This window comes from Apteryx mantelli, chromosome 5, assembly GCF_036417845.1.
Source record: "Apteryx mantelli isolate bAptMan1 chromosome 5, bAptMan1.hap1, whole genome shotgun sequence".
NCBI classification, from domain to species: domain Eukaryota; kingdom Metazoa; phylum Chordata; class Aves; order Apterygiformes; family Apterygidae; genus Apteryx; species Apteryx mantelli.
The window spans coordinates 24,124,207-24,228,588 of NC_089982.1; the positions used below are offsets into that span (position 1 = coordinate 24,124,207).

The window sequence follows — 104,382 nt, forward strand, 5'->3', positions numbered from 1 at the left end:
AACAGGCAGTATAATTTAAATACCTATTTTGTCCAGGATCATTTGAACATAAGGTGGCAGGAGGGTTAATGTGTTTTAACTTATCCCAGTTCTCCTATAAGAATACTATTTACGCTCTCAATTTCATGCAGAAGCAACTGAGTGTTCAACACAGTGCCAATTTCCCCACTCTTGAATAGCTGTTGGACTTTTTTTTTTTGTCTCATAAAATAGTTTTAAAGACAAACCTCTTGCTATCTACCTGATTGCAAAGCATAAAACTAATGTACTGTGTTTGTTAATGACTAGGGATATAAAAAAATATTTCATATTCTACCTACCATAGTAAAATTAACACTGCATTCTACTAACTCTCGGCTTAATTTAAATTTGTATTGCCAGCTGTGATGCAAAGTTGGGTTTCTGTTCTGGTGGAAGGTGTACTGTAAACTGTGTATCTAATTCCAAAAAAAAAGAGCTTACATGCCCAACAATATCAACACGTACATGCTTCAAAATTCACTTATGGTTGAAAGAAAAAAGTGCTGCACCAGGGAATGTCTACTACGATATACGAGGCGAATTTTCGTGCAGTCTGTGGCATAATAGTCTTACAACTTCTTTAAAGAATACCAGAGTTGTCATCACACTCATTAGATTGTGTTGAGAATGTGGCCTTCTGATTATCCGGAAAAACAGTTTTCTTTGATTTAAAGGTGTGGGGAAAAGGGTGAGTTTCATTATTTTTAAAACAAAAACCTGTCTAACCAGATACCTGAAGGGCCTAGTTGTGCTCATAAAACTTTTTATTTCTAGATCTGATCTTTTAAGCTGGTTTATGTCTGCCCCAGTTGGAAGTAACTACCGTCTGAGACTTGGTCCTACATTTCTTGGCACACAAAACATCCTCCTAAGACAGTGGTAGTTTTGTATTCCTGAGGAATTCGTAGTAAGCCTCTCTGAATTGCTCTTCAGTGGCTTTTATGAAGCGTTCTCAGTTCGGTTCCCAATGGATGCCTTTGGCAGAGTAAGTAGCCAGCACCACCACAGCTGCTGTGGTCAGGTGAATGAGTGGGTACCTCGCCCCTCGCTGCTAGCCGTCACAGAGCATTGCCTGTTGTGAGCTAAGCTGCACGCGTTTGCCGTCCATTATTCCAGAAAATAAGAAGTGAGTGGGAAATAAGGAGAAAAAGGTTATCTGTTGAGAATCTTATCTTTCATAATCATTGTATACGTTTTTAAGAAATAGAAAACTGAATAAAACAAGAACATAGACTGCCATTAAAAATCTTTACAGAAATGTTTTTCAGTTTGGTGTAGAAAAATTCTTCACTAATCTCAGCTCATCCACTTCAAAGATAGGCAAAAATGTACTCAGTCTCAAAACCAACTTTAAAGTGCTGATCACCACTGAACTGCTGAGCAGTCCAACACTGTCAGGTTTTTTATGTGTCTTTTCATAATTATTAGCACCAACGCGGTACAATGCTAAGAGAGTACCCTGTAGTGCACTGCTTGGAGTTCGCTGTGAACACCTAGCTATCTTTTGAAAGTTATGACAAATTAAAGCTTCTTTCTCCTTTGTATAGAGACTTTCTTAAAAGCATTCAATCTAGAGTTTGAAAGCTGAAAAACTAAATGGACAATATGACAGGTTATTTTACTCAAAAATGTTTTGAACTACTGACTGATACGTAGTGACAAAGGGCCAGATTTTGTTGCCGTACACAGGTAAACATCTTCCACTGATGCACTGTCATTTCTTTGAGCTCAGTGAAGTTAACCAGCTAAGGCTTGGGCTGCCTGACAGCCTGGATCTAAATCATTGTTTTTCTGCTGCATCACCAATAGCCATTTTGGAATAAGACATTGTGAGAAAGAAGACTGAATATAAAACCACATGCTGTTCTGGTTTAGGTTTGTCTGGGCAGACGTTATGCAAAACAGTGCTTGTGGAACTGAGTTCAGTTCCTGACTGTGTTGATGATTTATTATTTGTAGTCAGACTAGTGACACAATCTTGTGCTGCATCAGTTTTCTCATCTGTAAAAAAAAGGACTCATAGTGCTTTCCTATGTCATAGACTGGGAGTCGCAACAGTCATTGCAGAGGAACTACCAGTGAAACTGGGACCTTACAACAAAAAGGTAGCTAACTAATTCCCCTCCTTCTGTAGGGTATCTCGCAGCTCTTAAAACATCCTGCAAAGTACTTCTTTTTAACATAACAAAGCAGCTGTGTTGTAATAAAGCAAGAACAAAAGACTTGAGGTATTTTTATCATCAAGCAACCAGTTTAAGAGGGAGAAGAGGAAACAAATTCATCTCCGTAAAATACTAAATGTATCTTGTTCTTGAAAATTCATATACTAGGCTCGTAAGAAAGTAGATCTGATTGGACTGCGGATGTCAAAGCTTATCTGTTGGATTTTTCTCCTTTTTTTCTTCTTAACAAAGTATCTGCAAACTGATTGAATTTTTTTCAAGTATTTTTTCCTATTCTCAAATCATATTTAACCACAACAATCTCATCTTTATATGATCTTTAGTGTTCAGAATTCTCAAACCTGAGTGCCAGCCTTGTCTCTTACGTCATATCCTAAAATCTCTGTTACCTGATGGGATTGAGTAGGATGAAGAAATTTTAAAACTCCAAGCAGGTACCTGGTTTTGCTTGTCTTGCCAGACTGCAGTATAGCCTTTTGCCCTTCCTAATGCTGCTGCTTTTTGGTTCTCTAATAGAGCTTTGGCACACAGTGTTGATCCACCATCTGTCTGTGGGACTATTTATATCATATACATGGCTGCTATGGGTATAGGTGGTTTTGACTTCTTAGTTTTGACCAAGGTGGTTCCTTGCCTCTTATCTGAGTATAAGGAATCACTCCATTCTGGAAGTAGAATATGTGCAAAGGGCTGCAAGATAGGATACCTTTCTATAATACAAGCACTGCTTCTGCCTGTTCCTCCTCTGGCTTTTCAACCTCTTTGCTTTATTCCCAGACCATCACTGGATTTCTCACTTGCTATTCTCCTCAATTCCTGATTGTTAAATATGAATCTTGTGGGTAGATAGAGAATGCCTGCTTAAGTATTTTTAATCTGGATACACATATTCACACAGCAATGGCAGTATTGCCCCAAATCTCATCAGAAAATATTCATGGATATGTGAAAACTGTTGGAAAATATTTTAATATGCTGGTCTGAGAACTAGGTAGGGAATGTGATTCATTATTCTGCCAGTTCTAGAGGAAGAGTTCTAGAAATGTTTATATACTGAAAGATGTATTAAAAACTGAGATGCAGCTTGTTTCACATGAATGCTTTCAGTATTGCTACCATTGGAAGAAGGAGCTTGAAAAGCTGCTCTACTCAGTATTTACATGAGTTAGAAAGTAAGGTACTAGAGAAGGAGACAAATCAAATCCAGGTTTGATCACTGCATAGTGAAAGCTGAGGAAAATGGAAGAGAGCAGGTTGCTAATTTAGTGCTGTTCTGGCTTGAGCAATAGCTATTATGCCTGTCCAATAACTTCAGTGGAAACTGCTTTGGGCCTTTTCTGATACCAAATCGACACATACAAACAGTATGTGCTTTTTCAAATGTAGGTCTTCTCTAGAAAAAAGCATCAATGATATACTGTGGCTGTGCATATGACTTCTCACAAGATGCAAACCCTAGACTTTCTGTCAAATGTCAACAAAGTTAAATCATTGTTCTGTATATAAATGGAGGTATATATATAAATGAATGTATATAATGTATATATGGAGGACTTGTGTCTCAAAAGTGACTACAAAGGCAGAGCATATAACATATACAATATCCTGTCAGAGGAAAAGGGTTAAATAACATCATCAACATCTGGCAGAAATTGGAAAATTACATCTGTCCAGCAGAATCATTTGTAAGTAAGTGATATCAGGAGAGCTGTATCTTGTAGCTCTGGCATTGTGTTGGCAATGGAACATGTTGCAGTACTCCTTCAGGGCCACAGATACCGTGCATGACACAGCAGAGATCACCAAGTGGAAAATAGCAATAGTATGCTAAAATGCATTTACAGAAGACATGAGATTGAGCACTAGAAACCTACAAAGACAGATTTTTCAGAAGCATGTGTCTCTGTCTAGCACAGTAATTCATCTTCATCTAGTAAGATATAGAGCACAGTCAAGTGTGCATAAATCATTCCTTGTTTGTTCCATTTGTACTGTACGTGGATGGGATTAGAGTACTTTGGACACTGTTTATGTCAAGAGAAGAAATATTGCAATGTTAAGATAAAGAAAGAGAGAGAGTCGTCCTGTGCTACTGGCAAAACATTCACCTTCACTAATCTGCAATCAGGAACAAGCTTCAAATGGCAAACATTACCTGGAAGATCAGAAATACTACTTCCAGCATATTCATTTAACAGTAATGCGCTGTACTAAAATTCTGCTAACCAATGAAATATAAAATCTGTTTCCAGCACTAACTGTCCATAACTTCTTCTTGAGTGGTATTGCCTGATTGAGAATAGTCCAACTCAGTGAAAAAAATCTGACATGGAAGTGAAGGTGGAAGCTCAGCAGTGGGACTCAGAGCTCCTTAGTTCTTCTCCTGACTCTGCTACTCACTCGTTGTGAACTTGTGTCTTTTATTTAAACTCAGTGTGCCTCAGGTTTCTCGCCTGCCCTATGGCATTTAATAGCTAATCCAAAGAACTGTTTGTTACTTATTGCACCAATGATGATAGGGTGCTCTTGAAATTTGGAAGAGTATAAAATATCTTTGTATACACTAAATGACAGAGCTGGCTGAAAAGTAGAAAGTGAACATGATTCGAAATGTTGCATTTTCATTTTAAAAGCATCAAAACTGAGCACAGAAATGATCTTTCAGACCTTTTGCCCAGTCATCTTTTCTTGCAGACAGGCTAACCCATTGAGGTCCATCTTAAAAGCAGTTAGGTTTTTTGCCTCCTTACTCCAATTGGGTACTAGATCAGGGGAAATAGTTCATGGGATAAATATTATTGTGATGTTATTCGTCTGCAATATGAGGGAGACCCATAGGTTGAATATTTAGATTCAGGAAATCAAGCTTCCTATCTCTATGACCACAGCAAACCACTGAGTTTTAAGACTGAAGGTTGTTAGACTGAATAGGGGGATCACACCCCTCCACTGAACAGCAGAGATGATCAGTAATTAAGTTACAGTATCACAGTGCAATCACTTCCTTTAGCTTCTGGCTCAGGTGATTGTTTCACAACCATAGAGCTGCACAATTAAAAACACTTGCAGTTGTTCTACAGTATCCATTTCTTCCATTGTAAGATTGTGATTAGAGTGCTGTAGCTTAGAGACATTTCGGTTGGAGGATATTATATTGATACTACTAAAATTACAAAACTTCTGTATCTGATTTAAATGGAGAGTAAATGGAAGGGAGGAAAGCAAGAGGGAAGGTCAGTCCCCACAGTGAGATTTATCACAACGCAGTATCACTGACAGCCTCCAAGTCAAGCATTTCTAGTCAGATGGCCTAGATATTTTAGTAGAGACTAACAGATGCTAGATTTACATTTGTGTAAATTGGTATATAAAAGTTGACAATTATTCTGTGTATTTTTAAAGTGTAACTACTATAGGGTAAATTCTGTCTTTTTTCATCTAATGGTGGCCTTGCTAATATCAATATTATTGTACAAGGTCTGTATACCATGTGTGGTTTTGTTTTAAAACATGTAGAGCTTATTGATGTCTGGCTTTCCTGGGGAAAGAAAGGGAGAAAGGCAGAAAGAAAGGGAGCAGGAGAGGAGAGGAGAGGAAGGCAAGAGAAGAAAGAAAGAGAAAGAAGAAAAAGGAAGGAAGAGAGAAAAAGAAAAAAGAGAAAGAAGGAAGGAAAAGAGAAAGGAAGGGAGGAAGGGAGGAAAAGGAAAAGAAAGGAAAGGGAAGGAGGAAGGGCAAGCGTAAAGGAGAAACTCTGCCCCTATTTTCTGGCTAAGATCCCTACATATTTGCAGCCCCTTTGAGCAGGAAACTGTTAGCTCCGAACCATGGTGCAAGGGGACAAAAGGCAGAAGGGAAGATTCCTCAAGGAGGCAAAGCGATTCTGGGAGGAGGCTGGAGCTGCTTTGCTGCCTCGTGCTCGCTGGTAGGTTATCGTGGCTGCTTCACGCACAGTTCGTGCCTGAGCTCTGCCCTGCTCAGCCCAGCAGCAAACGCCACTGCCTAGCACACAAAGAAGTGCACGTGTTCCTTGTGACCACATTGCAGCAGTGCTCGCCTATCTTTGGTAATTTGGCCTTCTGAAGTGTCTCTTGAAGAGAAGAGGCTCTGAGGATTAATCAGGGCTTTCACTGTGGTGGAAGAATACCACTTTAAGAAATACAAGATTTGTAAGTAGCTTGCTATTTTTCTATGATTTTATTCTTTATTTCATGCTGACTCTTTTACTCTCCCCCCCCCCCACTGAAGTGACAGAATATCCCCCATTTATTCACAGCCCTTTCTCTATATCTGTGTTGGTGGATCACGCAAAGCAACCCAGCCCCACAGCAGCGCATCGTCAAAGCCCAGGCTTTATTTCTAAACCTGAGCATCCAAGGGACCTTTTCCAGCAGCTGGATGCTGGTATAACTCCAGCACAGAAGCAGTGGACACAGCATGCCATTATGAGCTTGCTTTAGCCCCCTACAGCCATGGGAAGAGATATTAGCCCCCTGACCCAGCCCATAATTAGTTATTGAGATACTAGAATTATTTGTATTTTCATTGCAGTGTTACAAATTGTGACAATTCCTTGCTCAGAAACATAAGAGTAAGGCAGTGCAAGAGAGAAGGAAGGGGGAGACTCGGTAGCTGAGTCCCATCCTCTGAATCTGAAGTCATACATGACTACTGGCCTCATCATTGCAGCACATTTGAGCATAACTTCAGAGACGCTACTCTCATGTGTACAGTTAAGTATATACTTGATTGGTTTGTGAGATCAGAACTTTACATACAACCCAGCTGATTACAAATTGTGTTGGAGCACACGACGTAGTATTACAGAGTCCCAATAGTGTTATCATGCAACAGAGATACCAGTTGTGCTCCCCCTGCTGAGCTGAAGCATGCTAGAAACATCACATATTGTTAATGTATCTATATTATCTAAAATGTGCATGGCACTTCATGGAAAAATAACAGAGAGAATGAGCCAGCTCTGTATTTGGTGCAAGTCAGCTTAGTTCTGTTCCTTCTGCGTCCCTGTCCAGTGGAGTTTATGATCTAAGACATGACATGGATGCACAAGAGTGTGGCACATACTGGGTAAATAAAATTAAATGGTAAGTCTGACATTTGGGGCTATACAGAAGCATCATTTTCTAGGCAAAGCTCCTAGCAGATTTCCTGCGTGTAAAATTCATGGCATTATATAGCACTATAAATCATTGCTATTATCTGACCACCAGCTGCTAGCTTAAACCCACTACAGTTTCTTCTCTAGAACAACACAAGCTGAAAGGTAGAATTAAACTCCTTGTGACTGGAACCACCTTTTTCATATATTTGCACAACACCTAGTGCAGTGGGACACTAATAACAATAGGAAATTTCAGCTTTTAATTTTAATCTTCAATCTTTCTGGGTTAGTATTTGCCTTTAACTTAACTTTTTGTATATAATTATGGTCTCTGGATCTTTGATAAGAACTGTTTCTCTTGAGTTTTCTGATTGGAATAAAAATACTCTTATTAGCTTGTAACCTTTTTTGAATCCCTCTCCCATATAGTATTCATGTGGTATCACTTATTACAATATTGGATAACACCCTGGATAATATGTGCTATCATGAATAGCCGTACCTGATCAACAATGTAATTAAGATCTCTACGCATTGTGCATGATTACATATAAGCAACCTATTAATGTAATTACCATCATGACTATGTCAAAACAATATGTGACAAAAATAAAACTTCTATCTGATATTTTAAACTACTTCACGTTTTGTGAGAACTGAATTATTAATAAGCAGAAAAATAGACTATTCATGTTAATTCTAGCAGGAAAAAAATCAATCTTTTTCCTTTTTTTTTTTTTTTAATACCTTTTGATTGCTGGGACAGGTGACAATCTAATACATTTCCCTAGAGGCTAACATCTTGTGTTTCAGAATCTAAGCTTTCATTAAAAAATTAGGACTTAGAAGGTGATGTTCACATTCACGTGAACAGAATGCGGGTGCTATTCTTTGCCAGTGCCTATAGAGAGCCTGAAACAGTCAGTGTGATGAGCAAAATCGTGCGGCAATATCAGTGGATAGCAGCTCTAAATTGCAAAGAGGAGGGTTTACTGCCACTGTGCTAGTCATTGTTGATCCAAGCACAATCAAAAATAGAGGATCACTGATCAATAAGATCCTCGCAGGTCATCAAGTCCAATCTACCACTATTATGAACAGTGTCCTGTAGTCTCTCAAGCTCCATCTTAAAATTAACTACACTTTTTGCCCTCACTGTTCATAGAATGAGTCTGCTTCGTTCTGATGATTAAAAGCCTTCTTCTAATTTCCAGCCTATGTACACAGTCAGATTTTACCCAATTATTTTTATGCCAACAGACTCCTTTGTCATAAATAGTTGTTAGCCACCCTTGTGTTTTTACCTCTTCCCCTCGTGCTCAGCAGCTGTGTCACCTCCCAGCCTTCACCTTGCCTGTCATAAGATAGGCTGCATATTCCCCTAATCATGGTAGCAGCTCTTCTCTCTACCTTTTCCAGTTTGAATTAATCTTTTTTTAACTTTAAACAGCATTCCAGATGAGGACTTAACACAGCCTTATGCAATAGCATCAACACTTTCAATATTTCCTTCTCTCCTTTTCTGCTAAAAGCAACATTTGTGGTATTTTCCACTTAGGTTTTCCACAGCCACATCACTTTGGCAGCTGATAGACACTCTATAACTTTAACTAGTTGCCATGTCCTTTCTCACCTCAGTGATTTCCAGTTGATGAGCTCCCAGTTTATAGCAGGCATTCATGTCATTGATCCCACCATGCGCTCTCTTGCATTCTGAATAACCTCAAATTCCTGTGCAAACTCTCCTGTTTATTGTTCTTCATTTGCTGCCTCCAAGGGCACATGGAAACTAGGCTGTATTTTAGGTGTTGCGCTTTCAAGGAAATAGAGAAGGCAGAAGGAAATTGTTTGTATAGAAAGAAGTGAAGGTCATGGGGAAGCCAAAGGCAGCAATGAAGGATGCTTTTCTTTTAAGGATTTTGGCTAAATTAGCCTTGGTCTCAGAGTTGCTTTTGGTGAGGGAAAGGAAAGATGAAATTATGATGATCTTTCCAGCTAACTGTAAATGGCACTCTGCTTCTGGAGCGGTTTGGATTATTGCCGGACTGAAGAGCTGGGTCTATTAATACAACTCATTTCCAGTCTAATCTCTTTATGAAAAGTGTTCATATTCAGACCTAGACATATGCACATTTCCTCCTTTTCTTTACATATCCAGAGTCTGGCTTTTAAATATAAAAACTTTGTGTTGGAAAAATAAGTATAATAAAAATGGATACGGAGAAGGAAAATCCTATAAAATGTTGATTAGTGACAACTACTTGGTATTTGCTTTGCAAATTAAATAATCTTTTAGTACTTCTTCTGAATTGTTGGGAAAAATGAATTGTTTTAGGGTAATAATGCAAGTTCTTCTTAGCTCAGTGTATGGCCTGTTTTATTACATTTCCTAAAATCAATTTTCAGCAGAAGTTTTAATTAAATACTGCCTTCTTAGGAAGAGCAAAGATGTTTTAGAGTGTTGATTGTGCTTATAGCAACTTGGTTTCTCTTTAATTCTCTTCCACTTCCATTATCACTTTCCTCTAACCAATTTCAATATTACTAAGGACCTTTCAATCAAATTGACATATATTCAAAACAGCTAACTAAAATTAATACATTCTGAATCTCTGCTGCTATTTTTTTGAATATTTATTAACTCACACAACCCCTTGAAACCTACAGACCTGATGTAATGGGAAGGAAGAGTCTTTCTTCTCTTTTCATAAGCAAATTTCCTAGTAAATTGCGACAGAAACTGCTCAGTCCTCCTCATTAATGAGTCTGTCTTACACTTTACATGGCATGTGGCTTGAGCAGTAAATGATGTTTTTGCCTCTCAGAACAGAAATATGTAATGAATTTCTGAGCTTCTTGAATTCCAGAGCTGGCCATCTGATCATTTTACGAAGATGACAATTGTTTGGATACCCTGATTAAAATGGAACAAAACATATTTATAACAATAGTTTATTCTAAGCGCACAGATAGAAATGCTTTTCTGCTGCCAAGTAGTCATCACCCACGGCATGTAATTAGCAACTTGTCTTCAGCTGGTTTGAAAGATATTACTACAGTGTATGCAAATAGTAGCATTTTTCAGGATAAGGTATTGAAAATTAAATAGAAATTACTGAAGAGAAATGATAGGATTTTCTATCTGAAAGCTAGAAACTTTTTAGAGAAATCACCTACATGTGGCTGGTTTCCCATGTTGTTTGCTACAGAATAATCTTTAAACGCTTTACAAATGAAGAGTATTGTAATAGTACAGAAAAAATGTAATATGATTATAAACCTCAACTGTTTTTTTCTCAGAGAAAGCTTCTTAGTTGATTCATTTTTTGACCACTTAATGTTTTTGAAATCTCAGCCCACATTTTTCTCTTAATTTTATGGATGAAGCTTTTTCAGTTTAACTAAGGTGAGAACTTAGACCTTTGCATTTTAACATGGCATAGCATTTATTGGCTTCAGACCATATCTATCATAATACAGTGTGATATGATGTCGTAGTCTGAACTCAGCCCTGAGTCAAGAACTTCTGACTCCTGATCACAGCCTTCACTGAGTCACTGCCTGATCTTTGACAGTTTCATGGAAAAATATTCTGTCAAGTACATGTACAACAATACTGATGTCGGTACTGTGACAAAAATACCCTTTAAGGATTCATTGGTTAATATTTGCATAGTATTTAAAAGATAAATGTATTGAGCATTCTTAATATTGTGTATTTATTAGATTTATTTTAAAATCTAGTTTCTGATTAATCCAAAGAGCATTATGAATCTAGAATAACTTTGCATTTTGGGTGGTAGAAATTGTAATAGCTTAAAAAAAGCAACAACAGAAAATAATAATAACAGGCAATTGCTGAGATGCTCCATGTTTTCAAATATCTAGGCTACTATAATGGCTCCCTGCAAGAAAATGTAATCAATAGTTATACAAGCAGTAATTAGTATTTGGTTAAAAGGTGTGTCTGATTTTTGAGTAGGCAGGACTAGATGAAGTTATTTATTTATGAATTTAGAACTGTTGTTAGTACTCCTAACAACATTTTAGTAATAATCACCGTAACAGAAATACCTAAATTTTATACTGATTTCAGCAGGACTGCGCAAAGGACCGAGAGTTCCTTTGCAGACTTAGGACCATATAATGGTTAGAACTGTTTCTCATAATAATAGCCTGAAAGAGAAGAGACCACAAGACAAGATAGAAGGATTCAGTTCATTTGAGAAAGATACAAAGATTGCCAGTGCTACTGAAGAAGGAAGCACTGTGTGAAGGTTTGAATTTGAAGAAAAGAAGCATGACTGAGAAGGAGAGCATTCATGTGTAGAGGCCAGCAGTATGAAAGGCAAAAAGCTGAGGATATCACCAGAGATGGTAGGCTACCTCTTTTTTAAGCCTGGCTTTGTGGCAAGAAAACATGCTTATGCACGCTCCAGGCAGGAGATGATTGAATAAGCCAAGCTAAATTGAGATGGAGCTGTTGCTGGAAGTTCTAAAACACATTTTTCTTCTCTTTTCACTATAATATTCCAGGAGAAGGAGGATCTGAATTATCAGCTTGTGTGTGTGTGTGTTTGTGTAGGTATCCACATTTATGTGTATATATAAGTATTCAACAGCGCTCTCAGAACACAATGCAACATAGATAGATAGGAATTCATTAGGGTATAATTTTCCAAGTAATTAGTTTGAAAACAACCAATTTATCAGAAATAGGACTGAGATTGAAAGTGAGGATTCAGGGCCAGATTCTTAAAGGCATTTCAGTGCCTAATTTACATATTACAATAGGAAACTAAGGGCTTGTCTGTAGAAAGCATTTTGTTTTTACTGAGTTTAGTTAATTCACACTGGAGTGTCCTGTGCTCGTATAAACTGAAGGCACCCATTAATATGTGTTCAGAATTCATGACTGAAAGCATATGGTATGTCTGTAGTGTTGGTCTGGGTCCTAAAGTCTTAAATCCTTCTCCTTAAATATAGTTGGTTGGGGCTATAATCTGAAATGAGTGAAGTAGTTCCCTTGGCAAATAAACCCAGGCATGAAAGAGAACACAGTTTGCTTCCCAGTCTATACTTTACTGACTATATGGACACAAGTCGGTACATGTATCTGTGCAGCAGGGGTTCAGTCCCTGCCTTATGTAACAGCAACAGCATAGATGTAGCCTTAGTTCATGGTACAGTCAGTCTGCACAGCCTAATTGTCTGAACGTACCTCTATTCTGCACGCAGCGCAGTAGCCCTCCAGTTTCCTTCCCACGTAGCTTCTTCTCTGGATTAACTGCTCATTTACCTCCATGCACTTTACAGTTCTGGGATGATGCACATTAGATTTGACCTCAGGTGCTGATATGCAGCCACAATTACGCCATTTGTGGTAGTACTCTGTGGTGTTATGGCACACGTGACTCCAGTTTTTCTTGTGAGGTACTTGGAGCCAGGCAGAAATCTTGACTGGAAGCACACTCAGCGTTGCATTGAAGATGTTCGGCCAAAAGAACGGCTAAGCCTCCTTACCCAGCTCACCCTGCAATGATGGCTCAAGAGCAAGAAACTGAAAGTAGCACCAAGAAAGATCAAAGCTGTTGATGTTCCTGCCAAAACTGCTCAGCACTACAGTTGCTGACTTGCAGTGCTGAAGCCCTCAGCTGTGAGATGTCTAGCACATCCTGTGAGCATCTGAGTGCTTACAAGGACAAGCAATATATAACTCTTCCATCCATGTTGGCCAGTGGTAACTTAAAAACAGTGCCAGCTAATCAAGAAGAATTATTGGCAGGAAACGATGTGCATTTGCGAGTCTGAACTCATATCCAAGAATTTCAGTTACTTTTGGCTGGCTTCCACCCTATACCTCATAGTACATTGCAGGAAAAGTCCTTTATAGGTCCCAAAACAAGACTGTATCAGGATATCCACCCAGTGGAGAATCTTAATATGGGAGAAAATCCCTTTGTGTAGAGTCTAACAGGATTTTAGATGTTTCTGTTTCATAGATCAGTAAATTCCTGCAGAATTAGCTTTCATATCAGCTAGTCTTGTGGCCTGTCCTAGTGGAAGTCTAGCATGTAGGGACATGGCACCTTACATCATTGTTTAAATAAAAAAAAAACTCCTAAAGTAAGAGCAATAACTAAATAATTTAAAGAATCTTGAGTTTAGTGCTTAAAGGGAACAGAAGTGATTAGGTCATCTCCATTAAATGTGTATTTTTAATGTGATTTTAACATAGTGGAAATTTTAATTGAAACTTTATGGCTTTGCAGGCTTTTGAATGTACTACTCTTAGAAGACATTATAATTTGAGGAGTTCCTTTACAGTGTGACGTAGGAATACAAAGGAGAAAAAAGAGAAAGCAGTAAATCACAATATTTCTGAATCAAGAACTGTAAATTCTGCTGATGTCAGGGCAAGGAATATTCAAAAGGCTTGGGTTGTTTTCCTTTAAATTTCAGTCTTGAGTGAGTGACAGAAAAAGGTTTGGCCAGACACGACTGAGTTAATCTGGTATATTGAATTATCAGCTGTTAGGTGAGCTAACAATGACCGTGCAATTGTGAAGTGAATGAGTTAGATCAAGAGGGCACTTCTGAACTTTATTAATTTTATTTCCCATCTGTGATGGCTAGAAGTCAGCTAATGCAGTTCAGACAGAGAATTGAAACTCCCTAACCCACCGTAATGGAAAATACACATCTCTCAAGTGAAGAAAACATAGGATTAGTGAAAAATACAGAGTGGCTAATTCTGCCTAAGACAAGGTTAGAAAATTAAATAAAGAAATGCAGTGAGGCTGCAAACACATTATATAGAAACTTGGGGAAAATACTTTCAAGATTTTAACCCCAAATCGTCCAAGAAAATGTAATTTACCTTACGGAATTTCCATCATTTTGCACTAGATATAAAATGATTCAGAAAGCAGTAGTATCCTAAATCTGCACAAAAAGTGATAGGTTTGACAAGAGGATTTGCATTAAATTATCCTCATTAGTTTTGGAGAAGGGGCTTGCTAAAGTTAAAATTTCAGCGCTAGGGAACACAAATTAAGTACTGACCAAGGTACATTTTAACTACCTTTACAAAGAAAACAGTGTTTCATTTATGTCCAGATAGACTATCCAGCCATTTATCTGAAGATAGGTATGTCCATCTGAGGACAGACACCTAACGCAGCCTGTTTCCCGTGCTGAAGGTGAGGTACTCATATGGGTTTTAGTTTGCCAGACGCTTTACAGGCATTAGTGAGTTGTGCCACTGGGAAGGATAAGCAAAAAACCACGATTCAAAACGGAAGGGCAGAGGGGTTTTGTGGTTTGCTCAAGGTCGCGCTGGGTTTCCCGGCCTCGGTTCCTCTGCAGAGGCGGCGCCCGAGGCTGCCGGCGCGGTCGCGGCGCCTCGCCGGGGCCGGAGGAGCGCGGCGGCTCGGCGAGTCCCGCAGGGGCGGCGAAGGGCCCCAGCGCCCCGCGCCCTGCTGCCGGCGGCTGCCGCAGGACGGGCGCTTGGCGGCTGCCGCCGGGCTGCCGGCCGCGCCTTCGGACGGGCTGGACGGGCACCCGCCCGGCTGGCCCGGGCGCTGCCTCCCCGCCGCCGCGGGGGCGCCGAGCCTCCCGAGGAGGCGGCGGCTGGCGAAGGCAGCGCCTCCGCCGACCAATGGCGGGGGAGCCGGGGCGGCGGGGCCCTCGCCCGCCCCTCGCCCGCCAGCGCGGGAGCGGCGGCGCGGCGTCCCTCCTCCGGGAGGGCGAGGCGAGGCGAGGCGAGGCGAGCGGCGGCGGCCCCGCCCGGCGCTCGCACCCTGCGCGGCCAGTCCCGCCGCACCTCCCCGCCGGCCGGCCGCGGGGAGCGAGCGCGCAGCGCCTGCGGCGGAGCCGCCCTGCCCTGCCCTGCCCTGCCCTGCCCTTCCCCTCCCCTCCCCTCCCCTCCCCTCCCCGCGGCGCGGTTCAGCCGGCGCCCGCCCGCCCGCCCGGAGGAGCCTCCAGCTCCCTGCGCCCGCCGCGGCAGCCAGAGCGGGAGCTGCGGCCGCCGGAGCGCGGCGGCGGCGGCGGCATGTCGGCGGAGCGCGCCCGGAGGTAACGGTCGGGGCGGGGGGCGGCTCGCCGCGCTTTAGCCCCTCGGCCCGGCGGGGGAAAGTCTCCCAGCTCCGTCCGTGCGCGGCGCGCGTTCGCCTGCCTCTGCCGCGCCGCGGCTGTCTGCCTCCTTCCCCCCAGAGTTGTGCCCGCGCGGCCCGGGGGGTATGAGCCGCGCTGCCGGGCCGGGAGCGGCCCGGGGCCCGGGGCGCGCGGCCGTTACGCGGCCGCTGGCCGGAGCGCTGCCGGGCGCCGCTGCCCCGGGACACGCGGGCGCAGCCCGAGCGCAGCGCTGCGCGGAGCCGAGTTTTTGTGGGTTTTTCTTCTTTTTTTTTTTCTTATTAGTTCAGTTAGCATCTGTCTGTCTGGTGTGGTACCCAAATCAACCCTTCCGCTGATTTTTCTTTTTTTTCTGTTTTTCGGTTTTTTTTTTCCGTGCGACACTGTTGCCCTCTAGTGGTTTTGGACACCGGTTGTTTGCTATGTTAGGGAACAAAATTAATCATAATAGTGCAGTAATTATTAATAACTTCAGGGGTTAATAGCTGATTGAATTCTCTAAATCCCATGCAGCAATTGGCATGTGTTAATGTTTGTTTCAACTCTCACATACATCGTTTGGGAAATGAGAGAAAAGTTTTTCGTGATTTAATTAACTATTTGGCATGCTAGATAATTGTTTCAGGGTTTGGGGGTTTTTTTTAATAAAACGACAAGTGGAAAAAATGGGGTCTCTTCCACTGTCAGCGTCACCACCCCATTCTTTCAGAACAAGCAGCGAGCTCTGCCTTTTCAGCCTTTAGACCTGGCTTATGCTTAGCAGCTGTGGGAGAAAAGAGAGACTGAAGTAAAGGTCCAAGCGTGGACAAGAGAACATGCCACACATTACCTTTGTGACCTTGGGCAAGTCATTTAGTCTTTATAAATGTTTCTGCAAGTGCTGAATAATAGTAGTAGGGTTTGTCTCATAGAAAAATTGTGTGAGATGTAACGTGATTTAAGATCCTTTGATAGAAAGTGTTGTATGAAGGTAAAGTAGTAATCTGAAAACAAAACTAACTACTGTATTTAAGTCTTCTGAGCTTTCTTTAAAAAAAATAGTATTTTTAAACACCATATAAATGGTCTTTACAAATATCTTTCAATAACAAATTCTGATGCATTATTTTCTATCCTATAAGGTTTTCTATTGATACATAAAGTAGTACAAAGGTGGAGCTGAGGATAACAGAGATACAAAAGAAACTGAAAATTGCTTGCCCAAGGACTTTAAAAAGCATATAATATCTACCAAAATTTTTGCTCTGCTTAAGCCGTTCCATTTTTTTAAAGACAGATGAGAAAATGTAAGTCCTTATATAATCACATATTACAGGGTTTGTTTTGTGATACCAAAGGGTCTCAGTAACTTCCTTTGACAGTTCATGTCTCATACCACTATCCCTTCAAGTTAAAAACATCTTCCTAATATGAGATTTCATTTTTTGCTTGGATTTGCTTATCCGAGTGATCACTGCTTCAATAATCTAGTTAGTAGAATAATATTGTAAGTAGAGGCACTAAATATTTGAAGACCTGTTTTATATTTTCATAATTGGCTTAAAAATCTGAGCGTTGCTACCCATCCCAGATTTGGTTGTTCTCAGATGAACTTTGCTGCTTTCTGCGATGTCATTCATAGATTTGCATTTTAGTAACACTAATGTAATGACTTCAGTATACTTCCTTTAAGGTCGTATTTCATGTTGGCTGGCCGAAGAAGGCTTTATGTTCAAAGCAGTTAGATAGCATGCTAATCACTGTGTATTTAAATAGACATATGACATGCCATACAATGTATTTGTTCTCTATTTTTCCTCTAAAACTTGCTGTTCATTTTACATATGAAAGGTATGTTGCTATTGCTCTGTTAGCAGGCTGTTTGGAAAAGAAGGAAACTGGAATATAGCAGTATGGTGTTATTAGAATAGGAGACATTTAAAAACACATTCAATTATATGTAACTGTACAAATGTAATATAACTGAATAATATTGATAAGTAATGAGTCCTGAACTTGGACAATCTTTGGCTGAACATGAAAAAAGATTGGTATAGGGTATGAATATGCCACAACTTTATTGTTCCTAATCAGTGGTCACAGTATATAGTAGCCCTTGTGCATGGCTTAGGTAAAACTAAACCAAATTTTCTTATCAGGCTTTTAGAAAAATGTAACTTAACAGCTATTTTACTTTTTGCTTGTGAATATTTTAGGTTTGTCAGTTTTTTAACATAACTGAGTTAAAACTGTTTCTGCTGGTTTAGGGATTTTATTGATATCCATGACACAACTTTAATAGATTATTTTAATATATAAATTTGTATGTGGTTTTATGTGTCTGTCGTTATGTGGGTGCTCGGTTTCTTATTTGACTATGTATTCTTTGTGGTATGAAGATGTGAACGTGAATTTGGTATAACTTTGAGGATTTTTTTTAGTTCCAGAAAATATAAATCTGAATGATCAGAAACACATTTCAGCTATTGAGTCTGGAAAATAGCATGTTTCTGCTGCATAGAAAAGCAAGTCCTAGAAAATCCATGAATTTGAGCCCAGTGCACCATGAAAGTCTTAGTGCAAAAATATACCAATGCAGGCACAGTGTTTGCAGTGTTGCCATGACATTCACCCAGCACAGATTGTCAGCAACCTCACATGAATCTGGAATCCAGGGACTGGGTTCAAGGCTTAGGTGCAAAAACTTCTGTGCAAGTTGCATAGATATTTAGTTATTATATTAATTTTACTGCCAATAAATACAAAATCAAGATTTTTGATTTTCTGTTCTATTTATTCACTTACTATTTCTCATTAATAGCCAGTGTTGTCTTGCGTAAGTATTCCCATTAGGATCATTGTGCTAAAATGATTTATAGAAGCCAAGGATTTGGTCATTTATACTTAGCAATGAAACAACAAGGTAAAGAAAAGCTGCAAATGGTAGAAATTCACCAAACTGCTTATGATGCAATTCAGCTTTTCACGGTATTTGTTCTTTCATCAGTGGCTTTATTAGTAGCTTGTTAGTGGGAGGAAAAAAAAAAAACCACAGTTCAAGATTTATAGTCTAATGCATCTGTTAAATGCTAGCTTTCTGAAGGTACCTGTAATTGTGACTTCCCAGCAGTACTGCATGAGAATTTTAAATCTGCCAACTAATAGGATGATACCTATATCCTGTGCCCGCAAGATCTTTATGAGAACTGGATCTGGGCTGCCGAAATCACTTCTACAGTAGATAAGAATGATATTGAACCTTGTTGTATTCAGAACAAAAACTTATTTCCACGCCTCAGCTTTATCTTAGCAAGATCTTCTCATGCACAGTGAGTCCACAAACCAGGCATGTGGTTACTGAAGACAAGTAGGCATATATACAACATTGCTATAGTATTTAATAGGTATTAATTTTGGCCACTAAGATTATGAGTTTCTTTGCATTCTGTCAACTAAATTGGAGATGCAAAATGAAGACACAGGTTTTTCAAGAATCCTTTATGCACGGAGTAGAAAATCACCTGTCTGGAAACATATATCTTAAATCTGGTTCTACTCTTTCAAGTTGGAGCTGCTTCTTTGTTACCTGACCTCTTACCAGATCAAATCTCTCTTTTCTGCTGCTTAAACTGGTAGTCTCAAAGTTGGTACCCTAAATGTGCAACAAGATGAGACATCTCAATACATTAAAATTTTCTGCAAGTTCTTCTAAAGATACTTTCAGATTGTCATTCAGCATCTGTGCTGCCTTTACTTTTTTCTTTTTAGGTACCTGCCTCTAATTTCTAGAGCAAGAATTACGTTATTTTGTCTAACACTGAATAATGTGCCTACATGTCTGTGCGGAAGGCAGGTCTCTTGTCTAAAAGTACGTGTGTAAGGCTTTGTCCAGGTGCAGGTGAGGCTTGAGAGCAGGTGCAAGTCCACCAAGAACAGAAAGGGTCAATATACCTGAGTCTGTGAGTAGCAGGTGGAAAGAGTAGAGTATATCCAGAGAGTTGGCTTATCTAGTGAGATGCAGGGTGTAAAAGGAATCTTAATTATCAATGAGGCAGAGTCATACACTTACTTGGTGCTTAATTTTGCTATTTTGATAAATAGGATACCATGTAGTTTATCTCACTTTTCCCTTATTTCATTTTCCTACCCATTTGTTTTTACTTTGTGCTCATTATGCACCTGGCACAGGGAAGATCAATCTTTGGGGTTGTGGTTAAAGTTGTGGAAGTTACAAGGATGCTGTTAAGTACATCATATTTTTTTCAACTTTTCTGAAAACCTGGAATGAAAGGCCTTCTCTTGTACAAGTTAGGTTGAAGAGCTTTTGTTCAAGTGGTTAAGTGACCCAAATGCAGAACTATTTTTTTTTTTCACAACTTTTTTTTCCCATTATTCATTTGTAATTAATCTTTTATTCGCTTGAAATTCTTTTGGATCATAAGCATACCATTTCTTCTGTTATCTTCTGCTCCCTGATTCAGTAATGAAGGATGTCAGCCATCCTAGGAATAAAAATTTATAACAAAAAAACCCACCAAGAAACCTTATAAAGTACAAAACATGTGGGCTGGAGTTTGACTAGATAGTATTTTTTATTAAAAAAAAAAAAAAAAAAACTCTTGTCAATCTGTGCAAAAAAAATCACATTTGATATTGATGATAATTCTGGTGCTTTGTGGTATTCATGTATATACTTTTTTTAGCTTTGCTTTATTTTTTTAGAAACTTGAGTGTGTAAAGGTTAAGCACTCAATCGGGAAATGATCATGCTAATATTATACACATAGCTTATCCTGCTCCCATATACAGATTAAAGCTACTACATTGCAAAGTTACAATAACACGTTCTGTATCTTAATACCCATAATATTTGTTGTTAACCTTCCTTTATAAGTTATGGTACTTAATTATTTTATGCTTGTCATATCTTTAAGTTATTTTAGTAGAAACTTTTGACAACAATTGTACTGTTGGCTTCAAAAATGACTGCTTTCCCTAGGTACAAGTTAAAGCATAAATATATCCATAGGTGATCTCCCTCTTAAGTCAGTTGTTGATTTTTTTACTCTCTTTTCTCGGATTTAAAAGCTGGATTATTCTGTGCTTTTTTAATACAAAAATATGCTTCCTACAGTATAAAGAACAGTACACAGCCCACAAAAATGCTACTTGTATGCTGCTTATGTTGCTGGAAAAGTGTAGTTTAGTTTGAAAAATATTCCTGTAACACATGCAATAAGGAGTATACAGGTGTGTACGTATACAACACAGCCAAAAATGTGCATGTCGTATTAAGGACTTTTTGATTCTTCCAAAGTGACCTTAATAAATCATGGAATGCATTTAATCATGTAGACTAATGTTCCTGTAACTTCTCTGGTGTGGAAGGAGGAAGATTATGAAATTTCCTCAATATTTGGGTTGTCAGCCGTTGTCTGTTTGGAAGAAATTTTAAGAAAAACATTAAGTTATTTGCCGCTGTACCTTACTTTTCAGTGTCTCCTGTATATACCCCATTTTACTTGATCCTCTGGGGTGAGAAACCTGTGAGATTGAGACATTCAAATGCAGATGGGCAGCTAGTGGGATTTCCGGAAGGGCCTGCTAAGCAAAGTCTGCAGGCCTTCTTTGCTCAAGACTTAGACTTCAGGCTTTTAGGTCTTGAAACCTTAGCCTTGGTTTCTGTGATGATCAAAGTGGAGGTTGTTCCAACTGCATCTTTTGTACTTGTGCAAATGTATTGAGCTTCAGGGAAGTTTCAGTGCTGTGTCATTATGAAATACAGTGACAACTGTGTGCTTTATAAAATAAAAGATAATAAAAACTAATGAGGAACAGGAAGAATTAACACTACTAATGCAAAACCTCAAAAAGAAACAACTGAAGTTTTGAGCTGCTCATTTCCAAACCTCTGTTTAGCAGTGATTTGTCTGCTGTTGATTAGGTTACGTGTGATGATACTTCACAAGCACGATATATGGATTAAATCTCTGATTTTCTTTTCTTCTAGACTATATCTTCTGTAAAGCTTGTGGAAGATAGATGTATGTGCTGCAATGGTGACATAAATATTTAAGAGGACTGGAACAAGTTGTTGAGAATCTGTGTTTTTAATGCTGCTGTTGAGAACAATCTAAGGCAAGTAAACAACATGAGTTTTATCATGAAACTTCACAGACATTTTCAAAGAACAGTTATTTTGCTGGCCACTTTTTGTATGGTGAGCATTGTTATTTCTGCATACTACTTGTATAATGGCTACAAACAAGAAAATGAACTTCCTGAAATTGCTTCAGAAGTGGAATGTGGTGATCTTCAACTGTTGCCATACAAGCTGATGGAGATGAAAGCCATGAAGCCTATTGATCACCTGAGGACTGATCTTGTAGTGCTGGTGTTTGTGGAAAGTCAGTATTCAGCATTAGGCCAAGATATAATAACCATTTTAGAATCCAGCAGATTTCAATATCACATTGAGATTGCACCTGGAAAAGGAGATCTCCCGGTGCTTATAGACAAAAATAAAGGCAAATATGCTCTCATAGTATATGAAAATATTCTAAAGTATGTAAATATGGACTCTTGGAACAGAGGCCTTCTAGATAAGTACTGCGTAGAATATGGTGTAGGTGTTATTGGATTTCACAAAGGCAGTGAGAACAGCTTGCAGAGCTTTCAGTTGAAGGGCTTTCCTTTCCTTGTCCACAGCAATCTGGGTATTAAGGACTGTTGCATTAACCCTCATTCTCCATTGCTCCATGTGACAAAATCCTCTAAGCTTGATAAAGGTCCTTTGCTTGGAAATGACTGGGCAGTTTTCCAGATTAATCATACAACTTATCAACCAGTGATATTTGCAAAAGTAAAGACACCAGAAAACCTTCCGCCACCTACCACTAAAAGTATTCTCCATGCCACAGTAATTCATGACCTGGGACTCCACGATGGGATTCAGCGAGTCCTCTTTGGCAATAACTTGAATTTTTGGCTGCACAAGCTGATTTTCATAGATGCCATCTCTTTCCTGTCTGGAAGGAAACTCAGGCTGTCCTTGGATAGGTACCTACTGGTTGACATAGATGACATCTTTGTTGGAAAGGAGGGAACAAGGATGAACGCCAATGATGTACAGGTAAAGTATGTTCAGAAACTAATGGTCATTGCAGCAAAATGTGAGTTTTAAAATCTAATTTACAGAGTGAACAGTTATTAAGGGTTGGAATTCACAAAGGATGCAGATCAGTCAGTAGCAAGGCAGACTGTTTCTGCCTTGAGAGAGAAGCCAGTCTCTCTGGCTTTGGGTGGCGCTAAGTCCAGGTGTAATAGTTACTTCAGCCTCCAGGATGGAGTAGAGTCCATGTAGCATTGCTTATACATGTACTAGGAAAGCGTATGGGATAATAAAAGCCTCACTGGCTAATATCCCTGGTTTTCTCTGAAGTGATATGAGAGTCCTTGCTGAGGTAAGTTCTATAAACTGGAGGGCAGGCACCTCTGAATTACGTTCCCCTTACTTTATATGGAAAATGGTCACCCAAAAGGGAATTAAAGAAGAGTAGTTGCTGATTAACTGTTAAAGAAAGGGGATAAGAGTGGCAGTGTTTCCTTTTAGGCCCCTGCCCCACAATTTTAAGCAGTTAGAAAATTGCGCAGGGTTTAATTCTCTAGTCGATGAGTAGCTCCTAAGCAGATACTTCAGTGGAGTTTGAAGACAGCACAGGACTTCAGAACTAGACCCAGGAACTATTAGTATGTAACGTGTATGGTGCTAGTCTTATAAGCAGAAGGTGAATGTGGTGAGTTGATAATAAATGCCAACATAAATTTTGAAGAACAAATTGGATTGTTAGCTGTTTGAAATATTTTTCAAATGTCAGGACTAAGTTGCAGTGTTTCACCTTTCTTATCTCTATTTTCTGGCTCTTGCTTGCAGCCAAGACTGGTTTTAATATAGGGCTTAAAAACCTGTTCTGTAACTAAATGACTTGACGATTTCCGTAAGTTTTTAAGCAGTTTAAGTTGCACGTTTCTGAAGGTCCTTTCTCGCTCTCTGCTGCTGTGCTGTTCAAGTGAAGTGGTGGTTTTGGGTCGGTGGGAGTAACATTTTAACATTATTTTATTGCTGTATACCTAATTTCCTTTTTGTGAAGAATCTAGTTGCAAAACAAATAGAGAACACTTTGCAAAACTGAAATATTTGGTCTAGAAGCTAAAAATCTGTAGGACACTAATTATTGCCATGTTTGTGCTAAAAATAAAGGAGAATGTTGTTAGAACTTCCGTAGTGGAAAGAGGAACTTAGAGGGGAAAGAAAAGGCAAGGATAACTCTGCATGCAGTTGTTACTCAGTTTTATTCAATTTCAAGTAGGCTTTCTTACAGTGCTAATATATTTGTCAAGCTGCAGTAGCTCTGCATATATTGCTTCATTAAACAAAAGATTTGAACTTGGGGCTATACTTTGATTTGTTTTAAAATTACAGTGCACACTATTTTCCAAAACATTCTCTGCACAAGCAACTCTAAATTAGATGTACCTGCTAGGTAAGTGTTATCCTTATACAAAAGAATTACATGAAAGGGAGGTGGAGAAAATGTGGAACAATAAATGTAATCTCTGCGTAGAACATGATGGCAGCATTTCAGCTGGGTAGGTGATCATGTTTTGAGAATCTCCCAAGTGTATAATCAAATTGCAGGAAAGAAATAAGGTCTGGCCTCCATCAGTGGCAAAACTCCTGTTGTTTTGAAGAAGAGGCAGATTCTATTAACAAAATATATAAAATAAAGCCAGAATAAGCCTTCCTCTATGCTGGACAGTAGCAATTTGAAATAGTATGTTTCCCATTGTTTCTTTTTGTGAATGACACCTTAATATGTCATTTTAGGATTAGTTAGAATGATTAATTGCCAGAATTACTTGTCAGAAACAGGAAGCTAATGAGACAAATTAGGTTAAAGCAGATCCAAAAGGGTGAACTGTTTTGTTTTGGGAGATTAATTTGCAGTATGTCAGAATGCTAACTCCCCAAAATAAAACTGTCAAATATAAATAATATCAAAGTGGAAATAACTTTTAAGTAGGAATAATGTAGATGATCATTTATATAGCACTATGTTCTGAAACAGTGGAATCAGAAGAAGTGTTCCCTTCAGATTCTTCATCTGCTTAAAGTTAAAATGTTCTATTAAACATGTTGTTAGGATTGTCAGATGCAATGCATCTTCATTACTATTAATATCAAAGGAGTTATCCTCTGTGGCACAATGACATGTGGAAGGAATGAAATAAAATCAATTTGCGGTAGTTGAAAATCTGTTATTGTAAACTATATTTGCACAGAAATGACATCCTATTAGACAGGAGTGTTTTAGTGAGTTCTTCTGTGTTGACTGTGACAGAATTGTGTGCTGCTAGTGTGAAAATAGGTTCCTTAATGGAGACTTTGTATAATTTCAGTACTCATGATTAACTCATTTCTACTAAGCTTACATTTTTAAATGCTAGCAATAGAGAATTAGGTCTAATGCTTTTCTGAGTTTTAATGTTGTTTGACATGTCTCCTATTTAATATTTTCTGGACATATTCACATCTAGTAAGACTGTGAGCTTGCTTAGAGTGAGATGGATGTTTCTACATGCACTCAATTAATGCAGAAGTAATCTAAAACACTTCATAAAGCTTCCAAAATCCAGAGAACCTTTATGGCTGGTCCTGCTCACTACTCTGGATAGGACAGAGTTTAGAAACTTCAGTGTTAATACATAACTGATAGCAAAAATAATTAGTTATTATTGAGTTTCACTAACTAACTTAGGCAGACCATGTTTGTCCTAGGTCTTCTGAGACATAGATCTCTCTCTGTCGCCTGTATAGGCAACCTGGGTTCACTTTAGAAGGACTGGTTCGTTAAGCCCCTAAGGTTTAGGCTCAAGTTGGGTTAGCAAGTTAAGAAAGTTGACTGTGCTGTTCTCTCCTTTTGAGTGTTAAAAAAGAGGGTCATCATAGCAAAACAGATCCTGCAGCATTGAAGCAGTACAGAATATTTGTCACATTGCAATTGCATATAAGGTTAGGTTTTGAGGGGAATCTTTCTTCTTCAGAAACCTAAATGAGACTTGCTAAGTGGCCAGAATAATAGTTAATAGATGGATGTTAGACTAAATTGCCCTCTTCTTTAAAGTTTGTGAATTGGAACTGAGCACTTCTGAAAATTGCTATCATAAGGTTAAGTGGTAATTTTTTATCAGTATTATTTCTTACCTCAGAAGAGGTCGAGTCAAAAGCAGCCTCTCTAAAATGAGGGTCTTCTGCTCCTCTAAAAATTAGGCAAAGTGGTACTTCAGCTTGAGTATCCAGACTGTCAAGGACATGAGTATAAAGAGCTCTTCTGAAAATCTTTTAACATTGTTTATCAACATAAAAATTCTGTAAAAGTAATACATGGGCCATTTTATTAAACAGCAGACTAACTTTGTACCAGTCCCACCATAACTTCATCAGTTAAAAAGTAAAAAAACCCTTGAAACTGTACCTGATTGTTATCAAATTGACTGTCCCTGTATAAAATCTGGGCCAATAGATTGTAGTTGTTCAATACAGCATACTGAGTAGCTGTCAGTGTGCATCAGCAATAACCATCCATCTTAGTTTATTTACTTTGTCTTTTTCTGGTATAAAAAAAATAATGGAAGAGAACATTGTCATAGTCTAATTGCCTCCCACTTTGAAAATAAACTTGATAATGTCGTCTCAGCGTTCATTTTCAATAACTTTTTTACTCTCTTAATATTTGTCTAGCAGCAGAGACCATTATGCTGTGACAATGTTATATTTTTTCTTTGTTTCTTTTAGAAGACTAAGAGCCTATGCAGTGCAAATAATTCATTTAAATGGATATACAGAGAAAATCTATCCAGATATGCACAGAGTAAGTTTATCTTAATAGACCATGATTGTCCCACTTGACACTACTAATTTAATATCATAATCTTTATTGTTACAGTTACTCATTATAAAATTTTTCAGACTATAAAGTACTGAGGTTTTTCCAAGGAAAAAACAATCTGATAATAGGAGGAAAATTAAAATACAATTTTTTTCCATTGATAGCTTCTACTCCAAAAGCGCTGGTGGAGCAGTAGGCAGTAAGTTGATCTACTTTTTTTTCATTTCTTCCATACATCCTTGAGAGTTGATCACATTTTCAAAAGGAAGGATTAGGGCATTGTGATATGTTTTCTCAAGTTAATAGCTATGTGATCCCCTCTGTATTCTCCTGTCCTTTTTGTGCTTTACAGAAGAGGCACTTTGAATTGAAGTCGGAATGGGGAAAACATACTTATTTCCCTGTAATCTTTTCACTTTCTTCATATAAATCTAATCTTTCTCTACACAAGTAATTCCTACATTTGCTCAGTCTTGGAACAGTGGGCAGCTTGTTATTTGGGAAGAGTTTTGGCATGAATAAGCATCTTTGATTTGTTACAGAATATATTCAGAGTTAAAAACAGACAAATATGATTATGCTTACACATGAAAATATTATGAGGGGTGCTTGTTTCTTTTGGGGGAATTTTTTGTAATTGCCAAGGAAGAAGTTTCATATTAACTATATCCATTATTGGGAGTGAGATGATATATCTTGTTTCTTCTTCTGTTCTGTGAGAACTTAGGTAATGCATCTACTAGTCGACCTGCATTACAATGAGAAAAACAAGCTTTGAATCTGCAGAGGCTTTTGGCATTAGAGTCATTGAAGAATTGAATAATGAGAATTATGTTCTTTAGTGATTTGCTTGCATATCATCTGTGCTAAACAATGTTCTGATAATGCAGAGAATTTAGCCAAAAAGAACAAATTCATAGCATTTTAGTCTCCATCACTTACAGAGTCTGTCTGTGCGAGATTCTTCTTGCCTAGAGGTTGAGATTTATAACGTAGACATCTGTATCAGAGCTAGCCATCTAACTTTCTGTACTAGTCAACACAGAGAAATAGCCACAAATGGCTCATCTTTAGGCAGACACTGAATAAGTGAATTGCACCTTAAAAATACGAGTTTGTTTCTGTTGTTCATAAAATCCTTCTAGAGTGACTAGGATCAAATATGAACATTTGTGTTTGCCCAGATAGATCTTGTTCCGTGTCCCAGAGCCAGTGCTGTCATTGTTATATTATTATCTCAGCACACTGGTGGCCTAATATCTTTTGTTTAATTTAACAGAAATTTCTCCTCTAAAAGTTAATTGTTTATTCCCTGTATTACAGATTTGTCCACATTAGTCAGTGTAGCTTAATGAATTTTAAACAAGTGTAGTAATTTAAGTGTCTCTTCAGCCTGTATAGCAGGAAGAAATCAGTATAGTATATATCAGTATAGTCTTCATGTATAGTGGGAAGAAATCAGAACTTTGCATGCTAAAGCACACCACCTGTGTATGAATTTTAAAAATGCAGTGACGTTTCTTTTCCGTTACTCTTGCATAGGAATGACCTAAATATTTGCATTAGAAGAGAGGGTTAGGTACATTTTGTGTTAAAGGAGAATGGGTAGAAGATGCCAGAAAGCCTGAATTGTCAAGACAGCAGGATAATTCCTTAACCTTTCACAGGAGAAAGTGTAATTATGTAAGTTAATCATTTCTTTATCTATAGTATCACATAGTTATTAGGAAAGAAGTGATATGTCATTGAATGTGTCAGTTACACAATTACCAGAGATACTCATGTCTGTTCAATTACACTGAGCTTTATATGTTTTATGGACTGCTACCAGTGGATAGAACATTTTACTAGTCAGTTATGTTAACATTCAATATACAAAAGTAACTTGTTTTATATACTGAACTTCTGTGAATTTTAATATAGTAAGATTGATATTACTGCCTCTCAATACAGCCCAGCTTTTGTGTTTAAAGGGAGCTTGTTGATGTTTGAAACAGAATGTTGTATAAAAATCCTTGACCAGAGGAAGGTGGCTGCAGACAGGGGACACAGGAGGGCTGGTATGCCTCGCATATGATGCTTCTAGGATTACCGAGGTAACACTTGGGAATTCCATATATGCTTCTTGCTCCCATTCTGCACTTGTACAGAGTTAGCTACAACCAAGCCTGGTGCAATAAGCTTGACACTAAGATTAATCATACAGGTTATCCATTGTACTAAATGTGTGAAGACAAAAAACTTGCATAGTACCTATGTGCCTAATAATATCTGGTTTCTAAAATCATATCTGAATGGACTGACAGGCAAAAGAAAAGATTACCTTTTCCTATTTGTGTTTGAATGTCCCTCGCCCATGTTTTATGTTGATATATATATAGGCATTATATGTGGGAAGGACTGAGATGTGGACAGTGCATGGATCACTACTGCTGACCAGGAAAGATGGTCATCCGTGGAGCTAGTGATGTGCTTCCTTTTTTCCAAAAGGTTTGTATAAACAATATTAAATATACTGCCCACCTTCCTAGGATATAGGATGAATATGACCCTCAGAATGAAATTTGTAAAATAGAATGTGTGTGTCAAATAGCAGCACTGACATATTCATCTGTAGCCATACAAGAAGCCATACTTCTTGTGTCCAAAATGGTAACTACGTTCATCTATTTTTAGTAGTTGACTAAACTGTCTGTTTTGTCAATGCAGATCATCTGTTCCTCTATACAAAACTTTGTAGGCACAGTGGCTGTAAAAGCAGTCCCCTACTGCTCTATATTAAAAGTGTAAAAGAAATTAAGCAGTGATTGACCTGTGGATGTTCGTTCTAGCTCAGAATCAATTCACATTAGCTTTAAGTTTGGGAAAGCTTACAGTTCCAGTACTGTATCTGTTATGAGGAATCCAAATTTCAGGTTTTATTCCAGTTCTGTATTTGTTAGAATTCTTGGCTTGTTTTTTTGTTTGTTTTAGAAAATTAAAGCAATTGGATATAGTAGCACTTAGCCCCATTAAATGTGAGAGAGACATCAGGTCCTAGATATAGGATTTAACAACTCACAGTATTGATGTACTGCAGCCTTTCAGCAAAGCAGTAGAGAGTTTTACTGTTAAGGAGGATAATATTCTATGCATCTTTCTCCTACCTGTTTGGATACATAGGCCTAAAGATGCCAAATATTTCCCACTGTAAGGGAATCCTGCAGAAGTTAGTTACATTCTGCGCTTCACAAAAGAAGTGTCTCACACAGAAGGATTGGGTCAGGAGAACAGTACTGCCCCATGGTGCTTCGTTCATATTTAGTGACTGCTGAGAACCGTAACTGCCGAATGCAGAATTCTCTGGAGTACTAAGGCAAAAGATATCACAGAAGGACAAGGCAGATTGCTAATCGTAGAGTTGTATATAGTGATTTTTTCCCCTTCTGCTTAGTTTTCCAATGCCAGAGTAACCTAATCATATATTTTGAAATCTAAAAGCTTGTGACACTATATCCTTTCATACCAACCTAAATCTTGAAACAGTGATTTTTCAGGCAGACTTTTAAGAGAACTGTGATTCTTAAAAGGCTCACACTGTTGTCTCCTGTTATGAATTGTGTGGCAGGGGACTAAGAGAAGAGAAAACTCGACCTCAGTTTGTTTGTTTGTTTTTAATCGTTAAAGAGGCAGAAGCTGCTTCCCAGCATAGTGGATCCTATGGGATCTTTGAGGGCTATGAGAATGATTTGCTTAAAGTTCTTTTACCCCAGCACCAGCTTTGACCTTCAGTTACATTCTCTCTGGTCCTGTCCTACTAGTAACATCTCCAGTTTGAGCATGTGGGTGCCTGATGTACTAGTTTACTTTAAAATACAAGGTTAGAGCTTTCCTTTAAAGACTCCTTGTCTTAACAGCCCATTTATATCTGGTCAAGAGGGCATCTCAAGGCTTTCCTCAGACAGCCCATGTCAAAATACATGTGATGTATCCATATAACCCTGATGCCATTTCATTGTGGACCATCCTGTTTCTAGCAGAAGTATGGAGGCACCTGGGAGATCCCCAGAGAACAGAGGAAGGAAAAGCTGACATATGTGTTGCTAGGCCCAGTTTTCCGCTTGGTCTGGCTCATGAATAGCATCTGAACAACTTGCCTGAGTATGCCTGCAGTAAATAAAAAGCAGATAAAATCATCTCAGGGTCTGGACAGTAGAGACTCAGAATTATCCACAGTTCGTATTTTAGCTGAACACACATGAGTTTTGTTAGAATATTTCTGTGAGCAGATGCTTTTCAAAAGGTGAGCTGAGGCAAAATAAGTTCCTTTTCTGCAAAGAAACAATTTATAATGGCTGGGGGCAGAGGAGAGAGGACCACTCCTCAGAAGGAAGGAATGGACTTCTTACCATAACTCCTCACTTATCTGACCACAGTCACTTTACTGTTCTGGCTTGCTGAGTGAATCTTTTTTCACGTGATAGACTGTTCTCATGTATTGTCCATAGGCAATACTTTCTAAAGTTTTTGCTCCTAATGCCTTTAATAAAGTAACAGAGATGAAGAGAAAGTAAGTAGCTGATTATTTGCAATAACTTTCTTCAAATACACATGAATGCTTTCACTGATATGTTGCTTCCATTTAAGTAATGTGTTGTGATTCTAACAGCTGACATATGGAAGTAATAGAGGAAAGAATTATGACTCCCTTTTTCTAACCAGATGAAGGTGAATGCTCTGCGGATTGTCACACATGACGTACAGCAGGAGGGCTTCGTTCCATGCATAGTGATTTGCTGCCATTCAGGAAGCTCATTAGCATTCTTCGGAGAAGGTTGTTATGGTCCCATTATTTTCTCCTCCAGAGGTTAAACTACTCTAACTACATTTAAGGGGGGGAAAATACTGCACTCCCTGTCCATGTCCCCGATAAGTGACTGTTTCTTTTCTTACCTATGTCCCATGTTTTACAGTTTAATGGTTATGCAACAGGAAAAAAGGTGTTAGTGTAACTTCATAGCTCTTATAACTAGCACACTTCCTCATAGAACCCAAATAAGAAAATCATTGCCTCTGTGAATCGACTGATGATTTCCCAAGTATGTACACATGCAGTATGTATGCACAGTCCTGTATATTTATGTCTAGCAAATTACAGTAATAATTTTTTTCATTTTTAAAGTTTCCATTATTTCTCTGTAGTAGTGAGTATTTTAATACTCCTAGGCTGAATGAACTATCTTACTGATGGGTGTCTGGCTGTTGTATTTTCATTTTTGTTCTTAATGGAATTATGTGGTTTAAGAGCTATGTTATTTCAAACTTAAACAATTATGATCCCATGGGATCAGGTGGGCTAACTGAACACTTTCTATAAGGCTTCTGCTTTCCACTTGACCTTGTTTATTATGTAGAGATATCTTTACATTTGAGCATAAGGCTTCACTTACAAAGAAATCCACACCAAATGCTTATGTGCGCCCAGCGTGCCAACCTCCTTTAGTCATTCTTGGTTCAAAGCCATATAAAAGTTCTGTCAGTATCCTATTTCCTCTCTCTTCTCAGAAACTTATACTTTAAGAATGTATGTGAATATTTTCATAGGAGAGATGAAAATGCATGTGACCCTGCACATTATACTTTCAGTATTGTCAACATAACCTAAGTCCAGCTCTGTTTGGCTTGATCCATATGGCCATGAGAGCAAAGCCTGCCTTTCCAAAATTTATAGAGTGAGTGAAATGTGAGGCAAGACGTGTTGAAACCTTAATATGCACTATAAGACTTTCACATCTACTGGATAATTTGCCTCCACTGAAAACCCTTTTTCAAAGTTTCAAGATTAGTAATTTAAAAGCTGCCTGTTGTTGTTCACTGAATAACAATGTTCAGTGAGCAAAAGAGAAAAAAGGAAGTTACAAGTGAAGATATACAGTGGGCTTTGATGTCTGTAAGTTAATGCAGACCTGAGGCAAGATGCTAACTTTCTCTGGGGCGTGCATGGCATCATAATTCAGGAATGCTTATATGTTGAAACTACTTTCCATCACATTGACAATGTGTTCCTATGCTGCACTGTCAGTCTCTCTTTTCTTAGACTGCAAGTTCTCTGGGTCAGAGACTCTCTTTATTCTGTGTTTACACCTTTCTTTATAGTCTTTGTACATGTCAGAGGCATGCTTCAAAAAGCATTTTGATATTACAAATAATGCGACTACAGTTTATCACAAAGCTGTATAAATTCATCACTGTATTAGTGCCTGCTGCAAGACTTATTCTGAGCTTTTTCAAATGACACGTTTGCTCTCCGGCTCCTGCTGCTTTAGTGGAATTAAACAAAATTTTCACAAGCAACAAATAAAAATACATTGCAAACAAATATAAACATGTAAGCAATTAACTGTAAAACATTAAGCCGAAATTGTGACTACCTCCTTCCCTCTCTTCAATCTCAGGAAGAAGTATCACAGTATGGCAAAAAGAAGACTGAGGGCAGAAGGGGGAATCTGCCTCATTAGTTCTTTTACGGTTCAGTTCCATGGAAAGTGTCCTTTCTTTTCACCTGTTCAGTCTGGAAAAAGTCAGTACAACTACATGACTGATTCTTGATGATTATGCTTGCAAAACAAAGTAAAAGAAAGACAGTTGGTTGCCAGGGTCTATCTAACCCCTCTGGAAATAATGCCATATCTATTTTCAGTTCCAGTTTCTTTTTCTGTGTAAAATTCAAAGTGATCTGTCTTTTTCGTTTTGCTCTTTATAAGTGTTACTCCCTATTTAAAACCAGTGTTTGACAGACAGCATAAAAACCTTCTGACCAGTTTTTTTAAAATATTTAGTCTTTAACAGATTCCTTCTGATACTTTACAACCCTGGAGATGAATTAGACTGTTCCTTAGAATGTTGTTGCATGTCCACAACAAATCATAAATTAAATACCCTTACATATCGCAAAATGTATACTACGATACACTTGTAAATGTAAATACTGAAGAAAACAAATAAAAAGTCAGTGGCTGTGTGGATTGATGATCCATAGACTCATTCCAACCCAAGTCAGTAAATTGACATGGCAAGGGCCATGTCATGCTGTACAGAAGTACCAGGTTAGGTTTGGAAACACTGTGGTTGCGTTTTTGTGGAGCTAATAAGACATATAGCTCTACATCAAGCTCCCATGCACTTCTGCTTCCAGCAGTAGCACTCCTGAGAACAGCTCAAGCTTCTCTGCTCCCAGTGTACAGCTAACTTGGAATAAATATAACTGGGAGTTGCCTGTGATGGAGCGCTAATGGAACTGGAAAAGAATCTGAAAAATAATTTTGTCTTGTTAAGTATTTTTATGGTCAGAAGATCATTCCTCTTGTACCTTGCCCTTGTCCTTTCTCACTGTCCCCCTTAAAAATAATGGGAATTTTGAAAATGGTAATCCTGAAAATACCCTAAAAAACAAGATAGAGGTTAAATTATATCCCAGTTTGCAGTGTAAGATGAATTGGAATTTAAACTATATATACTTTGTATCAGAAAATTATTTATCTTTCTGACTGGAGAAATTTCTTGAATGTTGTGGTCAGTTTGGTCACCACAGAATCAGAAATACTTAGAGAATGCTTAGACAGAAACACCAGCATAGTCAGGAAATCTCTGAGCAAAGACTGAAAAAGTAAAGGCTAAAGAACTTGTTAAATGATGACCAAAGCAGAAAATAATAGCCTTCAAATGTCTGCAGGCTATATACAATGAGGATGGATAGTAATTATTTAATATGCTGCACTAAAATATTTAAGTACAGGCTGAAAAGCCAGTATAAGTTCCTTACAATAGCATGTGGTAGTGTGAAAAATATTATCCAAATGGAAGTAAAAGGATTATGTAAGTTTTTAAAAATCAGATTTGGCAAAATAGTATAAAATGTGCTATTTGAAGCAATATAATATTGGCAAGGAATTTGTACTAAAATGTATTCTTAATCTCTTACAGTGTAATCAAATGCAGAATTCAGTTTGGATTCCTGTTCATCACTTTGAGCCCACAAGTGTAGAGCGTAGTTGGGAAATTGGTCTACCTAGATGTGGTTTCTATAATCTTGTATTTTAGAAAGGCAGGCGCTCATCTAAAAACAGGAAAGGTGCGTGTCAACACTTCTAACAAAATCATCCCTTTGTTTTAATATGCGTTCTCTTATGTTTCTTTTACTGATGTCCATTGTTTCACAAAGCTCTTGTTTTGTCTCTGCTGAAATATTTCCCTTGGACTAGGTACTATATAGAAGTCAATGAGGTTGTCCAAATTTTGATTAACTTTAAAATACGATCTGTGGGGGGGGTTTTCCTGTATTGGTTACATATAATCATGAAAAATAGGGTTTGAGAAAGAGTTAAATTAAGGTAATTTTATACAAGCTTTTCTTTTCTTGCTTTCACATTTTCTGTTAATTTTTCTATACCAATGCTGATGCAGCAGAGGAAGTTTACTGAGCAACTTTAGAACTATTGATAAAAAGAAGAAAAAAATATGTATTCATTTGTGACTCCCTAGCGAGCGAGCAGGCTGGAGACTGAATTCCCAGCTGTTTCTGGCATGGAGTTTTGAGACAGAAAATGAAAATCTTTTTGGTCAAAGATTTTTTTCTGGAAATAAAGATAGAGTTTAAGTAGAGAAGGAGCTTTCCCTAGGCCCCAACTCACCCAAATTATAAGGACAAAGATAGAGAGATAGATAGAGAGACAGATAGATGTTTAAACAGACCAAGCAGTAAGAGAAGTTGAGGAAACTTTAAGGCTCTATTAGGAAATAAAACAGGAAACACATTTGTGAATGATTGTGTCATCTGTGTGCTGCCCAGCCTTGTGTGTTCAGTTTATTTAACAGGACAGTGATATGACAGTGACAGGTCTATTACGCTTGACTAAACAGGGTGAGCAACTGGCTCTATTATGGTTTTTATCTAAATGAGAGGGATTGAGTCTTTTATTTGCTCTTTATTTTGTTTGTTCTCTAATATATAAAACTAAGATTAACACAAGTATTATTGGGGTTGTCTAGCAGCTTTAGTCTTAGTTAGGAAAAAAATACAAACTAAGAAACAAACCCCAAAGTGTTTCTCTTTGGCACCAGCTTTTTATACATAGCAGCATAGTGACTAATATTTCTTTTAAGCTACCTAAATTGCAGCTTTTTATACCTGAGTCTGTAGACTTGAGTTTCCCCTTGAGCAAATAACAAGTTTTCACTGTAATTGTAGCTACTGTTATTCAGTGATCTCTCTTTAAATGCTGGAAAAATAAAAAACTAAATGCTTGAAATATTTTATGCCCTGGAAAAATAGAGTGGCACCACCCACTGTTGAGCTGTGATCATCGGTATAAAGATGCAGACAAAATTTCAAAAATTTACTTATTTAAAATTCTGCTGGACTGTAAGCACAAACTTTTGGGCTTATGGGGACAATTGAGTCAGTTTATACAGTCTCAGGAATTGAGATTCAGAGAGTACTAACACTGAAGCAAAAAAATTAGACTGAGGTTTTTGCAGAAGGCCATATCCACAGGCTATCATTTTAACTTTCATAACCTTTTCCTAAAAAAATAAGGCATTTGTAATGTCCGTGTTTGCTTTTGTCAATCCATCAGTCTAATGACTTTTGAGCCTACTGGCCAATTTCAGTCCAGTGTGAACAGATAAGGACAGGTCTCAAAGAGAGTTAAATTCCTACTAACTTTGTGGAATTCAGTATGAAATAAGACATATGCGTGGATTAGTGCCTGCTCTGAAGCTGAGGTTTCAGATGAGTTCTGCATTTACCTGTTGTCTGTGACCTGCCCCTGGCTGATCAGTATGCCGTATCTAGGAACTAGTGACAGCACCTACTGCCCGTTTTTCATCTGGATAGGGGATGTGGGACACTGGGAAGGGAATGAGGGGCTTCGGAGACATGGGAGGGCCTGAAGGGGAGGGTCAGTCCGAGGTGACAGTGTGAAAGGGAGCACAGGCTACTGCATGTGAAAATGGCAATTTTTTTGAGACACATCTATAAGGAATCAGGTTTTATGGAACTTCTTGTTATTGTTGTTTTGTATGCAGACCATGGATGAAAAGGAGGACCTGAAATCTGAATTGCATCTCTAAACATTGGCATTTTCAACAGAGTAATATATCCACTGACAAACTCATTGGAGTGGTGTAGATGTAATGACACAGCTGCTTCCTCCTGCATATTCTAATGAGGTCACTGTGCTCTCTCGTGATGAGAGTTTGGGCCCATAAATTCTTAGAATATTGAACCTTATGGATATTTTCAGCATTTAGCATCTCTCTTCCACAAGCAGAGCCACATGTTGTAAAGAGTTGCGTAAAAGGGCCCTAAGCAGCAGAGCCAGGCAGCAGCGCATGGCGGATAAGGGAGCATAGACTTTGCCACAGTGGAAGCTCGTGACCACCGTGTACAGTGGAGGACTGTCTTGCTTGGACAGTAGCCTTTGTCTTCAAGCCAGATTCTGACTGCTGTGCCCATTGGCTGTAGTGAAAGCTAAAACTGGAGTTGGCATGTGAGGAAGCATTAAATAAGAAGCACACATCTTGTTGATAATGAGTATGGTACTAGGAATTGGGTAACCCATCTGTGTTCTGTCTGAGCTGATTGACTGTAAGATATAGACACCATTTAAAGAATAGCCCATTACAATGCTTTAATTTTTATAACAAAATATTGTGCACCTTACCAAACAAGATGTGAAGCTGTAAAAGTGTGGGGTGTCTAATGAGACTCAGAGATACAATTGCTTTGCAGCTCAGGTCATTCTCTGAACCTCAGTTTTTGAGGCCTAACACTTACTGGTATCTAGACAAGTGTCTACATGCGTCAGTAAACAACCTTTACAATTTATCTACTACCAATGGGATGTGATGGAGATGAGCAAGACCAAGCAGTCACAGCAGGGTGGCCAGGAAGTGAACTGGAATAGAGTCGGAACTACTCTGTGGCCCTAAGAGTTGGACCGTCATGCTCAGAGGTCAGGCGGCTTGGTGGCATGTGTGACTTTGTGCTATGGCTGCTTGAGGGCTTGTGTTGTAACTAATGTACCTCTGTTTCCAGCTGTACTAGTTCATCAACAGTATCCTGACAATACAAACTTAACTGAATGAATGTGCAGAGATTTTGAATGCATTTTAGAGTCTTTTTTTTTTCTTACTTTAAATTCTGTTATATTGTGAGAATTTACCTATTTATACTTGCTGTTTCATAAGCAGATGAAGTGTTAGACAAAAACACACAAATCAAGGTTCTGTATTGAATCCTGTCTGACCAAAATCCAGGGGAAAATTGCCATATGCACCAGTAGGGTGTTTATTAGTTCTACGTTAATTGGCCTGGGATTTTTTGACCTTTAATTAAAAGAAATGCAGGACTTTATTTCTGTTAACTGCAGAATAATGAGATCATTTAGCTGTGTAGTAATAGGCACCTCTTCCGTCAAAGTACAGTTTAATCAAGAGCTAATGATGCAGAATTCCATATAGAATCATGAAAACAGCATGCTAATTACATTACTTTATTAAATACAATTGGCACCAAATATTTAAAACCTTCAACTTACCTTGCCATAATTAGCTTATTCCCATTACCTGCTATCTCAACCTTGAAGAAGTGAGAAGCTGGTGAAAGAAGTTAGTCAGAAATATATCTTAAATCTCTTGGTTGTACAAATGATTCGCCTAGATGAAAGAGCTTAATTACTTGAAAATGTATAATTGGAGCATCATGAAAACTATTATTTTATATAATACAAAAAAACTCCAGAAGAAGACCCTGTAACATTAAAACGGTATATTCTAATGACAAACATCTGATGCAAATCGTTTGAGACAACGTTTTCCAAAGCAGCTACTTAGTGGATACTTAGTATCCTTTGGAGGACCTCAAATTCAGATACCTTTTGCTGCCATTCAGAAGTACGTGTCATCCCATCTGTGCACATAAACTAAAGTTGTGGTCCCCTGAATTCTTCTGAAATCAGGTCCAGCATGTCTTATATTGAACACTGAAAAACCAAAGCATACATAATCGGGCCTCAGTGAAGCTCTCAGCCTGAATATCTCATCTCCTCAACACTTTAAAAGAGAAGTTTGGGTACCAAGGTAGTGATGCTTATTGAACTTAAATGAGAGGACTCCCACTGACTTGTTTAACTATTGTACGCCTTAATATATGGGAGGTCCGATAAGATACTCAAGTGAATGGATCTGGCAGACAGTCCAGGTTACCCCCAAGCAATCAGGGGGAGTTTTACATATCCTGCACGTTAAAGAATCGGGCTTCAGGCATGCCTGTTTTGATAATTTAAAAACACAATTGCTGCAGGTAGAATCTGGCTGTTGGTAAACTACAACCGTTTTCGAGTAACTGACACCAAGTACTTAATTCCTGCTCCAAGTAATTTTTGCATGTGTGTTTTGTTTTAAATTCTGCCACAATATTACATGGCCATTTGTAAATAGGCATCCCGCTGGCATGTGGAACTTCTACATTTTAAAAAAGAATTTGTAGATTTTTCACAATCCATATTTTTAATTGAAAAAAATAACTTCTTTCTTGAAGCTACTATATCTTGAGAAGAAGGGTTTTTTTTCCACATATTTTAATTTTGTTATACAAAGTAGCAGGAATAGTTATCTTCAGCTTGTGTAGAATCTGATGTGTTGTAAACTTGAAAGTATTTGTTGTCAGCAGTTCAGCTTTTCCATCCCTATTTCATCAGTTTTTCCATCTGTGCTGGATTGTGTCATCTTGGACACCTTGGTTCCACCAAGCCTTTCTTCACTTAAGCAGATTAGGGTCCGTTTATAATTTGTGGTCTCTGCCAGCTAACCACTTTGCTGAAAAAGCTGAAGATTGCATTACTTTTCTTCTCTTGCCCCCTCTGTAGTCTCAGCTCAGATAAGAGAATGCACAGCCAAAGAAAATATAAGCATTCTCCTCCTTTTGTCTGAAGGATATTCAAAATATTTTTTCAGACACAGCATAGCCAAAGTAATTATTCTTCTCCTGCATAGGAGATGTTTATGGTAATGGGTGTCAAAATGATAATCTTGGAAATCCAGAAAGAATATACATTGAATTTTAATGATGTTCTACAGATACCTAATTTATCATGAGAAAAACATTTTTCCTCTGAAGCAAAATAGTCTATTAAAATTATGATTCCCAGCCATTTGGGATGGAACCTCACTGACATTGCCTTCTGTTTCTTTTTGTCATGCTGCCTTTTGCTACCTCCAAACACCCAAAATTCTTGCCACTGCCTTTCTATCCCCTGATCTCTGTCACAGCTTCTTGAATGCCTGCCATCACTGCCTTAGCAGTTCTCGCTCCAACCCCCTGGCATACTGCCTCTGCAGCGTTTCTGGTGGATCCCTGCTGCTTCCTCCCTCATCGCTCCCTTCCCCAGACCATGTGGCCCTCCTTCTCTCTCTTCAGCCATAAACCCCAGAAGTGCTAGGACAAACCCTAAGCTAATAATCAGGCACAGCTTGTTAGCTTGGACTCTCTTCTGCGCTACACCATGCCATGTCTCACCTCTATCTAGTATTGGCACCTTGCTAGTGCCTCCAAGCTTAGGAACTACTATATAAAATATGGTAAAGCAAATCTCAAAATGTATGTGGGAAATTTCCAATACTGATTGTTTAACAGATAAAGAGAAGCACATTGCTCTAAAAAAGTCATGATCGTAATTTTTGTGTACATCATAGATGCACACTTCAGTCACATATATGTTACATTCCTGAATTCTCCCTTTTCATTCCTCCCTCCTCCCTCTTGTGTTTTTTGTTTTTTGTTTTTTTTCCTTATAAGCAAGTGTATTTGTAACATGGATAGAAACTTTAGCGGAGGTCAGATGTTGCAGAAAGGATCAGTTTGGAGGGGACAGATTGTGTATATACCTAGCCTGGCAGCTGCACTCGCAGGACCCTTTTCTCAGGGCCTTTCTACACACTCAGGAAAGGTAAAATGATGTGGCTAAATGTTAAAGGGACATCACATCACTCACAGCTCATTAAGCCCCTTTAAGAAGAACTCCAGTCAGTAAAGTGTCTTTAGTTCTGTTGTGGCTCTAGTTCTGTTTCTTTTCTCTCTTGAGGGGATTAAACTAAAGAGGAAATGTGGTACAGAGAATTAAAGCTACTTCTCATAAGAGCTCCTGTAAAGGGGCTTAATGCACTTAACTCATGTGCTTTCACATTATGCTTTTTACTAATTTTTTTTACCTTTTCAGAAAGTGCTTGCCTTCATTAAAGAGCCAGTACAGCGTTAGAAGTTTTCTTCAGAAGCTAAGTAGTTCTTACTTTGAGGAGTCATTTGATATTATTGTTAAACACATGAAATAATAAAACAAGTGTTACAGAGCTGAGATTTGCTTCCTGGAAAAAAAGGGGAGGAGATAGATTTTTTGGAAAATTGTGAAGTTGACCTTTATTCCTTTTATTGCTGACATAAAAACATATTCTGATTTGAAGTTTAAAATACTAACACTGTAGCATTGTGAGGTTATGTCTATCTGGTTGCCAATTTAGTTAAAACATGTGTGACCACAAATAAGATGAACAGCATTTTGAACGGGTTTGCTCTTCAAGTTCGTTAGCTGCTTTTGAGTAGGAAAATAGTCATAAATATGTTGGCATAACTACAGAAACAAGTAATAGTTACTTTTGTGGTGAAGCAGAATTGAACATTCTTGATTTATTTATCTGATCGCTGCTATAGCTGAGATGTTTGGGCCTGAAGATTTTGTTGTTGGTGAAGAGATTACTACTGTCTGTTTGCCAAAGACAAGCTTACACTTCTGATTTCTGTGTGACAAGCTATAAAGTGAAATCATGAAAAGAGATATTTGAGGAGAGGAGGCAGAGTAGCTTCCTGGCTATGGAAGTAGAAAGCAAGTTTGGCAAAACAGGTTTTATTCATGGCTTCACTGCTGATTTGCTTGAGCAAGAGCTTTTGACAACCTATGTCATCTATCTGTGTCTCTGTTTGTCCTGTCTGTAAGGTGAGAAAAATGAAATAAAACTGTTTGCTTTGTAAATAGGGTTGAATGAAAGATGATAAAAGAACTAAATATAATGGCTGTGAAAAAGGAAGGAGGCCATCCATAGGAAGGCAGGAATTTAAATATTTTTTTGTGTGTGAATATTTTAATTCTCATGGTTCCTACTCTTCCATCTGTGGTCTTAGAGTCCATTTTCTCAGAAATTCTCGGTCAGATGAAATCTCATTGGCAGTTATAGCACCTTACATTTGCTGAGATGTTAAACTGGAAATGAAATAACTTAAATGGGATGATGCTGATTAATCATCTGAGAACCTGGCCTTTCTTACAACATATGTGATTTCTTATATTCCTGTCATTATATTATATACATGTCAGATGCAAAGGTTGAAAGATTGCTCTTGTTTTATTGTCAGAACAATTTTCATCTATTACTCGGATTATAATGGTGCCTTTTTCTGGGATTATTTTAGACTGTTAGTTATGACAGAAGGGAGTCTTTTGTCGTATATGGAATGCTCATTTGATTTCTGGCAAAAGGTATTTCCTGAACCTAATATATGAGCTAGGAAAAGTTGAAAAGAAAAGATTCCATTGTAGCTACATACATGAAAATGATTACACAGCCAGCAATTTCTTTTCCTTACAGTACCAGTGGAAATATAACGTGTACTAAATAATTATTTATAAACATAGGAAGGTTTTACTGCACAGTTTATAAAATATAATCTTTAGTGCTAGCATACTTATATAACATCTCATACAAATACCCAGAGAGGTTGTTCATAAAACGATCATAAAATATCACCAGCTTACCTTCAGCATATAAAATAGCATTTAGAAATGAAATTTCAAACTCTTCCTCCCCCTGCCTCTTTCTCTCTTTCTGTCTCTCTGATAGAAACTCACAGTAATAGTCCCTGCCATCTGCTACTGTATATTTTTCATGAGTTTTAACATTTTGTTTTTAGAACCTGAAAGATGAGTAAAATGTCAAGTCACCCAGAAAATAATCATAGGCATGACAACTCAAATGTTATCTCGGCTTGTCTGTACAAAAAATGGTTCACAGCAGGTCTGTGTACTCCTTCTTTGCAGACAGAGTGGGTAGAGCAGGTAAGCAGATACACTGTTGACTTTAGCTGGTACATTTCCAAACAACAGCACAAGATTTTAACATAAGAACTCCTGTTGATTTTAATGGGAATAATGTGGCGAAAAAACCAATAGGATCTCTTTCAGCAATCTCTAGAAGATGAACTCCAGATTTCCTTTGGAGTTTAATATTATTCATGACAGAAAAAAGATCAGTTAGGAGTGATACAAGGAATGTCTTACCATGTCTATTGGCCTAAATAAAATACAGCTACCAGACTGTCACTGATGCAAGAAGGTGACAGCTATGCCAGTAAAATTAATTCCAAGTGAAAATGTAAAATCTAAATAGCATTATCATAGAAATGCATGGTCTTTCTGGTACCCTTCTCCCTCCTGCCCTTTAAAATTTAAGAATTCTGACTCTCCTATCAACCATATAACTGCAGTGTGCCAGAGAGATACAGGAAAGTATTCCTTCAAAGTTGGGTTTCTCTGTTTTCATTCTGTTTTTTGTCACTCAGAGACTAGACTAGAGCTGACAAGCTGGGAAGTTGGTTAAAAGGTACTGGATAAGACCTTCAGCTCAAAAAGTAGTCACAGTTCTTTGCAGTTCAAGGATTGGTGCCTCATAGCAGTAAACACAGCATGAAGAATATAAATATAACCTAGCCAGAGGCTACACACAGTAGTCCTCCAAAAAGTTTTTTTATTTTGGCAGATAGCTGTAAGGAAGTATATTTGACATTAAAATTTTAAATTGTAAGAATAATTAGAGTCATGCTATCAATCTGCACTGTTCATTTGGGGCTTAAATTTTACTTTATCCTGAAGCCTGCGCTGCAGAATTCTTATCAGAGTGGATGTAGTTTTTGCCCTTAAACTTCTTTAAAGTCGTGCAGTAAACGGAAATCCAAGGAGCTGTTTTTTTGCTGTGTTTCTGAGCAACCTTCTTCACTGGTGTGCAAGAACCTCAGAATCATACTTTTTTGAGGGTTTTCTGAATGTATGGATTTTTCTTCCAGTGGGACCTATTGGATTTAATTCAGAGGGAAAGAACTTTGTAGCCATTCATGTCATCTTGCTGTCAAGCTGTACTCAGAATCTCTTTCATTCAGAGATATAAACCATTAATATAATAAGTGTATTGCCATATCATTTATCTCCTACATTTTTAGCTTCGCATCTCACTAAAAAGACAAATTCTTTCATTGAATCAGTTCCCACCAGCTCAAGGATGATTTTAATAATAAACCTTGCAGATTTGCTAACATTCATCAGAATAAGAAGTTTGCTCAGTGATCTTTACTCTCATAACCTCTGCAAAAGTTCTTGTTATACTGTTGCAAGATTTATCTCTATATATTCCACTTCAGAAGTCTCAAGCTTGTTTTCAATTATCTCCATTTTGTGTTTTTTATTTTACTTATTCCTTTATAAAATACGTTGTTTGCAGGACATTTTTAGGGTTTCCTTTCCCAGTGGAAGAGGATGATCTTTACCTTATTAATACTGTTCTTAAAAAAGCTATCACTCTTGTTGCTAGAGCTGCATTGCTGGAGAAGACAATAGGAGAGGCAAGTTAGGGGGAGAGCAACATGATGCCCTTCCTGATCTATGTGGACCTTAAGAAAAAAGAGAAAAATGATAGTTCTTTCACAAGTTTAGCTTTGTGATTAATACGTGTTTAATGAATGTGCTTTTGCATAATATACTGCTCTGCTGAAGTGGTAAACAAGAGAAGTACTACTGGTAGCTCAAAATTGAAACTGCTCGTGTTTTGTCAGCCATGTCAGCATAATTCAGTTTTGCAACCCTCCAGGATGGGAACAAAATGAGTTTCTCTCCTATTGCTGCAGAACAGCTCCTTCAGGCACCCGCTTCCATGAGTCAGTCTGAGCCATAAGTGTAAGGAGCTCTCTGAGGCCCCAGAACCGGGACAGTGCTGCTCTGTGCCCTCGTCTCTTCTTGTCTCTGGCCCCCCTGTTGCTGCTGAGAGAAGAAGCTGTGGAGGTGCAGGGCTGCTCTAGCAGTGGCAAGCAGGACGGCGAAGAGGTCTGGAAAGTGTGTTCCCACTTCTGGCAGTGCTGCGCTCCCTTGATGGGGCCAGGCCACCTCTTACTGGGAGTAGGGAGCTCCACTGGGGCCTGATGCCCTGGGCCTCTCAAGTTTGGTACGCAGGGGAGTGTCACCATTTGCCTGATTTTGTCATTGTAATGTTGTTGGTATGACAGTTTAAGGAAATAGGCTTGACAAAATTTGCAGATAGAGGTTGTGCTTTTATTAGAATTGATATAGGTTAACCCAGTATGTGACTCGAAGAGCTTGTGTGCCCAGAAGCTGTCTGATAAGGTGCATATTACCTCCATCTATGAACTGGGGCATATTTTAAACAACTGTAACTTTGCTTTGCCTATATCTAAAGCTGGAATTGACTTCCATGCCAACATTTTGTTGTCTCTGGCATTCTGGTTAAAAAAGTAATTATGGATAAACTACTAATATTTAAAATGGCCAGAGAAATGTATAATTAAAATTACTGGGTCATATTTTGCAAGGCACTAAGTTGTCATTGAATTTCAAGAGTAAGGTGCCTATTTGACATTTAAACCTTTGAAAATCTCTAGTGGTTTTAATCTTTTTGTGATTTTAAATCCATTCCCCTTTCATAACATGGTTAGAGTTACTCATTTCTGACAAGAGTATTGTTTTTAATCACTTTATCAGAATATTTGTTGGTAGAATGTATGCTGACTTTGAAAACTCTTTGATGACCTTTGATGTATAAATTTCCTTTCTTTCAAAGGTATGGCTACTTAGTAGGCTGTGTGAGTGCCTGAGCCTGCGTGTGTATGTGTACTATAGCTGGCCATACAATTCTGATGTGCTGTGTACACCGTTGCAAATCTCTGAAGAGTCTGTTGTGTTCATAAATAAGCAACTATCAAGGGCTCTGTTGAAGGCAGGCCATTTGGAGGAGTGTATGCTCAGTGTCATTTTAGAGGAAGCTTTTTGTTCTTTTTCCTATGTTTTGTTCTTGCCTTGTAAAGGTTTTGCTCATACTGGAAAGCTAGCTTTTTGTTACACCTGAGAAACTGAAAGAGAGAATAACAGCACCAGATGAGAGTTTGGGAGATAACTCTTCAAAGTAATCTGTAAATCTTGGGAGTTACAAATCAAGAAGAGCATATTGAAATTGAAGAGTGAAGCTGTATCTGATGAATAATAATTTCCCCATTTCTTTCAACATGCTGGTTTTTTGTTTGTACTAATTTAGTCCAAGTACATTTATGCTGACAGCCAGTATGCTAACTGTCTGAGAAATGAGTCAGAATTTTGGGGTAGGATTAAGTTCTGTAACGCAGAATAGGCTTCATCTAACTTCTTTCCGTCCTTCTGGATGCCTTTTTTTTTTTTTTTTTTTTTTTTTTTTTTTTTTTTTTGCCAGCAATTTTTAAACATGAATAAAATGTTCTGTATGTGCTTGCACCTGATCTGGAGAAACATAATCCTGATAGATCCTATTCACCCTAGTGAATGGGACCATCGTCTGGGACACAAGATCTGAATTTCATTCCTGGCTGTGTGTCTGGTTTACTGAGTAAACAGTGAAAGGTCTTCTCTCTGGCATGTGCCTTTGTTTCCCTATCTATAAAATGATTCAGGAAATAAAGCATTATTTAATATCTGGTCATCTTTACAAGAAAGAAGATGCAGTTTGCATGTTGTCCTTGATCTTTAAATGGTAACAAAAATATCTATCACTTCCTTGTCATATATAAGAGAAAACACATGGAAATATATATACCTTAAAAAAATACTTATATTGTTAAATTAAATTTCTGTGCCAGATGTGGTTTTATATAGATATGTGTATATGTTTTTGGTGGTTTTTTTTTTCAGGCCCTCCTTGACACTCAGAATCTTTTGAGAGCTCAGATTACAAATTTTACTTTCAACCTGGGATTTTCAGGGAAATTTTATCACACAGGTAAGAATTAAAAAAAAAAAAAAAAACTTTCATTTTGCTGGTATTCTTTGTACTATAAGGGAAGTAGAAATGATAAGGATTATATATCTTTATGTTGTTAAATAAAATGATAGGGACTAAGGGTCTAAGTAGAGAGAAGAGTTTCTTTTGTAATAGTATAACTAAAAAAATCAAATTTTATTTCCTTCTAGCTTGCTTTGGGACATAAAACTGTGTGATTTAGGGAAACAAATTTTTTCCTAAACTTCATCTAGGTTGAGTATATAAATGCATCTTTGCAGCTACGTTTCTCTTAAAAAGAATGATGGTTTCCATTCTTTGCATAATAGTCCGGTAAATAGAGCAATGAAGAGGAAGTAGGAGAAGCAGGCTGGTAGTTTCTAAGCCCAAGAAGGCTAAGTCCTTCAGAAGAGTGTCCTGTCAGACCGTTAAGTTTCCTGAATAAGAGGAATGCTGCTCTTCCTCTTACAAGCAGAGACATGCAGAAACACCAGAGTCACAGGGCCTGGAGGAGGACTTGCAAGAGACGATCCAAGTCTGAGATGCCAGATTCAGCTTTCTGTAGAGTTTATGTGTGTTACATACCTGTCATTGGATAGCAATAACATCAGTCCTGAGAATGGAATAAAGACATCTCTCCTTGATTCTTTATACTTTCATTCAAAGAGTGGGACATGAAATTTAAGCTGGCTCAGATGACTGCTACAGACTCTGTCTCAGAAAATGGAGAAAGGGAAGCATGTAGGATAGGCCGACTAAATCTTTCTCTGTGTTTGTTCCTCGAGTGCATGGAAAATTTAGGTAGTAATTTTAGGTGGGCTGGAACATCTCAGGACGATACACCTGAAATTCTGGTAAGGTGTAGTGGCTGCATTAGATGTCTGTGTGGAACAGATTGAATTCTTCTTCCCCTTACATTAAAATTCAGCTCCCTTCAACATGTTGTTGAGCAGTAAATTTCACCAATCGAACAAATTTCCTGCTGACTTCACTGAAAGCTCTGTTGAACTACCACAGATTTTATCCTTTTGGATAATTTGGATAGTTGAGATATTGTAGCAATATAGTATCCATTAAAATAATTTTATGCTTAAACCACTGTAGAAATAAGGAGAAATTAAAGATAAGGCATTAAATAGGATGTGATATAGAAGAAAGGTGTTCTCTGCTGACAAACAAAAAGACATGCATGCAAAATAGGACAACATCAGAGCCTGGGAGAGACAGACAAAAGACTATTCAAAATAATGTCATAGTTGAAGGATATTAATATGAAAAGGAGTCCCGCCTGGGCATCTGACCGATGCCTCCAGCAGCCTCCTGCCAGTGACCCCTCCTCACAATTCCCAGGGCTCCCCGTGCAGTTTGTAGTGTAAGTCCTTCATTAAACCTATCCTGTTTAACCCCTTATGAACCTTGAGTGTCTCTCTCTGCCAGTATCTGACCCTCTCTTGCCCGCCTCGTGGTCACAGGACTCAGAATCCTATAACTTAATGAGCCTACAAATGTTGATATATCATTACATATATCTGCCCACATTTTTCCTTGTCTGCTTTGGTTCCCTTTGAGGTAAAGAGAAATAAAATTACAACAGTGAAGGAATATCAGATGAGGTTTATTGAAGGAAAGAGGATAAGGCAAAAGGGATGTAGTATAGCCTTACTGATGCAGAAAAGGTAGGAGCTGAATATTTGGCAAAAGATACCAACAAAATAATAGATGATGCAAAATGCTGAGAGAGAGAAAGGATTTGTAAAGTTGTGTTGTTTATTAGAGGGGGTAGGAACAATTAGGTAAGCAGGAAATAGGCCTGCCCTGCAATTTGTTAAGCTATATATTCTCGAAGTTTGGCTCCTACGCTCTTTACAAGGCAGCCCATTAAGGGATTATTTAAATTTGACTGCCTTTGACAGAACTAGCCTATCATTAAAAATGCACTGGGACTAGGATAAGTATCTAGGCTCTGGTGGGGGTCTGATCTGTCAGCTAATTAGACCCTGGCACTTCCTTTCCCCAAGGTGCTCCCAGATACTTGGGCTAAATCTCTCTTATTAAATTATACAGAGCTGAGGCACAGGCCTGAGCACTGAAACTGGAGTGTCATTGCTGTTGAATTACACGAATGGTCTCTGGAGGGCTCTTGGCCCAGGTGAGCCTGCTTTCCCCAAACAGGCCCTGAGTGCACTGTGGGAGGGAGCACAGGCAAGGGGTTGTTCCCAATAAGTAGCTGGGATATGGCTGTCTTCTCTTGCTGGCTAAGAGAATTTATGAGCTTGGAAGTGACCAGCTGGTTCACGGTCAGAGAACAGGCCCTGTCACTGTCTTATTTACTGGTGTAGCTGTAGCATGAGAGGTCTAGAAGAACAGCACAGCTATAACACTGCTCCCTGAGCAATTCCTATTAATAAATCAGCATAGCAGTTAGAAATTGCTGCAGGGTCTGTTCTGGGGCACCACATCATTAGGAACAGGCCAAAAAGTACCTGAAAAGACAGGCCTGAGGTCTGAGCAATAAGCCAGTGAGCTGCAGCCAGCCATTGAGTATCTTCAAAAACGCAGATTTTTGACAACTCCTAAATAAGTCATACTCAGAATGGTAAGAACTAGCAGGGAGGAGAAAGTAGTTGTATTGTGCATGATATTTTGAAAAGTCTAGTGAATTCCATAGTCTGCAGGTAACATAAAAGGAGAGGAAGTTTGGTTGAAGAGTGAATTGAATTTGGATAAGGAATACCAAAAAAGAGTTGTCAGTGTTTTCATTTATCCTATTTATTAAACTGTCTTGTATGTAATTTCTCTTATTTTGTCTCTTAGCTGCTAATGTTACTGATGTAGCACAAGAATGAGAGGAAAGTGTTGTTCCATACGTTCAAGATGTCATGTAAATGAGGCTCGCAGTCTTTTACCTGGCTATAATTACTTAAGGGAAAGGAATATGTACTTGGAAACCTTTAAAATCTTTAGTATTTTAATTGGTCAAGCTTTATTTTGCTGATTTCCTTCTTATACTTTCAAACATTTGTAACAATATAATAGAAGTGCTTTACTTCAAGGGTGGGGAGGTTTTGTTTTGTTTTGTTTTGTTTTTTGCAGGCACTGAGGAGGAAGATGAAGGTGATGACCTGTTGTTGAGGTCAGTAGATGAGTTTTGGTGGTTTCCCCATATGTGGAGTCACATGCAGCCTCACCTCTTCCACAACGAGTCGTCCCTGGTGGAGCAGATGATCCTCAATAAAAAATTTGCCTTAGTGAGTAATATTCTTGCATTTTATACTGAGTATAGGTATTCAGAGACCATAATTTCTATTTTGTAAGAAAATCAATGCTTGTAGAATTTGTTTTAGTCCAAATGAATGAAAAAAAATTTTGGATAAAGTGATTTTTTTCAATCATTCTACCTGGTGCTATGAAAATTCTGTTTCTGTGCAGTTTGAATTTCCTTCTTATTTAAAGTTTGTGGGTTTTTAAAATTATTTTATAAACATTTTTGAATGGAAAAATTGTTTCAGAGTGAAGAATGAATATATTCCAAAATTGTTAGAAATTCTTCTTTTTCAATATTTTTCTAGATAAAATTTTGTTGAAATAACCCTTGGATTGCTTGGATTTGAAAAAATCTCATTTTTCTAGAAGAATAAATATTCCATCAAAACATTCAAATGACTTTATGTAAACACTGCATGTTGGGATTAATGAAGTGTGCCACTTTTTCAAAGGTGCTTCTCTGCAGTGGTACCTAACAACACCTCATATATTCCCTTTAAATTGGCTTTGTAAAAATTGGTTCTGAAAAACATTGCCTTCAATAATTATATATTCGGAGCAAAGCTCTTGAAAAAAAATGTGTGAGTGAGACTGTAAGAAAAAATAAGAACAGATATTTAAGTCTGAAGATACTAGGGAAACAGGCTTACTCATTTTTTGTCAGTTAATTTCATACAATAAAACCTACCTGGAAATGTCATACATAGTGCATTATGTTATTTGTTTGAAGAAATTAGTTATGCTAATTTAAAATTATATTTGTTTTTAAATATATGTAAAATTATTTAAGATTATTTTAAAAGATTAGGATTTTGTTTTTTAAGATTATTTTTAAATTTATTTCTACCTTGCATGAGAAAAGCAGATAAATGGTAGGAGAAGAAGTAAATAGCTGAAAACCATAATCCCTTAAAATATGCCAAAGTGGGACGTTATTTAGGGTTCACAGTTAAAGAGTGTGTAAAATGCAGGGCTGTTAGCAGAATGGTAACCCCTGAAAGATTGTTCCCAGATGAGCAGAAATATAGAAATACTCTCGGGAATGGCGGGTGGGTGATGGAGCGTGGGCGACGCGTGTTGAGCAGCAATAGCAGGGCTGCCTCAAAGCACCCCCTCCCCATGACTCTGTCACTGCCCGCTCCATTCCCCCCACCACCACCATCACTGCCAAAGAAGGTGACTCTCTTGCAAGTTACTGGAATTGCACTGGGGATATGAGAGGAGAGTAAGGTCCACTCTGCATCTTTCAGAAACATAATATTCCCCAAAATTGTTCTTCAAGTGAAATACCTCTTCCAGAGACCTTGCACAGCTTGGATAAAGGAGATCTAGGTATGTGAGAGGTTATACTAAGTAATCGTTCCAGCAATACAAGTGTATAGCTCTTCAGCCATTCACTCTAACCATTCACTCATTCACCAGCCATTCATTCATTCTGGCTAACCCGAGGGAAGTGTTAACGGCTGGGTTCATCTTGACGGCACACACAGGACAAAATAACCTGGGGAAACATTGTTTTGAGCATATGGGAAGCTACTCTTTTCAAGAAAACAATTCACACCAAATTTCCTTAGTTTTATTAGTTGGTTTTTTTACCAGTTTTTATCTTGCTTTAATGATCTGGCACTGTATTTTCTGTTAGGTAACTGTAATGATCACTTTTATAGTGACTTGTATTTTTGATTAATGCAAAAAGTTAAGAAATGGTCCTATGAAATAGACTTAAAATAACTGGAGTCTTCTCTTTAGAGAAAAGATAAATGGGAAGGCATATAATACAATTTACCAAAAAACCTAAGTTATAATATCAAGTATAAAAAAGAAAGTTTTGAAAGAGATGTGGACCCTCGTGATTCACTCCAGTGTCTAACTGTGGGGAGTGAGGATGAAACTTGCTCCGTACCATACTATCCTGTCACGACATGTTGCAGATAGTCTTCAGTCATCCTTGATGATTCCTGGCCACTCTTAGCTATGGTATTCAACTAGAATAACTGCTGCTGCAGTCCACTGTGATAATTCTTGTGCTCCAAGGATAGCTTGAGGGTGGATTGCTTTGAGATTTACAGAGAGTGAAAATTGGGATTTATTTTAGATTTGTAAAATCTAGTGTGTTGCAAAGTCTTCAGAAACTAAAGTGTGTTACAAAAGAAAAAGATACTGATTTTTGTTACAGTTTTATATGGGTACCTCTGTTAAATTCAGGTGAGGGGCTATCTAGTTCTAACCCTAAAAGCTTACAGTTGGTGAAAAATGCACCATTTCATTGTAAGCATGGAGATATTTTTTTTAGTTTAATCAATTAAAAACTAAGTATTCACAACCCAAATCCTAGGCATGAGTTTACTGCTCTCACAGCTTTCAGAGGGCAAAGGAGGCAGAGCGGAGGCTTAATAGACTGCTTGAAGATTTTGTCTGTATTGTGCAATTAGCTTAATAGCACAAGCTTTTCAGTGGGGAAAGTTTTGCAGGGTAGTCCACCCAGCTAGAGTGGCAGAGATAGGGCCGGGCAATGTTGTACCCCTACAATCCCTGAATGACAGAAAAGCTACTACAGAGCTGTTAACAACTGGCAAAATTTAGAGGCATCTCAGCACGGATACAGCCTTACTCTGTCCATGTCCTCAACCACCCAAGTGCATCCACCACCCCACTACACCTTACCTAATACACTTTCAGAGAAGCAGGACAAAATAGTTAAAGCTTGGAAACATCTTACTATGTTTCAAATGCGTTAGCACCAGAGCTGTATAAACCACCCACAGGGACCTGGAAGACCAAAGCGGAGTGTGGTACAAAGCCTGTGCTCTAGAGTCTGCCATTATAAATCCTTCTCAGCTGTTCTCAACTGTCTCTTAAGCTAGCGAATTTTGATGGAAATTTTATGATTTAAGTGTGTGTTTTGAGTTTTTATCAATGGGGAATTTGATGAAAATCAATGCATTGCTGCTGGTGGTCATGTCTCAGTGAGTGTAAGAGGAAGGTATGGACCTAGAATATTGAACAATTAAATTTTCTACTTGAAAACAGTGCTTTGAATAAGGTATAAGCTTTCTCCCTACCAAAGAATTTACCAAGTCTCTTGTAAACCATAATTGTACTGAATATAGGCCAGCTCGACTTTACTGTTTCTGTGAAAGAAGACATTTCAGTTAGCTGAACCATTAAAAGTTAAAAATCCTGTGTTCAAACTTCCTTCTTTTCTCTGATTCTGTGTATTGTCGCAAGTTCCACTGAAAATTAAATTAGTTCTTGTAATTTTGATGTGATGAAAAAAGACCTAAGACGTTCCCTGAGATCAGTCTACACTGAATAATCATTAAAATGTTATTAGAATAACTTACATGCAACCTTGTTTTAGGTAACTTAATCTATTCCTACTTTCTTCACTGCTCTAAATTCTCCTAATACTTATAGATACCTTATATTAAACATTTTTTTTTAATGTCTCAAGCAGTGTATAGTATCATGCTGCTCATTATGTTTCATTTGCTTAAAGCATTTAGACTGATAAGAAAGATAAGTGCTTTTTTGAAAGAGGCTGAATTTGCTGATGTATTATCAAACTGAATGTGTACAATGTCTGTTGAGAATTACAGAGACTAAGAAATAATGGAGACTAATACATGGAAGATAATAGGCTAATAATTAGAAAGAAAGATTTTAATTACATCACACTTATTACTGCATTTGCTAAAACTTGGGGGAAAAAATGTAAAATTCAAACATTTGTTTAGAGTTGAGTTAAAAGATTATATGGGACATTAGAGAATGCAATTTCTTACATGTTCTATAAAGATTATTCTTTATGATGTTTATGCATGCTCAAGTGAAGCAGAAATGAAGATGATAAAAGGAAGAGGAACTGAAATATCTATAATGGAATTAAATAATGTAAAGCTGTGTAACTGATGGTGCGTCCGTTCTTTATCTCCACATGCACTAAAACCAATAGGCCAGACTTCACTCATTCCAATTTTGGCGCATTACATGTACTGCACACCCAGATGTAAACGAGCAGATTACATATTCTGTGGATGTAGCATAATTAATGATGGAGTATATGGGTCTTATTGGAGAGTGATAAGGCATTCTGAGAATTCCAAAAGCTACACCAGCCTCAGGATGATAAAATCCTACGCCCCATTATACGTTCCTAGTGTGCCATAAATTGTCAAGGAAAATTTCACTGGTATTGTGAATTTATTAAAAAAAAAAAAAAAAAAGATTCTTAAATGTGATTAAACCATGTCTGTCTGTTACACGCCCCATTACACCAGGTTCAGAGTAGCCCTTAAATGGAGGGGGGGGAAAAAAAAGCTTTCTTTCCTTGCAGGCTTCACATCTATGAAGTCTTATTTCTTATGTTCTTCCAGTGCAGAAGCAAATGCTGCTTTTTGTAAGCTTTCTTTGTTTTGAGTTGTTAGTGAAGTTGTCATATTTTATTTATAAAAGATATGTCTAATATTGAATCTTGGCTATTTAAGCTCATCACAAATGGCATACATTAAGGATGCATTGGTGTATCTTCATCTGGGCATATATGATATATATCCACATATGGGTACAAAAGCATGCAATTTTTGCCCTCTGTGCACCTAATGGTACTTGTGACCCAAGGAGGATTTACCACTGTAGTAAGGAAGATGTGGTGGCTAAGTTTAGGTCGAAGACCTTTTCTTTTAAAGACCAGGATTTCTGGAATGAAAGCTACAGCAAGATTCAAGAGGATCACTGTTTTGGAGAACAAACCATGCACTAATATTACATTATTAAACCATTATAAGTATTGGGGAAAATTGCTTGCAGCACCTGGGAAGGAAGGAGTTGGCAGCTATTCAGATTTTGATAGCAAAACTTCTAAACACCCAAGCACAGCACTGTTGGTTTCCTGCCTTTGTTGTTTTTCAATTATGATTGGCTCTGTTCTAGGTTCATAGAGGTTGGGATACAATGTGATTGGAAACACAGTCGTGCAGTAGATGTGATTTAAAACATGTCATGGCTTTTGTGTAAAGCACTTGGGTACTTAAATTACTGTATCTGTTTGTACCTGGTCAAGGCGATAGCAGTTTGTTAAGCATGTTGCATTCATTATGTATGTTGTATTTATTGCTATAATATGGACTTCCATGCAATGAGCTGCTAACGCATCATTTTTGAGTAGGTGGAGAAAAAAAAAAGGAGTATGGGAGCTTTAGTGTCAAAAGACAAAATGGATGGCTTATGCTAAGAGACCTAAACCTGTGGGCAGAGAAGGCAATATGACTGTATTGCTCCTATGTGAATTCTCCAGAGAAAGTATATTTATATTTTTATTTCTTGAGAATTAGATGTCTCAGAATATTAGCAAGCCCTTAACTGTCATATCAAAAATTTGAATCTGGTAGGACCTAGTAGCTACCCAAACCAGTTACTGTTATATAGCTAATTGCAGCCTAAGTGTGTGAGTGAGAGTGTAGGTCCACTCCTGGTGAGTGAGAGTCCGCAGATCTCTGCATAACAGCTGGGAGTCCCATTGGCAACCTCAGCATACAAGTCAGAGTGCATTATTACAGAAAACAAGTAAGCATTTTACTTCCAGAACTGGTCATATCTTCAGCTTATTAACAAATCAGTGAGTGGCAGTGTGGGTTTTCCTCATCACTCTGACTATTGTGTGGGTTCAGTTCAACATCCTCACAGTGTGTCGTTAGCACCTCCTACAGAACTAACTTCCTGCTCAGGCTTTTCTTCCTGGTCAGAAAGACTTCTTTCATTCCTCCCTCAGTTCCCTTTATGAGAAATCCCTTATGTAAGATCTGAGAAAAGTTCCATATTTTGCAGCATACCACTTTTCAAAGAGTCTATCCTATTATCTTTGTCATTGCTCTCTTGATCAGCTCAATAAAATCCAGTATGTTAAATTTCCTGCAGTAGTCCAATCCTCCTCCAGAAAAGATGAAGAAAGAGGATTTTACCAAGGTCGTGCCCTCATTTGTTCTCTGAGAGACGACTTACTCAGTTTTCGATGTTCCTTAGTAACCAGCTTTTTCAAAGGAAGAGACCCAAGTATCAACCACCTCTCATCTTCACACATGAAGTGTAATTAGCAAATATGGTGAAGACGACGATACAAATGCAAACAATACGAAGAACTCTTAAACGGAATTCAAAGGTTGTGCAAAGGCAGTTTGCCTAAGTCATCTCAGCATGGTGAAAGGATTCTTCACATAACATCTTATGGACAAAGAGTGTATTCTGCTAATCAGACCATCACAGAAATATTTGCAGTATAATGTTTTTTTGAAAGGTAACCTGAAAGGAAGGAGAAAAGGTGTCAAAATTGATAAAAGCACTTCAGAAACTAGAAACTGGAAAGAAAATATATTGAATGTCAAGAGAAAGTAATACCAGCAGGGTCAATATGTAAACAAAATGGATAATAGAAGTCTGCAAAAATAAGAAGTACAAAATGTGCTATAAAAGAGGTTATTCTAGAACATCTGCGTATTATCCTCAGAATTTTACAAGTAGCTATTTTTTCTCCTTTTTTTAAATGACACTGTAAAATGGTTAAACCGTTTTTGGAACGTGCTTTTATGCGTCTACTGGACTTGAGGGGAAATGCAGTGATTTTCAACTAAGAATTTGAGTACTTGTGTAGACACATGTAGTGGAAATTACTTTTTTGTGACTGCAACTGCCAGATATTAGTCATTGTGCTGAATATGTGCCAGTAACTTTCTCTATAAATTCTTAGTTTGTGAGCAAATTCCTCTCAGGATCTTGAAAGGGTGCAACTTTCTTTTTTAAGCATTGATTGAAGAAGCCAACTAAAATACATTCATATCACTCTTCCTTGGGTACTCATAAAAAATATTTATTAAACAGGCTTATGCATTAAAATACCGTGTATTTCATCTTCACTAGAGCACCTTCCGTCTCCCTTATATTCTTCAGCATATTTTAATATCACCAGTATCTGCATTTCAGACCAATTCTTGATCTTTCCCGAACAAAGGATTTGTGAGATGCCAAAACATCAAGCTTTTTAAATTTTCTAAAACAGTCTTCTGTTAATGTTTCAGGAGCATGGTATTCCAATTGATATGGGCTATGCAGTGGCTCCACACCATTCGGGGGTCTATCCGGTACATGTTCAGCTTTATGATGCCTGGAAGAAGGTCTGGAATATCAGAGTTACCAGCACAGAAGAATACCCACATTTGAAACCTGCAAGATATAGACGGGGCTTCATCCACAAAAATATCATGGTGAGTTGTATTTATCATGTTCATATTACAATTGCTCTACCATTTTATGAATGATTTATTTTTAAGTGGAAAACCATGGTATCCTAAAAGTTCACATTATGAGAAGTACATATTGCTGTGCATAAATAGCAAGATATATTCGACAGGATCTTGTTAATTAAAATCAATCTGTTGCTGATGTTACTGCTGATGAAGGTGGCCTCTAGGAACCCCACTGTTATCAGTTAACATGCCGTTAACTGTACTATTTCTACTGTTAATACTGGTTCAGAAGGAAAAAGTCAACTTTCATCTTTTAACAGAGCTGGTTTTAAATTTGCATAGCACCATTAACTGTAAAGGAGTTTTGCTGGTTTATGCCATCTGAGAATGTGGATCTTATGCATAAATATATATTTTTTTTTTCTTCCATTGAACTTCACACTGTTGCCCTCATCTTCCTTATTGCCACACAGAAGTGTGAACTGCCCTTTGCACTGTGACTTAACCCCACAGCTAGGCTTGGGGCCCAGGTGATGAGTTGTTGGAGTATTATTATTTTACTTATAAAATGGTATCTGTGGCAACTCGGTGCAGGGCAAACGTTCAGAAGCTTGGAGGGAAGGAAGACCCACCTAAGGCTACGAAACTGGTCTGTTGCGGCAACTCTAAATCAAAACACACAAATATGCTGTTCCATATTATATAATCCGTATTGTTGTGCTCTGATGACAGTATTTGCTGAAAGTGATTACACGCTACTGACGTAGAGGGCGTTATGTTAATACCATCCAGTTACTGGGGCATAGGCTATTTCTGATTCAGATGTTGTCATTGTTATCTAAAAAATGTTTCAAAACAACTTCCAAAAATACTTGATGGTACACTCTTGAGTATCCTTCTTTTGGAGCATGTGTAAAAGTGGCAAATTGGAAAGATACTAGTGTGCATACTGTGTTATACTTCCAGATGCAACAAGCAGTTTTGGAGGGTATCAAGTACCTTAGCAAAACATAAGACTGCCACTTAGCTTGTCACGTAATAACTTGTATTGTCCTCGAGTTACCATAGATATCATTTTTCTAAGCAAAATAATAACACTCCAAAGTTTTAATGTTTGGCTCTATTTGTGGATGAAGCAAGCTAAAATGATCTGCAGACATCCAGGAAAAAAATTGGCACCATACAGATTTAAACCAAAGCTTGTTCTCCTCAAAGCATTAGCATTAAGTAAAATAATAGGTTTGTAGATACGCTTAGGGTTCACAGTATTTGAATAGGATTGGTTGGTTCTGAGAATATCCAAAAATCTCTTTGCATAAACTTTTGTAAAAACATATCATTTTTAAGATACATAATAAGATTTAACAGAAGTTTTGATAGAAAGGACAGTGAGCCTGAAAAACAGTTTACCAAGAATGGTTTTATAAGACCACCCGTTTCAGGAATCACAGGCTTTCAGTTCACCAGGGCAAATGTGTTACTATTTTATATCTGCAGGTTTATAGTGATGAGTATATGCAGTGATAAAATCATTATGTAAGATTTGCCAGAGCATTTCCAGTCCCATGCAGCTTCACTCCCTGTCTCTGTGAAGAATTGTTCTGGTATTTCATCAGTGAAATCCAAAGAATTTAAAAAGCATGTGCAAGTTTGTAGCAAACACAAAATTCCATACATTTTAGGACAACACAGAATTTACAGTCTGAGTCCATAGTATCCTGTACAATACCAAGAAATACTGAAACGTATAACCACAAGAAAAAAACAATTTCTACAAAACCACAGTCTCTTTCAAGTAAGGGATTTGCATATTTTAAAACATGCAAGCTATCATATAATAAGTGTCTAAATGGGACTGAAACATTTGAGAAAGATCCCAATTTTGGATTTACGGATGAACATGTGTAAATGTGACTTAGCTGTCAATTTTGGGGAAAAAGTACAGACATAATTGAAGTCCTCCCCTCTCCAGTGAATTATTTTCTGAAGTTGATAGAAAAGAAAATATTTCAGAGCTCTAATGCAAAACCTAATTGCATGTATTCTTATTCAGAAGACTTGTTCTTTGCACATATTTTAAAATGTATATTTTTGCTTAGGCAAAAGTGCTACTTTCTGTTGCAACCGTATAACAAAACTAGCAGAGCTGAATGAGAATAAGCTAGTCTCTCTTATGATGTGAGCATTATCAGCAAAATTCATCACATTTCAGCATACCATTATTATTGGTGGTGATGCCAAGCCAAAAAAAATCACTTTCAAATTCCAGGTTAAATTACAGCAAAGCCATCTTTTAAATAGAAAGTGGAACAGATAAATACAAATAAACCAATGATATTTCAGGTCACTTTTCAAATCCTTTAAAAACTCGGAAAGCTTTGATGAACAGATTGCAAAACATGATATTAGGATTTCCAGTTTCAAACAAAATGTGATGAAGTTTTAGACATTATGATTTCATTGATAATAAAGGTTTTTGTTTCTTTCAGTAAACGCTATTTATTGATCTGTTGGTATATTAATTTAACTAGAACCTTATTAACTTTTGGTGAAGTTGTAATGGCTAATCTACACAGCAATTAGTATAAAGGAACATTATCAGTTACATGTTGTTTACCTGGCATTTATTATCTCATTAAAAGTAAGAACATTTTTTGTTTTGCAAATTTCTCTTGAAACCACTTCCCCCCTTTTTCTTTTTAACTCAGGTGCTTCCAAGGCAAACTTGTGGCCTTTTCACCCACACAATTTTCTATAAGGAATATCCTGGAGGCCCAAAGGAACTAGACAAGAGTATCCAAGGAGGAGAGTTGTTCTTCACGGTGGTTCTCAATCCAGTAAGTACTACGGTGTGATTTTGAAATGGCTTTTAAAAATTAATTAAAGAGTGATTTACTGAATGCTTCAAGGCTAATCAGTTAGGTCTCCCAAACAGTAATGATCGGTCACAGAGTGAGCTTTTCTACTTTTTCAGTTAATGTGTTTTAGATTGATTACATATATTTTGTTAGCTGTAGAAATAGTCTTCACTTTTTTTTGACTGCTGGTTTTCTGATAATGTTAGTAGTGAAAAACAAGCCTCTCCTTATTGTTTTGTTTTGCTTTTACATGAAGTAAGAAACCTAAGACTGAATTTGTAAAAGTGTTCAAGTGTTAAGAGCTCATACTACTATGAGGCAAGTACTTAGAGGAAGTTCAGTAGCCTGTGCTTCAGAATTCACAAACATAAATGTTAAGAACGCTCATTCGTTTGAGAAAGTTGCAAGCAAGAAGTGGGTCCTTAAATCTGTTCTGAGAATTTTCAGTTATTGATTCCTAATAACTTCAAAGAAAAGACTGAATTAAATGAACCACGCAGTTAATCTGTCTAGCCTCTCGTTTATCTTTAGTGGAAGATTAAACAACAAAATAGGCTATGAAACTACAGAATACTGACAATTAGAATAGCACACTAGAGTAGTTTAAAATGGCTCCAGATTAGGTCAGATGTATCAAAACTGACCTTCTAGACAAGCTTTTAGGTGAGCTTTTGGTCCAAAGTTCAAGTGAACTGAAGTTAAAAGGTGTGTTGGCAGAAGCTGGGTTGTAACAGAAACTTTCAAATAAAATTTACTGTGACTGTTTCATACAAATGTAATCACTGTGACTGGGTTTTCCAGAACAGAAGGAAGTGGAAGGTATTTCTGCTCAAATCCTTTGGAATAGTAGCCTAAATATTTTTGTGCCCTCTTTAAATCTTCCACAAATTAGTGGAAGTCCAAAGAAGAAAAGCTTGCTCTCAGCTACTTTACTAATTCATACACAGGTCTATTTTTCAAGCCTCAAATTCTTTCAGGCTATAGTTTTGAATATTTGATAGCAGTTACTGTGTTTTGTTTTCCTTTGTTTTTCACAGACAGGACATAGCAAGTTTAGGAAATAAAAACTTTGCTTCCTCAACACACGTGGTCTCCCTACTAGAGGTTAGCGCTAGTCCCAGTCCTAACTTTGATAATACATACCATGTTGGGCAAGGCGCATTAACAGAAGTGAGATCTGGAGAATTCTTTGGATAGAGGGTATTGGTACCATGCTGATGCTTTGGCCATATGTGGATCTTAACTAACAGTTTATAGCCCAGCAAATGAGACTGGGGGGAAAAAATGTAGTAGCAACATTTTGAGGCAGGACATAAAGTTTATTCCATATTGGAAACACAGCCACAACTTAGTCAAAAAATACTTTACCATCTCATGAGAACACTGAAACAGCAAGACTTAATATGGTTGCTTTAGGCACAAGCCTTTCAAATTAAAACAGTGAAGAGAATGGAAGGAGGACAAGATAAGCAGTGAAACAATCGTGATTATTGATTTAAGTCTGGGCTCCCCAATACAAGAGAGACATGGCCCCACTGGAGAGAGTCCAGCGGAGGGCTACAAAGATGATGAGGGGACTGGAGCATCTCTCTTATGAGGAAAGGCTGCGAGAGCTGGGCCTGTTCAGCCTGGAGAAGAGCAGACTGAGGGGGGGATCTTATCAATGTGTACAAGTATCTGAAGGGAGGGTGTCGAGAGGATGGGACCAGACTCTTTTCAGTGGTGCCCAGCGACAGGACGCGAGGCAACGGGCACAAACTGAAACACAGGCAGTTCCATCTGAACATGAGGAGAAACTTCTTCACTGTGAGGGTGACAGAGCACTGGAACAGGTTGCCCAGAGAGGTTGTGGAGTCTCCTTCTCTGGAGATATTCAAAACCCGCCTGGATGCGATCCTGTGCAAGGTGCTCTAGGTGACCCCACTTTAGCAGGGGGGTTGGACTAGATGATCTCCAGAGGTCCCTTCCAACCTCAACCATTCTGTGGTTCTGTGTGATTCTGTGATTCATGGAAGTTTCGGCTTGCCTTCCTAACATCCTTGAATGTAACGTTTTTTTGTATATTATGATGTGATCTTGGATGTGTGCATTACAATGTAGACTGTATGATTATGTGGTTCTGAGAAATATGATATCCCAAATACAATACAAGGTAAAAGAATAGCAGTTAGGCGTGCTCTTTTTTTAATGGTAACTGTAAATGAATATCAGGCCAAAATTTGCCCAAGACAAATTGTTGTAATCCTTTTAAGGAGTGCCTTTGAAAAGATGATGCATTGGTTTTAAATATCTGCTTATAAACAGTTTCTAAACTTGTAAGCATTAGCATGGCATGTAATGTATTTAAAGTTTAGATATGGCATATATATTTTTTAAAGTATTACATGTATTTAGACCATAAATTGCAAGTCAGAGTTAGCAAAGAGTAGGCATTAAAAATGAAAACTAAGTGGTTTTAGGCATTTGTCTAACTGCAAAGTGGCATATTGTATTTCATGAGCTTTCCAGTGTTTTCATTAAAATTGCTGGAATTCCTTTCTGAAGAAATTAACATGATATATGCAGCCTTTCAGAGGACACAACATTTCTGTTACGAGGGATTCTCTAAATATTACTCATCACTGATGCAAAACTTATGAAAAGGAAACATTGCGTAGGATTCATTACGTTGTCAGTTAAATAATATTCTCAAAAAAGAGTAAATAAATATTTAGTTCCCAAAAATGGAAAATGTGGATGCAAATTAAATCTAAATCTTAACAGAGGCCTTTCTTACATGTATTGGTTTAACCTGGTGCAAGTTATTAGACTAAGGCTGTAGGAGCTGAGTACCCCACACTGAAATCAATGTCCCTAAGAATAAAGCCCAACTTGTCTGCGTGCACTAGTTGTGTAATGATAGCTCTTTGCAAGAGGGGCTCTGCTTCCCGTAGTATGCTAGAATCAACCACAAGCTGTGGAACAAACCACAGAAAAACAAAGAACTGTGTGTGAATCTGTAAGCTTTTGACATGAGAACCAGTATTATTGCCATTTTCCCAGGGCATCCTATAGTCAGAGGTCCTGCAGGTAAGAAAAGCATCAGTCTGCACAGGAAATCCTGCTCTGAAAACGATCTCTGCTAGTTGTATTTTATATGGGAAATAAGAGTTGGTGTGCTGGAGTAGCTAATCTTGCCGTCTGTAAACCTCTGTATTTATTTGGTATGCATTTATCTTCCCACACTGCTGGTTAAATTGTGATCTGATAGTGGCTGTAAAATGATCTTGGCAGCTATGCCCAATGTGTTCATAAAACATTTAGAATGCTGAAGTGCTACCAAGCTGAAAAAAAGGAGCCTAAATAGTAATATAACATGCTATCTATTTTTTAAATAATATTTTGTATATCTGTCTTCTGTTAAAGATCTTGCTGACTTCAGTGGCCCTTAGGCAAGATTGTACCATATAAGGAACTTGCACAAAATGTTTTGCACCAAAAAAAATTAATCAAGCTTCACAGCAGCCCTGTAATATTAGTATACGGATACTATTTTCCCCACATTATAGGTTTGATAACTGAGTTGCAGGGAGGCTTTGTGACTTGCACAAATTCAGCCGAGGAAGTCTAAAGCAAAGCCACAAGGAAAACATGAGTTGTAGAACTCTTTAGTGATTCAGTAAGACATCTCTCTATCTCTGTTTTGTTATTTCATGTTGTTCCTGGATTTTTTTTTTCCTAGTATTACTTCTGTTTTCTCTCCATTTTCATCTTTTGAGTAGCAGTGGTTCCAAGTAAAAGTGCAGGGATGTTTTTCTCCTTGTTCCCACTGTTTAGTAAACTCTTCCTTATAGGAAACAACCTGGAGGCCAGTGGAAACAGCTGATACCACAGCTGTGAACATACATACAAATAGCTTCTTTATGAAAATATATCTATGCTCGTTACCTGTCTATGGCATAGCCATTGTTTCTGTAAGTTGTTGATGTGGAACATGTATAATAAATATTTAGAACTGGGACAGTTTAAAATGCACTGACATAATGAAGTGTTAGAAACCTAAGATACGAATGAGCTTGTTTTACTTTGTGCATGTGTTGCTATGGATTTAAGCACCAAAACTTGGTTAAGTCAAAACATAATTTTTGGTTAAGGCTATTGCAAAATTATTTGCGTGATATCTAACAGTGATGTTTGATCATTAACATGCACATAACAACTGTGACTAACGTCTTGGTGAGTAGCTATACACATTAAGATAATACATAAACATAAAGCCTATATAGCCTTCATCTTTCCAAGAAAAGTACAAATTGTGACTGGAACAGGAGTCTGCTTAGAAATGTACATCATATTTTGGCATTTTCTGTAATGATGCGTGTGTGCTCCCAGCTATTCAAGATTAGGTATTAGAGCAGCTATTGTCAGATGAACACTTGAAATTCACACAGAGCTCAGAAAAGTAAAGGATCACTCACCTGTCCCATGAGGCTGATGGAGGCTGCAGAGCAAGAGGCAAACATGTTGAACACCCCCTGTTCAACTTGAAGCTGTGTGGCCAGCAACCTACACTGACACACGAATGGTGCGTTAGCTTCCACGCTATGCAGACAGTAGGAAAATAACTTGCTTTTAGTTAATCTAAATTCATTAGCATTATTACAAACAGCATGGCCAGTAATGAAAAACGAAGGTTTATATCTGTGACTTTGTATGTTTTGACACTAATCAATAACCATAACTTGAGGATCTGCACACTTTGCACAGTAAAGTCAGTGGGATTTTCCCATTCCTTTCGCATTGTCCTGTAGTGGAATAGTATGAAGGTATATGCATGTTCCTTATCCTTTAACGCATTAATGCACTGTGAAAGGAATGGAGTGGAAAATAATGCAGAGAGATGTATAATGAAATTGTGTACATCCGTGGTACAAGCTCATCTAGAACACTGTGCAGATTCTAACTTACTTGTAAAACTGGAAGTAGTTGACTAAAGAGTACTATGAAGGAGTAAGAAAAAACTCTAATCTGAAGAGAAATCAGAATGATCAAGCTTTGAAAAGAGATGAAACCTGGAAGCATCCATGAAACTGCATGAAGAATCTAGAAGAGGAACTCCTGTTATCTGTCTTGAAACAGAAGACGAAAGGAAGCCAATAAGTGAAGCTAAGAATTTTAAAATGGTATCAGGATCTTGCTCCCAGGTAGTCTTGAAATCAAGAATTTATCAAGATTTGAACTACAGAGTTAAATTTGGTTGATTATGCATGTCTGTACTAGTTGATAAAACATGAATTTCGTATAAACTCTCATACTCTTTGTAACCCTTAGGAACAGGGGAAACTTTCATAGAGAATTATTTTTTACACATCTCCCAGCTGCAGAATTTCCTGTGCTTTTCTCTTAAACGTTTGATACCATCTGTTTTGTAGACATCATGCTGCCCTAGAAGAACAGGCCAAATTCAGGACAGATTTGCTATATTCCTAGTTTTATTCAGTATTTTTTTTTTGTATGGAAAAGCTTACTGTTTTTCTAAATGCAAAGTTTCAATAATAAAAATCAAATTTATGAAGCAGACCAACAATATTAAATGGGGTCTATCGCATCTGTTTTGTACTGGTTCTTTAGATTTTATTACTAGAGCTTACTCCAATTTGTTAATCTATAACTTTAGTTTTAAAAATCCTTATATGGAAAATAAATTTAGATAAATGCTCCAAAATCCAAGTAATCTAGTAAACCCTGTTTTTCTTAATGTAAGACTGCAAATTACATGAGGGACATGGTCTAAAGCAAAATTTATGCTTCTTGTTTTCACTGACACCAATAAAGGTTGAGCTGTCTCAGTTCAACTTTGCAGAAGGCATTCATAATCCAGTCTTAAAATGTCCTTTGAACTGTGGAAGATACAAACTAAGAGCTTTGCTATCCTACAAGATGAATGTTTAAGGCAAAATAATAGTTCATGAAAATCTTCTATACCTTTTCTACCTCCAAGAAAAACAAACAGAACAAAACACAATAATTGTATTACATGCACTTATATGTACTTCCTTACAAAGTACTATGAGTCTACAGATCTGAAGAAAAAGGAAAATGCCCTGTGGAGAGGAGTTTGGAGAAAGCCTTCAAATGGTTGACAGCCCAACAATGCAACTAATGTGTAGCCAGCTGTGTGTTCTCCATATGGTTACAGCAGTACTGATCAAGAGGGAAGACTGTTAGTAGTTTAAGCCTTGTGTCTGATTGAACTTAAAATAATTGTAATCTTTATATGCATTCAGTTCTAATTATTATTTTCCTCTAATTTTCACCTCTCCCAAGTTACAGTAAGTAGAACTGTTATTAAGGTAATTGACTTGCAGCAAGGGAGAAATTATCATCTTTAGCACTAAAAATGAGAGAATTTATATGAGCATCAGCAGAACCTGCTGTATCTCAATGTGGTTCCCTGAACAAGATGAACAGTCAGGCTTTGGAACTGCAGAGAAAAATACAAAAACAAAGGCATTCAGGCTCAATTTTTGCATTTCTGTCTGTCCTGCTCTGCACACCTCAGATTTAGTCATACTGATGATGAGAGGCAGCAAAGATAACAAAGGTGTTGAAAAGAGTACTGATGTGCTGGGTTCCTTGTAGCCTTACTACTGTAGCTCCTTAGGGAGCACAGCCTGAGCTCTCCTGCAAACTGATTCCATTTGACAGGCTTCACCCACTTCATGGGTGAGTGAGAAATGCAAATTTCATCTCTTCCCCATCCCTTCGTGCCCATTTTAGGAATTCTTGTGAACTCCAGCAATAGTTCGGGGAGTTTCCATGAACTGGAAAAAAAAAAAAAAAAAAGTTTTGCCTGGCATTTTGGATGATTGCAAAAGGTAAGTATTCTTTGCCTTTCTAGCTGTTCTTCAAAACCTACCTATAAAAAAAACAGACGGAGTCTGGTATTCTGTGGATGGAATAGACAAAATCTAAAAAATTAAATGAGCAGGCAGCAAGGAAAGGCTGAGGAACAGACCGAATTAGCTGTCCAATTAGAGATGATTTCTTAGAACACTGTACAATAAGCACATTTAAGTTACAGGCAGTAGGAAAACTTTGCCCTTCTTTTACAGAGCTTTTCATTTGGGAATTTCTCTTGGACAGGCCTGTAAATACAATTTAGATTCAGCATTACTGACTAGGAAATTGAGTCACAAGGGTGATAAGCAGTTTGCGGAGAGCACCAAAAAAAGTATGTGCAAAAGCTGAAAATTCACTCAGGTTTCCTGGTTGTCAGATTAGTAATTCAGTACTACACCAAATATGTAATTTTGTTTGATTTTATAAATCTTCCCTTTTGCCAGTATGTTTATAGTGGAGCAACTGCTATGTAAATCAAATTTAACTATTTGACTTGCTGTCTTTACAAGTGGACAGGTCCAGGGCAGCTATGCAACTAGCAGTACAGCCTAGGAACAAAAAAGTGAGTTGCAAGTTGGAATCTTTGTGTTGTGAAATTGAACCCAGTTTTCTGGTAGCATACAGGTCTGAAAGGAGTATCTCTCGACCTATTAAAAATACATATTCAAGCAGAGACTGCAGGCTAATTCATTATTCTGCCACTTTGTGAGTGTAATGGAGCAAAAACAGCTGTTATGGAGTCTCTGAATACCTGAAACAAAACTCTTCTGAATAATACAGAGACAATATCAGAACTGCAAACAGTGTACACAATGCCAAATTAATTGGAATATAGGTGGTCTGAGAGTTAGACATACTCTTGTGGCCTGTAAACATTTGTTCAGTAGCTAAAGTAACAGCAATATACTAAATTGGTAATGCATCTGCTTCTAGCACCTACCAGAGATCACCTAATTAATTGTCAATCATAATTTCACTTCATTTTGGAGTGCTGTGCTTAACTTCATTGTGCTGGAAGGCTTCAGTGCTGCCTCGGAATGTTGTTGCACAGATTTGATAGTGATACTGTGCCCATGGCAAAGTACCTTAATTATTGGTTTAATAATATAAAAATATAAGTTAATTCAAGTTGAACTGCCAGTGTTAGGTTTATATATGGTAGTAAAATGAACTGTGCCCAGTCCCTAAGAAATGGAGTTTATTTTTTGTTATTATTTTTATATAATTATTTTTATTATTATATTTATTTTAAAGAATTTATTACCAACATTTTCTTTTACTAGCTATTCTAGTCCCAGATTCAAAACACCAAAATAACAATAAATCTGTTTTACAAGGTCAGTATCGTTGCAAGTCTCAGCCCTCCCTTGACCTTCTTGGTGCTTTCCAAACGGGCTCCAGATAACCACTGAAAAAGGAGTCTTCTCTCTGCTGTCTAACCTCTTGTGTTAGTAGCTTAGAGTTAGACCCTGACAGCTTAGTGTTTATTGTTACTTATTGTTTATTATTATTACTGCTTTACCAACTGAAACCAAATCAAAAAGTCCTCCTGGTGAGGACCACTATTAATAAGGTGTAAATAGATTAGGAGTACAAAGAAGAATAATAGTGAAGTGTAGGTGAAACCTACTCATCTGCAAAACGAAGTTGGTATTTGAGGCAAGGTACATTTTGCTCATCTGGAGAAATGAGAAGGGAGGGAGTGGGAGGAATTGCCAAGTATATATTGTTTTCTCTGTTCTTGATGCATAAATTGTATCACGCCAGTTCGTCTTTTCCTGATTTAATGTGTGATTTAATAGCAGCAACTCAATTTCAGTCTTCACTGTAATTTATTGACCTAGAAGCTATTGCTTCTAATTGGGAAATGTTTGTATAACAAGGAGATGCGCAACACAGAATGAGCCTTCAAAAGAGAAAAGCTGTTTCTCCTGAATGCTTGTCCTTGTTCCCCTACATCTCTGCACTACTAGTCAGAATCCCAAATATAATCAAGGACTGGGAAGGAGCGCAAAACAGAAATAGCCCTCTGCCCTTTCATTCGGGGGGAAGAAGGACTACAGAGATCCTGAGAAGAAGCTAAAAGGAGCCGATTATACAGCTGCCTAGAAGGCTCTGTGAGAAAGCAGAGTACAGGAAAGCACCATTGCTACTCTCATCTGAAGATGGGTGGGAGCAAGAAAGGAGCTGCTGCCCAGAGGCCAGGTTTAGTCCCAAACCATCATTTTAAAAATTGTCTGCATTCCATTTCAGTCCCCTCATGAAAGATATTAAATCCTGTGGAGAGTGTGCATTGAAGTGCAACCAAGATGATAGTTTGTTTAGGAGAAAAGCTAAAAAAGGTAATTCTTCTTGTGCTGAGATAAAGAAAATGCAGAGATGCCCTGAAAGAAGGCTTGAAATAATAAAGTCAAATAGGCTCTTTTTAACTGAAAGACACTGGCTAAAATGCTTGCTAAGTAAACATAAATCTATTCACAGCTGCTTTCGTTTTGAAGAAGGGATAAAAAAATATATGAAGCTCTATTTATATCGCATGGCATTGCCCAGAGGTGCAAGATTATTGAACAAATAGTGTGATTTACTAGATTTGGTCTTCTGAGATGCCCACAAAGGACTCCTTTTGTATCTCCTGATCTTTGGTTTTAAGAGAATAGATCTTTAAGAGCAAAGCATGGTAATTATTAGCTGGCATAGGAAAAGTAATCATTCCTATTAGTTGTAACTTGTTTAAATAAAACATAGAATATGGTAATGATAGAACAAAAACAAAAATAGTAATTTTGTTTTTAGTAATAATTTTGTCTAAGTGTGAGACTGCACACCTGTGAATGGAAATGTAATGATAAAAGGAGTTTCCATCCTTCTTTGCATTGCTCTACAAATTGATAGATACTCTCCTTCTGTGCAGACTGGGGGGGAAAAGAGAGGTGAGAAGTAGCTAGCCACACACCATCCCCTGCAGTTGGGCCAGCACCAAAGTGAAAGCCATTAAAATGGCAGGTGTACCTCATTTTCTCCTTGTAGGCAGGGAAATGGGAGGATCAGCTGCTTATACATTTCTCCATGGGCACAAAGCTGCTGTCAACAGACCCTCACGATTTCCTGACTGCCTGGCACGTTGGCATTGCGGGCTGTGAGCTGCCTCGCATAGGAGTGCCTGGTGCAGGAAGTTTTCCAGGATCGTTGTAAGATAAATGTAAATATGGCCATCACAGCCTCAGACTCCTGCTAGTTATTGCTCAGGTCTGTTTTAAAGGCCTTTTGCAGCTGAAAGCAAGGGTGAGTAGTTCTCAGGCTACCCTAGCCTATCTAGGGATCTGTATTGACCCACTGAAGCCAAAGCATAGAGGAAAAAGTTATTAATATTTGTCATGCTCTCTGTTTGGTGCCAGGGGTCAGACTGGGTTAATTAGGCCCTGGATCAGCAATATTTCTTTGTCTTGTGAAGCACAAGATTAAATTGTTGTTTGCTAATTTTACATAAATTTAGTAGGAGTTTGTTTGTACAGAATCAGCATGAGAGGAGAAATTGTTCAAATATTCCTAGAAGGTAGTCTCAACTGATCTGTAATATTTTTGATATTGTACAGAAGTAAAGGAGACATTTTCTACCCTATAAAATTTTATATAAGGTTGTGTATTTGACAAAACTAAATATGACGTCTTTACAAGATTTAGTCATTTGTGTTTTCAACCAGCATTTGATCATCTTTCTTTTTGTTGTAAACGATTACCCATGAAGTATTTGATGTAAAAAAAATAACTATATAAAGAGAAAGAGGTTTCTGATGTTTTTCCCCTTCACTGACATAGTTTCATATGCTGGAAATGATTTATGATGATGCATCCAATCAATTTTTTTAAGCTCTGCTCTATAATATTCTCAAAACATATAGTGATATTCCCATCAGGGAAAGAATAATACATATTTTCCTTGAATTAGCAATATTTGAAGTTCTCTTCCTTTTTCTTCCAGTACAGTGCTAAAATTGTTGGCAGGTAAGGAATTGCCAGGAGGTGAAGTGGCTTGAATATCAGAGGTCAACCCAGATGTAGGAAAGAAAGAAGTTGCCAAGAAAGCAAGCTAACTTTTTTTTGTGGAAATGCTCCAATTGTATCTTGGAGAAGGACTAGTCCCATTGCTGAGCTGCTCATGTGTTGAGAAGCAAAAGAAAAAAGGAAACTTGAAAAGGTTACACATTTGGCAAACTTTTTTTATTATTAATTGCTTAAAGGGAGTATTAAAAAAAAAAATCTTGCCGTCCTATCTGAAATGAAAGATTGTATCCTACTGATTTATCAGTATGTATCTTCTCATTTACTTGAGTCAGGCAAAATGAAGCCCTCAGCTTACTTCATAAGCCAAGAGGTGTCACCAGATGACACTTATTGATAAAACACATTTTCTGCAATGTAATGTGTTCATTCACTGCACATACTGTGTGATGTTACAGTTAGGTGTTCAAAATAAAACTTCCATAGCTATTGAAATTCTATGTCGTAGGAAGCCAGTGCTTTAAATGCTCTGAAACAAAAGAATACAGCTGTAGATTCAAATTATTTTATTCCTTTTTTCTTCCTTTTTTAAACTGAAGGTGGAATTCCTTTACGAAAGGTTAACTTCAGTTCCTGAACTGATTTCAGAATTATGGTCATGATCAACCTTTTTAAGGTGACTTACTACAAGTTTCACTTGAAATAGGAACTACCCATTAATGGCATTGGCAGATTTATTTATAAAAAGAGCCGTGTTTCAGGGTTTTTTTTTTTTCTTTTATTTTCAATGGAAATGAGTCTGGAGAGTTTGGCTCCAAAGCCAAATTCTCCAGACTCATTTCCATATTTTTTTATATTTAAAGAAAATAACTTGGGGAAAAAATCACTTCTAGATAGGCAAGGGCTTGCAGATTTTAGTATAAGAACAGATTATTTCATCAGTGAAAAATGACTTCAAAAACATCATTTTGTGAAACAGAGATCTCAGTCTTCAGCCCTTCCTCAGTTCCTGAAAGACCATCCTTAAGGTCTGTGTATTCCTTCTCTGCTCATCAGTATGGTTTATGTGCACCCAAATACGTGCTTTTGGGGAGAAATCGTCACTGGAAGCATTCATTCCATTTGGAGTGTGAGAGTGCATTTGGACCTAGGGATGCACCTGGGAAGATTTATCTGAGTAGGAATTTCACAGTGAGGTGTTAGAAGAGCAAAATATAAGCAGCCTTACAACTATTGGGATGTTGAGCTATTTTTTTTTCTTTGGGAATATTTTATGTGCAGTTCTTTGAGAATACTCGGTCATGCTTCAGATGATTTTTTGTTTGTTTGTTTCTGCCTATAACTTGACTATCTGCCCAGTGCTTGAAGAACAGTTTTGTAAAAGCTTTTCAGTGTTACATGATTTTGATGTGTTGGCTATTGAATTAGTCTATTATCTAAAAGATTCTGTCACTCCCCTGTGTTTATATGACATCATTAGTATATAGGTTATTTCTCAGCAGTTTTGGGAGATGAGTTACTTATCCTATAAAACTTACAACTAGAGCGACAAGATTTAAATCACAGTAATAGAGGTCAGATATCCTCTTGTCCTCTGACTTATTTTCTCCTCCAATAAAACAGAATTCACATTTTTCAATATTCATTTCTATTCCTTTTTACATATGTATTTCACATTAAATGAAACTGGGTACTATTTTTGCTGTGTTCTCTATTAAGTGAATTTGCATAAAGGTTATGTAAATATTACACAACCCCAGGTCAGGATTGCATATCCTACTTCACTAAGGGCTCATAGTACCTATTCTACAATTTGTTTCATTGATTGCATTGAGTTGACTTGAGAAGGAGGATATAATTCAATGAAGAGCATGGATAGTAAAATCTACATCGAAGTGATCAAAGTCTTGCAGCTCTAAATGAGAGTAACATACAAATTAGATTCCTGTTATCTGTGGTTGTACTGCCATCTAGTGACACAAAGAATCAGTGTATACTTTGTTTATTTTGTTTTTTGAAGATTAGCATCTTCATGACACATTTGTCTAATTATGGGAATGACCGCCTGGGATTATACACCTTTGTGAACCTGGCCAACTTTGTTCATACCTGGACAAACCTGAAACTGCAAACTCTTCCTCCGGTTCAGCTGGCTCACAAGTACTTTGAACTATTCCCTGAGCAAAAAGACCCTCTCTGGCAGGTACGCAAGCTTGCTGATGCAGAGATCAGGAAAAAAAATGGTTCTGGTGTTTTTGTTGTTGTGGTTTTTGGTTCAGTTTCTTGTAAAGAAGAGTGGTCGTATTTACTAGCTGGTTCCATAAAACAGTTTATTGAAGCTGAACAAAGGCAGTTGTTTTCCCTGTCACTTTAATCTCCCTGAAAAGATAGAGAAATTAATAGGCACTAATATGCATATTTAAAATTATCTTTAATTCATTTTATTTGTGACTTTACTTGCCTTTTATGAATGTGGGAAAGACATGTCATGTTATTTCTTCTGTCTTCTCTTTATGGAACTAACAGGAATGAAGAAAAGAGATGTGCATGTATATTTTAGCAATTTGTCATTAAGGAAATGACTTTTTTTTCCAAGTATATGAGGGCATCCAACAAAGAGAAAAGGGGACTAAGACTACATACTAAAATTGACTAGCCAACTAGAAATAGATTTTAAAGTTACTCACAAAAGGCTGAGAACTGCACAAGCAAGAAGTTTACCAATACTTAATACATTGATGGTATCAACTCTGCTGACTTCACAAGTGAGCAAACTGAAAATATCAGGAATGTGAATATCTGCTGAGGCTGAAGTCTGTAGTGACCTTGCCGCCGCCATGTATTCAGTGAATCACCCAGTGCTAAGAGCACAGTCCCTGAAGAGAAACCTGTGCAGGAGCGGGTGAACATTGCAGTGGTTTTTTTTGCGTACGTTCAGTGACAGTTCAGTCATTTCAGTGGAATGTTTGAATACTGTGGATATACGTATTCCTACACTAACAAGGGCCCAAATATCATAGAAAAACTTGGTTCATTTATCTGATAAATTAATTAACTTTCACTGTGATCATACCCTTTTTGAGCTGACTGAAGCTTTATTAAATCAAAGTAAAAATGTATTTAAGCTTGCTCACTCAAATGTTTTGGATATTGATTTGCCACTTAACTCTGAGTATCAGATCGGAACTTTGAACTTAAGTACACAGCTTGAAATTCACATCATTGCTGAATAAAGCGTTGAACTGGGTGGGGGAAATGTCAAGAATTTTGCATAACGTATTAAGAGAGAATGGATTTTAAAAAATGGGAATTAACCTGAATGACCTGAAAACTTAAAATTGCTTAACAAAGGAATTTATAAGTAACATTCACCAGCATATGCTGAAAGCTGTGTCTTTTGTCTATAATTCACATGAATTTGAATACAGGTACTTTTTTTAGCCTAGCAGTCTGGTAATTCTCTTCATCTCAGCTAAGTACTGCCAAACAACAATGTTAAAAATTGTTTGCTATTTGTAAAACCTAAATTTAAACTGGTACAGTTATAAAGCAGCACATGAAAAATCTGTTAAATCAGGAATCCCTTTGGATTCAGTGTTATGTATTGATTTGAACTGGGGGATCAGAATACATTTATGTGAATGAAAATTATAGATAGAGTGTCCTTAAATTGTAATTCGTTTGCTGTTTCATTTTAAAAAATGCAGTATATACAGGGTGAAAGCTGCTACAGTAATATAAAAGAAAGAACTGATAGTTGGAGAAATCATTAGCAATTTAAATGTTTCTTATTTGTATGTAATTGGTCAAATGGCAGATTTTGAATATCTTAAGTATTTTGGATCAAATTTGTCTTTGGCGTAATTTCAGTGAACATAATGACATTTCAACAGAAATGATCTTGTCCCAGTGTCTGTTGGGGAGCTGGGACAACTATATATGTAGAAATGGATCAAAATGGAAACTACATTTCTGGAACATGCTTGTTTGAAAGTGTCCTCACAAAAATCCACATACAGATAAAGTTTCTTGTCTTGTTACATTGCAAATACCTTTATGAATTACTGAAATAGTACTTTAATACATAGCATGGTTTTCCACTGTAAGGGAAAATAGTATTTTCTAGTAAGAATATATGGAAAAATTGGTAAACAGAATATAAACAGAATTTAAGAACTGTAATAGATATCATTACCAATAAAATTCTTAGTTGTTGCTTTTCTCCCTTTTTAGAATCCCTGTGATGACAAACGTCACAGAGATATTTGGTCTAAAGAAAAAACCTGTGATCGATTACCGAAATTCTTGGTTGTAGGACCGCAGAAAACTGGTGAGAGTTTATTGTATTTCAACAAGATAGGCTATGTGTAAGTAAGTTCCAGTAACTATGGCAGGTAATCAGTCGTTACTCAGAATGCTCTGTAGAGATTTTGATCATCTAGTAGCACTTCTTATTTTCAGACATCATCCAGATTTAACTTAATGTAAGTTACAACAACAGACCTTACACATTTTGAAATGCAGCATTCTGGAGTGTGCCACTTTTTCTTAGGCTTAGCTCAAAAAAAAGAAACGCTTTGATAAAGAGATTGACAAGGTTGACAAGATCTTGTCAGAGCTGAGGGAGGAAAGGACAGTTATTTTTCAAATCATGTATAGTTTCTTAACCGTACGTTTCTGTCTCTTGCAAGTAAACTGTCTTGTTTAAGGAAACTCATTATTTCATAGCATTTACTTCAAGTCAAGAAGTTCCTAATGGACAGTTTGAATTGCAAGGTTGCAGTATTTTATAATGAAATTCATAATTGATTTCCATCTCCATAATCAAAAAATTGTATATCCGCTTCCTGTTGTCTCCACCAATCACCTATAGTTACTGAGTGCAAGATTTTAAATCATTTTTTGTGACAGTCCTGTGAAAAAACAATAATTATTCTTAAAATACATTTTTTAAAAGTGCAAAAAACAGATTTTTCAGCATTGGCACTCCATATTCTGTTAACTATTTACAGTGCTTTAAATGTCTGATTTAAAAGCACAGAACCAGATTTTTAGGTGACATAAATCAGCATACCTTCACTGAAGTGAAAAGTTTAGTCCATCTGAGGATATGACCTAAAGAGTATGCGTGTGCGCGTGTATTTTTTTTTTTTTAATCTTGGGCTTTTATCCTATTGCAGGTACCACAGCTTTGTATTTGTTCCTGATCATGCATCCTTCCATCATTAGTAACTCCCCCAGCCCAAAAACCTTTGAGGAGGTACAGTTCTTTAATAGAAATAACTACCACAGGGGGATTGATTGGTAAGATGGGTTATTAGTATAAATATAAAAGTTTATATACTGTGCACAATACGAAAATGACATTACTGTTGGTAATGTTAACTGTTTATGTAGAGGAAGTGAGATAAAAAGTAACCTTCTAAAATGATAAATTGGTGCAAGTGAATAACAATCTCACTACAGCATATCACAAATGCACCAGCTTTTATAAGACTTTCTTGTAAATATTCAAATACTAATATATTCAGAAGTGAAAATAAGAGAATAACAAAATACCTATTTCTTAATTCTCCAAGTCTTTAAAGGTAAATTCTAAACATTTCTCTGACAGGTACCTTATTTCTTATTACACATGCCTTTGAAGTTAGAACAGTAGTCATTGTTAGTTGGATATATGGAAACATAAGTTATATTCATGCTGAACATCTTATTTCTTAAAAAAAGTAGTATCGGACAGACAATTTTTCCTTTAAATGGAATTTAGAAATAGCAGTCAGGTAAAAGGGAGACAAGCCTTTCAAAATGTTTTTCAAAGATCAAATAGTGAGAAAAACATTACTGGCTCAGCAGGGTAGTAAGTGATGCTAAAAAACAGAGTATGTGTCACTGCTGCCATGTTCATTATGGCTACCAGGGAATCACCAGTCATATCTATACCCAGAGCCATTCGTGATTTCTGTTGCTTTCAGAAAGTGCTGTAGCATAAAACACTACAATGTGAAAAGCAGTAACATGCTGTAGTGACTGGGGAGCACCAATAAAAGATTACTGGTATTTTGTCTTTTCTCTTTTTCCTCTGTTTAGATGAAAATAGTTTTATTGCCTTTCACTTTGTATTCATCCATAAAATTAATAGGGTGAAGACTGTTATATGGTCTGAGTGCAGACACTTCAGATCCAATTTCTCTTTAAGGCACTTAGTTTTCACAGAAAATTATATTGTTGCAACAGATTATTATTACAAAGTGTAGGGTGTCAGCCAAGCAGTATCAATTGCAAGATGCTGGTTGAATGGGTGGAAGTTAGAGAGCTGCTGACTCCTTGCTTTTTGAAGTTGGGGAAGATGACATGCAAACCAGTTATAGTGGATCTACACTGACAGAGACAGCCCACATGCAGTGAGTCGATTCTTCAACAAAATTAACATTTTCATGTGGCTAGAAAACCACTTTGCTACTTCTGTCATTCCTCCTACTTTATCCACTTCCCTAACTGGCAGATACAACTTGTCTGCTAGACATGTGCCTTCATCTTAATACAGCGCTTGTACGTAAGGCTCCCAGTGGTCAGCTTGTGTAGACAAGTCACATCCTCTTGTCGGGTTCTTACTCCACAGCATCTGTTTGGCTGTTTATGTATCTGTATTATATGCCCTGTTCACCGCTGCCAGGTTCTCACAGTTAAGTATTTGATATTCAGAACTACTCTTTGCTTTAGTTCTTTAACTCTTAGATTCACATTCTGTCTGCCAGCTGCATCTCACGGACCTTCAGCCTGATGTGGTATTTTAATGCTGGCATGTAATGAGCCTACCAAATGTTAATCAAATACACGATTTCTCCTCATTAGTCTATTAATTAGGTAGCATTCTTTCAAGACAAGGGAATTCACAAATGGCACCCAATTCAATTTCTTCTATGGCTGTGAAAAGTATAGCTTTTTCCAAGAGCTGACTCATATCTGATTTAGCCATTATTCCAGCTTACAGTTAGACCAAGACTAACTGCAGAAGCAGGAAAGGGCTTTTTCGGCATTTTAGACCTTGACAACCTAGATACTACAGTCTTGAAAGAGGTGTAGATATAGATAGATTGCAGTCTTCCAGCAGAGATAAATAGAACAGTGAGAAGAGAACTGGTCATTCTGTTCTTGATGTGAAGTCCAAATAGACTAGTCATGCATTTCTTAATGTAAGCATTGTAACAAATTTCTTAGATGAGTTTGTCCAAAGCCTTCTCAGCTTTGCCCTTGTATATTTTGGTTATGGCCTTATCCTTGAGGTAATGCAGAACAGTTCAGCATTCTGTATTTGGCAGAAATGCTGATGAGCCTAACCTTATAACTTCTTGATATCCCATCTGTTCTGATCTCTTTGCTGCTTTTGCCTGACACCACATCAGTTTCTATTTTTTCCACATTTGCTATATTATCTAAAGTATCATTTTGCCTTTCTTCCAAAACTCAGTGCAATGCCATATTTAATGTTAAGTGTTTCCTTATAAGGTTGCAGTCTTCACTGCTGTATATTTTCTTAGTTCATTATCAGGGCTTCAATCAATGTTCTTCAACAGCCTAATGACATCACCGACGGTCCAGAGAAGATTTGCCTTCAGTGCCTACTGCCTCTTTCAAAGCTGCCCTTTTTCTCACTATAGATGTTCTGGCAATCCATTCTGAGGTCACAGAGTCAGGTGGAGCCATTAGTTTCTAATACTCATGATGCCTGTGAGCAGAAATTTCTATAGCTTCATCATTTTCATCAAACTGGCCCTAATGTTTCTGGGAAATAAGATCCACCATTTACTCAGTGAAACAGTATACACATTGTCTGATATTTGCATTAGCATTAGGCAGACTTAAGTACAGAGGAAACTGGTAGGGCAGTGATAGCCTTTTATTCAGTTCCCTGTGGTTGTCATCATATTTTAGCTTTTCTACATACAGTCTGCATGTGGACTAGCAACTCCTATGTTGCATTATAGCAGAATTCTTAAAGACAACTTTGAACATACTATGCAGTGATCTGCCATTCAGTCAGCCCTTCACTTTTAGGACCTTGAGTGCATCCACAACTATTATTCATTATCCAGTTCATAGAAAGTTGTCATCTGACAGCTAGCCTACTTCTGTTGCACAGTTCTAAGGACAGGTATCCATTTGTGTAGCAGTTCTGACTCTATGCCAAAGAAGCACAAAACAATATCTTGGCAACCTTGCTTATGTGTACATAAAAACCACCCATAAGAATTAATTTCTCAGAATCACATGTCACAGAGTTCCGTTTCTCTAAACCATCGTAGGTTCTTTCCTTTTCTCTGATTATACTAGTGATCACCATGTAATGTCCATGTTCTAAGGAAAGCTGCATGTGCATCAGTCAGTTCCATCCTGTCGAGTTTTTTGGCCGTAACTGCAGTCATCACAATTTCAAAGCCAACAAGAGCATGCCATTTGTATTTATGTTAGAAGTAATTCACTCCTATGAATAGAACAAAATCTGAGCACTGGAAGAAATTTCAGTCCTTAAACATGATCTTCAGAAGATCATGCTTTAAATAGCTTGCTTTAAATAGCATTTATCTTATCAATGCAAAGTTTAATTAAAAAATCAAAAAGACCAACATTTGCCATTTCTCCTTTTCCCCAGCAATAATGAATGGTGGTCTAAAGGCTATGGGTAAAGAAGTCTGCATGCATAGGAGATTGTTGGGAATTAACTGGAACTTCATGATGGATGAGGAAAGCTCACAATAAAAAGTAAAGGCATACAACACAAAAATGTGATTCACAGAAAAATAATCAAAAGATGCTGTCACTGATTGGAAAGTTTTTACCTGATAAAGCTGTGGTTTTTGTTTGGTGCATCTTCCACACATTAACAAAATCTTTTCTGGTTTTAGTAAGAACGATTCTCATCCTAAATATTTTTTCTTACAGTATTACACTGTAATTGATGTCAGCAAAGGACCACATTGGGAAAACTCATTTTTTAGTACTGACTTTGACAAGAATTTGTTCTGACTGAAAAGTGAGTGAGAACTCACTAATTTTAAGAAGGTGCATGAATATTGTAACGTTTTGTTCCAGTTACCAAAAAATAGCTTCAATGTCTAGTTACATGTAGTGAGAAGAAGAAAGCTGAGAGCAAGTAAAATATGATCACAAATATAATGTAAACATCTGTATGATTTTATTTGGCAATTAGGCTGTCTGTTATTTTAATTGATTATTTTAGAACACAATATATTTAACAGATTCATTTTCCTCTCTGTGACTTTTGAGCAGTTCTGAGAATGATGTTGCTTTCGTAGGTACATGGATTTCTTCCCCACTCCTTCCAATGTCACCACTGACTTCCTCTTTGAGAAAAGCGCCAACTATTTCCATTCCGAGGAAGCTCCTAGACGAGCTGCTTCCCTCATCCCCAAGGCCAAGATCATTACCATCCTCATTGATCCATCTGATCGGGCGTATTCCTGGTATCAGGTATGCTCTTCGAAGAACACGGGCAGGAACAAGTTACATAAATACAAGCCAGGTTTTCACCTTGAATCCTGTCTGTACATCCTCTCAGTATATATGTATGTAAAGGGTTTGCATGATATAAACTTTTACTGGTCTGTCAGTGCACCACATATGATCATACATGGGATGAAGTACCTGTCAATGTAAACATGAAAATCTTTTAAAGGTTAAAATAGCAGTAAATACATTTTCAAAAGTCTACCTCTAATATAAGTTTATAAAAATGCTTACTCTCTCAATTATGTATGTAATCAGCACATACAAACGTTAGTTTATAGACCCAGTTGCCCAATTCATGTTCAAAATACAAGATTTATATATGCTCAGGTTCCTGTTCTTTTGCAAATACCAAATTAAAATACAATTGGAAGCAGAAATATTAAAAGGTGAAAGATAAAACTTCCAGCTTAAATGCACTGTGAGCACTGAGTACTTTTTGGAAAACATTACTGCAATATTTTAGTTTAATGTTCCATTAGTACTTTAGTGTTGTAATTCCTTTTTTGTTATAATTTTGGAAAAAGCCGTGTTAATATTGAATGAAAATTTTGCATATCATAAAAATAAGTAAGTTTCCCAGATTTAATTTGCAAAATTTATAGAAAGCAATAATAAATATTTAGTAGAGATGACAAGAACATGGCTAATATGAAAAGGGATAACTGAAGGTTAGTTTAATACAAAGCATGAATCCCCAGTGAATTTCAAAGAATCAGGGAAGATTATTTACTGACATTTATTTTTAAAGGCTAGTTCTGTTTCAACAACAGCAACATTATGAAATAGTAGCATATGAAAAACTGCTTAAATACTGTATACAGTGCAGTAGTGCACACCTCATATTTTATCAATATAAGATTTGCATGCAATTAAAAATTGTATCTAAGTACCAGATACTTTGATATCTATCTAGAGCATAAAAGAAATTTGAAGCAAACATAATGAGATTTGTTCAGGATGGATTTCTACTTCTCCAGTCCTAATCCTAATTAATTGTTATAACTTAGGTTAAGACATTTTTTTTTTCTTTTGGTCCACTGATTTCAATGGGAATTTGGCAAAATACAGATAAAATAATAAAAATAGGATAAAATTACAAACAGAATAAGGTTCTTGGATTTTCTGTGACATGTTTTTTGTTGTTGTTCTGATGAGAGTTAGTCTAAACTGATGTCATAGCTGACGCTGCTTTGGACAGGAGGTTGGACTATAGAGCTACTGAGAGCCGTTCTGACTTGAATTATCCAGTGAGCCTATGATCATCATAAATACTAGTGTTAGTGTTCAAAATTGTCTTTCTGAGTATTTACCTTGTGTAAGCTGGGGAAAAAAAAAAAGAAACTCCTAGAAACAGAGCTTCTTAGTATTTGTATTTGTTATGCCAGAATGATTCGTACAAAAGCTGCCACTCTGTTTATTGAAAACAGACATCTATACATTCTATTTTTATTGCTAGTATCAGTCCATCTTGTGATTTCTTTTGATAGCAAACAGCATTTCTATTTCAACATTTTCAGCAAATTAATACAGATGAGTACTTCTTAACTTAAAGTAACTTTTAATGTAAATAATCACTCAAGGTAAGGTCAGTAAGGTCTGGTCAGTAAGACTGTCCATGCCATTTTTCTTATTTTCATGACTTCATGGTCTGTGAGGTTCCAGCAATGCAACTTCTTTTACAGCATCAGCGATCACATGAAGATCCTGCAGCTCTAAAATTCAGCTTCTATCAGGTGATCACAGCTGGACCTCGAGCCCCTTCTGAGCTTAGAGCTCTACAGAAGAGATGCCTAGCACCTGGATGGTATGCTACCCATATTGAAAGATGGCTAACTTACTTCCCACCTTATCAGGTGAATAAGACTGTAGCTTCATGTCCTATTCATGTCTACGTAATATTTTAAAAGATCTTTGTAAAAGTATTACTTACTGAATACTGATCCTCAGGAATATTCTAGATACACTAGAGCATGTTTCAAGACATTGATTATTCGTAGCCATGTTCTAATTAGTTGTCTTGACCTTGCTAAAGATGTCATGTCCTAGCACCTTACAGCTGGGAGCTTCTACAGATCAAATCAGAACAATAATCTGGAGGTTCAAGAAGCTTCACTGCTGTTTCTTGAATACTCTGGTACCCTGAACTACCTTTAACATGGAGCTGTTTTCCATTTGCTCATGCTTTCATTGTTTTATTTCTGGCTTTTTGTCAGTTCTGTTGAAGAAAACAGAACAGGCATCCAGTGCTTCATGGTCCCTTTAGTATCAGATAGTCTATCAGTGTTTCCAAAAGAAAAATCGATGGAAATTAATGGGAATGTTCAGTAATATTTCTGTGTACTCTGACTGGTGGCAAGGCATTAGCTAACACCATGGGATGTCAGCTGGGGTATTATCCTCCCTGCATGGGTTCAGAAGAGGCTTGGTGTCTGAACACTGGCGTTTCAAAAATATCTTCCCCATTGAAAATGGGGATTACCCCATGGAGATGGGTGTGATCTAGTGGAGCTGGAACACAGCTTTAACTGCATCAGTGTCTTCACCTGCTTCTTGGTCCTTTCATGCGGTAATTTCCCAGTGTGTCACCTCCTTAGGCTATAACTATAGTAGTAAATAAACCTGTATCTGTACATGAGTTCACACATTGGTCCACTACTGTCCCTACTGCTTGATTTTTAACACATTTCTGGCACAGTTTTGGCCCATAGCAAAAAGTACCTTCCCAAGCAATTCCAGAGCACGGTTCTAAAGATAACAAGAACCATTACCAGACTCCCTAGTCTGTACAGCAGCCAAACTCTCTGGCCTGTTTTGGGCGGGCGAGAGAGTTTAATAACATGGATGTAAGTCATGCTGTGCCATTTGGCCTCAAGACCAGAGAGCTGTCTGACAAGCTGTGATTTTAACAGTATCGATAAAGTTTTTGCGTACACTGATGTGTTTGCCATCTCGGGCATCACCAGTTTTTTTAGGTGTGTTCATGGTCTGCCTAGCAGAACTTTTCTGTAGCTGTCATAGCACTGTCTCTTCTGCACACTTTGTTTTTGGAAATTCTTTACACATTACTGCCCAAACCAGTGCACGCACACGTCAGGGCCTCTGCTGAGGCTCATTCATGCACTGAAACAATTTGGTGCATTGGTGCTCCTAATGATCTACAGTTGCTATCTATCACTTATTCTGAATCCTTGACATTGTCTTTTTTTCTCTGTGTGTCTTTGAGCCTCAAAGGGTATGTGTTTATGGATCCGTAGTTTTCAGTACAGATGTACATAAGCAACCTGAAAACTGCATCTCCCCAGCAAACTTCAGTTGGCACATAACACACACATTATTAGTCTCCTTCTGGCCTATATAAGATCAAACTCAAAGGATGCACATCCTAAGCCCTGAACATCCTCTAGTATACAAGACCAGACAGATGAGAGCATATTATCTGCATCTCCTTGGTAGATTTATTTCTGGAATGGATGTTTCTGACATTAACAGTGTGTCTGGCAGTGCTTCCCACCCAACATTTAAAGATTAGTTTAGCTGAGAGAGGTTGGCTGCAATCTGAACCTTCTGTTTATGCAGAGCTAGCTTAGCTGAGAGAAGTTGGCTGGAGTCTCTACCTTCTGTTTTCCCAGAGTGTGCCAAGGACGCTCTGATGCATCTAGTAGGTGTTATTTTCCACATATTCTCCTTCAGGCCAGCCTTGCTAACTTCATGAGTTATACAATATTGTAATATCATGATACTAATGTGAAATTCTCTACATCATATTTTTGTTTGCTTTTCTCCAAAGTATCTCACGAATATTGAACAATGCGCAACATCAAACAAACAGATTTTTGCCAGATTTTACATCCCATAATGACAGCAAAGCAGTAGCCCCGATAGCATTATGTTTCCTCTGTAAAAGCATTAGGGATTAATTTGCATTGCAAAAGCAACAAAGTATGGTGGGCCATATCCAGACTTGTTAGCAAGTTCAAGGAGTTGCTGAAGCATAAAAAGGTTACAATAAGGCAAAGCTGAAATCACATCAGCTTAGAAGTATAGCCTTATCTACAAAATGAGAGCTTTAGCTCTCGAAAAGAGGACTTACCTGGACTGTCTAAAGTTATTTGTAATTTTTATTGCTGTATAAATAGTAGAGTATCTACTTGTGTGACTGAGCTGAAATCTTAATGTCTGTTATAAAGTCAGCAGACATACAGTTAGTGATAGAAATAGTGTCAGGGGTAGTAGGTAAAAGTGATAACAGCACACTCTTCTTAAGTGATACTTTTAATTTGCAAATCTCAGAGTACTTTGCAGATTTTTTTCAGATGTTTGATTTTATATGATGGTCATCAGGACGAATCACTAAAAGTTCAGGAAGGTCATGTGTCTAAGTTAATTTCACACCCATAATTCATTGCTTCAATGCAGTGATATAGAAGAAATGAGGACCAGTCATGGTGAACTCCCTCATGATCCAAAAGATACACTAATGCACCAGCCCTATTAGAAACAAAGCCTATGTTGCAACAACCATTGTTAAGCAGCCTGTCTGAAGCTGAAGAACTTGGACTGTTTCTCAGATCTCCTGCTTTTCAGACTGTATCTCTATTATTCCAGTCCCACCTTGGTGACTTTTAAATACAAAGTAACTCATGTATAGTGGGAGAGCAGGGACTTAATCTCTTCAGCTGTCGGCAGTGTTAAAATGATTGATACGCTGTAAAGAGAGGACAGATGTGACTCAGATTACTTCTTCCTTAATATTTATGTTTTATTATGAAAATGTCTACTTCATGAAGTCATGAAATTATAGGCATTCTATTACATTGTTCAATTGTTCCACCTCACCAGTACATGAAATGCCTTAAAGTTTCAGGAATCTCATGAAATTACTTTTTATGAGATCAGGATATGAATAAATCAGTACAAGTAAGCAAAAATTTTGCCTTGGTTCCTTGCAATCTTTCCTAAGGCTGAGAGGGAACACTTTTTGCTACCTGCTCCCTGGGAATGTCATCTATTTGGAATGAATTTCTACTGGTAAAACTTTTTCTTCTGTCTTTTTGCAAGGGGTGCAGAGTGGAGGGTAGCACAGATATTTCTCTCTACTTCTTTGTTAAACAGGGAAGAAGAAACTTCACTCTTTTTCTTTCAGAAGAAAAATATCCCCCATTTGAGATGTTTTTTGACCTCTGTGCTATGAAGTACTTGAGTAAGGCCTGTTTTCAAAGCTTACTTCTCAGGAAAGCAGTGGGTTCATTTTTGGAGTCAGGCAGTCATAATGCATCTTATTGCAAAAACTTCTAGGATGAGCCACTGCTTTCTGAAGAGCCTGATACTTCCATAAATCCACATTTCTAAAACCACATGCTATATATGAGTAGTTCTAAGGATTGATTGTGCAAAAGAAAACACATTTTCTCTCTTTTGGTTATGCTCTGAAACCTCATAGTCTTGGGAACCTAATGAATTTCATCAAAGCCTTGAAGCAAGTCGTATGGTTTTAGCCTCTCTCCTTGCATGGAAACATAAAAATCAACTTCAGCACTGCTTGCAGAATAAGACTGTTGAACCATCTGCAAATATATTTCCCAACTCCTTTTCATCACTACAGCATGATGGAAAAAGCGGAGGTTTTTCCATGATAGGAAATAAACGCTTGACCAGTCCATTTGGGACCTTGTTTCTCTTCCAACAGTCACAAAGCCCCAACCATACCATGCCATCAGAGGGTCATTTAGGCATGATCTCACATTTGATAAAATCATCACATAGTGTCTGCTTCCATGAAGATTCACGTCCAAGTAAAGAGAAGGCCCGATCTGAAGTAGCCTAGCGTGAATGTGTAAATGGTCAAGCACTTGAAGAAGAAAAAGGCATTACCTACCAGTACCTGGCTTTTTTAAAGATGTGCTGCACATTCCATATCCATCTACATCCCTCTCTTAAGGCCTTTTTAACATCTATCTTTATTCATATTCTTGTAAAATAATGTATTGTTGTATATTTTTAGAAGTAAAGCATTTCATCTAACATCTGCCTACTGTTTTATGTCTTTTTGGTCATTTTCAGTGACTGGCTTCTCAACATGTCTCTAGCATATATATTCATATGTCTGTGTCTATGATAATTACAGGCTATTTATCCAGATGTTAATACCTTTTATCTTGGCTGGCCAAATCTCATTCAATTTCCTTCCAATACTTCGAATCTTTCTAGATCCTTCATTGTTATTTCTCTGTTGTCACAACAGCTTCCAATTTAATATCATTTCAGATTTAATTAACATGCCATTTACCTTGTTCCCACGTCATTAATAATGATGATAATAAAGCAGGACCTATTATCATTCTCTGGGACAGCTCTTTCCATATAATGAATGAGTTTGACAGAGGTGAAAGTTTTAGTTTGAAACATGAAATAATTTTAAATTAAACATCCATTTATTTTATTTATTGTAGTTACTAATTATTGATGGACAGCAGCTGAGAACTGACCCATCTACTGTGATGGATGAAGTGCAGAAATTTCTGGGAGTCTCTCCTCATTATAATTACTCTGAAGCCCTAACGTAAGTTAATTTTATCATCATAATTTCATGTTCCTATATTCTTAAAATACTAGCAGCCCATAAGTAAGCTTAATACAAAATAAAGCCTCTCATACTTTTCTCTCTCACTGAGCCATCAGTAGGATGTATTCTATTCTTCAGTGTCTGGAAAGAACACCATTCAGGGTTAGATTTTCTGTGAATCATGCACTGAGTCACTAAATGTGGAGCTTGACTGTTACAGAAATAGACTTCTGACAAATGGACAAAGTAAGTATTGCTTTGTGAGAACTGTATATGAATTTTGGATGAATAAAAAGGAATTTTATTTCCATCAATAAAAGAGCCAACATACATAAACAGAAAGGAAAGAGAATTAGTTTCTCTTTATTTTCAACATCAGCTGCAAGAAGGATTCAACAGTATCAGTGTCAAGAGTGTAACATCCACTCTGTATGTCATAAGCAGTCACATACACAAATGCTTTGGATTCTGACATTTAGATTTGGTTGCTCTTAAAATAAGATTGATAACCTTAGGCTGCTCTTCTGAATGCGAGTCTATTGTCTGTCTTTATAAGAAGTTCTCAGGAAAGAATGCTCTTCTTTTCTAGGCATTTCTATATTTAATGCTTTTATCCAATTGTATTCTGTTTCTTTTTGTAGCAAAACAGACTTTTATCTTTGATGAGATAGTCAAGTGCACTGTAAGGACCTAAAGGGCCCAATTCATCCCTGAAGTTAAGTGTATTGAAAACATGTTCTCTTTTTTTTTTTTTTAAACCAAAGTCTTTGACCTGGATACTGTGAATTAATCCCATCTGCATCTAATTCTGTAGCACACATTTCATTCACGTCTGCCCTTGAACACAAGTAATCTTCATGGAAATGAAGCAACTTGTTCCATTAAAATGCACTGAGGCCAATTTGTCCCCTTAGCTGACATCAGCTTAGTTATGCCAGTAATGTCTTTGTCTTTAAATGCATTAATTCTGGCATGTCTTTTGGCAAAAGATACACAAAATGTAAATGATTTTTTCTTGTAACTACGAGATTGCAATGCAGCAACATGAAACAAAATCCACTTGTATTTCTGTATCCTTTCTCCAAAAAATTCAAAGCATTTTGTAGCTTGTAAGTTTATAGTGGTGTGCAAGGTAGGTAAATACCAACATATCAAATTTACAAAATGAGAGTGAAACATTGGGAAGTGAACTGTAGATTAGCAGTCTTAAGGTTCATGTTTTACAGAGGTGGGCAAAGCTAATTACAGAGGAAAATTTGTGTACAGGTGCATTGTCTTGATGAAAACAGAGCAAGTCCAGCTGGAAGAAGTGCTTTACACCTTAGCTGGCAGAAGTTCTGCAGGAGGGAAGATTAAACCAACTGTTCAGACCAAGTGCAGCTGTTCACTAGATATGTTACTTCCTACCTATAAAAAGTCTTACACAATGAAAAAAGATGTTACCTGTGTCTGTGTTGCAAGCAAAAGCCCTGCCTTTATTCTGCATGCCTAGTCTCCATTTTGTAGGTACTGGCTGAAGACATGATGGAATCCTTAAAATGCGCTCTAAAGTATGTGATCAACAGATACGTGTCAGCATATACAGAATGCGTAGACTTTATTGCATCTTTTATTATGATTATTATTTGATTTAATCTGTTGAAGACAAACAGCATATACCAGTGTCTCTGCCCATAATACATTTCTCGGTCCCAACAGTAATCTCCATAATCACCTAGATGCTAGTTTTATCATTAGTAGGTACTTTTTTCTTCAGTCTGAACTTGGAAGATATATCCTTCTTGCTGGGTGCTCCTCAGCCTCTCACACACAGCCCACTGCAAGCTTGTCTTTCCAGGATCAGTATTCTTGGCTTTTGCCTCTCTCCTGTCTGTCTTTCTTCTATCTTTCATCTTTATCTGTTTCTACTTTAGTCTTTGTGTTTGCACCCAGCTTTTACTGCCTTGCTCCTGTTAACCCCTCAGCTCCTCTGTTCACTCAGTTGTTTTCCCTCTTTTCCCCCTGAAATGACAAGTTACTGGTGCAAAAAAATAAGCTATTAGATTATGGGAACTTGCTTGATTTTGTTTCTGAGTTGAAAGTATTACTGGTATCTGTTGTATTTGAAAGTATATTTGTTTCAGGTTCGATTCACATAAAGGTTTCTGGTGTCAGCTCCTGGAAGAAGGAAAAACCAAGTGTCTTGGAAAGAGCAAAGGTAGAAAATACCCTCCTATGGATTCTGAGGTAAACCATTATTCTCTTTGGCATTATACAGGGATTTAGCTGCCACCTGTGGGACACCACACAGGCAAAATAAGAAGGGAGAGAATACAAAATTCATTAGCTGTTAGTTATTTGACTATATTTAAGATAGCTGGAGTATATCAACTACTTCAGTCTTTTATTTCAAATGAGAAGTGTTCAGGTCATTAAAAAAACAACTTCTAAAATCTGGCACCCCTTAGAAAAATAAACTTTGCAGCCTTGAAATTCCCTGAAATTCATGTAGAAACCTGGTCCCCTTAGCTAAGTGACTTAACCAGCAGAGGCTTCACAGTGCATTCTTTTTCACAGTCATGATCAGATATGTATATGTGTGTCTGGTTCTGCATCCTCGAGAGTAGTTAGGCCATGACAATTAACGCTGACCCTCATAAAGTCCACTTTTAAGAGTGATTGAGTTCTGTTTCTATGGTATTTTGTAAATACCTTCCCCAGACAAATGTTCAAATTAAGTAATTTCCATCAGGTCAAATGTTGCAGCCTGCACTCACAGGCAGTTCATTCTCCTTTTCCAGCCAGAAATTTTATGTTTAGTCTGTCCTGTATTCCCATTTCATTTAGCCTGATTAAAACTCAAATAAAAACTTACAGTTTGGAACAACAGTGAGTATTAATGCAGTATGTGAGCCATTTTTTCTTCTCACATCCGTATAAATCATAAGTGACTTTACAGAACTCAATAGAATTATACTGATATAAAATCATTGCGTGAGAAGGCTTTTGACCAGAGACAGGACAAGACTTTGTTTGTTTTTGTTACGTTTTTCAATTCTAAATACTTCTGAATATTGGGGGTACTAATTGACAGATGCCTGAATACTAAGAGATTTTAGAAGCTCTGACATTCTGGCTTCAATCACACTAGAGTAAATTCAAAGCAATTGTATCAGCTTCAGAGCAATTCTTAATTTACATGACTCTCTGAGAGCAAAAATCAAATCCATTGCTTTGATTCTGATGTTCATTTTGGATATCTTTTATTCCTCTTGAAATTATCTTTTGCAGTTCAGCTCCTAGACTGAAGAGCTTAAACTTGTATGCAGTAGGTAGCATAAAAAAATACAAATTACATAAGAGAAAGTAAAGTTTTGATACAGGTAAAACAAACTTCAAAACCCAGAATTCACAGCAACTACAGTATGGCATTTTATTAAATAAAAATAACTTTTTATATCCATCAGTGCAGGGCTTTTCTGTCAAGCTACTACAGAGATCACAATGTGGAACTGTCGAAACTCCTACACAAATTGGGACAACCTCTGCCATCATGGCTGAGACAGGAGCTGCAGAAAGTAAGATAGCATTGAAAAAAGGCTTTTTGAAATCTCTCTTCCACACTTCAGTCATCATACCTAAAGTCTCCAGTAGCTATCAGAAGGTGTTGTAAAATATACCTCTTTAAAAAAGAGTAAAAGAAAAAAATTATTTCCATATGCTGGCATGTGGATTGTGAAAATGTATGTGTTTCTTAGAACTTTGGTGGGCCACAGTCTTTCTCATAATCATTTCTGGACCTGTGGACTTGTGGACTACTGTGCACATATGTGGAAGTCATTTGCAACTGGTATAAGCTTCGAAGATACATGACCTATCCAATGTCACAGTAAATATTTACACTTTTATATATCAGTTTAAAAGTATTGTGTCTCATGTAGGTTTTGTAGCCCATTGTTACGCCTCTGACAGTTTTTCTTACTATTTGATTATTGTGTCTTGCATAAAGTCAGAAAATTTAATGTAGCAGAAAATGCCAAGTGTACTCCTGCCTTCGGAATCATCTTGGCAAGTACCCAAAGTATATCCTAACAAGGTATATGCTAACACAGTATAAACTAGCAAGGTAGTTAGTATAAACTAACAAAATAGTTAGCATATGCTAACAAGGCTGAGGAGTACAATTACCACATATGATTTAGGTGTGCACAGCAACAAAATGCTTGGAGCAAAATCTGGAATCCACAGGCTAAAGCAGTGTAGCAAAAAAGGATGCATTACCTGTGATCATAGCCTGTAACAGCAAACTCTTACAATGCTATAAGAGCCTTTGTCTGTAATTACTGATTTTTCGCTGACTGGAATGGCAAAATACAGAAGGTAGACTGTATCAGAACAGAAATTTAATTGGACATGTGAAGCACAAAAGTTACAATATAACCTTTATGGGCAGTATTAAACTCTAACAATTGTGAACCAAACTGAAGCAGTTCAATGAACAGTCTTTCACTCCTGGCTACTATAAGCAACCAGACCTGAATACTGCATTCTGAACTTAAATTGTTATAAATCAGGAATGACTCCACTGAAATGAAGGAAAAACTGGTAAAGAGCAGAAACAGATCCATACTTATATTGCCTTAATTTGCATGACTACTTTTTCCTTGATTTGCCTTCAGTCTGTGCTGTGTCTATTCCAAGATCCCTCAACCTGATCAAAATTGTAGCATCTTTCAGTGACCTCCAATTTATGTCAGTTGCAAAAATCTATCTGATTTCACAATGTAAACACTGGTTGCAGACATTTTTTAAAGTTTGGTATTAAATATTAGGAATAAGCTTTAGAAAAAAAATTTTTGAATACAGTGTGTAATAATGTTACAAAATTAGGCTCTAATCGTGGAAAAGGCTAATACCCAGCCTTACATTTATGTAATTTTAGACATTTCAGTGGTACATCTCACAATACATCATTTTAGACATGTGAGATAAAGTCTGATAAAAAGTACTTAAAAAATTGAGAGAGAAGATCATTGAAAATTTCATTGAAGTATTACCTTAATGCTTCTTCACTGAACTTTGGCTCTGAGGGTTTCTAAAAGGCATGAAGAGGTAGTGAAAAAATATCAGGTGAAAGACAACTACAGTTTTCAATGCAATGGTTTTTTACAGCAACTCTGTAATATTACCATAATTTGTTTTAGAATGAATAGTTAAAAACATGCATCAAATGGTGGAAAAACTTTCTGAGTCTCAATGCTGTTTTACAATATTTACGTAATCATATAATTTAACTTTCAAGGTAATGGAATGGAAACCAGTCTGTTATTCCCTAAATAGAAAACAGATGTTGAGATCCTTACTGTACCTCTAACTGGTAATCTTTATTATTTATTGATTTTGTCTATGTAATATCTGGTTTTAATAGGCCTGTAAAGAAAAAAATCTAGACAAATTTGCTGTATATAACAATATTCTTTTTGCAGCACATTTTGCTAAGGGAGTATGCATGACAAGGACCTGCTACAGTAGACATTCTTTTAAGGTTAACATCTTTATTATTTATTAGAAGGAGAATTTTCATTTCACTTTAAGTATACACTGTCATATGGGTTAGGTCCAAAAGCTGACTTGTCTTAATGTACTTCTTATTTGATAAAAGAAACACTCTGAATTCTGAACATCTGTAAAAGCAAAATTCTCTGCATGCTATGGACAGCTCATGTGCCCCTCAAGCATCTATATGGATTTGTTACAACTAAACTGAGTAACTGGAGAAAACACCTGGAGTTTTCATCCTGGCATGACTGATTTTATCCTTGGTATAACCTAATTTACCATCACTCAAACATTTAAAAAAATTGCAGGGATTGCACAAAGCTCATGTTTTATGCTCTGCTGCCTCAGCCCATGTTCTTTAAAGCAGCAATTGTACAACAGAAAAAAATAAGAAAAACTTTAGGCTTTATCAAATGCCTGAGATTTTCATGCTAAGAGAATTTTTTTCTCTGCTCACTGAGTACCTCCTACATGCTGGAGGAATAGGCTTCAGCCACATTCACAGTTCCGTCTTTGTTTCCAAGAATGCCATTTCTCTCTTCTTTCTCTGAGAAATCAAGGCCTTAGCGAGATGAGAATATTGAGTGGGCAGTCAAGTTTGTATGGAGTGGTGATGGGTATATGCACATCAGCCACATTGTCCTTCCAGAAGTTTTGCAACAGGAAAGGTGACTTATCCCAGAGCTGTGGACTTCTTCTGTGGCACCCTCACTGAGGTGTGGCAAGGACCCCCTACAGCTGTGATCAGCTAAAGCAGCTCAAGTGCTGTCAGCTTGTAGCACCCGGAGCATAAGCTCTTCACATGCACAGCCTTGGCCTTGGCCGGACTAGGTTTGGCAGCTAAATGCAGGGCTCATCCTCTAGGAAGGAGTGCTGTGATGACTCTGAAAACCCAATGAGGAGCAGCAGGGTGGGGCTCTTGTGTGGCTTCTGGCCTTTCATGAGTTCTTAGGCAAATCTCAATGGATTCCTGTGGTAATTTTACCTGAGTCAATACTATGAACAAAGTAATTTGACCTTTTGTCCCTGGAAGTGTGCATCTGAAAGGGCATGATCTTGAATCTTCATCAGTCCAAGCTCCTACTGAAATCAAGCTGCTAAACATTAGCATCTCTAGAAAAAGTGCTACAGGATTAGCTTCCTGTACATTAGAAGTGCTATTCTCACGCACAAAAGCAATAGAGAAGTAATGGCAAATTGGTACTGTTCTTTGCACTTCTGATTTCAGATGTTCGTGTATTAGTTGTTTATAAAAAGATGGTACGAAGCCACTTTTTCTCTCCAGAATTATTCTCTTTAAGTATGTTCTTACATTTAACAGGAGACTTTAAAAATATAAATGACTTTTAATGTACTCAACTTGGTGATGAATGAAGAGTCTAAGCAAAGCATGCAGACAACAGCTAGATGTGTTATTCCACAAATAATAGGATACACGTGAGCAGAGTTGAGTAAGCAAGTCATAAAACATACAATATTATCTAACAAAGTTTAACCTCTTCTGTTCACAGCTTACCTACAAGCAATGTTTGATTTTCAGAAATAGACTATCAATATTAACACTTACTTTTAAAAAATACTGATTCATCACAAGGGAGCTATATTTGCTAGTCAAAGTGAGGTGTTTACTGTGGTTGGTAACACAGCCATGGTTTCTGTTCCCCTGGAAGATAACTGCACAAGCAGTTCCTTTACAAATGCTTGATTATGTGAGCTTCACATTTGTTTTCATAAATATGATTCTGAAATTTGCTTTACATGGATGTCTGTGCCAGTAAAAATCAATGTGTGATTATTAGCAGAAAGTAACCATTAGGGGGTCTAAACACAGAGCCTGATATGAATTCACTTAATGATCTGAGCAAACATTCCTGAAAATACTGTGATATTTTCCCAGTTCTACTTGTGCAGAAAGAATTAGTTTCACTGATTTGCAGACTAGCTTGTACAGAATATTCTTTTTCATTGCTTAAGAATGTGAAACTTCCTCAGGAAGAAATTAAATAGATATTTCAATGTTTATAGATGTAATATTGTCATTCACATTGAATGAAAATTGCTGGAAACATTTTTCTCAAAGTTTTTTAAAATAAAAATAGATATTATTCTGATAGTGGCATGATATATGAAGTGCAACAATAAACTCTGATAAGAAAACGTACTGCTGTGTGGAGGTGATTTTTATGTTCATGAAAGTTGTCCTTTTCCAGGTTTGTTAGCAGCTATTGCAGCTTGACTCTGAGCTACAGCAAAATCCATGAGCACAGGAGCAGCATGAAATATTTTCACAAGTGAAAAATATTGCTTACTCTCTCTGTGAGTGAATATTACTGCATTATGCAGCTGCTTGTTTTACTGCTTTTGCTTCCTGCTTACTTTTCGGTTCTTGTGCCAGAACTTGCTAATGTGCTATAGAAACATTTCGAGATCTTGCTATTTTTAAGAGAACAAGCAAGCTTTATTCAAATTACCTGCCTTGGGGATTCAGTAGTTGTGCCATTGCATCAGCCTACATAGACACAAGAAAACCTCTTTTAGGAGAACCCTCTACAGACAATATGAATGTCCAAAGAAAAATTCAGTGTTATCAACAAATTCAGAACAGAATAGAACTTGTGTACTGTCTAGCTGGGCAGAAGCTGCTAATGTCTTCAAAGAGGTGTAGGAGACTGAAAACATATGTTAACAAAATTTTTAGTTCATTACAGAGAAATGATGTAACCTATACATTCAGAAGTCTAAGCTTCTTTTATAACACCCAGAACTATAATGTCTAAGAATAACAAAAGTGAAACAGTAAAGTAGTAACAGAAAAGTACTTAAGCAAAGGGAAAAGATCTTAACTACAAGTAAGTCCTAACTGACCTCTGTCTCCAATTCATCTGCTTTCATTTAATGGGGTTTTTTTTTTCAGTTCTTCCAGTCCCCAAACTCTTAGACCTCAAAGGTGAATGGGGTGCCCTTTTCTTTTTTTTTTTTTCTTTTTTTTTGTCTCTGTGGACTACATGGATGAAGAAGGCACAATAGTCAGCATCAAAGGACAAATCACAGGAACAGAAAAACAAAGAACAGGTGAAACCAAGAGCTAAGGAAAACTGAATGGAGGAAGACTTTAGACAAAGTGATAGATTTGAAAAACATATGATGAGATTGATTCTTTTCCACTCTGTAGTCTGTTTGTTCACTTCTTTCCCTGTCTTCTTTTTTGAAAGAATATTTTCTTTCCTCACTTCCCTTTTTTTTTCATTCTGCTCCTCCTCTTCTCTTGAGAAATTCAGAAGGGAAATAAGGCTCATGCATTTTTAATTGCTCAGATATCTACCTGCCTAGGAGAGCTACCAATCTAGTAGCACAATGTTAATATCAGATCTCTTTGTTTTCATAAATGTGATTCTTTAGATCTGAAGGTATGAGTCTTTTCTAATAGATGTGGCCTAGTTCAACACTGGGGCTTAGTTCAGAATTACTAGTTGAAATCCTCTGACTTACGAGAAATGGACCTCTTCATGGGTAAAGAAATCTTTTATTCTGTCTCCTCGGTTAGCAAGAATGTATCCTGCTAAGTTTCCCAGTAAAACTTCTTTTATTAGCTAAATTCTCAACTGATTGACTCCAGGACCAAAAAAAGAAAACAAAACACACTGGCATAGCTTTTTATACAAGCATAGCGCATTTTAGCTATAAAACTCTCTGGAAGGGAAACATTGTAAGCTAAAGACAGGAGACAGCACTTTATGCATCTGACATAGAGTGGAAACAAAGTTGCTGAACACACACCGTACAAGATCAGAACAGAATCAGTTGCACAGGCAACTGGATGGCAGACTCCAACATGTCTTTGCTCTTTTGTACAATCCTAGCAGCAGTTTCATTCTTCTAGAATACTGCATGAGGGTCATATATCTAAAGCAGTTGAATTACATCATCTCTGTCTGAAAATGATGAAAAACACCAAATGACAGATGGCCTTAAATAATTTCCTGTTTTTTCCACTGAGAAAAGTAAGGTTGGTAATAAAACATCAGCCAGAAGGAAGCTTCCTGCACTACCTATTCATCACTTATAACCTCTTCTTTAAGAGTTCCTAAACACTTCACATATAAAGTCTTCCTCTGTAGCTGACTGAGCCAGGTTTTTGGTCTTGCCACCCCTGGCAGTGGCAGTCTACTGGCATCTGGACTGCTAAAGCCAGAATTATCTGCCTCATCTTGATATTATGCCCATGCCCAGAATAAATACTAACTCATCTTTGAGGCAGTTTTTGCTTTATGAAGTCTGTGACAAACATTTAAAAAACTGCCCTTCCCTGCACAGAAGACAAGTGTAATAACACTGTAAGCCCACCACACCCTGGAATTAGTTCTCTAGTTCTGCTGTCCTGACAGATTTGGAGAGGAAAACTTGTCCTGATTATGCAGCCCAGTGGAGTTATTTTAGGTTCATTTCATGGTAATTGAGAACCCCTTTCCCCTAGTGTATGTTAAATCCTTTCCCTCTTGAGTTAGGGAATCTAGCAAATTTAACTCTCCCCTTTCCTCTGATCCATGACAATAAGGATTTTGAGTGCTTTCTTTTTTCAGACTATAAATTACTTAAATTAAAAACACTGTGGTTTGAAAGGTATAGTAAGTATAAATGTGTGTGTGTGGGTGGGGGGGGGGGGTTATTTGGCGAGCATTAGCCAAATATATTTGCTTATGTCAACCAGAAAAGGAAAATTACCTGTGTTCACCTAAAGGGATGACTTCATTTTTCTAGCACATCTTTCAAAACATCTTCTTTGTTCTTAACCTATGGTTATCAGGAAGGAACAAATAATAGTATTTTAGCATTTAAGGCCCATACCATGACTTCACCAAGTGTACATACAGATATATACATACATTCATATATCTGTCTATATGTAGACAGATATATGTATTCAGCAACTTTTAAAAGTACCTTAAAGCATAGTAAAAGGTTTTAATCATAATTATAGCTAACTGTCATCCTGCATTCCCATCACACCTCAGATGATTGTCAATAAATTCAGGTTTCGCCTCTGGAGCTGTATTTGGGCAATATAAGCAGGTCCTTTTTGTGGAAGACAGACTCCTGCCCTCTTATATTGCTTCCAGTATCTGAAGATGCTCACTTGTTTGTTATGAAGTTGTTGAAGGATGCAGTGAATGCCTATATTGTAATTTGAATGGGTTAGTACACCTTTACCTACACCTACTTCCTAGAGTGCATTGGAGCCAGATGTGCTCTTGTGATACAGCTCAAAAATTCTCATCTGTGAGCTTCACCATGGCTGAAATGTGGAAACGACTAAATGGCCACCCTGACAACAGAGGCAGGTCAGTCTAACTATAACTGTATCCAAGTGACTTCTGTTTGGATCTATTTCAAGTCTTTAACCAATTTCTTGCAGTAACTTCACTAATTTAGTGTATGCTGTTGATTTATAGTTTTGTGAATGATTTCCAGATTGGAAATTTTTCATCTGAAATTCCTGAAAGCTAGTTATTCAAGGACAGGATGAAGTGGTGAACAGAAAAGTGTCATCATCACTTAAGGTTCTGCTCATCATTTAGTATGAGGAGATGCTGTCTTATTCCAGCAATATGGCAATTAAAAAAATAAATGCAGTTGTCCAACTGCTATTCAAAAGGGCAGTCACACCCTCCTCCCTTTAGAAAGGTGAATCCTACCTGAGAGTGAAAAAGGCCAAAGCCTGAATCCTATATATTTCCTAACACTCTGAGATGATCCAGCTGAATGATTACAAAAAGATTCACGTCATTGTGTCACCTCTTGGGGCCCTTGCCATCCCAGATGCGCAGCGGGGAGCAGCAGCGCTGCCAAGGCCTGGCCACCCTGCACCTCTCGCCCCACAGTCCTTACAGCAGCAAGTGGGAAGAACGTTACAGCAGAAAACGTTACACATTCTGAATTAAAAACCGTCACATTGCAGCCTTGCGGGTGTTTAGATGCCAGCTATGTTTCAGAGAGCATTAATACCAGCAGAATCGTTTTCGTATTGCCCTCATTGACTGATGCGCTTGGTTACATCCGTGGAAATGAGGAAGACCATGCGGCGCTTGGCGCGCACGTTCCCCGCGGCGGGGTGGAGCGTGCAGCGGCGCTGCGCCAGCGCGCCCGCCCGCCCGCCCGCCGCAGCCGCTGAGCCCCCCGAGCCCGCCGACGTCGGGGCCGCCCCGTGCGCACCCGGCCGCAGCGCGGCGCCCCCCAGCCCCCGGCCCGGCCCCCACCGCCCAGGGCGGCCGCGGGGCCCGCCCCCGGCCCGGCTCCGCCCCTTCCGCTCCCGGCAGCCGGCGGCGCGCGGAGGGCTCTCGTCGGGCGGCGCCTCCGGGCCGCTGGTGTCGGTGCCGCTGAGGGCCCGCGCTCCCCTCACCGCCGCGGCGCCCGCCCGGGCCCTTCTGGGCCGTTGACCGGCGCGCGGGGCGGCCGTTGGCGGGGGGGAGGGGCGGCCGCGGCGCGAGCCCGGGCCGTTCTGGGCCGTTGGCCGGCGCGCGGCGTGGCCGTTGGCGCCAGGCGGCGGTGGGGGAGGGCGGAAGCGTGGCGGCGGCCGCGGTAGGGCCCCGTGGGGAGGCGAAGGTGCTTGCGACCAAGCGGTGGCGGCGCTCTCTCGCACAGGCGCGGTCGGGCCCGAGCGGAGCCGCTGAGGTAGAGGAGCGGGGCGAGCGGCAGGTAGGCCCCGTGGCGTGGGGCGGGGAGGGCAGGAGCCGTTAGGCGGCGCCGGGGAGGGCGCGCGGGCCGGTTGGGACATGGCGGCGGCGCGGCAACGGCCGGCACGTGGCGGCTGGCCGGCTGGCCGGCGGGGGGGAGGGGTGATCCATGGTCTCATGGGGGCTGCCGCTCGTGGCTGTACCCCTTCCTAGACATGGAAGAGCAGTACCTTGCTAATTGGCAAGGCTTTTACCATCTTGTTGGTATTAGTAGTTGACTGTAGCAAGTAACACGCCGAGTAGACGGAGGTGTGTGGTGCGGTGGGATTCGCGGTCTGTCTTTGATATTTTTCCTCAGTAAGCGGCTGTGGCCCAGTCCTTAAATGTGTCTTTTCTCCTTTCTTTTTTTCCTCCAAGGAGCGTAGAGGCTGGACGAGCATCTGTTGCTGTTGAAATTGTTCCCAAAGAAGAACATATTATGCAGTATGTACTACACAGTAAATTGTTAAAAATGAAGTCTTGAGCAGGAATAATTTCAATTTACCAATTATATTTGGCGATTAAACTGCTGAGATTTGATTTATTGGCACTGAGATCAAGGTATAGGCTTTTTTTTTTTAATGCTTGATTTGTGTGTGATCATTTTTTATAGACAAAAAATAAAATCAAGAACAAAAGTTAGCATAACTAGGAAGAATTAGGCTTGGGTCTAGATATACTTAGTATATTAGGAATAGTGGATCGTGATAAAATAGATGTTATCACTACTTTTGCCTGCTAAACTGGAGGCATATGAATCCACAGACTTCTGGGGACCATCTGTAGAAGTGTCCTGTCAAGAGAGTATTAAGAGAGACCTGGAACTGCTGTGAAAGGGGGAGATAGCTTTGTTTCAGAGCAGCTGACAATTTGTAGGAGGGTATTATGCTTTTCAGAAGTCTTTGCTGTTGTGTATGTATTTTTAATTGCAATTTTAAACCACCTCTTTTTTTTTTTTTTTCTTTTTAACAGGGGCAAAAGTTCTTCAATTGTGATGACAGAAGACAATGGGGTAAAATTCCACATTTAAATTCTAGGAGTAGTTATGACTAGAACTTTTAATTATTATTTAGATTAGAAGCGGATATGTTTAATTATCTGGAATAGATGCATTTTGTGAGCAATAGTATTTCTGCTTACCAAGCAGAGCTGGCAAGAGTTAACTTTAGGCTAAGTCTTAATCTCTCTTCAGCCTTAACAGATGTAAGCTTTTCTAATTAAGTTCAGGCCTGGAGTCTGAATGAGATGTTCGGTTGTTTCTCTCATCTTTACCAAGAGCACAGATGGGCTGGGATGTAGCTTACTGTGCCTGAAAGTAGTCTTGACTGCTTTTACACAAATACGAAAAAATACTGTTAGGGTGACCAACTCATTCTGTGTTACTTCGTAGAATCTTTTGCTATTCCTACCTCATGGCTGTCAGTGAGTATCAAAAAATTATATTAATGCTGACTATAGTTTAGTGGCTGAGCTGTAGTCTGTCTTGTGGTTGGCCATACTGCAATGTTTTTAAATCCAGTGCAATTTTTATCTTCAGTGGTGGCTCTTATGCTGTCAGAGTATGTTACAAATCTTGCAGTAAGTACATATGTGGTGCATAAGATGAAGGTAAGTTTGTGTAAAGTCTAGAAAGTGAACATGAATGGCTGCAGTCATAGTTCTTATGTATATGCCAATGTAAAGCATTCAAATGTATCAATGAGTCAATAAAGAGACGTTGACTTTCACTGCAAGTGTCACTTCTTCATTACAAGACTGCTGATAACCAAGTCTAGACCTACATGTGTACTCTGGAATTGCTGATGTGTGGCTAAATTGCTTGGTGTGTAGCTGGTTCTTACATTTGCACTTCATGGTTACAGACCACAGTAGTGACTGGCTGTGGCTGATAAACTGTTTGGGAGCCATTTTAGCTGATCTTTCTGTCAGAGGTTACTGCTGCAGGGGAGAAAATCTGACCTTGAATGTAGCTGCTTTTTCAGTATCAGCTGCTGAGGGATGTTTTATTTATTCCATGTTCAAGAGAATATGTGGAGCTCCAGTGGATGGTGAATCACTGCAGAATTTGACAAGCTAAGTGTTTTCATTCTGTGATGTATAACCAAATTTACTGTCTTAAGTAAGGCATGTTCTCCAGCGCTCTGCTGGCACAACATCATGTGGAGTATCTTCCAGCTAATAAGGACACTTCTTGAAATTCATTATTCCAAACTGGATACATCAAACGGGGACAAGGAGGACTCATGAATAAACAAAAAAATCTGAAGCTAGAGCAGGGGTCAGGTAGACAGTGTACTTACCACTAAGTACTTGACAATTGAGAAAAGGAAAAAGATCATATTTGCTGCGGAGGGGGTAGGGTGCTTCTGGACTTCAATTGCAGCAAGTGTTGCATCTCAAGAAATCACTTCAGATGGAAAGGTTAGTTATGCTCTGGAGTAGACTGCCTTAGGGAGATTAGGGAGCTGTCATCATAGGAAACTTCTTTTTTTCTTTTTTTATCATGTACTTTTCCTGCCAGGGATGACAAAGTATAGCTGAATGTATGTTCTGTGTGAAGCTATAATAAGTAGTGCTACACCTGTTCAGTTGGTGGTGTTCGATTACTCTGTTTCTGTTTAAGCAGCTCTGCATGCAGTCTTATCATATGTCATCTTTCCTGCTTAGGATTCCAAGTTTGTGCCTGCAAAGCCTGGTAGCCAACAGTCTGAGCATGCACTGTAAATTCTGTTTTTTCTAGGAAACTGGATTTCTGTAGTTACCTTACTGCTTCTAGAAAAAAAGTAGGCACATCTGTTCCACAAGGGCAAAGTCATTTGCCTATCATAAACAAGAAAATCCCAGGCAAACAGTGGTCAGGAGGGAGCTGCTGCTATTCCAGAGACACGGTGAGGGCAGGAAGGTCTCGACCACTGGGAGCAGGTGGGATTGCACCTCTAGCAGCAGTTTTCTACAAAGTGGCCCACTGTTCCTGAAGCCATTTTTCTGTGACTGGCTTTCATCCTATGAAGAAAACCAGATACAGGCAAGCATGAATAGCAAGAAGCAGGAGTGGTATTGGGTACCAGTTTGTCCAGGGATTTGGAAAGCATAAATACAGTGATAATACAGAATATAAAACTTAAAATGATTTGAAGGCCTGTAGAGAAGCATTTTCTAGAGCAGTCTCTGAAACGATATTTAAAAATTTACATCTTTAATGTCAACTTTTAGCTATGCTATGGCATTTTGCTGATGTGGTCATCTGACATTTGTTATCCCAAATCCTTTGAATTTTTACCTTTGCTTTGTTCAGGCAATAGCTGCCAATATTTTGTTGATTTGGGTAAAAAAATGAGAATCCAGTTTTTAAGCAAGTTGCCCTTCTGAAACTGTCAGTCCAGTCTTTTTGCTACTTATAGCAGAAGGATCTTTTTGTGTGAAACTGGCAGTAACTTAAAGAAGGACCACATACCTGTCCTGTGAGTCCGTTGTGTGAGCCAAACAATGAGGGCCCTGGGTATTTCCACTTAACGTCACATCATCCTTGGGTTATACCTTTAAGGTTCTCAGGAATAGGCGGTAGGAAGCAGACCACAGGCCAAATGATTTGGCCCAGAGGCTTGATCTGGCCTTTGGACTAGATTTGTGAATATTCAGTTTTGAGCCCCTTCATTAAATGCTTAGAATTTGCTAAGATAAAACACAAAGTTTGTGTAAAAACACAAGGTTTGATTCAAGAGAGGGGGAAAAAATGATTTTCAAGGTTATGGTTGAGTATAAAAGTAAGAACTAAGCTGCTTGCTGTGGGTATCTCCTAGCAGTTTTGAGTGCCCTTAATGAGGCTACATTGCCTTACCTGTAACTGAGGTTTTCCACGAACAGCCAGAACAGACAGTGTGCAGAGGGTAGCAAACAAAAAGCTCTGCTTTGCTTTGAGTGTAACAGAAATGGAGGTTACATGTTGAGACTTTTCATTTCCCCACTTTAAAAAAATAACTGGCTTAAGCTGGTTTATTTTCAGGATTTCTTTTAAAATTCCTATTCCCAAGTAACTTCTATTTTCGTCTATGCCTCATAGAGGCTCCTTATTTTTCTGTACCCTGTTACATCTTGTGTCTCACACCTCTCCAGCTTTATCATCTTCGCCCAACCCAGTCATCTTTTTTTTCTTTTTAAGGCTTTCACAAAAGTAAATTCCTTTTTAAATTTTATTTTATTAACTTCTTGAATCATCCTGAACTCATCCTTTCCCTGTTTGTGGTTGCTTGATATTACATTTGCAGCATGGTTGCTTTCTGTGATCTGGGTGGAAAATAAATGGAACAGGAAATGGAAACTGCTACATGTTACTGGGTATATAATAAGCTAGATCTGATGTCTAATACATCAATTCACTGTATTTGCTGTTATCCAGCAATGGGGAGCACAAAAACGGTTTTCTTTCTTGATATCATAAACTTTGCTTTCTGAGTTGTTTGTTGTACTGATACCTGCTATTTGAGCCTAATTGTTCTAGCCTTCTCAATATGGTAGGTGATGATGTTCTGAAGTTATAGCAGCATTAAAAATTTTGAGTATAAATATTCTAGCACTTGTGTATCTTAACACTGAAAAGGAGAGAAAACATTGATTCAGGATTGGCCTATTGTTAAATATAAGCTATTATAGCATCTATCTATTTTTTTTCCAGAAGAACTAGGTAGCTGAGAATGGAGAAGGACTCGTAGTTCATCTGTGGTTCAGTGCTTGTGCATAATGTTCCTTCACTTTGGGAAGCTGTTCAGGGTCAAGATTACATGCCTGTTAAATGGGTTTTGTGTGTGTCAGTTGAGTCAGTGCTTCACTATTCTTCGTTTCCAATGTACTCCTCTATCTTCTCTGGAAAATGGATGAGTTGAGGAAAAACATTTCTCTTAGTGAAAGGTTGGTAGAGTTTTAAGCAGTTGTGCAATTTAATGTGAGAAGGTGGAAATCTGTTTACAAAACCTTTGAAGTTCAAAGGGATTGCACCTAACTAAATTTCCATAATGTTGAGGTGCTTGAAGAGATGACATTTCGGTGTTTACAACAGTCATCTAATCTGGTAATAAAGTGCCAAGTGTTTGCTTTAGTTTCTGTGACCATTAACCCTGTGACCAACCTGTTCATAACAAAACAAAAACCTCAATGTGGATGAAAGAGTAGAGTTTGTTTTTCTACAACTGTGTATGTTTTAGAAAATTTGAACAAAGGGGAAGGTGGCAGGGGTCAAAAAAATTCTTAGGTAGTTCTGAGAGTGTAGGATAGGCTACTTTTTGATAACTGCTCTAAATTAGAGCACAC

At 37.9% G+C, this 104,382-nt stretch overlaps 1 protein-coding gene, 1 long non-coding RNA gene and 1 other non-coding gene across 3 annotated transcripts; 2 read left to right on the top strand and 1 right to left on the bottom strand.

Moving 5' to 3' along the window:
- The first annotated feature begins 21,586 nt into the window (after positions 1–21,586).
- Positions 21,587–90,637, top strand: LOC106492115 (bifunctional heparan sulfate N-deacetylase/N-sulfotransferase 3). Its single transcript, XM_013951888.1, has 13 exons — positions 21,587–22,567; positions 46,412–46,499; positions 49,593–49,747; positions 56,834–57,019; positions 59,710–59,838; positions 72,761–72,943; positions 74,974–75,070; positions 75,921–76,044; positions 80,055–80,229; positions 81,951–82,121; positions 86,718–86,827; positions 88,954–89,056; positions 90,277–90,637. The coding sequence occupies exons 1-13, from the start codon at positions 21,587–21,589 to the stop codon at positions 90,394–90,396; spliced, it is 2,622 nt and encodes an 873-aa protein (XP_013807342.1). The 3' UTR covers positions 90,397–90,637.
- LOC106492116 (uncharacterized) lies at positions 80,154–98,083 on the bottom strand. Its single transcript, XR_001293930.2, has 3 exons — positions 98,062–98,083; positions 97,091–97,159; positions 80,154–80,403 (listed from the first exon to the last, which is right to left on the bottom strand). It is a non-coding gene; the product is annotated as an uncharacterized lncRNA (long non-coding RNA).
- Positions 98,084–99,204: 1,121 nt separating this feature from the next.
- On the top strand, positions 99,205–99,335 carry LOC136992287 (small nucleolar RNA SNORA24). Its single transcript, XR_010884480.1, has one exon. It is a non-coding gene; the product is annotated as a small nucleolar RNA SNORA24 (small nucleolar RNA).
- Positions 99,336–104,382: the final 5,047 nt, after the last annotated feature.

What these genes read in the sequence shown, in the direction of transcription:
- LOC106492115 (XM_013951888.1), top strand. Translation starts at nt 21,587, where the DNA reads ATGAGTTTTATCATGAAACTTCACAGACATTTTCAAAGAACAGTTATT. An exon ending in TGAACGCCAATGATGTACAG is followed by an intron (nt 22,568 to 46,411) that starts GTAAAGTATGTT and finishes TTTTTTTTTCAG; the next exon opens with GCCCTCCTTGACACTCAGAA. An exon ending in TGTAGGACCGCAGAAAACTG is followed by an intron (nt 75,071 to 75,920) that starts GTGAGAGTTTAT and finishes ATCCTATTGCAG; the next exon opens with GTACCACAGCTTTGTATTTG.